Source organism: Theropithecus gelada, chromosome 4 (assembly GCF_003255815.1).
Source record: "Theropithecus gelada isolate Dixy chromosome 4, Tgel_1.0, whole genome shotgun sequence".
Lineage (NCBI taxonomy): Eukaryota > Metazoa > Chordata > Mammalia > Primates > Cercopithecidae > Theropithecus > Theropithecus gelada.
The window spans coordinates 118,834,471-118,978,649 of NC_037671.1; the positions used below are offsets into that span (position 1 = coordinate 118,834,471).

Below are 144,179 nucleotides of genomic sequence, written 5' to 3' on the forward strand. Positions count from 1 at the left end.
GCTCAGGCCAATAACAAGTCATTCTCTAGGATGAGGGATAGCTCTGTGTCAGCAAGAGAGAAGGAGGGATGGCTGTTGTATGGATTCCTGACAGTGGCTGCAGCTGTAAGCATCACCCAGTTACCAGGCTGAAGGCTCTGGCATCATCCCTGACTCTCCCTTTCTCCTTCCCCCATCTCCAATCTTGATTCATACACTGGATTTCCTCCAATCAGAAGTCAAGCGCCATTGACTATCTTTCCAAAACACCTCCAGCATCCGTCCAACCTCATGATCTCACTGTCACTGTTTTATTTCACGTTTCATTATTTCATACTTCTGAAATTTCAAAACCCTTCTCCAAGGTCTTCTCATCTCCAGCCTCACTCCCCCTATTAACCCGAGAAGTATGTAAAAGCGTACAAGAAGCTTGGCTCAGATTACATCAATCTGCTCTAACTTCAGAGTAAAATTCAAGCGATTAGCCTGACACGTGAGACCCTCTGTGATGATGCTCCAACCCACCTTTATGATTGCTTGTTTGCAATTTGCTGTGTTCTGTATTGCTCCATACATGCACATGCGCATGCGTGCGTGCACACACACACACACACAGAGGCACATACACAGTCATACACACACATACACTCACATACACAAACACACTGGAGTCTTGGTTCCTTCTTCTAACTTTGTCTCCCTTCTAACTCTTCCTCATACATAGTCCCAACATCTAAATTGACCCCATCTTTAAGAAGGTGTTCTGACCAGTTCCACTTGGGGACACACAGAGGACATGAAGCTCTTTGTACAGCCCCTGAGGTAAGCCTCCAAGTCAGCTAGGTCCTTCCAGCAGAGGTGATGGCTACTTAATTCGCCTGCATACAACTCCCAGCACATCAATGAGAAAGCTCTGCTTTGGGGAACACAGTCTCCTTCACGAAATCACTCTGGGTCCTTCTAGAAGTGTTTTCTCCCTCTGTAATGTATCTTATGGCTCTTATGGCATTTACTACTTCTACCTTGAAGTAGAATTAGGTATACTTGTGGCTTATCTCCTTCACTGCTATAAATTCTTTGAAGGTGGAATTTCTGCCCAGGCTTTGCACATAACTGGTGCACAGTAAATACAGGTTACAGGCATAGAAATGCGAATCAAATGCTGTAAACTGTGCGCTTCATTGTGAGAGCAGCGCTAAATAGACAAGTGATCAAAGCTGGCTGGGTAAGGGGTCATACAGGAGTAAGCCTGGGGCCAGAATCTGTGAGCAGAAGAGACAAGAATCATCCCATGGATGGGGAGAAGGACAAGAAGAAAATGAGCAAGGGAGCTGTGCAGGACAGTGCTCAGAGTTGCAGAAGTGGGGTGGAGAGCAGGTGATGGATGGAGGAAGAGAGGCTCGAGGAAAGGAAGGATGGAACCCATGGGGCTTCCCTAAGCAGGAGAAGGGCACTGTGATGCCACGAACATTGTCACTGCTCATTCCCACAAGGGCTATACGTGGCTTCGAGGACCAAACACCAACATTCAACTTATTTTTATTAAAAACATTATATTTCACATAGAAGCCTTAGCAATTCAAATGGTAGGCAGCTGAAGATTCCTGCTGTCTCCTAGGACCCCACCAGACCCTCTGCAGTGACTCAATCAGGGACAGCTAGCAGGGCCTTGGAGAACTCTCAGGACTGGGTATCAGCCTTTGAGGAGCTATCATCAGTAGGTGGCCTCCCGCTTGTCAGGCAGTAGGCTCCATTTTGTGATGGCCTCTCCAGACACAGTGTAACCATGATGATGGTCTAGCCTCTCTTGCAGCCAACAGTTATCTCTAGGCCCTGATACTGCCAACAGATTTCCCCTGACTGGTCTGTTTCCGAAGAATTTCTGAGGGGGCCGGCTCTTCTTCACTCTTAGAAATAACAGAAAAGCAGAAATAGCACAATTTTCCTTCTTCAATTCTATTTATTTAGAGACAGATGACAAGGATCTCTTCCTGGATTAATTTGTGACCTTAGGAATATCAAGGAATATCTTTACTTAAAAGTGTCCTCACGAGTATCCACATATCTGCCTCATGAGTATCTGTGTATCTACCTCATGAGTATCTGTGTATCTGCCGTTGGATCTTATACAAAACTCAGGAAGTTTCTCTCGAGATCAAGGTGTGTGCTTCTTTTCTGCTGGAATATGAAAACTAAATAACCCAATGCATTTCTCTGTTTTTATCTTGGCTACTAGAAGGTTCAGCTATAAATGCAGAATTCATGTCAATAATTCATTTCAAATACAAGGTGATTTCTATTTTTTCTCATTTTAGATGTCCTGCTTCATACTTAAAAAAAAATAAGGTTGTAGAAGATGCCGTTTTTAAATGATCTGGAAGGATAGCTCCCATTTTGCTATGTTTTTGCAAAGAATTCCAACTTCCTAGTAAGATACATCCTCTTTAAAAGATTAAATAACTTAGAAATGTTGACAAACCATTGATACAGGAATACAGTACTTTGAAGAGATGAATCTCCTAAGGAGAAGGGTGTTGTTCAGATGACTTAGTAAAAAGGGGAAAGCTCATGGGAAAAAGCTTGGGTGGTTTCTTTAAATATCCTCACTGAGCTCACGGGGCAGTCAGGTGCCCTGAGGGGCAGGCTTCATATTGGTCAGGGGAGGGACTGACACTCTCTAGACTGACTAGATATTGGGCTCCCACCAAGGACTGGGTATTAGTGGCTCTCCGTCTCCTCCCAACATGGTTACACAGAGGGGACAGTCACCCTGAGTTTCTGATCATACCTTGCTCTGTCTGTTCTATTTCTCATCACCTGCTTTATTTTGACCTCCAATATCTTCACCACTGGCTGCAAAGTACTCTTGTAGGCAGCCTGCTTCCCAGCGAAGCCCTAGGCTCCAATGAGTCCCACCTTCCTCCCAATCTCTGGGAATCTGCTCCCCCTCCTGGTACCCCCACTACTCATTCTCAAGTGCTACTAATTATCCCTAATTTACGAGATTCCCCTCCACACTGAGCTGCCTGTCCACCCTTTGGTTTAAACACAGGCTGGTCAATTTCTCTGTTCTTATCCTTCCTCCAAACCTACACACTAATGCCGGTGAGCATGGCACTGTATCTTATTGCTCTGTGTATTCCTAGCATCCATCCCAGTGCCGAGCACATTCAAAGCACTCAACCAACGTTTGAAGAACTCATTTCACCTCTTTGCCTTAGTTATATCAGTTTCCTCACCTATAAAATAGAGATTCTAAAGTTACTATGAGGATTCAATGAGTCAAAACATAGAAAGTAGCCTGTTTGAGTATATTCTAAGCTGAACTTCATTGAATATAAAGTTTGCATTATTATTAGGCACTCAATAAATGTTTGTTGAACAAAAGACTAAATGAATATTGATATAATGACAGAATCAATATTAAAAAATTAAATTACTCACTTGCCCAGTAAGTTTTATCTTTGAAACACTTTCACATTGAATCAATATCCACAAACCTGGGTGGTAGTTATGGGAAACAGGCATTATTATTGTATACAAGGCATCTGTCAATCACAGACAGAGCTGGATGCCATTGGAAGTACATGCCGTATGGAGGGCAATGGCCAAATTCCCTTTCTCCTAGCCCTAGCCCTGTGCGCATTCTCAGAATGCAGGACAGTGTGATGAGTTCTGCATGTGACACAGTGGAGAAAGTGACCCCCATAAGCTAATGTAACCCAGCATTTGTTTCCGGCATCTGCCAGAGCAATTTCAATTAGCTTCCAGAATAGATACTGCCATGTAGCTGATGCAGCAATTTCCATTTAAAGCACTATGGAGCAATTTCGTTTCATAAAGCTATCCCTGCAGCTTAGATTCAAGAGTATGCCACATTTATGAAGATGGAAATGGCATAATCATGTTCTAAGTAGAGTCTATAAGTCACAAACCAATTCCAAAGGCCAATGAATGAGAAAAGTTGCTTTTTCCAGATACTTTTCCATAATTTGAGGCCCAAGGGCATGGCGGCCAGGGCTGAACACATGACCACCATAAAAGGTCCTCATTTTCTTAAAGTTCCTGAGTGTCTCTCACCTGCTTGTCAAGCTATACTCTCCCTGAAGAATAATTTTGCCTAATAACCCTTTGAGTTAGCATAATTCTGCAAATCTCCCATTCAGAGGACAGCGTCTCTTCATATCAGGTATAAATAAGACTCACCTAAAGAAAGACTATCCACGATATGATACCCCTCACATAACAAAGGAAGAGAGATCCTCAAGAAGAGAAGAGCCTCAACTAGATCTCAATAATTAAATTACCAAGGAGAAACTTTTATCCCATAATTTCAACTTGCTCTATCCAACTCGGATAGGGTTTGGCTCTGTGTCCCCACCCAAATCTCGTCTGAAACTGTAATCCCCACATGTCAAGGGAGGGACCTGCATTCCTCAAGTATCAAGAAAGGGAGTGATTAAATCATGGGGGTGATTTTCCCCTTGCTCGTCTAGTGATAGTGAGTGGGTTCTCACAAAATCTGACGGTTTGAAAGTGTGACACTTCTTTAGCTCTCTCTCCTGCTGCCTTGTGAAGAAGGTACTTGCTTCACCTTCACCTTCTGCCATGATCGTAAGTTTCCTGAGGCTTCCCCAGCCATGCATAACTGAGTCAATTAAACCTCTTTCCTTTATAAATTACTCAGTCTCAGTTATTTCTTTATTGCAGTGTGAAAATGGACTAATACAAACTAGAATTTATTTATTAACACTCCAAACAAAGGAACAAATGTTATCTGAACCAAATAACACTCCCTCTCTGTTTACTAATTAATATTCTGAAAATATCATATGGCTAGTGAATAGAACCATTAAAGCCAAAGAGCAACAGTATGGGTGCAGCCACTGCTGCTGACTAATGGCGGGATCATAGTGACCAAGGAATCCCCAGGAAAAGAGAGAGGGAGGGGAACGTTTATTGAGCACCTATTATATGCCAGACTGTGTGTTTTCAGCTTGTCCTATCACTCAGTCCTCACAGGGACTGCACAAGCAGTTGCAGATGAGGACATTGAGCCTCAGAAAGGTTAAGGCCAAAGCCCAGTGTCACACCACCTATGAGGTTGTGGACCCTAAATGTAACCACACATGTGACCCACTCCTCATTCCCCAGAGCCTCTGCAACATTTTGTTTTCTCAACTTAGAAGCCAAGATGAAAGTCAGGACCTCTCATCTAGAACAGCAGAATCATAGTGAAGGTATGTTTTTGGTATATTTCAAACTGTGGTTAATATAATTTATTTATTTAAAAAATACTCAACTGCAAACATTTCAGTTAAATCATTCTAGCCAATATTTTAATACCACTCTGTTGAGGAAGATATGTTTATGCCGACACACATTTGAGGCGTATTTCAAAGAAGTAAGTATTTATTAATATTTGGATTTCACTAATATATGCATGGCAAATTCTTCAGCTATTTCTGGAGGGCTTTTATAAATGAGTTCACAACCATGGATGAAATAATTTTCATTCATTTATTTCATTCATCTGCTCCTTAAAATAAGTAATATCTTCTTTTTTCTCAATTTTATTAATTTTGATGTAAATAAAAATGAATGCTTTTCCCCAAATCATAGAAAATAGGTGCCCAAAAGGCATGAGACAAATATTATCAGTGATCTATTTTTAAGTTAATAACTATTTAAAGGTTCACACATTTATTGAATCTAATCTTAAAATCAGAAATATAATTTATTCACATGGCATTAATATAGCCTAATTTAAAATTTCAATGAGCTTTTAAAAACCAGAAATACAAATTATGAAATCAGGGCTAGTGTCTAATATGCTTTGTTTGACTGTGTTGGTATTTTAAATGTACTGTTCTACATGTATACTTTTATTCTGCTTAGCTTTTTTAAAAACTGCAGTATAATTTATATACAGTCATCCTTCAATATCTGTGGGGGATTGGTTCCAAGATGCTCAAGTCCCTTATATAAAGTGGTGTATATTTGCATATAACCTACACACATCCTCCCATATACTTCAAATCATCTCTAGATTACTTATAATACCTAATACAATGCAAATGGTATGCAAATAATTGTCATATGATATTATTTGGATTCTCTAAATAATCTAAACACAGATATAAATTTGTTTATAACATAATAATGACAAGAAAGATGTTTGTGGATGTTCAGTATAGATATATTTTTTTCCAAATATTTTCAGTCTGTGGTTGGTTGAATCCATAGACACAGAAACCTCGAATACAGCGGCCAACTCTATAGTAAAATGCAAAAATCTTAAGTGAAGTAAGTATGCAGCTTGATGAATTTTAATGTATGTATGTACTCGTGTACTCACTATTCATAGCAAACTGACAACATTCCAGAAAGTTCTCTTGGGTCCCTTCCCAGGCAGTATTATCCCCAACCCTCTCCCACCCCAAATCTCAGGTAAACATTTTCCAGCTTCCTACACCACAGATTAGTTTAGACTGAGTTTCATCTTCATAGACATGGGATCTTATGAGTGTCTCTTTTGTGTCTGGCTTCTTTTACTCAACACTGTAGTTCTGAGATTCTTCCACATTGTTGCATGTATCACTCTTTTGCTGGTTTTTATCAGCTTATCTTTTATTTTTTTTTTGGAGACAGAGTCTAGCTCTGTCACCCAGGCTGGAGTACAATGGCACAATTTTGGCTCACTATAACCTCCGCCTCCCAGGTTCAAGTGATTCTCCTGCCTCAGCCTCGCAGGTAGCTGAGATTACAGACACCCACCACCACGCTCAGCTCATTTTTTTTGTATTTTTAGTAGAGATGGTGTTTCACCATGTTGATTAGGCTGGTCTCGAACTCCTGAGCTCAGGTGGTCTGCCCGCCTCTGCCTCCCAAATGCTAGGATTACAGGCGTGAGCCGCCGCGCCCGGCCTATCGGCTTATCTTTCTACAGGCTGTTCACTCTGTGTCAGATGCCACCTTTGCTGCCTCACAAATCTTGCTGATCTTACTGAACTCACCCAACACCGTGTTCTCCATCAGGCTTTTCTTGATCTCCCCAGACAAAATTAGCAGCTCCTTTTCTGCTCATGTTGTCTTCTTTAAAAGGCATTTCATTTTGCCACATGTGGTGTGTTGGTACTCCCTGGGGGACAGGAAGTGCTGGTTCCCTCATTCTATAGAGCACTCACCAGAAGGATAGGAGAGGACACAGACCAATAGTCACTTGGTGGATGAATGTAGCTGGGAGGTGGAGCCATGGAGGACAGAGGGAGGAAAATGTTTAATTAAGGCCCAGATGCATTCTCACCATTTTCCTTCCCTTTTTCCTCTCCTGCCACCTCTTTTCTTCTTTCTCCATCCTTCCTCCTTTTGCTCTTCCTCTTCCTCCTCCTCTGCCCTTTCTTCTGCATCTCTCTGTTTCTCTCAATCTCATTCTTTGTTTTCTTTGCCTTATATGTTCATTTATTCCTCTTCTTGTGTTAGTGAATTCACTTGACAAACATTTAATGGAATATTAGCTACTAAGTTCCTGGAGTTTTCATTATACCTCTTCCCAAACAGCAGGCAGCAGGCCTGGTGGTCACTGTTCAGGGTATCAGGGGAAGAAAAAGAATGGTCTCAAGGTGGCAGTGGAAGAGAACTGTTAGGAGTAGAGAATAATCCCTGTCTCCAAGCCTGAGTGAGTGCCAAGTCTCGACTAGCCAGAAAAGGAGCCAGAAGTTTGACAATGGGTCAGACTATCTCTTAGTGGGTGGGGCTCTCGGAAGACATATAAGAGGATCAGGGGCTCAATAAGGAAGAAACCCACAGATTCACAGGACAAAAACCCATTGACTAGACACACTCCTCCTGTACTACACAGCTGCTCTAGGGGGTGCAGGAAGGTGGAGGAGCAGATGATAGGACAAATGCTTCTATGAGATATAATCATAATGAGTTTTTATTTATTTTTTATTTTTGAAATGGAGTCTTGCTCTGTCACCCTGGCTGGGGTGCAGTGGTGTGATCTCGGCTCACTGCAGCTGGAACTACAGGCGCAGGCCACTACACACGGCTAATTTTTTTGTATTTTTAACAGAGACAGGGTTTCACCATATTAGTCAGGCTGGTCTTGAACTCCTGACCTCAGGTGATCCACCCGCCTAGGCCTCCCAAAGTGCTGGGATTACAGGCATGAGCCACCGCGCCAGGCCAAATTTTTCCATAAAAGCTGAGACTTTAACTGTGACAACTTCAGGAAGGAGAAAACAGAGTCAGAGGGAAGACTGAGTTGTGTCACTGCTCAGACCTACAGCAAGTATAAAATGAAGAAAGGCGCTTACATAACGTGATAGAACTCAATAGATTTTATAAATGAAGACGATGATTCAGGGAGAACCAGTGATTCACCCAATTTTACACAACAGGTTCCTCTGTGCTTCCGTGGGTTTCTGAGGCCAAATCTAGCATTGTTCCTACCATATTTCTCAAAAATAAAAAAGTTCACGAGCAGGATTTGAATAGGTAAAGGAATTTAGAGAGAGCAATTTGAGATGGTAGAAAAAGAATAGAACACTAATGGAGGAGGAGGTTAGGAAAGTAGTTTGGGCCAGATGACTAAGGATTTCAATGCCAAGTAATGAAGTGTAGACTTGATCCTTCAGAAGCAGTACTGGAATTAAGTTTTGGTTTTTAAATCAGAGGTAATATAAAATACAAAGAATGATTTAAAAGGCTTATTGAAAAAATAGGAATACAAAAGTCTTATTTAAAAAAAAGAATGATTTAGGCCATTAGGTTAGTATAAAAGTTGCGCACATTGTGACTTTTTGGGCTGGTTATGCTTTAGGCTAAACAGGTCTCAGAATGGTACCAAACTCACAGTCTCTGCCAACCAACAGTGTTCCTCTGTGTCACCAAATGGAAACCACGTGACCTCCCCATCATGACAAGAGATGGGTTAGACTTAGGGTTAGAGTTAAGGGTTAGGAATTGACCCAAGATACATCCACCTATTCACTGGACAGCAACTAGGCCATAATACAATCAACTAAACCTATACTACCCTTGCTTTCGGAGAGTTTGAACTTGAGACACACGATGATAGATAAACAATTGGTAATAGCCATAGATGCCTAAAGGCATATATAGGAAAGCAGAATCAGAGGGAGATGAGCTTCATCGATGGCCCAGCATTCTAGCAGGTATCTACAGCTGTTGTGCTCAGGTGTTGGGAAGATAATTAGAAGTTCCAGTTGTCTTAGAGCCCAATGACAATTGTCCTTTTCCCAGATTACACTTTCATCTCCATGAAGCTAATGTATGACTGTAACCAGGGTTCTAGGCAACCTCCCTGAGTGAGATTCTGGCCACAGATCCTTGTAACCAGGCTGTAGTACTTCAGGTGACTTTGAGGAGTCTCTGTTCCTCCTAGCTAAATAATTTTACCAGCAGCAAAGCTCAAGATTGGCTCAACTCCAAATCTTCAGAGGAGTTCAATGTGCCCTTCACCTTTCACATTATGAAAACCCCCACGGCAGGTCACAGTAGTTGTCCCTCACTCTCCGCGGTGATTTCTTTCTTTCCTTCTTTCTTTCTTTTTTTTTTTTTTTTTATTATTTTTGTTTTGTTTTGTTTTAAGAGACAGAGTCTCATTCTGTCACCCAGGCTGGAGTGCAGTGGCGTGATCTCGGCTGACTGCAACCTCCGCATCCTGGGCTCGAGCGATTCTCCTGCCTCAGCCTCCTGAGTAGCTGGGATTACAGGCGCACACCACCATGCCTGGCTAATTTTTCTATTTTTAGTAGAGGTGAGGTTTTACCATGTTGGTCTCAAACTCCTGGTCTCAGGTGATCCTCTCGCCTCAGCCTCCCAAAGTCCTGGGATTACAGGCATGAGCCAGTGCACCCAGCTCTATGTGGCTTCCAAACAAGCTTCCACTTGCATATGATTCTCGGTCTCTTATTTCAAATTCCTCTCTTGCATTTTCCGTCTAAGCATTTGTATGTAGTTCTGGAGCCAGGTTTCTTAACTTCTTACGATGAACTCTGGCCTTGGCTGGGTGCGGCGGCTCACGCCTGTAATCCTAGCACTTTGGGAGGCCGAGGCGGGTGGATCACCCGAGGTCAGGAGTTCAAGACCAGCCTGGCCAACATGGTGAAAAACCCCACCTCTAATAAAAATACAAAAATTAGCTGGGCATGGCGGTAGGCGCCTGTAGTCCTAGCTACTCGGGAGGCTGAGGCAGGAGAATAGCTTCAACTCGGGAGGTGGAGGTTGCAACAAGCTGAGATTGCATCACTGTACTCCAGCCTGGGCAACAGAGTGAGACTCTGTTTCAAAAAAAAAAAAAAAAAAATTCTGGCTTTTATTCATCCTATTGATTCTCTCCACATCCATCTCTCTCTAATTGGTCGCCTATCCCAGGCCACCCTCCTGGGCCCAACCCCAAATCCTCATCAAACCTCCTGCAACCATAAGAGAAATGAGGGCCAGAAACTCACCAGAGCAACTGATTCAGGACTTGTCAATCTTGTGAGACTGAGGCCAATCAGGATGCTCCTGGGACAGTCAGTATGGGTGGGTCTGATTAAAAGGACTAGTGGGCAATTTGAATTTCAGAGACATTCTGGTGTTACTTTGCCATGTCCAGCAAGTGCCTTACTTTAGGAAACTACTGGTAATGATACACATTTCAATTCCATGCTTGCATACAATTTTAGAGGAAATATATTGCATAACAGATGGCAGTGGGGAGACACCGCTCTGGAATCACCTCCCTGGAGCACCGCTTACATACAGCGTCGCCTGGCATGGCGATTGCTCCCAGGAGGGTCACCGTTGCACCAACGCCGGTCATGTCTTGAATACAGACTCTTGTTTAGAGGAGACATTTTTTTTTTCTCCTATTTTTACATCAGTGGGGTAGATCAGTTAGGAATAATAGGAACTGCAACAGACTAAATGCTCCAGGTAAATGATCCATTTCCTTCCTTTCACTGTGTGTTTATCAGCCAGCCCAAATACTTTTCACATATAAATGTAAATGGAAACCTGAACACGCACAGTGTAAGATGTGTAACAAGAGATTTGTGCCCAGCATGGAAAGTATCTCATAAGTGAGAAAATTATGTTCATTGTTTACAGAGCGCAGCACACAGCATAATGTGCGATCTTCATACTTGGTTCGTGGCTATTTTCCCAACTGTTTGATGAAAACAACAAAGAGACAACAAGCTGTGGTCTTTTGAACTAGACTGTTAAAAAAATTAAATCCAGGTGTATCTAAAAAATAAAAAAATAGAAATGCTTACATGGGACAAGTATTTTTCTCTGATCCACTAAATATGTTCTCCCTGACCGGGTGCGGTGGCTCACGCCTGTAATCCCAGCACTTTGGGAGGCCGAGACTGGCGGATCACGAGGTCAGGAGTTCAAGACCAGTCTGGACAACATGGTGAAACTTCATCTCTACCAAAGATACAAAAAATTAGCCAGGCGTGGTGGCGAGTGCCTGTAATCCCAGCTACTCAGGAAGCTGAGGCAGGAGAATCGCTTGAACCAGGGAGGCGGAGGTTGCAGGTTGCAGTGAACCAACATCACACCAATGCACTCCAGCCTGGGCGACAGGGTGAGACTCCGTCTCAAAAAAAAAAAAAAAAAAAGAAGGTAAATATGTTCTCCCTTTAGCAATCCAGTAGTGATGGGAAGTAATGTCTTTCAGGGAGTGCAGTAGTTTGCTGGGGCTGCCATAACTAACAACCACCCAGTGGTGGCTTAAACAACAGACATTTATTGTCTTGCAGCTCTGGAGGTGGGAAGTCCTACACTGAGGTTGGCAGAGTTGGTTCCTTCTAAGGCCTGAGAGGCAAGGTTCTGTTCCAGGCCTCTTTCTTTGGCTTGTAGGTGGCCATCTTCATGTTCCCAAGGTGCTCCCCCTGTGTGTGTGTGTGTGTCTGGCCCCAGATTTCCTTCTATGAGGACACAAGTCATATTGGAAAAGGGCCCACTATAATGACCTTGTTTTAACTTGATTATTTCATAAAGGTCCTATCTTTAAATAAGATCATATTCAGAGGTACTGAGGGTTAGGACTTTGGCATATGAATTTGGGGTGGGGGAACGCAGTTAAGCTCAGAACAAGAAACTTGAAAAATAATAGCTTTTAAAAGGGAGCTCTTACCCATTTGATACAAGAAAACAAGTATCCTTTAAAAAGTGATCACTTTCTATTTTATTTAATTTTATTTTTTTAAATTTTTGTGAGTACATAGTAGGTATATATATATTTATGGGGTACATGAGCTGTTTTGATGCAGGCGTGCAATCACAGAGAATGGGGTCTCCATTCCCTCAAGAATTTGTCCTTTGAGTTGCAAACAATCCAATTTACACTGTTTACATTATTTTAAAATGTACAATTATGATTGACTATTATAACAATTTGATTGTGCTATCAAATGGTAGGTCTTATTTATCCTTTCTATTTTTTTTAACCCATTAACCATCCCATCTTCCCCTGCAACCCCCCACTACCCTTCTCAGCCTCCGGTAAGCATCCTTCTATTCTCTATAACCATGAATTCAACTGTTTTAATTTTTAGATCCCACAAATAAGCGAGAACATGTGGTGTTTACCTTTCTGTGCCTGGCTTATTTCACTTAACAAAATGACCTCCAGTTCCATCCATTTTGTTGCAAATGACAGAATCTTATTATTTTCAATGGCTGAATGATACTCCATTGTGTATATGTACCACATTTTCTAATCTATTCATCTGCTGATGAACACTTAGGTTGCTCCCAAATCTTAGCTGTTGTAAAAAGTGCTGTAACAAATGTAGGAATGCAGAGATCTCTCTGATATACCGATTTTCTTTCTTTTGTGTATATACACAGCAGGGGGATTGCTGGATCACATGGTAGCTCAATTTTTAATATTTTGAGGAACCTCCAAACTGCTCTCCATAGTGGTTGTGCTAATTTACATTCCCACCAACAGTGTACAAGGGTTCCCTTTCCTCCACATCCTCACCAGAATTTGTTATTGCCTGTCTTTTGGATAAAAGCCATTTTAACTGGGGTGAGATGATATCTCATTATAGTTTTGATTTGCATTTCTCAGATGATCAGTGATGTTAGGCACCTTTTTATATGCTTGCTTGCCATCTTGTCTTCTTTTGAGAAATATCTATTCAAATCTTTTGCTCAGGTTTGAATCAGATTATTAGATTTTTTTTCTTGCAGAGTTGTTTGAGCTCCTTATATATTCTGGTTATTAATCCCTTGTCAGACGGGTAGTTTGCCAAGATTTTCTCCCATTCTGTGGGTTGTCTTTTCACTTCGTTGACTGCATCATTTGCTGTGCAGAAGCTTTTTAACTTGATGTGATCCCATTTGTCTGTATTTGCTTTGGTTGCCTGTGCTTGTGGAGTATGGTTCAAGAAATCTTTGCCCCGACCAGTGTTCCGGAGAGTTTCCTCAATGTTTTCTTGCAGTGGTTTCACAGTTTGAAGTCTTATATTTAAGTCTTTAATCTATTTTGATTTGATTTTTGTATACGGTGAGAGACAGGGGTCTAGTTTCATTCTTCTGCATATGGATATCCTCCAGTCTCTTCCCCAGTGTATATTCTTGGCACCTTTATCAAAAATGAGTTCACTGTCGGTGAATGGACTTGTTTCTGGGTTCTCCATTCTGTTCCATTGATCTATGTGTCTGTTTTTAATGCCAGTACCATGCTGTTTTGGTTACTATAGCTCTATAGTATAAATTGAAGTCAGGTACTGTGATTCCTCCAGTTTTGTTCTCCTTGCTTAGGATAGCTTTGGTCCTAGGTCTTTTGTGGTTCCACACACATTTTAGGATTTTTTACTATTTCTATGAATGATGTTATTGGTATTTTGGTAGGGATGGCATAGAATCTGTAGATTGTGTTGGGTAGTATGGATATTTTAACAATATTGATTCTTCCAATCCATGAACATGGAATATTTTTCCATTTTTTTGGTGTCCTCCACTTTCTGTTTAAAAAAATTCAAAATTCTATGAGAGTTAATAAAAACAATTATAAAAATGAAAGAATTTTTTTAAAGCTCATCAGATGACATAATGTCCAGCCATGGTTGCAAGTCACTGCTTTAAAATGTGCTGTAAGCCTGGAGTTAGACTTGCTACTTGAAAAGCAGAATACAAGGACTTCATATACTTCTCTTTTTTTTTTTTTTTTTTTTTGAATAAAGCTTCTACAGATTTGAATGACTTTGGATAATACATTTCTCTCTGTTCCTCCTTTAACTATGTATAATAATCATTGAAAGTACATTCTCTGGAATATTCTGCCTGGATTTGTCTGACTTTACTACTGTGTGACCTTGTGAAAAAGCTGTGCTTAATCTCACTGTTTCTCAGTTTCCACATCTGTAAAGTGAACTATATATATGTTGTGAGGATTAATTGAGAGTATATATGTGTGTGTGTATATATATACACACACATTTATTTATATATATAAATATGTATATATATTTTATATATATACACATATATATATATATATATATTTCTTAGAATAGTGCCTGGCACGGTTAGTGGTTTGAAAGTATTTACTATTGCAGTTGTCACTGTGATTCCTCTGTCTGTTACCCACTACCTACACTCATTTTAAAAAGTCTTTTTCTTAAGTTAGCTGTCATTTTTTTAGATAATAAATAAATAAATAAAAATTTTAAAAATGCAGTGGTAACAGATGTTCCTTGTGCCATGCAGACATAAAGATTATTGCCATGAAAGACCTACGTTGGGTCATCGGGCCTGCCTAATCTCACCCATGGCTTATCTTTGTTCTGTTTAGTTTTATTTAATAAATCCAGGAGCACTATTAAAGCCTCAACATTTGCCAAGAAGGAAATCAAGTGAGAATCCAAGAAAAACAACCTAACAACAACAAAAGATCACTTTACAGTACATCAGACACAAAGGGGGCCACCAAAGCCACCGAAGGCCACCAAAGCCACCTGTGCCCACCTTCCGCACATTTCTTGGGTCCTCTCTACTGCACCCATGCCAAAGGGTCATCTAGTCTGTCCTGGGCAGGAATCCCCCTGAGAGAATGCCCAACCTCCTATAAACAGCCGGAAGGTAAAAGTTTTTCCTTTTATTGAGCAGAATAGAGCCTAATTCTGTCTGTGGGATCAAACAGAACCTATCTAATTCCTCCCTCACATGATAATCCCAGAGTTTTTGAATGCTGTTATTCATGCGTTCATCAAATATCCGCTATATCTTGTGTGCCAACCCTGCTCTAGGCCCACTAGTCTTCTCTGTGATAAGCACTATGTGCCTCAAACATACCCCTGAGAAACAGTTTTATTCCCTTTGCCATTTTGGCTTCCCAGCTTAAAAAAAGGAATTTTTCTCCGTTTAAGGTACACTGCCCATCATCAGATACAGTCCTGACGGTAATTGTTTTTATCTTTCAGCTCAATTCATCACTCCATCTTGGATTTCTGTGTGATAAATTTGCATACATGGCAATTCAATTAATGTGAATTCTGTTGAATTTAGGAAAGCATAAAGGGGTTAAGTCTCTGATTTTAATGGAATTTCAATAGGTTTTAAAAACGGGTTAATATTTTTTTTAAAATCCCTCCCATTCACTCCATTTTCTGTACATTGCTTTGTTTATAGAAAAACCTGGAAAAGTATTTCTTTTCCAAGCATATTACATGGTACTATGGTTTCCAGAATAGGTTTAAGACTACAAAGATTACTTACAGATTCTTTACCATCCATTCTTATCAATACATTTTATGAAATTAAAATGCTAAAAACAAAGCCAGGCATGGAGGTTCATACTTATAACCTCAGTGTTTTGGGAGGCCAAGGTGAGAGGATAACTTGAGGCCAGAAGTTTAAGATCAGCTTGGCCAACATAGTGAGACCCCCATCTCCGCAAAAAAATGTAAAAATTAATCAGGTGTGGTGGTGCATGCCTGTAGTCCCAGTTACCCAGGAGGATGAGGCAGGAAGTTTGCTTTGAGTCCAGGAGTTCAAGGCTGCAGTGAGAAATGATCATGCACTCCAGCCTGGAACAGTCCTTGTCTGTTAAAAAATAATAATGAAATAAAATGCTAAAACAACAACATGAGCATGACATTGAACTAGTACTGAAAGTGACAGAAGACAGTGTCAGAGAAATCTTAGATGTGGAAATGTAACCAAACCATAAATTCCTTATTTTAGTGGTCAAGGCTCCGATTATCCTTCATATATAAATCAATGGTCACACTTTAGAGCTTTAGAAATTCTTCCTCAAAACATTTTTAGTTCCCCACTATCTTTTTTATTAAATTTTTAAAAGTCATTATGTTATTCTCCATGCTCCAGTAATCCAATAAGGTATAACCTGGAGTTTTTGTAACATCAACACATGTGGACTGCAGGTATTCTAGAAGACATACATAGAAAACTATCATTAAGGCAATTACGTAGTAGGTAAATTTATTCAATAAATTTGCCAGCTTTGGTTCACATATTCCATGATGCTGAAGCTTAATTAAGTCAATGTGCCGGAGAATCAAAAGAATTCTTCCAACCAAGTTGAGCAAAAGCGCCTTGGCACTTCAATGAAAGATGCGCCAAAACTAGTTGCATTCTTGAAAACCAGAACTGAAATTGGATCCCCACCTACTGCTGCTGGCATGGGCTCACGTGTTTCAAAACTCCCCAATTCTGCCAACTATATTTTTCCCTCTCTTGAAAGTGATTTTGTAATTACATAGCACTTAACCTAACAGGGAAACTATCTCTTGGCTGGAACTTACGTGCTAGGGGGAAAGGGGCATAATTTCCTCACAATCTCATTCCAACTGCAGAACATGTTTGCTGTCCTCTTTTTTTCGTCAAGAACTGCCAGGTCTTTGTAGGAGAAATAATTGAGGGCAATGTTAAAAATGAGACTTTTCATTGATCTAAGCAGAACTCAAGTCATAAGTCCTGATATTTAAGCATCATTTAGTAAAAAAACAAAAAAAAAGTATATTTATGTAAAAAATAATCTTGTCAGTCTGGCGTAACTCACTTTGGCTGTTGTGTTAAATTTGCAATTTTTCTAGTCGTCAGTCTTCGTGTTAGAAACAAAACATTATTTTCTCATAATATTAAGCCTATATTCCAGATTAAACACCAGGGTTATTAAATTCAAAAATGTGCATTTTTAATCCAACCACTATGGGAAATTAAGGCCTAAAAACATACATGCAGCCTCATAGGGTAAGATAGAATGTCTTCTAGAAAGATTATTAGAGAGTAGTATCAACGAAAGCTAGAAGCATACCGAGACTAACTCCATCCTGCCCAGATTTCAATTTCTGCATAAACATGGAAAAATCAAACCCTCCAGCTCCCAGCAAGGAAGGTGGCTTGTTTTTTTGTTTGTTTGTTTTTGGGTTTTGTTCTGTTTTGTTTTTTAATGAAATGAATGTACTCTGTTCGTAAGTATGCCAAATGTCAATTTACATGAACTCTTTGTGAACAGCTTAGTGAAAAGGTATTGGTTAGGAAATTGGGAAACCTATGCTCCAGACCTGGCTTTACACATCACTAGTTCTGTGACACTGAGCTGCCCTCACTGGTCCTCAGAAGAACTGAAGAGCAGCCAGGCCCTGGTGCGGGGAGATGCAGCCACTGAGAGGCTGCCACATTCTTGTCGCTCCTCCAACTCAACTTACTATTGTCAGTTGCTAACTAGAGCAAATTTGAAGCACTGATCCCTGTAGTTTTGAAGTAAGGATTGCCTCTGGGGAATGTCTGACTCTAATAATAATAATTTTTAAAAGGTCCAACCTAGAAATCTAATGAAAAAGGATCTCTCTCTTCATCAGTATAAACCCATCAATATAACATCTACATACACCTCCATGCTGAGAAAAATTATTGTATAGGACACTGAAAATATTCTACTGCGTAATATATCTGTGGGCCTGAAATCGTGCTGCCAATAGACTGTTTTATTAATATCCTCCCTAAACCTCAATTTAATTTCTGTTGTAATTTACCCAGAAATAACCTCAGTTAATATATTTGATGCAATTCCCCAAGAAGAAACATAAGATCTGTTTCTTTTTAAAGAATGAGAATCTTGAACTTGGGCAGTCTTATCTTTTCAATTTCATCTTTACTTTTACATGGCCTTAAAATTATAGCACAGTAATTTGTGTATACTTATGAAATGTATTTCCATTCCATCCATTCCTTCCATTTCAGTTGATTCTTATCAACTTCAAATAACGTAGCCCCTCTTCCACTAGTTCCAGACACAGTTGGGCTTTCAGCATCCCTCATCCTCCACACCCACACATTTCATTTTAGCATTATTGGCCTGAATATTTCTTTCTTCTATGTTCAATTACCTATTAACTCTTCTTATTCTAGAACTACTCTATTTTATTGGGCGAGTTTTTTTGTTGTTTTTCTTTTCTTTTTTTTTTTGAGACAGAGTCTTACACTGTCTCCCAGGCTAGAGTGCAGGGGTGCAATCTCGGCTCACTGCAACCCCCGCCTCCCAGGTTCAATTGATTCTCCTGCCTCAGCCTCCCGAGTAGCTGGGATTACAGGCTACCACCACCACGCCTGGCTAATTTTTGTATTTTTAGTAGAGACAGAGTTTCACCATGTTGGCCAGGATGGTCTTGAACTCCTGACCTCAGATGATTCACCCACCTCAGCCTCCCAAAATGCTGGGATTACAGGCATGAGCCACTACGCCTGCCCTACTGGGTGAGAATTTTTGTGACAATGTTTGTTTCCACAAGGATCACTTCAAACATAGCAAAGGAACGCTTTTGAAATATGACCTGATATATTATCCCTATAGGTAATTTGGAAAAATACATTAGTATAATTTTTAATGCAGAATTAATGGCATTAACTCAGCACTGTTACCCTTTCCAGTCCAATTGTTTGGTTTAGAATTGAAAATGTTATGTTGAAAATGATGCACTTTCAGTCTTTAGCCTGTCCAACCCAAATGGGAATGAAAGATATCTAAGAAGTGAAAGGTCTGACCAGTTCTCAATCTGTGTGAGAATATTTTAAAAATGTGAAATGCATTTGTATCTCTTACAAAGTAAGACAGCAAAACCAGAATGAAACAAGTTGCTGCAATTTGATGTGAGCAAATTCAGGCAGCTGCTGTTATACTAATGAGATTGGAGGTCTCTTACAACTCTGCTGAGTCTTCAGCCCCTTCCTTTAGGACAATTGAGTGCTAATTCAAGTGAAGGAAGCAATGCACTAAGATAGCTTTCATGAAATATGAACACTCCCTAGTACCCATTCCTTCTGGCAGCTGCTTCTTCATAAAAACCCCAAAATGCATAATTGCATTCACGGTGAAGTAAACTGTGTCAAATCTATGGGTCGACGGGCAACATACCGTGATTAATCCTTTAATACCATATAAGACATGAAGAACGGTAACATGAGACAAAAATAATGCTTTAACTTAATTATTTAATTTTGTTTCTTATTTTCTATCTTTCTAACAAGTGTTTCAATTCATGACCAGGACTGAGCATTATAATCTACGGTATGTTTATTTTCAAACAACGTGTACATGGACATGTGTTCCGTTGGGAAGATCTGATCAAAGCGTGAGCTCAGGACGCACCGAAGTTCCTACTCTCTAAAACAATATTAAATTGACACATGTACGATGTTTTTTTTTTTTTAAACCACAAGGTACAGTCAGATACAAATCATACAGTAAAATAAGTCCTTACATGAGTTAGAGAGGTTGTTCTAGAAATAAAAATAAACTGATTATCCAAATATCTGAATGAAATAGTTGCCCGCAGTCCAGCAAAAAACAACAACAACAAAAAGTCTGATTTATGGTGTTTAGGGGACGGACAAATAATGTGCATTTACAATCTATAAACTCATATGGGAGAAACCTGATGGATTTTGTGATTTGCTTATTTTTAGATACCCATTTCCTAATGAACTGCTGCCAAGTTGCTGGACACACCACACTGATGGAGAATAGAAGATGGATCTCAAACACGCTCCACTGAAGAAGCGTGTAAACTCAGTCTCATCTGTCTGCGGTCAGCCTGTACATTCTAAATGGAACCCATGGAAAGCTAATAAATCTGTCAGCCTTTCATGTTATGTTTGTCACCCAAATAAAATAATCAGAGTTCGGTCCCAATCACAGCAAGAACAGCCCACCCGTGATTTTTAAGACTGTACGATTGTGACGATCTAGTTTTAAGTTTTAGCATTCATTCCATATTGCCTGGTGCACTGTTCACACACAGTCAAGGGTAGAACTGCTATAGCAGCATTCCATTTCCTTAAGGAATCAGATTTGAGGTAGCCTCATCTCACCTCTGCCCTCATCCACAAGAATCCATAATTTGTTCTCACACTTTCTGCTTTCTCAAAGTCTCTTGAAGATGTCCTATTACCATCTGACAGAACATAGAGACCCTGTGATCAAGTCTTGACAAGCCTCATCTCATTAGTGTCATTTTTAATCATCAAGGGTGACAATCCATGATAAATTATGTCAAAACATAGGATTCTAAATGAGGAGAGGGAGGGTGGAGAAAAGTGATGTATTCCAAGAATAGATATGTTTCTTTACCTAATTTTGAAAGTGAAGAGAAAGACAAATCGGAGATCAGGGAACCCTGTGAACTAGACAGGAGGGTGGGAGGAGGCTCCATATGAAACTCCCAAGAATGGGAGGCTGGTCATCGCTCAGTGCTATTTCTTTACCTCTTTTATCTATCAAGGAATAGAAAACCTATCTGAAGCCAAGAAGAAAAATCAAAGAAAAGTTTACCATCCCAAAGTATGGACTTTTCCTTAGTCTCTATGCAGGCACAGGCTGACTCCCGGGTGAACTCCCTAGAGCAGGGTTGGAGTGACAGCAGAGATACCTGGAAGAGGACAGGTCAGGGAAAACTGCTGCAGAAGTCATTAGAGCTCCTGACTAAATAGAATATCCATGAGGAACCATTCCTACGACCTTTCCATTGAGAAGGAGCTCCTCACGGACCCAGAGGCTCAATATCTAGCATCTGTTCTGACCACACTGCAAAGAGGATCCATGTTCCCTGGTCATTTTTCCTCCAAGTAGAGTGGCTCTCACTCCCCAAACCAGAATGCTCCAGGAGAAACAGACAGCAGGAGAGGGATGGGGTGACCACGACTGGTCCGACACACACCTCTTGGTCCCATATACACCTCCTGGTCCCATACACACCTCCTGGTCCCATACATACCTGCTGGGACCTCTTGGAGCCCCAGCAGTACACTAAGTTCAGCATTTGTTTCCTTACTGCCGCAGAAGTCAGGCTGTTACAATAAAATACATGTAAATAACACTTTTACATGAATAACTGAGAGAAACAGCCAATGACCAGTCTGGTAGTGAGGTCTTTGGCTTTACCAAGCAGTGAAGCAAAACTGTGTTCGTTTTCACAAATCTCTTGTGACAAGAAATGGAACGGAAGTATGAACTGACAATGGTTCTGGTTCTCTTCACTTCTAATTCTAACTCAGGAAAGAAACATTTCAAGTTTAATGCTGAGGCCTCAAAGGAGGTCACAGAAAAGTATGTGGACATGTCCTTTTCCCCCCAAAGGATTTCACTAGTCAAAATCTCAGATTTTATCTGGAAGAAAAGAATTTTTAAAAATTTCAAAAATACATTTTCCCTACAATTCTGACAACTTCTATGGCTAGATTAGATTAGAATTTATACTTTAATAATTAACATTGTGCTCACAGATTCATTAACATTTTACAATTTTAGAAACCTTATCTCACTGCAAATTTTAAATTGTTGTGGCAAGCAAAATTATCTGAAACTTATCACAACATTGTGCAGTCTGAAAATACAAACCTCTTAGCCCTGTTTGTCTCTTTTACTGCCTTCTCGTCTTTAGAGTCAAGCTTCTTTCAAGAAACCTATACATTCTCCTTATTCACTTCTAAACCCACAGCAATTTGGCATTCTTTGCCATCACTCCATCAAGGTCACAGAAGTCCTAGCCTTGTCCAATCAAAGGGACACTTGGAACCATTTGGTATGCTTCCACGTGCCCCTTGGAACTCTCCCTCATCTTCTGCAACCTCCCCCACTGTGGTTCTCAGTTCTCCTCCCACTCCACTGACCAGATGTCCTCAGTGTTCTATGACACAGTGTCAGCGTTCATTATTGAACAGTTCTCCTGCCCTCCCTTGAAATGTCTGTGTTCCCCAGAAGTACATCCTCAGCCTTTGTCCCTTTAATTTGTGCATATTCAGTTCCAATTAATCTGCAACCTCAACCTCTACCCAGGCTTTTTCTTCTCCCCTGTCTTCTTCCCCAACTTTATGTACTTGGGACACACCTTCAGGACATACATCAACACAGTGCTAAATATTAATGATAGATACACAGTAGGTGCAGATTGACGAATGAATGAATGCATGCACATGTCAGATGTACAGAAGAAGATGGTCTTAACTCTGCAGGGGATCCAAGGGCTGGATTCCAGAAAGAGCAGAATGAGATGCCTGGGTTCTATTCAGTCTTCCCAGTGCAATTTCTCACAGCTACCTGTGAAGTCAGCATCATCATGATTATCCTCTTTTTAATCTATGTAGACATTGGGTAGATGAATGCCTCAAACCCAGGGCTTTCTGATTCAAAATCTATATTGTTTTCTGCTGTACTATATTGCTGCCAAAAAAGCAGGGGAAAGAGAACCATGCTTTTTCATTTTAAAAAGAATATGCTAGCCGCGGTGGCTCATGCCCGTAATCCCAACATTTCGAGAGGTTGAAGCAGGTGGTTCACTTGAGCTCAGGAGTTGGAGACCAGCTGGGAACCATGGCGAAACTCCTTCTCTAGAAAAAATACAAAAATTAGTCAGGTGTAGTGGTACATGCATGTAGTCCCAGCTACTTGGGGGACTGTGGTGGGAAGATTGCTTGAACCCAGGAGGCGGAGGTTGCAGGCAGCCATGATCACACCATTGAAATCCAGTTCAGGCGATAGAGCCAGACCTTGTCTCAAAAATAAAACAAAATAAAATAATTGGTAAAAGAAAAGAAAAAAGAATACCTGGCAACTTTGTCACCTCCAGACTCCACTGCATCAATGGTGTGGTGACTCTGCCTGGAGGGCCTGGCATAATCCAGCCAAAGTAGCATGGCACCAGGAAGGAGGGAGCCATCCCAAGGAGCAGCTATGCAGGCCTGGGGTGCTCTGAGCGTCCTGGCCAGCAGGGTGGTTCTTATCTGGGCAGTATCTAGGTGACCAGAGGACAGGGTGGGTCAGTCATGCCCAGGGGAAGAAGTCACCCTGTAAGCTACCAGATCATGACTCCCTGGTGATTCCTAGCTACAGCCACAGAAGGACTGTTCAGGGAGCCTGGAGCTCATGTGAGTTTGAAGCAAGAGTCAGGAAAAAACTGGTTGCAGCATAAAGTTTTGCCTTGGAAAACAATGGCTCTTGAAGAGATCATGAAATTTATATGACTAGAATTACTGGTATAATTTTCTTGCTTTATTGAAATAAATAAATCATGTTTTAGAACGTGATGACTCTTCTCTGTTCAACTGCAATGTTTAATTTTGTAAGTACACTTTCTGGTAGGGTGAGAGGAAATACATCTAAAAAGCTATTAAGATTTTATCAAACGTTATCAATTCACGACACAGAAGTATGTCACATACGTGAGTGAGAAGGATAACCTGAAATAATTACGAATAGATTTTTGTTCACAGCAAACCCACAACTGGGCTCTCTTAATAAATAGTCTCCTTTTACTGTAGAGTTGAATAAGTGAAAGGGATTAACTCAGGGTCTGAAAACGCATCTCAGCAGTGCTCAAGGGACAGTATCTCAACAGACATCTGGAGAAGCCACTGATTAATTAATAGATTAATTAATCAGACAGCTGTACTCTTAGGAGAGAATTTAATTGTTTGGATTAATAACCTTACTAATTAATCCTAAAAATCATCAACCTTACAGTTGAGAAAATGGTGATTTTCTGAAGATCCATCTGTATGATAAATATCCTTCCAAAATACTCGCTGGCTAACTAGACAATGGCATCCCAGGATGCCCATGCTATCACGAATCCAGGTGATTCCTCAGCTGGGCGTCCACTCCCCACATTTCCACCATGACCCAGAACCATAAGCACTTAAGGCATGAAAGAAAAGTCCTCAAATGACATTTATCTGAAACTTAAAGCACATGGCCCTCAAAAGTAACCCATTTCCTCTGAAATGGAAGGTTCTGAATAAATGTAAAGAAACATTACCATCAGCTCATGCAACTGGTTCACGTGACTTTTTTCTAAATAAAATCAAACCAGACATAGACCCTTCTTCCATAACACCTATCTAACCAATGAAGCAGATGTGTACAAACGTTAGTGGATGGGCAGTTTTGTTAAGTAAATTTCAAAAATACTTGTAAAAGAAATATTGTTTATGAAGTGTGGCTAGAGTAAATCTAAGTGATGTTTATCATTCCTATAGTTTTATAGAGTTTTTGGTAATAGCTCATTAATAATTGGGGAAAGAGAAATACTGGAGTGCTTAATAGCTCATTATTCAAATTGAATTATTAACATGACAATCTCACAGCAAATGATAATCCCATTTTCTCTGAAAAATATATTTGTAGAGAATGAACATTAGTTTCCATTAGAATTCATATATACATACAAACCAAAATTTTGCCAGAGTGGCAATTATGGCCATAACCACAGACTAGTAGGTCTAATAAATATGCAACTGAAAATATACTTTTTAATCAATGTTTAAAAATCATGCTAAGTTTAACACTTGAGAATATTTTATAAGAAACTTTACAGTACTGAAGGCACCGAGGCAAAGACAGTCATTAGCCAATAACTCATCTACACTATGACATATTGCTTGACAAATCACAGGAGTCATAAAAAAATGGAGGAAGAATCCAGCCTATCATTGATGGGCATTTGGGTTGGTTCCAAGTCTTTGCTATTGTGAATAGTGCTGCAATAAACATACGTGTGCATGTGTCTTTATAGCAGCATGATATATAATCCTTTGGGTATATACCCAGTAATGGGATGGCTGGGTCAAATGGTATTTCTAGTTCTAGATCCTTGAGGAATCGCCACACTGTCTTCCACAATGGTTGAACTAGTTTATAGTCCCACTAACAGTGGAAAAGTGTTCCTATTTCTCCACATCCTCTCCAGCACCTGTTGTTTCCTGACTTTTTTTTTATTACATTGTCTTTATTAGAGTTATGCAAACTTCATCTTACTTTTCATTACTATCATGTTTTTAGATTTCTGAAATATGCTTTGGTAGTACATTTTGCAGTATTGCTACACACATTGAAGTTTCATGGTGAAGTTAAATTGCACTGACAAAACATGAATTAACTTTCAACTCTTCTACTGACATTGTAGAGAACTTTATATTCTTTTTTTATGTACTTTATGTTCTAGGGTACATGTGCACAACATGCAGGTTTGTTATATATGTATACATGTACCAGGTTGGTGTGCTGCACCCATTAACTCGTCATTTACATTAGGTATATCTGCTACTGCTATCCCTTCCCCCTTCCCCAACCCCACAACAGGTCCCAGTGTGTGATATTCCCCTTCCTGTGTCCAACTGATCTCATTGTTCAATTCCCACCTATGAATGAGAACATGCAGTGTTTGGTTTTCTGTTCTTGCAATAGTTTGCTGAAAATGATGGTTTCCAGCTGCATCCATGTCCCTACAAAGGACATGAACTCATCCATTTTTTATGGCTACATAGTATTCCATGGTGTATATGTACCAGATTTTCTTAATCCAGTGTGTCATTGATGGACATTTGGGTTGGTTCCAAGTCTTTGCTATTGTGAATAGTGCCACAATAAACATACGTGTGCATGTGTCTTTATAGCAGCATGACTTATAATCCTTTGGGTATATACCCAGTAATCGGATGGCTGGGTCAAATGGTATTTCTAGTTCTAGATCCTTGAGGAATCGCCACACTGTCTTCCACAATAGTTGAACTAGTTTACAGTCCCACCAACAGTGTAAAAGTATTCCTATTTCTCCACATCCTCTCCAGCACCTGTTGTTTCCTGACTTTTTAATGATCGCCATTCTAACTAGTGTGAGATGGTATCTCATTGTGGTTTTGATTTGCATTTCTCTGATGGCTAGTGATGACGAGCATTTTTTCATGTGTCTGTTGACTGCATAAATGTCTTCTTTTGAGAAGTGTCTGTTCATATCCTTTGCCCACTTTTTGATGGGGTTGTTTGTTTTTTTCCTTGTAAATTTGTTTGAGTTCTTTGTAGGTTCTAGATATTAGCCCTTTGTCAGATGAGTAGATTGCAAAAATTTTCTCCCATTCTGTAGGTTGCCTGTTCACTCTGATGGTAGTTTCTTTTGCTGTGCAGGAGCTCCTTACTTTAATTAGATCCCATTTGTCAATTTTGGCTTTTGTTGTCATTGCTTTTGGTGTTTTAGACATGAAGTCCTTGCCCATGCCTATGTCCTTAATGGTATTGCCTAGGTTTTCTTCTAGGGTTTTTATGGTTTTAGGTCTAACATTTAAGTCTCTAACCCATCTTGAATTAATTTTTGTATAAGGAGTAAGGAAAGGATCCAGTTTCAGCTTTCTACTTATGGCTAGCCAATTTTCCTAGCACCATTTATTAAATAGGGAATCCTTTCCCCATTTCTTGTTTTTCTCAGGTTTGTCAAAGATCAGATGGCTGTGGATGTGTGGTATTATTTCTGAGGGTTTTGTTCTGTTCCATTGGTCTATATCTCTGTTTTGGTACCAGTACCATGCTGTTTTGGTTACTGTAGCCTTGTAGTGTAGTTTGAAGTCAGGTAGCATGATGCCTCCAGCTTTGTTCTTTTTGCTTAGGATTGTCTTGGCAATGTGGGCTCTTTTTTGGTTCCATATGAACTTTAAAGCAGTTTTTTCCAATTCTGTGAAGAAAGTCATTGGTAACTTAATGGGGATGGCATTGAATATATAAATTACCTTGGGCAGTATGGCCATTTTCACGATATTGATTCTTCCTATCCATGAGCATTTGTGTCCTCTTTTATTTCATTGAACAGTGCTTTGTAGTTCTCCTTGAAGAGGTCCTTCATATCCCTTGTAAATTGGATTCCTAGGTATTTTATTCTCTTTGAAGAAATTGTGAATGGGAGTTCACTCATGATTTGGCTCTCTGTTTGTTATTTGTGTATAAGAATGCTTGTGATTTTTGCACATTGATTTTGTATCCTGAGACTTTGCTGAAGTTGCTTATCAGCTTAAGGAGATTTTGGGCTGAGGCGATGGGGTTTTCTAAATATACAATCATGTCATCTGCAAACAGGGACAATTTGACTTCCTCTTTTCCTAATTGAATACCCTTTCTTTCTTTCTCCTGCCTGATTGCCCTGGCCAGAACTTCCAACACTATGTTGAATAGCAGTGGTGAGAGAGGGCATCCCTGTCTTGTGCCGGTTTTTAAGGGGAATACTTCCAGTTTTTGCCCATTTGTATGATACTGGCTGTGGGTTTGTCATAAATAGCTCTTATTATTTTGAGGTATGTTCCATCAATACCAAATGTATTGAGAGTTTTTAACATGAAGGGCTGTTGAATTTTTTCAAAGGCCTTCTCTGCACCTATTGAGATAATCATGTGGTTTTTGTCTTTGGTTCTGTTTATACGCTGGATTACGTTTATTGATTTGCATATGTTGAACCTGCCTTGCATCCCAGGGATGAAGCCCACTTGATCATCGTGGATAAGCTTTTTGATGTGCTTTCCTGACTTTTTAATGATCGTCATTCTAACTGGTGTAAGATGATGGTATCTCACTGTGGTTTTGATTAGCATTTCTCTGATGGCCAGTGATGATGAAAATGTGGTACATATAGGTACATATACACCATGCAGCCATAAAAAAGGATGAGTTCATGTCCTTTGTAGGGACATGGATGCAGCTGGAAACCATCATTCTCAGCAAACTATCGCAAGGACAGAAAACCAAACACCGCATGTTCTTACTCATAGGTGGGAAGTGAACAATGAGAACACTTGGACACAGGAAGGCGATCATCACAACAGGGCCTGTCGTGGGGTGTGGGGAGCAGGGAGGGATAGTGTTAGGAGAATATACCTAATGTAAATGATGGCTTAATGGGTGTAGCACACCAACATGGCACATGTATACATATGTAACAAACCTGCATGTTGTGCACATGTACCCTGGAACTTAAAGTATAATAATAATTTTAAAAAATGGAGACAGAATCAACAAACATAATCCTGGCAAAGAGGAAAAAGCAAATGAGGAAAAAAGAAATAGTTAAGTAATCTGGTTTTCCAGCCAATTTTCAGTTACTTTTCCATGGCCTTGAGTTTCCTACTTAACTGGGAAACTGACAAACACAGAAGGGATTACAGCCAAACTCATCATGTAATCAGCATGTGTTCCAAACATATTTTACATTACATCCCTGGCTAGCACAATCTATGCTGCTAAAAGTCTATCCCACATGCATGTGCTTCCTAATAATAAGAGTAATATGGAGCTGTATAGAGGGCCCCTGCTATCACTATTTTCCAGGTAAGAAAATTGAAACATGAGGAATATGGATGGCTTGCCTACTAATTAAAAAAATAGTAGTTTAGACTGGGCACAGTGGCTCATGCCTGTAATCCCAGCACTTTGGGAGGCCAAGGCAGGTGGATCATGAGGTCAGGAGATCGAGACCATCCTGGCCAACATGGTGAAACCCTGTCTCTACTAAAAACACAAAAATTAGCTGGGTGTGGTGGCAGGCACCTGTAGTCCCAGCTACTCAGGAGGCTGAGGCAGGAGAATCTCTTGAGCCTAGGAGGCGGAGGTTGCAGTGAACCAAGATGGTACCACTGCACTCCAGCCTCGGTGACAGAGCAAGACTCTGTCTCAAAAAAAAAAAAAGTAGTTTAGTCGCTACTAAAAATACAGTAGGGGGTGGGGATAGTCTGGGGCACATTTATTCTAGAGGCCTAATAATAGCAGTTCGCCAAAGACTGGGTTGAAGAGCCAAGTTAAAATTAAAATCTGGGTTAACTATTGGGAAAGTTATTCTAAGTTTCAAACTAATGGGGGAAATAAGAGTACTCTCATAACTTGATGTCACTACTAAGTTATATGTTGCATATAAAGCTTTTTGCATGGTGTTAATAATATCAATGCTTATTATTGTCATTATTCTGAGAAATAGATCTCATAATTTGTGCAAACATTCCAAATATATTAGGCATTTTTTAAGGAGCTGCTCAAGGCTGCATGAATCTCTGAGCTAGAGCAACTCTCAAGACGTTATACTATGCAGTGGTCTTAACAGGTACAGCAAGTACTAAGATAGCATATGAAACTTATTCTAACACATAAAATTAATAGCTTCAGCAAGTTTTTCATCTGTAGTTTTAGTCAAGTAGGATAAGTTATATTTTCCACCTGGGGTTAGAGAAGGGATGTACGAGATGAATAAAAATTCTGGTAAGCAGAACTATCATCTTTCAAGATGCAGGCATCACCAACTTCTGAGGAAAGAATATACGAATAGTTAACAAAATGATACTGAAGTTACTTCGGTTTTCCTAAGAGACTTCAGAGGCTACTTCAACCTCTTGAATTACCTGAAGACCTTCAGGTTGGACTCCAATTTTCTTCATATGGCAAAATTTCTGAGAGATGCCTGGTTGGTGACCATTTCTGATTGACTGTTAGTGAAGCATGTTTACAGTTATCTTCCCCAAGTAAAGCTGGAGTTTGGATGGGCTCTGAACGTCCCCCCGCTCCATCCCCCTGTCTTTCCCCTTTGAATACTAAAAGGAATCTGCTGTCATAATAACTCTACTAGATCTGTTTAATAATAGACCTTAAAGTGGAGACAACAATTTGCCAATACCTACCTTTGTAATATAATGGATTAGATAAAAACTTGTAGAATAAACTGTGCCTCAGTCTGCTACTCAGAACTTGGCATAATTAAAATCAATGACATTATCCGTGAACTTAGTTATAGTCTCATTTTACCTTCAATCTTCTCTGCTCTCAAAACCTTTTTGTTAACAGCTGTTAACAAAAAGGAACAGAGACTATTGCATTCTCCACATTCTGCTATTACCTAACTCTGATCACATCTTAGCAAGCAAATGAGCGAGAGATGAGCAAAGGATAGGGAAAAAGGGATCCAAGTACTCAGCTATTGATAATTCACAAATGGTCTAATTCAGACTAGGAAATGGAAGTGCTCATTGTTGCATTTTATTCTTTTGCTTCCATTGCTTTTTTTTTTTTCCTGAGACTGAGTCTCACTCCGTCACCCAGGCTGGAGTGCAGTGACACCATCTCAGCTGACTGCAACCTCTGCCTCCCAGATTCCAGCGATTCTCCTGCCTCAGCCCCCTGAGTATCTGGGATTACAGGCACCCACACACCAAGCCAGGCTAAGTTTTGTATTTTTAGTACAGACGGGGTTTCACCACGTTGGCCAGGCTAGTCTCAAACTCCTGACCTCAGGTGATCTGCCCACCTTGGCCTCCCAAAGTGCTGTGATTACAGGTGTGAGCCACCGCACCCGGCTGCCTATTGCTTTTTTAATTTTACCTTCATGGGGATGAGTCTTCAAAAGAGTCTTAGAGCTCCTACAATGGATGTGTCCTCTAAGCCTTCAGACGTGGAGAAGGAAAGTAAGCCCAAGATATGACTGTGGAGAAGCGAGCAGAGCAGAGTCTAACTTTGATGCATGCTTTTGCAGTTTTAATCATTTTGAAATCTGTGTTCAAGTTATGTCACTCTCTGAAAAACCTTCAGATAAAGGCAGCTTGAAAAACGCTGCATTCAGGCAATTGCAAGTGACTAATACTAATGCTCCAATACACAGCTGGGGCATTGGTTACTATTTCCAACACATTCGCTACAAAGAATATACCAGATTTATTGATCAAACATTTTATGGCACTTCTATAAGCTCTGTTAAATCAGTGACTTTTTGCACAGATGGCCTTTCTTGGTTCCTTAATCTAAATAGGTTTCTCACCCCTTCCCCTTAGCCTCCCTTCCTTTTGCTTCAGTGTATTGATCATACATTTATCATACGTTTACTTGGATATTTATTTGTATGTTGTCTGTCTCCCTACTGGACTCTCAGCTCTGTTAGGATAGGGACACAGGTCTAATTTGCTTAGGACTATAAAGCCTTTTATTTTCCTAGTGCATGATACAGAGTAAGATCTCAATGTTCAGTAAAATGAATGAATGAGTGAATAAATGAGCAAATGCATGAGTGCTGGACTCCAGTCCCAGCCACTAACTTCTGGTGTAATCTAATAAAGCCACTTCCCTCTACCACACCATTTCCCTGACACATGAACCCAAACCCAATCCCTTACAACCTTAATTACCTCTGCAGTATCCCAGGACTCCACCACATAGCTGTTAAAAAAATCAAACACCTAGACTACATGATCCTGAAGTCTCTTGTAGCTCCAAAAGTCTAGGAGCTACCTCTGGCTTAAGGAGGTTCAAGATCTCAATGGTGGATAAATGTTACGGATCCTGAATACAGTGTAAGAAAAAAGAATGACGGTAACAGCTGTGCTAACCATCTATAAATTCTACTCCATGTCGGATCCCAGGCTGGACACTTAACATATGTTCTCTCACACATTCTTCATGCATCCTTTCAATATGGGTGTTATTATCTGTTTTGCAGAAGAGCAGACTGATGCACCGAAATGTTAAGCATCTTGCCCAATCCTTCAGAGCGAACATGTTCATAATCAAGACCATCATCTAGTTGCTGGGTATTATTAACACATGAACCCAGGCTTTTAGGAGAATAGAGTCTATCTGAATTGAGTAGAGCTTTACATATTTGGATGTCATTCTTTAAATTATGTTCACTCTTTAAATCCATAGGAGCCAATTTCTTGTGTTGGGATGTGCTGGCTGCTTAACTAAGATGCCCGCCTCTTCCTCTGGGAGCCATCCCTGAAGGTCTGCGACCATGTGAGGTGCCTCTCCCGCACTCCCGTGGCAGCCCGCACCCACCTCTTTTCTTGCACTGATCCTACTTCATTCTAGCTGCCTCTTCATTTCTATGGTGGGAGAGAAACCTTCTGCAGCCACTAGGGGAGTGGAACAATTCATATGAGAAAAGGTGGGTCTTTGTTTAGGAAAATACCTGTTTAGGCAGGAGGATCGCTGGAGCCTAGCAGTTCGAGACCAACCTGGGCAAAACAGTGAGATCCTGTCTCTACAAAAAACTAAAAAATAAAAACATTGGCTGGGTGTGGTGGTACGTGTCTGTAGTCCCATCTATTTAGGAAGCTGAGGCTGGAGGATCGCTTGAGCCCATCTCCTTGAACGTAAAGGGTGAGGCACATCAGGGCCTCAGGAGAGAGTAAAATTCTCTACTACTTTCCGGCACTAATTCTGATCTGTTTTTCCCAATGCTCCTGTGGCTATCTTACCCACCAGGCTAGAAAAACTGGAGAGACTTCTAGAGACAGAAGAGCTGCTTGCTGAGGGATACTGCCTCCTGAGCCCTTCTCAGAGGTGGCACAGGAACTCTGAAAAGGCTCCGAGGGAGCACCTGAAGGAGGTGCTGTCCTGGGGGTCAGGGTGACCTGTAAATGTAGATGCTATATGCTCGTCACAGCTTCATTCTCCAAAAATGCCACAGACATCTTTATATCCTTAGTTTTTTCAAATTAGTGAAAATCCCCTATTTCTAAATGAATACAATCCCCATTTCAATAGAAAACGGAACAGCCTGTTATCCAGATGTATGACTGATTTGGTTTTGTGCTAGAATGTCCATCCTTATAGTGCAAGCCATAAGATGTAAGCTGGTCATAAGGAAACATTCAAAACTATGCATAAAGTGTCACATACTCCAGCAGGTCAAGCAGATTTCACATTAGTGAACTCTGTTCTTAGTACATAAGTGAGAAGAAAGAAAGAAAACTGACACATCCAGCAGTGGCTAACCCCTCCCATGTGTGGCGACCCCCTTCAATTCAGCAAACACTCCCTGAGTGGCAGCAGGTGCAGGGCCCCGCGCTGGGCACATGAGGGATACAAGGACAATCAGGTAGTGCACACTCTGAAGCAGCTTTATATGCCACTGGAGTTACACCTTCTTTGAGTTATACACTTAAACCATCATGGTTGAAGAGTGAAGTGTTTTTCTTATCAGTATGAGCATTCTGTGAAATGGTTGATTTTGAGAGATGTAGTTGCTCTGTTGACCTTTTCCCCATCTTGTTTTTACTGTTGTTGTTGTTGTTGTTCATAAATTGATGCTGTTCTGGAAACAATACAGGTAAGAGTCTGTCTTAGATAAGCAATTTTTTTCCATCTATTGTCTCCATGGTTTTACATTGTTTAACAGCTTTTTAAAAGACCTCAAAGAATAGCACTAATACACCCAGGAGAAAAAGTCATATAAAGGTATAAAGTTCATTTCATTTTAACCTTGAATACATTTAAACAAAGATAAATAACACACAACGTCAAAATAATCTTAAGTCCTTGACCACATCTTAAAAACAAGACAATTTACTACCATTTAGTTACTTCTTGTAGGAAAACAGATACCAGTAGGCAACCATTAGATTTTTCTAGGTGAAAATCATTTCTGAGAAAGCATTCTCTTTACCAAAGCAGCATTATTTCCAATAAAGAAGCCAATCATTCATCTAGTATTGGTTTATTAAACAGTTACTGAGGCCAGGCGCAGTGGCTCACACTTGTAATCCCAGCACTGGGAGGCTGAGGTGGGTAGATAACTTGAGCTCAGGAGTTCGAGATCAGCCTAGGCAACATGATGAAACCCTATCTCTACAAAAAGTACAAAAATTAACCAGGCATGGCAGTGCATGCCTGTAATCCCAGCTACTCAGGAGGCCAAAGTGGGAGCATTACTTGAGCCCAGGAGACGGAGGTGAGATCATGCCACTGCACTCCAGTCTGGGCAGTAGAGCAAGACTCTGTTTCAAAAAACAAACAACCAACAGTTAATGAGGGCATACAATGAGCTAAACACTATGCTACATAGGTGGATTTTTAAATGAGAAAAACACAGACCCAGCTATCCTGGATTTCTTTGAGAAACATTAAATAAATAAAATTACTCCCAGTTCCTTTGTGGAAATAGGTGTGGGCCTTTAAGAGATAAATACAATCTCTCTCTCCTGGAAAAACCCAAGGAAATATTTAGGACTGTTAAACCATCATGATTCTGGCTCTCACTTCAAATAAACAGGATAAATAAACCTCCCTTCTCTGCATTTCTAATTTAGCAAAGCCTTTATATACCCTTTAAGAGTAAGTGAATTTCATATTTGCATCTTATTTGAAATGTGCTGGCATTTTGCTAGATTTTTAACTGCAATTTGGCAGCCCTGAGCAGTCTATTTGGAGAGATAAAGCAATATCTGCTCAGAGTTTCTAATTCTGGGCCTATGCACATACAAATGTATGCACATATTTAGAATATCTGTGAAGAATACATTAGTGCTGGGATTAGGCAGGGGGATAAGCCAGAGACATTCCAGGTAAGTATCCAATGACACTATTGGATTTCATTAAGTGCTGACTATGTGTTACACATCACTCTTATACTATATTTAATCTTCAGAGCACTAATAACAATTGCTAACATATACTAAGCATTTTTTATGTGCCAACCCTTATTTTAAGAATATATATATCAATGTGTTTAATGCTGTCACAGCCTTAAGTTATGGTGGATTCATACCCATGCAGTTGGATATGAAAGTCTAGGTTGGTAACTGCTATATTTTACTGCCTTTCTAAGAAGTGCTACTACCATTCCCCCATGCTCAGATGAGGACGCCGGGGCTTGGAGAGGCTGGCTAGCCTGCTCGAGATCACACAGACAGAAAATGGCAGAGCTGGAATTTGGACCCAGGTAGTCTGGCTCCAACTCCTAATCCTTTATGTTTCATAACGACCAAGCTAGATTTGTCTCTGTGGCACATATGAGAAAGACAGGCTTGGTCTGTGAGAATCAGTGGTGGAGAGAAGTGGGGAAAAATATGTGGAAGGTGTTTTAAAAGTCCCTACAGATGGACTAACATATAAATTACTGTCTAAACTTTTGAAAGTGAAAACAGACATTGTTAAAATAATAATGCCAGGTAGGACATGGTGGCTCACACCTGTAATCCCAGCACTTTGGGATGCCAAGGCAGGAGGATTGCTTGAGCCTAGGAGTTTGAGACCAGCCTGGGCAACATAGTGAGATCCTGTCTCTACAAAAAAAAAAAAAAATTGAATTGGCTGGGTATGGTGGTACGTGGTAGTCCCAGCTACTGGGGAGGCTCAGGCAGGAGGATCACTTGAGCCCAGAAGGTGAAGGCTACAGTGAGCTCCAATTGTGCCACTGCACACCAGCCTAGGCAACAGAGCGAGACCTCATCTCATAATAATAATAACAATGCCAGGACCACAGGCATAAATCAGAAGGTATAATCCCCCAGCAAGGCTGTCTGTAACATGGAATCATGCCCATATTTCATGAACTGAAGTACTGAGTACTTGAGTACTTAGTACATGAATTGAAAATTAGTAAAAAGATGGATGGGGTAAACAACCAAATGCCAGTTTCTGTAAGTTAAGTGATCCTTATAATAAGTAAGCCTGGTATAATGTCTTGATAAGCAAACTGTTATAGTAGTGATCTTCCAAAAGCTATTTCAAAATTGCATCACAGGGTAACAAAAAACACATTTTATTTGGAGAACTGAAATGATTCATTGAAACTGGGCAGGCTGTGCATGGTGGCTCACGCCTGTAATCTCAGCACTTTGGGAGGCCGAGGCAGGCAGATTACCTGAGGCCAAGAGTTTGAGACCAGCCTGGCCAACATGATGACACCCTGTCTCTACTAAAAATGCAAAAATTAGCTGGGCACGGTGGTGTGCATCTGTAGTCCCTACTTGGGACTACTACTCAGGAGGCTGAGGCAGGAGAATTGCTTGAACCTGGGAGGCGGAGGTTGCAGTGAGCTAAGATCATGCCACTGCACTCCGACCTGGGCGACAGAGTGAGACTCTGTCTCAAAAAAAAAAAAAAAAAAAAAAGTAAGGGGGAAAAAAAAACTGGTCAATATTATTTATATTGTGCATTTATCTAAACTATTTGAAAACAAATTAAGATCTGTACCTATGTTTCAAGTTCTCACTAAGATTTGTTAATTTGCTTATAATGATTCCTTTTCAGAATGAATGAGGGAGATTTAAGTGACCGTACCCTGGACTTTGTTCCTTAGCCTTCAATTGCCTCACATTATTGCTTGTTTCACCTTAATTTATTTGCTTTCATTTATAAACCATAGAAGCACACACATCTCCTTTGAAGAAATCTATGTATAGAGAGCTAAATTTAAAAAGTTGAAACAGTAGATCCATGACATATTTTGAAAAATGCAATGCTTCAAACACTGAAAGTTTCCCAGTTGTAAAACATACCTCAGAAAAATAAATCCTCACAGTTTAGCTTTATTTGTTATTATAAACTTAGACATGAAATAGAGAAAGGAGGTTAAGTTCTACGAACTTAACAAAATAAGTGATTGCTCTGGTAGATTGGGAAGAACAAACTATGTCAGATAGTCAAAGGGAAAGCCCAGAAAAGGGAAAGTCCTACCAAGTCTTGAAACTGCTGCAGGAGAAAAAGTAAGTCTATAGTAAATTCACCAGTCAGAAAAGCATATCCCTGTTGGCATATTAATATAGCCATTATAACATGGGAGTAGATGATCTCTCAACTGAAATTATTTTACAAAATGTTCAATTTTTTATACCAGATACTTTTCTAGAACAGCATCAATAGTCATTGAAAAGGGCCGGGAGTGGTGGTTCATGCCTGTAATCCCAGCACATTGGGAAGTCAAGGCAGGCGGATCACTTGAGGTCAGGAGTTTGAGACCAGCCTGGCCATGATGATGAAATCCCATCTCTACTAAAAATACAAAAATTAGCTGGCGTGGTGGCACATGCCTATAATCCCAGCTACTCGGGAGGCTGAGATAGGAGAATCATTTGCACCTGGGAGGCAGAGGTTGCAGTGAGCAGAGATCACGTCACTGTACTCCAGCCTGGGCAACAGCGTGAGACTCCATCTCAAAAAACAAGAAACAAAAAACAAACAAAAATAGTCATTGAAAAAGTATTTTTAGCAGGAATTACAATTGCCCTAGGCGCTGAGAATATGGTGATGAAAAAGACATAGTTCTTACCCTCTGGAAACTTACAATCAAGCCGAAAATATATGAATTAAACAAATAAACACACAAATAAATAAATAAATAAATACTCAAACCCCAAAACTAAATCTAACATGAAAATAACATTCATTTTGTTGATATTCACTGTACAATCAATTCTGCAAGCAAGCAGATATTTTTCAAAGCTTAAAATATCATATATAAAACTGTAGATGAGGAATGAAATTAGTGTTAACATAATTTATGTACAAATAATTATTAGTTCTCATAATTCTGAAATTTTATTTTATAACATATCAGAGAAAGAGAAAGGTGAGAAGCAAGAAAATTGGAAGAATGCTAATATATTTCCTCATTTGGGGTTTTACTTCATTAATTGTCTTTTACTTTATTTTACTTTGGCTACCATAGGCGCTTTTCCACATTCCATGTATCATTTATTTATCTTTATATCATTTATATCTTTTTGTTATTTATAATATAAATTATTATAATTAATACTTTAACTCCCACAATTATCACAGAGTATTGAAGAAATAGTGATTAAAAATATCTAGATAATATGGACTTATTTAAAGAAAAACCATGGTAATGTTGATTAGTTTAAATGTGGAGTTCAGGTGGAGAGATTTTAGCCTCTCCATTCCACAATTTCTCTGTAAACATCCATAGAGCTGTTTCACATGAACATCAATATAGATATTTCTACTTTTTTCCCTTATGGAGGGCACAAACATATTTTTCTAAGGGTAAAATTTTGTAAGACTTGGTATTTTTTGAATGTATGTGTACTAGGGTTTCTCCCCACTCTCTTAAAATAAGTAAAACATTTCTGTTTCCAGAGCTTTCCAAATACACACACCCTGACAAATTGGTTTGTGATGATTTGAGACTAGGCAGTTTGCCCATAATTGAAGACATTTTGCCAGCAAGTCACAGGCTGCCAAGAGCAGCAGCAGCACCACTGTGAATATGAGCGTATGATCCCTATGTAAATATTGGGGCTTTCTGTCCTTTCCAAAGCAATGATTGAAGCCCAGATGACTGGCAGATACCTTAATTAATCATGGCGCCCTACAGTGGCCATCCTTAAGGAAGACTGATATCTCAGCTTCTAAAACTCACCTCATTTTTTGATGTGACCCATTTTTTTCTGTCATGACCATGTTGTTCTGAACGGCGACATGAAGAAACTTTGATTTAAATTACAACCTTTATCTTTTTTGAGATGCTTTCAACAGGATTTATGTCAACACTGAATTTTTACTTTTTCACCAGCTGTTTTTAGCCTTCATAGTGTGAATGTATGTATATATTCTCTCTCTTAAAAGTGAAATGGCATGAGGTCTTAAGAAAATCAAAGTTCTTTAGGAATTCATCAAATATAATTTATATGCAAGTAATTCAAGACCAAAACTCAGAATCCTTTTTTAAATGATGAAGAAATGGATGGTTTTTAATATTGTATATGGGGCTTGTTCCTCCTGCCAAGAAGGGAGTGAATTGCTACTCCATGGAACACTTTTTTCTCAGGCCATGAAGGGTGATTTCCTATGCCAGAATAGCAATTTATTAAATAAATTCCTAGTGGCCTAAGATAGTTAATGCACCTTCTAAACAGGAGCCCTCTGGCGCCTTCCCGTTAGTAGTTCTTGCCCATTACATAGAGTTCGTAAGAGTCAGTACTGAGCCCATCACAGCTCTTAAGAGCAAACTCTTATTCTGTTTGGTGAGATCAGTTATTGACTTTGGGGAAATGTTTTCTGACTAAACCTGTTGGAAGGGGTTCATGCTGTTCATCCTTTCCTGTCTCCATTCCCTCTGATAACAGTTACAGTGGCATTTGGAGTTACCTCTATAACTTTTCACTTGAACTTGCAATGTTTAAAAATCCTCCACTCCTTTCCATCCCTCTCAAGAACAGATCCTCCATATAAGTGCCATGATATTCTCCACATTCTTATGTCACTATTAATGGGTCTCAATCTTTTGTCTGCCCCGACACACCTCTCATAAGGAAGAGTGGCTCATGGAAGTGGGTGAGACATTGAGTGGAGGGTGGGGACAAGGCACATAGAGTCAACATGAGTGGGTACGATTTATAGAGGAGCTCTCTCCCATCCTCCAAATGCTTCTAGTACACTCATACATTTAGACATCCTGAAGTATTAAGAACCACTGGTTTGTAACAGTTGTTTTTACCAGCAGCTACTTTTGCAAAATCAACAGATTTTTCTCTCATGTGCCTTCTTTCCTTTCTGTCACATTTTCTAATAAAGGTTTTATAGCTGGTAACATATCTGCCATGGATAACACACAAGTTATATTTGTTAATTACAGAGCTAATCTAATTAGTGGTCTGAAACTCTCTAAAGGAAAATACATACCCTCATTTATTTACTCTAAGAAGGCATATTATACTAAAAAAAGTATATAATTATAATGCACCTATTAATTCATCATTGATAAAATGCTGTGTGAATCAGATGAACAAATGCCACCTACAGCTGGCACTGTCTCAGATCCCCATTAGCTGATAATAAGGACTGTGGGCTAGGACTGGCCAAGGCAATGATGGTGAGGCCAGAGCAGCCCTGGCCAGTCCAGGTTTCTGGGAAGTGGGGGGAGGACATGGGCTGAGCCAGCTGCAGGCTAAGTGGCCACTGTTCAGTACTCCGATGCTGTGGTCTTTGGCATGAGGATAAGAAGCATACGTGGCAAAGAGTGACAGAAGCAGTGGGTCAAATCACAAAGATTAAAGAATTTCCTCATCAATATAATATAAGATAAAGGCAAAAGATAGTTCTTTGACAAACAAAAGCAAGTGCTTGGTTAACATCATCTGAATGATGTTTATGAACTTCCCATCACAGTGTACAAAATGCTTAGGGTGTTACTTGTTTAGTGGGTTATATTAATAATATATTAATGTATGGAAGTAATACATGCTCAATGCTGATATCCACTAATAAAGGAAAAATAATAAAAATGCCTATAGTCACAGCAATCAGAGATAGGAATTGTTAACATACGCCGTTTGACTTGCCAGTATTTTTCCTAGATGTGTAGACTATATATATATATATTTTTTTTCTAAAATCATATGCTCTGAAGTACTTCAGAGTATTTTAAAGTCTTTCTTAAACTTGGCAATATAAATGAACATTTTTATTTATACATGTTTTAGAAATGGAAAGATACTCAAGAAATTCATCATTTATTTGTCAAAGAGGATTGACTAGTTGTTTTTACTAATAAATTTCTTCAAAGTAAATAGCCCTTTTTTGTGTGTGTGTGTGTGTTTGAAAATTCCACTTTTTCACCTTTTATCAGGTCACTTATTCTAGACCAATAGACCTAGAGTATAAATTTCTCCCGCTGTTCATTTTACCACTCTATGGGGTAGAATGGCAATAAGTTATAAAGTAGTTGATGAGTATTTTCTCATTTCAGTACAGGGCTGATGGTTCCTGCATTAAAAATTACCTGTAACCTTCTAGATCTATCTTTCAGGTAGTTATCTATGTAATTTAATATGCTGGTCCAGGCATATTAGAGTCAGCTAAATATATGGATTGTGTGTGTCAGCTCTTTCTCATAAATAATAATGTTGTACTTTCTCTCTCAAAACAATTGGCTGCCACGATGACAACTTATTGTAGAAAAAACAAAGAGGATCCTTAATACTTTTTAAATAATAAAAATTAGAATGTGGTAAGCTCAAAGGCCTAGCAATTACATTCCACTTGTTTAGAATGTAATCCAAATTCTCACATTAATTCCATGCTGTGTGTTTAAATTTTAGTTCACTGAGGCTTACTGATTAGATCAGATACATCTAGTAGCATTTCTTTCCATATCTAGCTAACTATGGTATTGGATTTAGCAACAATTCCCTTCAGAGCCCTGATGTGGCATCTGGAGAAACAGCTGCTCAGTTTCATGTTAAAGAGATATTCATGGAATGAAATGTCTATGTGTAAAACTAGATATGGATTTTATATGTCTTGTTTTTATTTAATGAAAGGGTATATTGCTTTAAGAAATCATTAAGTCTTTTAATGTTTATTTATATTTTCATTTTGCATAACAAGGTTTTCTCAGACGCAGACGCTGATGCCACCCAGATCCCAACACACTCCACGTGCCTGAAATACATGTGTTTTCTAGGACCTGCAAAGGTCATGTCTGAGCTGTACACTGTGGCAGGCACATGTTACAGACCCCACTGTCCTCACAAACAAGTGCTGCTGACCATGAACACGGGGCCTCTGAACACAGTGCTGACCCAACCCCAAGTCTCACTCTCTGCTTAGGGCTCTGCACCTTAGGCATTCCAGGACACACTTCTATAGAGTTTTCAAAATTAGAATCATGCACTTCCAATAGAAACGGCAGAGAGAAAAAGCCAAAACAAGTATTGTGCTTGATTCTGGCTTTTACTTTAGTCAACGGGAAATACCTAAAGCTCCTCTTCACTTTACAGCCCCAAAACTGACTGCTGCTAAGAAGTCCTTCTGCAGATAAGACTGGACAGATTGGCTTTCCTAAAGCCCAATGCCAACTTCAAATGCACAACTCACTTGCACCGGGATGCTTTTTATGAGAATGTTCACATTAGCTCCATTCAAACATAAAAATCACTTGAGGACTATATAGAATCTTAGATATAAAACTAGTTTTGGCAAAGCCAGCACACAGACAGGACCTCTCTCAACCATCACCTCCTGAGCCTATTAACTTACCTGCAGCCACACCCATCCTTTCCTTTTATTGGGGGGGGGTGGCAGATCTCAGCTCGCTGCAACCTCCGCCTCCTGGGTTCAAGCGATTCTCCTTCCTCAGCCTCCCAAGTAGCCAAGTAGCTGGGATTACAGGTGCGCGCCACCATGCCCAGTTAATTTTTGTATTTTTAGTAGAGATGGGGATTTACCATGTTGGTCAGACTGGTCTCGAATTTCTGACCTCAGGTGATCCACCCACCTCGGCCTCCCAAAGTGCTGGGATTATAGGGGTGAGCCACCATGTCTAGCCCCTCCTTTCCATCTTAAACCGAAAGTCATCCCTCTCTCTGCCTAGGTCAGTGTGTCATTCACCACTTGTTCTCTAGACCCCAACCCTCCTCCTTTTTCAAGGGCTGGTTCCTTAATGATCTCATTTCCTTCTGTGTCTTTATCCGTTTTGCTACCAGTATTTAAACATACTCTAATCTACTTTCAAAACAAACTCTCCACCCACCTCTCACCCTCCTGCCCCACCAGGTATAGCTATTCCAGCTCCCTCTCTTCACAACCAAATATCTGAGCTCTCTATATTTTTTTATCTTTGTTTCCTCACCTCCCACCCATCCTTTGAACCCTTGTCACCTGTTCTGACACTGTTCTCACTGAGGTCTCTGACTTCTATGTCATAGGGCTCAACCTAATGGATACTTTGCAGTCCTTCCATTACCTTGACAGTCCCACAGCAGGTGGCATTGTTGAACATTCCTTATCTTGGACTTGTCTCCCCTTTCATCCTCGGTGACTGCCTTCTCTTGGTTTTTGCCCTCCTACCTGGTTCAAAGCTCCTTCCTATTCCTCCATCCATCATATCAATGTTGGTGCTCTGGCTATATTTCATCGCTCATCCTCTCCTCTTCTCACTCTTCCCGCTGTCTCTGGGCCATTTTATCCTTTCCTGTGGTTTAATTAGCATATACCAATGATCCACCCCCCCACACCAACATTCATCTCCAGGACAGATCTTTCTCCAGAGGCGCACACATATAGATAACTTCCAAGGACATATCTCAACATAAAGACCTCAAACTCAACATGTCCAAAAGGGAGCCCATTATCCCCCTTGCCCTACAAATGTATACTTTCTCTTGCACATGATTTATGAATGAATGGTGCCATGCATGCAGTCACCTGTCAAGTCATACGTGTCTGTTCTGTCTCCTTCACCCCATATCCATTAGCAACAGGAACCAGTGAGGAGGAATCACATCACTGTTTAAAGTACACTGTTACCTAAGCAGAGCTACCTCTTTCCTCTTGCAGTTCTTACCTTAGGCAGCCTCTCTGGAGAAAAGAGAAAAAAAAGACAAAAATAGAGAAAAATTGTTCTTTTCCTTGGCTAGAGAATGTCAAGAGGTAGATTAAAATAAAAAGCCACAGCAGAGCTTTACCCCCAACATAGCGTCTCTTTCCTGGCTGCTGCTATGACTCTAAGGTCAAGTGTAGACAAAGAGTGAAATTCTCTACCACTTTCCTGCTCCTAGAATTAGGTGAGCATTTTTTTTAAAAATCATAGTTTAGCTGCAAAAAAGAAATTTATGTCTTTAAAAGCTAGATAAACTGAATGTAAGAATTCACCAGATATATATTGTCAAGGAAATAGAATACAGAATTGGACATTTTCATGAACATCTAGACCTGTGCGAATATGCTACCACAGGCCGTACATGACTATTTAATTAAAATTAAACAAAATTTTAAAGTCTAGTCCTCAGTCACACTAGCTACATTGCACCTACTCAGCATCCACACATGGCTAGCTAGTGGCTACCCCAGTGACCAGTGTAGAATAAAACATTTCCATCATTACAGAAAGTCCTATTTGACAGTGCTAGTCTAGACAAATACAATTACAGAAATGAGGATGGAAAATAAAACAAAGAGGAGTAGGATATAATGAGAGAGGAAAATCCCAGTGGTGAATTTACAATGGAAAGAGCTATGTCTTTGGCCTTTAAAATGTAAGAGGAGGTCTGACAAATAAGTAGGAGGCCTGAGGGGATGTTTAGGGAAAGGTCGTCCCTGACCTGGTGGAATGGTAGCGTTCAGAAGAACTTGAGACTGGCCTTGATATTAACATTCTCTGGTTCTTTCTCAAGTTACACTACTGCCTTCCTGGAAGACCTGAGCAGCAGTTGTCAGTGCTGGGGTCCAGACACTCAGAAGAGTTGGCATTGATTTTCACTACACTAACAATCTACTAACAACTATATTTAAAGCAACATTTTGTGCGTGGTGGGCATCATTACGAGTTAGGCTCTTCCTATCATAACCAAATCACGAGGGACTTGCGTTTTGATATTCCCTCCTGAGTGAAGGAGAAAGTAGTAGCCAGCATTCAATTGCCCACACTCTATTTCTCTAGAAAGAGAATCTCCATGATGTTAGGAGTTAAATCTAGTTTGTTCTAACATTTACAACAGTGCCTGGCACAGAGTAAGGATTCCACACATATTTGTTGCATGAAAATATGTTGGGCATCATTCAGAAGCCTAAAGAAGGTTGGAAAATACCCAGCCTATAAAATAAAATATGCCTTCCAAGTATAACATTTAAGAATTCAGGGCCGAGCGCAGTGGCTCACGCCTGTAATCCTAGCACTTTTGGAGGCCGAAGCAGGTGGATCACCTGAGGCCAGGAATTCAAGACCAGCCTGACCAACATGGTGAAACCCTGTCTCTACTAAAAATATGAAAATTAACCAGGCACATGCCTGTAGTCCCAGCTACTCGGGAAACTGAGGCAGCAGAATTGCTTGAACCTGGGAGGGAGAGGTTGCAGTGAGCTGAGATCACGCCACTGCACTTTAGCCTGCACTACAGAGTGAGACTCCGTCTCAAAAAATAAATAAATAAATAAAGGCCTACTTCCAAACTATTGCAGGCATATCTTCGCTTTTATTCTTCCCCTCAGCCTAGACTCCAAAGCCACTGGCCAATTGCTTTTCTTCCATAAAACGCCTTGCACTCTTGTCCCTTTATGCCCATCAAATCCTACCAATCTTTTAAGACTGTTCATCTCAGTTATATACATCTTCTCTTTACTTTCCCAGTATGTAAGCCTGTATCAGGAATTTATTTGACACTGGTGCCACTCTGTTTTGATAGAGATTAAGTTCTCTGCCTGGCTATCTCCTCCTACTTATGGTAAATCCTTTATTCATTCCTCCTTGTGTTCCCTCAGAGACCAGTGCAGTACCTGCAGGGCACACTGCTCAGTCAATTGTTCTCAAACTGGATTGTTTAGGAATTTATCAGGGCTTGGTTCATCATACAGTCTTAATATTTGTCAAACATGTAAATGAATTATGATGATGATAACTAACACTTACTGAGCACTTACTATGCACAGAACTAGGCAAATTATTTATATTATCCTGAGACAGGCAAGGTAACTCGCCCAAGACCACATGGACTTAGGTGGCAGAAAGAAATTCAGACCCGTGTCTGACTCTTCTTTCCTTTGATACAGTGTGTTTCATCATCTGTAACAAATGTGGATAGGGCTTTTTTTTTCTACTTTAGAGATACTACTTTTGATGTTCTGTATAAAATATAAATGATTATTACCCACAAACAACTTTTAACACCTGCCATATATTTTCCTATGATTATGAACACCAAATTGTTTTGGTGGCATTTTAGTACCTAACAGGAGCTACAACCTACTGACGTTTATCATCCTCCATGTCTACTATAATCAACTTAACCATTAAAGGGAAAATTAATTTTTTTCTGCAATTAGATAATCCTTCAGAATTATTTATGCATAACAAAAAGAACAAATTCATCCTAATGTATTCTCATGGAATTTCACGTGAATTTTAAAGCTCCTTTGCTATCTACAAAGGTGAACAGAGAGAAGCATTAGTCAGAGCATGTTTTTATTGTAACTTAGGATCACTCTTCTTCAAGGAGGTGGGAATGGAAATGGGTATGACACTTTAGTTGTGCAACATAGTTTCCTGTTTATGAAGCCAGGTAAATTATATGAGAGAGAGAAACAAAACATTCTACTAACAACACAACTAAATGGCATGGTATCAAAATAAATTTTAAGCATCTAATAATTAGAGTCAAAAAATTCAAAGACAAGATTAAAAAAATTTATAAAGTAGAGAGAAACCTCTTCTGATGGACAGTAAATGAAATGCATGGCTTTTTCTTATCCTTCTTGATTCTCTCTACTATATATAACTTTGAGAAGTGGGCTTTGTAAATGCATTTCAGCTTCTCTCCATTGTATGGCAGAGTAAGAAGCTTTGCCTTGTTCCTAAAATTGCATTTAACAGATCTGTTATTTTGGTAGACTGAACTTTTGTAATACTGTACTTGATTCTAGAATATAGCTTTCATTGGTTTGTTCTTTTCCAATTATTGGTTTAGGTTATGCTGCGGTTTGTGATGTAGAAATACTATACACTAGGTTTACATATATATTCAGTTGCTATATGCTTTTTTAAAACACTGTATCATCAAAAGCTATTTTCCTTATGAAAATGGCTATTTTGGTTTATATCAATTATGTTTCTGGGAATTTTAAGTGTAAGTATAGACTTATTTTCATTCAAAAATCACTTTTTTGCCAACTCTCTCCTCACGCCTTCAAAACCAGGAAATGTGCCAAGGTTTTTAGAAAATATATTTACTTATTCTTCAAATGTACTTGGAAGGAGATTAAAGCATAGAAAAATAAAAGCAGATGAATAGGATTTGTGGGCTAAAAGAGATATATTCAATTCATTTAGTTGTCAGTTCCAAGAAGGAAAGAGAGAAAAAAAGAAAGAAAGAAAGAAAGAAAGAAAGAAAGAAAGAAAGAAAGAAAGAAAGAAAGAAAGAAAGAAAGAAAGAAAGAAAGACAGGAAGGAAGGGAGGGAAGGAAGGAGGGAAAGAAGAAAGGAAGACAGACAGGCTCGAAAATTTGAGGCAATTATTGCAATGTTTCTCCAAAACTACACCTTAATTAATTATACCTATCACATTATTGAATTAACTTCTGTTTTAAACATGTGTATAAATATTACCCTTCTTTGTACTTGGTAGGGGCAATGACAAATGTTTTCTAAAAGGAATATATCTAATGTGGACATTGAAGTTTTATAAAGATAAAAACTACTAGAAGTTATGTATCCAGCTGGATGGTTATTGATTCATAAAAGTATAGATGATGTTAGCTTGCCTCACCCAAAGATCCACTGAAAAAAAGAACTTCATCACTGCGAAGTACAAATTCCTTCAATTTAGGCATCAAGGAGAAGATGTGCAGGCAGTAGGAAATCCTGGGCTTAGGTATGGACCTGCCTACTGGTTTTCCTAATTTTAAGAAATGAGGATTATCAATCACATAAGACAAAACAGGTAGAATCAAATTGCATAATAGAAAGTTATTTTTATTCCAGTTTTAAAATTCTAAAAACTTTACTTTCCTTTTAGAATCTATAAGGCTATTTCAAAGGGCGATTTAATACTCCTTGGGAAATGGAGGAGAAAAGCAATTAAAAACCAGTGTAATAAAATTAGATTCCATTTCAGTCACCAAATATGTGCAGTGTGCTTTATGCATGTTATGGCTAATACAGCAAGTCTTTGTTTTATAAATCTAAGGACATCACAGATAACAGAAGTTAATTTTCTAAGGTACTTAAACTGTGCCTTCGCTTCTTCACCTGTAAAATGGATCAGTAACAACAATTATTTGTCGGGTTACTACAAGGATTGAATGAAACGTGTACACAACTTGCCCTGACTAGTGGAAGCACTTAATGAAGGCCACCTGGTAGTGAAGAGTGTGAAGTCACTTTCTCCCTGGTCCCAAGGCCCCACCCCTTTTCCACTATATCACACAGAGCATAAAGGAATGGAAGTCTAAAAGCTCCTGAAGACATCTTAAAACTTTAAAATATTTGGTCAGGTGCAAAGGCTCACGCCTGTAATTCTAGCACTCTGGGAGGCCAAGACGGGTAGATCACCTGAGGTCAGGAGTTCGAGACCAGTCTGGCCAACATGGCGAAACCCCATCTCTACTAAAAATACAAAAATTAGCCCAGCATGGTGGTGCACACCTGTAATCCCAGCTACTCAGGAGGCTGGGGAAGGAGAATTGCTTGAACCCGGAGGTGGAGGTTGCAGTGAGCCAAGATCATGCCATTGCATTCCAGCCTGTGCAATAGGAGCAAGACTCCATCTCAAAGAAAAAAAAAGTTTAAAGTATTTTCACAGAATTATAATATTTAAAGGCCAAATAGTAAATTTTGAGCTGCCACTTAGAATTCCAATGAAAACATATAGTATTTCTTGCCCTGAACCAGCAGTGAGAAAAAACTCCTGTTCTGCTTCCAGTAGTGGGCGTGGTATTGGTAGTACAAGGGGTAACCCTATAATCAGGCATTATTATTAAAAATTAAAATAATAAAATAAAACATTGATATTGTTCCATGGGGGAACGTGCTAAATTCTATAAAATAATATTTAAATAATGATTTAAAGACTTTCCATGAGCCAGGCAGTTCCATGAGATACAGAATAATGGCAGTAAGCCAAACACAACCAGTATGTAATGTGTATCCATGGGGTAAATCATGTCAGACACCCACTGGAGAATACTATTAGCAGAGAGTCAACTACAAAAAATATCAAAAGATATTCTTATTCTGAGTCTCAGGCAGTTACATGCAAAATGACTAATATATCATTATGAATGTCAAGGGACAGTTGGTAAAATGAAATCGATGGTCCAAATTTCCTTGTAATTTCATTGATTTGAATGCACATGTTTTCGCATTTAACATGTGTGAAACCAGAGTTGAAAAGAGGAGATAGAAAATTACAGTCAATTTTGACTGGCAGCTATTGATACAGTTGCCACAATGCGCAAACACACAGACATGGCTGCCATTCCTGGTGGCATAACTGCTGCAGAGCTGCAACCCGTGACATTTGAGCCAAGAAACCATTTAATGATTATTTGAGAAAAGAATGAGTTGCTGTCTGAAAACTTTCTGCAGACAACTTCCGGGAAGATCAAGAAAGTTCCAGCATATAAATGCATAGAAAGGTTTAGATGAAATCCAGATATGACAGAGGGGCTCTCAGAAGTGCTACTTTAGCAATGCCTCCGTGGGCCAGAGAACCTGTGAGGACAACAGGGCCATAGATGGACATGAATTGAAAAGATTCAGAAGCGACTGCCTACAAAAGTACTATAGAATTTCCTTACATTTACTTAGCTTTGCTTTTATTGTTATGTATGTTTAACTGCTAAATCATAAATATCTATGTAAAAATAAGCCTAAGATAGCTCTATCAATAAGTTGAAAATAAAAATCTAAATGGAAAAAATATTGTAAACTTTTAATATAGTTAAACTGGCAGCATTCTCCTTTCTTAATGGTACTTACTGGTGGTGCTTTTCATCTTAGATTTGATGAAATACAATGTATTTGATACAGAATGCTACAGTTTGAATATGTTCCCTTCAAAATTCAGGTGTTGTCAATGTGATAGTATTAAGTGGTGGGGCCTTTAAAATATGATTAGGCCATGAGGGGTGCTCCCTCAGTAATGGGATTAAGGTCCTTACAAAAGAGGCTTCGAAAAACATTCGGTCTCTTACCCTTCTGCCTTCTGCTATGTGATGACACAGCCAACATTCTCCGGAGAATGCAACCCTCACCAGACAACCCAACCTGCTGGCATCTTGATCTAGGACTTCCCAGCCTCCAGAAGTGTGAGAAAATAAATCTTTACCCAGTCTCAGGCATTCTGTTATAGCAGCACCAATCAGACTAAGACACCACTTTCATCTGGTCTCCTCATCCCTCAAGCACCCCCTCTTTTATCAGAACTTTGTCAATCTTCTTCTTCTACTGTCCTGCTTCTTGATATGTGGTCCTTACATTTTGATTCTGTATTAAGTTTAGTCCCCACAGAAGATAAATAAAGGTTAAGAGGACAGACCTAAAGTCACACTGCTGAGATTCCAATTCTAACTTTCTTGGTTACTGGCTGTGTGACGTTGGGTAAATTATGAAAAACCCATCTTTACCTCAGATTCCTCATCTGTAGAATGAGAATAATCTCATAGGATTGTTGTAAAGATTAAATGGGATAATACATGGGGAGTGCTTTGAATTATCCTGGGCACATATTAAATTTTTTTTTTACTGTTGGCAACCATATTTTTTGATGTTTTTGTTTTGTAATTGAGTAATGAATGTAACAATTTTTTTTTTTTTTTTTTGACAGAGTCTCACTCTATTGCCCAGGCTGGAGTGCAGTGGCGTGACTGCGGCTCACTGCAAACTCTGCCTCCCAGGTTCATGCCATTCTTCCATCTCAGCCTCCCGAGTAGCTAGATGCCCGCTACCAAGCCCTGCTAATTTTGTTTTTGTTTTTTTTTAGTAGAGATGGGGTTTCACCATGTTGGCCAGGACAGTCTTGATCTCCTGACCTCGTGATTCAGCCGCCTCGGCCTCCCAAAGTGCTAGGATTACAGGTGTGAGCCACCGTGCTTTCATTCATAGAATGAAAGCTTTTATTCTATCATATATTGAAAACAATTTTCATTAATGAGTCACAAACTTCTTTTCTGTTCCCACCCTCCACATTCTATTGCCCAGCTGCTATGTAGTAAGGACTTGTGTTCCTCCAATACAAAATCTTCTATCATTATCTTACATGTCATTTTGTTAAGTTTTCCCAGAAACCCTCTGATGGGGTATTAGTAACCTCACTTTTCAGATAACAGAACAGACTGGAAAGGTTTTAGTAACTTATGTAAGGTCGCATAGTGATATAGTCTGGCTCTGTGTCCCCACCTAAATCTCTTCTCGAATTGTAATCCCCATAATTCCCATGTGTCAAGGGAGAGACCTCATGGGAGGTGGCTGGATCATGGAGGTGGTTTCCCCCATACTGTTCTCATTATAGTGAGTTAGTTCTCATGAGATCTGATGATTTTATAAGCATCTGGCATTTGTTCTGCTTGCACTTCTCTCTCCTGCCACCATGTGAAGAAGTCCTTGCTTCCCCTTCACCTTCTGCCATGATTGTAAGTTTCCCGAGGACTCCCAGCCATGCAGAACTGTGAGTCAATTAAACCTCTTTCCTTTATAAATTACCCAGTCTCGGGTAGTATCTTTGTAGCTGTGTGAGAATGGACTAATTCTCACAGGTGTGAGCCAGGTGTGAAGAGCTGGGATTTGTATCCAGGCCTTTGTGACTTCAAAGCTCTCATGTCCATTTCTGGCTCCCAGGTAATCCACATATATCAGAGGAAGAAAAGGAAAACAAGACACATAATGACTGCAGAGTTGCAAGCTCATTCTTAAGGCAAGCAATTGTAATTCTCAGCAGCTTTGTGGGGTTCAAAGTCAGGTCTGAATGATCCTGGACTGTTCTTAACTACTTCACTCTCTTTTGCCTTTATTTTGGTAGAGGGTAGAAGTACCCTTTAGGGAAGAAATGATTCTCTCCAGGGACAAAATTATGGGTCACAAATTTATATCAAATATATCTAAAAGGGGATGTGTCAAAAATGTAATCTAAGAGGTAAATTAGGGTTTGTGCCGAACACATCAAAATGTCTTGGTATTTTGTCTAGCAGTATACCATATACTAACATGCATGTGATTAAGTATATTAACCATAGTTTGATTAGCTATAATTGCAGAAATCAATTGATTCTTACTAGTTTTAATTGCAGACATATATCCCTCTCATAATTCATAGTAGGACTATATGACCTAAAGAAAATCTTAATTCAAATAGTGCCTCATTGGGAGTCTGAGGTGGGAGGATCCCTTGAACTCAGAAGTTTGAGGTTTCAGTGAGCCACAATCACACCACGGCACTCTAGCCAGGGTGACAGGGTGAGACCCTGTTTTCCTGTGTCATTTTAGTATTTTTTGTGTGGTTTCACAAATTAAAATGTTTAGTACATTTCTGCAACAGCAAACCTAATTGAGTTTATAAAATATTATTTTATGAATTTTATTTGCATTTACGGTTTTATAGAAAAGTAAACAGGAAAGTCAGAAAATCTGAATAATAACAAAATCACACCATAAAGTGCACTTCCAAAAAAGGGAAACTTGGTTTCCCAGGTAAGGGGGAGAAAGCCACTATCCTTCCAACACAAAGCCAGTGTTCCTTCAGGTTCCCTGAAAATAGGAAATGCCCTGTCTAACCATCTCATATAACCTCAGCATTCAGTTTCTTTAGGCTTATGAGAAAGTTTACTTAGTCCTTCATTCATTCTACAATATTACTGAGCACTGCAGCATGCCAGATAATACACTAGGAACGAGGGAAGCACCAAGCGGGGAACAACCCCAGTGGGACAAACCAGATGTACTGATGGCCTGGTGGAGGTCATCAAAAAAAAAAAAACAAAAACTTGAGGTTATTCACAGATCCCATCTGTGTCTCAAACGTTTCACAGGGTGTGTTTACCAATGTTGTCCACTGAGCACTTTTGCAGATGGGAGACTGAAGGTGTAAAAGGAAGTGACTTAGACAGCTCCGCTCACCAGCAAAACCAAGAGACTGGATTTAAGAACTTCTGATTTACAGGCAAGGATTTTTTTTAATTAAATGTATATTCTTCACTCAAAATGGATATTTTTGTAAATGCTATTATGTAGATTAATTAACTTCCAAAATGAAGTTGAAGTTAAATTGATTGAGCTAAAGGGATCTAAAACAATGTACACTGAATACACAGTGTTCACAATTGGTGCTCATTATTCAGCCAAGAAACAAATGAGATTCCACAGACATCCTGTTATTGGTACATGAATGTACTTCAAAGTAGACGAGTTAGTCAAAAAAGTGTCCATAATTACATGAATGTACTCTGTCCTCAGGGTAACTCTGGGAGGTGGGCGGGGGAGGCGGGTGGAGTAAGTTTTTCATTTAAAATTATTCAAGATTCCTCTTTTAAATTAAAAAAAATCCTCAGTGGGACAGCAAATGGCCGGGAATGAAACTAGAAGATATTCATTATCTAGATTCAGATGAAAGATGTTTTAAAAGCTGCCTTATGTGATGTGATTTCATTAATGATATAAACCATCCTCTTCTTTGACAAACACTTATTTGTGAACTTTACTGCAGGCGTACATTTCCCTATTTTTAAAAAGTACTTTTTAGGGCTGCCCACCAGTGTCATGAACTTTTCTAAATATGCTTATCAGATCAAGGAGGACTTGAAGTACAAGGTTTTAAGGCTGAAAGATCAGGTTTTCAAGCCACAATTCTGGCCCCTGCAGAGCCCTGGGGCAGTTTGGAGCTTTAGTTTATGAACAAAAGGGTTATGTCTATGCCTTAAAAACCAGGGATCTAAGTTCAAACTAAGTCCATTCTAGAAAAATGAGTCTTTTTGGAAGGAGCCACAGAACGCTTTAGGTATACTTCCCAGGATTTGACATCAGACAAAAGCCAGGATTCGAGGAGATGGAAGAATGCCAATCGTCTGCCACCAACCTGGGGTGTTATCACGGACAGGCCACAAATTCCTGGCACGTTAGTCTCTTAACTACACAATTTATGAATCAGACTAGGTTATCCCCAAGGTCCTTTTCATTTCTAAAATTCAAATTCGTACATATTCCTCCTAATATTTACCATACATTTTTTTTCTTTATATTTACTTTCTTCTCATCTTGTATCCAGTGGGAAAAACAATAAGCACCATCATGAAATCATCGCACATGATGACATTTCTATAAAACCCAAAACACTGTGATAAAACGTCTTCAATTTAATGTCTGGGGACTGGGGACTGTGTTAAGCATGCACAGTAGTTAGTCCACTTGCCAAAGGTCCTGAAGCCAGAAAGTAGTAAGGCTGGGATGAAAATCCAGTACTCTGTGTCTAATGACCACTGAAATACTGCTTATCTGGAGTTGAATCACAACACATTCCAGGTGATGGAGATTCAGGGGCTGCGGGAACCACAGCAGAAACACAGATACAGAAACTCCACACATGGCCCCTCTTACCACCCGACAGCCCCCACCATCCCATCTCCCACCATGGTGAGCCGCCATGACTGGCACAGAATCACACAAGAGAAGCCTACAACATACTCCTATGTAACAACCATACCAAAGAATCCCAGCTCATAAAATGGATTTATTTCACTTTGGTGTGCAGTGTGGGAAGAGCCACTTTTTTCTTTCCAGTTAGAACTCTGATTTCCCATGCTGACCATAATGCTATAGCACCATAAACATTTACATATTGTCAATTTAAACAATGCAGAAACTCCACCACATTCATCAAAATGTGGAAGATGACAAAAGAGGCCAAGGCGGAACCGCTGTGAAAGCCGTAACATTTATTGAAGAGCGGACATATGTTTGCAAATCACAGTGTGCATGGGCATACATTACATGGTTCATAATGTTGTTCCAAGTAGGCTTTTCATAGTGCCTTCTCATAACATCCTTTTTAAAAATAATAATAACTGAAAGGAAAAAGAAAGTATCAGTTGCAATTACATTTACAAAACCAAACTGCTGCTTTCAATTAGAGTGAATCTGTGCTTGGCTACTCAGATATACACGTGTAGATTTTCCAAGGCCCATGCACACACTTCTGTAGGGGCAGAAATTTTCTATGAACAATGGCTTTAACAACCCAAATAGTATCTCTAAACACTGACAAGCTTGGGCAACAGGGCAACAACTGCAATGAACAATACAATTTCTAACATTTGTCCCAGTCAACATACCACTTTGCCCTGGAGATATTTAACACAGCATTTCATTTTTGGAATGATAAGGGATAATTCATCTAATTAAGGGTATTATACAGAATATACCTACAAAAGACATTTCCCATCTTAAATAATACTTAGAAAGTAGATTTATTGTAGATTTACTTCCTTTTGGTCTGGTGGAAGAAATTTTGGCAAAATTGTTAAAAAAAAATACTGCTTAGCTCTTAACATGGAATTTAGCCTCTCGTTTTCCTCTGTTAAAAGGTATCTCTCAACTGCAGTAATAAAAAATAACACTTAATTTCCAGGAATTTAAACAATTTTTAAAAATTATCTATTTGATAAGTAGAAAAGTTATGTTCTTCATTTTTTCTTTTCTTTCTTTTTTTTTTTTAGACAGAGTCTCACTCTGTTGCCCAGGTTGGAGTGCAGTGGCGCGTTCTGAGCTCACTGTAACCTCCACCTCCTGGGTTCAAGCCATTCTCCTGCCTTAGTAGCTGGGATTACAGCGCATGCCACCACACCCAGCTAATTTTGTTGTATTTTTAGTAGACACAGGGTTTCACCATGTTGGCCAGGCTGGTCTCAAACTCCTGACCTCAAATGATCTGCCCACCCCGGCCTCCCAAAGTGCTGGGATTACAGGCGTGAGCCACCGCGCCCCACCATTTTTTTCTGACGTACCTACCATTATTTTTTCCCTTTAAGCCTTTTATGGAAATATCTAAAATAGTAGTGATTAATGATCAAGGACTAGAAAGTTATTTATCTCCTCAGAGATTAATAATGTAAAGCTGAAGATGATTTTTTAATCAAAGAATCTGATAGTGTAAAATATCTGATGTAGGAATATGTAATTGATGACAACTGAGGGAGTTAATAAGAGTAAAATTAGAAAACTCTAAAAGAGAAAGCCTAATGGATTTGCTCTGCTCTGCTCAATTTGTTTGATTTAATAAAGTAACTACGTGTGCATCGATATGGCTTTACTCTAAGCACAAGATGTCAGTTGATATAAAAAATTCCTAACACTTTGTACTCGGTCTGAGAATTGGCAGTGTAGGGTCAGACTTTCACTTATTTCACTATTCATCCCTGGATGCAATGTTCCACCCTTTATGCCTCATTTGCCTTGAAAATTCAGAACTCTTCCACCTGCCTGAACCTATTTTGATACCTAATTGAATATTACATATAAGAATCTATATAAAGTAAATGTTTTGTCCAAGCATTTTAATTACGTTAACTTGTTTTTTTTGTTATTTTTCAACCCCCCATGCAAGTGAGCTGTTAACAATACTCAGGCTCTTATAAAAGAAAAATTCAGATATGCTCATATCAATTTTCAAGCAGGTGCTTTCCAGTCCTTGGTACATCTGGTTTTTCTTTTCATAGAAAAGAGTTTGCCGATCCACCATCATCTGCTTTGTATCTTGGCTGGATTCTTCCCAGAAGATGCTATCAGGGAATAGCCCATTTGCACTCCTAATTTGTAAATCAGTCATAAAATCAGAGGAAAGTGTACATATGCCACTCACTCATTTGTACATCAAATTTGTCAATCTGAAGCTGCCATAAAAAGAAGAAAGCTAATAAAATACCTTCATATCTGTCCATGTGCCTATTTCCCCAGACTTGAAACTGCCGTCCATTAAGAATTTGCTGTTTTGTTTTGTTTCGAGATGGGGTCTTGCTCTTTTGCCCAGGATGGAGTGTTATTGTTTCCTTAAATCAAATTATTTTCATTCAATCAGTAAACATTTACTGAACTGCTATGATGAGCCAGTACTGTAGCCATTTTTATCCTTCCTTAGAGAAATCAAAGGGGACTTATTCAGTGGGTTTCAGGCAATGATAAGGAAATGTCAATTTACGTCTGAGTTTTCTAGTCAGCTTTAAGGTAATCTCTTCTACATAAGAAGAAATAAGACAACTGAGAGTAAAGAAAGGAAGGGAGAGAGGCAGTCAGCACCTGCTACATGCCTAGCACTGAGCCAAGGACTGTATGTGGGTGTAAAACTCTTAAGCCTCTTAAGAACTATAGAGGTATTTATTTTTCCCATTTTACAGACAAGGGAAAAGAAGCTTTAATGAGTTTCATAACTGCTCAAGATGCTTCCCCAAGCTACAGTATAGCTTACATCCTTAACAGATTCACCACAGGAAAATACTACTGGAATAATTTTAGAATTTAAACTAAGACTTGAGTAACTCCAAAGTGCAGACTCAATGCTTACTGTTGTCATTGTTTATTGCATAACAACAAGATGCTATAAATACCTCTGAACTGAGAAACTGCTTGAACGCTCCAGGTTGAGAAACTACTATCCTTTGTTGCTATAAATTCAGTTTTTCCCACAATTACTGGTTCGGCTCCCACACGGGTAAGGAAAGAGCCCTTAACATTATGCCTTCGCTATGCCAAGAAATCTTTCATGTGAATAAAATCTTTTTTTACCTCCCTAAATTTTAAGATGAACTAAAGAAAATTTTGCTATGACCCTCCAAACTCCTCAATATTATCAAGTAAAAGTCTGTAATTAGTCTCTTTTAATGCTCTAGGAAATGCAAATCAAGACAATACTCTAGATTTTATAACATATTTATTCTTAGTCAATTGCTACTTCTTTTATATTCAAAAGTTAAATATATTATTGGTGTTTAGATAAAAACAAAAAAAAAACTGAAAAAAATACTCCTCCTAAGACTAATTGTCTCCAGGTACAATTCACTGTAAAAATAATTCCTTTCTCTTATATTCTACCTCTTACCTCATCTTGATTTTAATGCAAAGGAATTCATGGGCATCCTTCAATACTTCTTGCTTATTAGAAAGTTTTCTTCCTCTAGCTTTAACTAAGATGTCTTTTAAAAATCCACTGGCTTTTTTGCTGACCGTGACTCTTACTTTAAGTAGAGCATTGTTATTTTCAAATTCTAACAGCAGACACAGAAAGGTTTAAATTTGGCAAAATAATTGAAGTTAGATATTACTCAAATAGAAAATAAAACTTGAAATGACCAAGGAACCCTTTTTCCATTGCAGTAGATTGCCTCATAACGCCCACAGTGAAAGTAATAGATTTTTCAAAACTTGCGTTCTTTCTAGCAAAGTTCAACAAGTGCATGCAAATGTACATCTGTGAAATAAATCGGCCACAGACGCAACACCTGGAAATGAGGTCAAACAGGAAGCCATTTGTTACCACAATAAATTATATCTGTAATTTATACAGACTCCCCTACCACTTAAAAGAATCTATCTTAGGAATTTTAAAGATCCTAGTTCATTTGAAAGAAAAAAAAAAAAGATGAAAGGTTGACTGGAATATAATCCTTATGAAACTACAAGCTTTTGTATAGTTTAAGGACAACCTATACATGCTTTTAAAATTTAATTTCCTTACATTTGTATATAATAAGGAGACTGATTTTACTCATGCCTGAATTAACCTACAGAAATAGCTAAACTATTTAAACTTCAGATTTTTAAAGCAGTATTGTGTTAAAATTGCCCTTAGAAACCTAATATCCCTCTTAATTGCCTATCTATTCTTAGGAACCAAAATGGACCAGGAAAAAGTGAATGTAAGTTTCTTTTCCTTTGAGAGTTTCTTATTCTTCTTACCATGACAATGCTGATAGGAACTTACATCTTGTACGTACTTCTAAGTAGTAGATTCTGTAATGCAGTACTACTTGGGAGCTCTCAAAAATTGACAGCCTCAGGAGCCTGTTGCATGTCAACATCTTTTGCCATGGCTTCTTTCAACTAAGTTTTTGGTCCCATCAACATGGTTGCATTTTCTAAGCAGAAAATAAAACTACCAGCATCCAGGCCAGGTGTGGTGCCTCACGCCTGTAATCCCAGCATTACTGGAGGCCAAGGTGAGTGGATCACTTGAGGCCAGGAGTTTGAGACCAGCCTGGCCAACATGGTGAAACCCCGCCTCTACTAAAAATACAAAAAAATTAGCTGAGGTGTGCTGGTATGTGCCTATAATCCCAGCTACCAAGAGGCTGAGGCAGGAGGATTCCTTAAATCTGGGAGGCAAAGGTTGCAGTGAGCCAAGATCGTGCCACTGCACTCCAGCCTGGGTGACAGAGCAACTCTGTCTCAAAAAAAATAAAAAAATAAAACACAAAAAAACTACGAGCATCCAAACACAAGAACAATAAGAATTAGAAAAATTCTAGATTCATCTTAATTTCCTCCCCCCACCTCAATCTACTCTCTTTTTTGGCCGTAGTTCTACAGGGCTCCTCAGGCCACTGCCACTGCCCACCTCCTGGCCTCCACAGGCCTGAAGTCAGAAGCCTGAAGAGCAAGGTGGGATAAAGCACTGCAGCTCAGAACGGGCTGTGGTCTGTGGCCCTGGCAGTCTCCATAGAGTGCAAGAAACTTACTATGTAGTAAAATAGCTGGCTCTTACTTGATACATGTCAGAGCAAGACACTTTTATTAGTCCTAATACTAAACCTCAGCCAGATTAAATTTAAAAAAAGAAGTTAGAAGAAATTGTCTTCCCTTGGTAATGTTCCTTAATTCATCAGCTTTATCATTGTACCAATATACAAAATAACTATATAAAAGCACCTTAAAATAAGAATTCCTTCACCAAACTATTCTACATAGAATTATATATCTTATCTTATGAAAACATGGTCCTATATGAAATGAAGTAGAATGTATGCTAGAATATAAAAATTAAAGCTACTGTTCTCAAATTAAAAGCAAAATTGGAAATAATATAATTACTACTTAATATCAGAAATCTATCTTTTTGTTATATTGTACTTAAAGTAAGTTATGACTCAAATGCCTTAGCCAACCTCATCTGTTTTCATTAAGAATGGAAGGGAGAATGCCAAGAAATGCATAGGACTGTATCTCATAATGGTATCTTCTTAAAAAATGAACTCAGTACTTCTTTATGTGTGATAGTTCACTGCCTTATTTCTAGCTGCTATAAGCCAGTTACCCAGTTTACTAAGTTGATTATTCCAGAAATTGTCCAAGCAAAAAGTTAAGCTGATGAGTATTTCCAGGGTCATCATCCATTTCCCTTTTTGAAAGAAGGTTCTAAATATGCCCTTTTCCAGTCTTCAGGCACCTCATCAGTCCTCCACGAGGTCTCAAAAATGATATCTAGCGGTTCTGTGATGACTTCGGCCAATTCATTAAGTACTCTAGGATGCCAGCCATTGGGACCTGTGGATTTGAACATATCTGGGTTATTGAAGTTCTCCTTTACCCATTCTTCCCCTAGTCCATCATGGATTTCTGCTCCTATTTTTAAGTCATGCTTATCTCTTTCTGCTTACCACATGGACTTTTGAAGAACAGCCCTAAGAGTTTTTGCTTGTTATCTATCAATTTTCTCTTTCAAGCTAATTAACAAAGAATGTATTTTATCCTTGTCAAGCCTATATTTTGTTTAAAAAGGTCTACTTTATTTTCCTTTTATGTTCCTTCTAAGAGGTGGAAACTTAAAAAAAAAAGGTTAGATAAAAATATACCTTATAATAGTTCATCCTAAGTCACACTACTCAGTACTACACGTTAGCAACGTTAGTACCACAGCAACAGTCAATACATTGTGAGACATTCCCAAGGCAACCTATCTCATGCTGGAAGAGCACTTATCTATTCAGCTTGTAGCTGCAAGTGCTAATTCGAAATGCATCTTCCAAAGTAAAAATGATTCACAATCCTATTTAATCATTGTCATCTGTATGTATAAACAGTAACTTTTTCACATAGGCATATAAAAACCATAGTTGTATGTGAGCTGGAAAGAGGTTAATTAAGTATTTCTTACAAAGCAGCAACCTAGTCGAACTCATTTGCTGTGTGGTCTTTGCCATCAAAGTTCTTAGGTTTATATTACAGTAATTATCTCCAAGCTCTGATAGTTGTTGACAGTTTTAACCCCTTCATTGTCACAATTATCCCTCTGAAATTGAAAGGCAGCAGTAGATTACATTGCACTCCCCATCTGTCAGGGCTCTGCTGTGTACCCCCAATCCCTTGACAGATCTAGATGGACAAACAAGAGGAAGAAAAGGAAAGTTGGAAGGAAGAAGAAGGATGCCTGAGTCTTTCCTGGGAATTTTGTGCTGCTTAGATCCAACCACTTGCTTATTGAATTGGAAAACTATTGGAAAAGGTTAAATCAATTTTGTTCTCCTTTCTTTAGTTTTGTTTTTCTAGTCTCTATCTCTCCAACCTCTCCAAGCCTTGTAAGTGCCCAAAAAATAAAAATCATATTGCAGACATCATCAAGACTCTTTAAAAGAAGAATTCTGTACATTTCTCTAGGGTATAGCAATTTGTTGTAGCACCTGCCATTTTCACCCCTGCTCAAACAGCCACCTGCTGACGGCAATATGTTAGCTAATATGTCATTATTAATTAGTTTGGGTGGCACCATCAGGCAATCACATTTAAATAGATGGAAAGTATTACTATCCAGGCTCACGAAGTTTCTTTCTCCAGAGAATCAAGCTATTTTGCTGTAATACTAAGTAATGATATGTTACTACTAATTAATATATTCAAATAGTCGCCAAAATAAACCCATACCCAACCCAACACCTCTATTAAACATCAGCTCTTGTTATAAACTGCAAAAAAAGTAATCTTCAACCTATCTGAACAAACCAAGTTGTTGGGCTTTTGTGGGGAGGGAGGAGGAGTGAGGGAAAATTCTGCAGAGAAGGGAAGTTACCTGAATATAAAGAAGGTAACACTTTGGTTTGGTTTTTTTTTTTTTTTTTTTTTGAGATGGAGTCTCGCTTTGTCACCCAGGCTGGAGTACAGTGGTGTGATCTCGGCTCACTGCAAGCTCCGCCTCCTGGGTTCACGCTATTCTCCTGCCTCAGCCTCCCAAGTAGCTGGGACTACAGGCGCCCGCCACCACGCCTGGCTAATTTTTTGTATTTTTAGTAAAGACAGTGTTTCACCATATTAGCCAGGATGGTCTCGATCTCCTGACCTTGTGATCCGCCCACCTCGGCCTCCCAAAGTGCTGGGATTACAGGCGTGAGCCATTGTGCCTGGCCAACACTTTGGTTTTTAATGCTCTAACAAATGAATACATAAAAAGGTGTTAACACCAAAAATTGCATTTCCTATAGAGTACAAGAAAACTGGCTATTTGTGTCAGAAAAAAATCCAGGAAAAGCCTTAGGTTACAGTGTTAGGGCACTCAGATGGCAGCAAGACTACTTCCAGGAAAAGAAAAGGCCGCAGAGGGAGTCCACTGTATCTTCAGGACATTCTCATTATAATGCAAGATTCCATGTCTGCCCCATGTTCAATAGACTTCTGCCTGAAGTCAGAGACATGATCCTGCCTACCTTCAAAGGTCACTTTGCTCTAGAAACATAGAAAAATAAAGAAAATGCCTTTGGACAGATTATCATCTAGCAAGCAAAGACACCTTGCCTATTAAACTCATCGAACGGTGTGAACCATGAAGTCATTTCACAGATCTAGTGTCAAACTAACAGCCTCCAAAACCTCTCATGCCTTTGATTCCACAAAAACAAATCACATTCATTAGACAAGTCCAGCCTTGCAATCTGCTATTTTTCATTCTTTGGGGGAAAGGGTGGGGGGCAGATGAACAGGATTTCCGCAATGGGTCATGGAGAGTTTCAAGATGTGAGAGCAGTCACAGAGAACAATAATTAGTGGAGCACATGTTGCTTCACGACCATAGGACACGTCGGTGATTTCCCTGTGCCGAATGCTCCTTCATTCTTTTCTGGCTAATCACATTATGGCACTCCAGAGGCCGGTCTTGATAGATCTCACTCTTCGAGTGGAACAGAAATGAACAGTTTTAAAATTCTGACAAGCTTGAAGGAGGTAACTGCTGAAGATAACTCTTACAGACAAACATTCACAGAGCTGTTCCCATACGTATCACACATTTCTCATATTTCATTTTCCCCCTAAATTCTCAGGCACACCCCTATGAAGAAAATAAAAGCTCTTTCTTCACTCCACCAAGAAAAATAATCTATTCACATGTGTTCACAGTCTTCTTCCTCGGTTATCATACTAGGTTGACTTAAAAATCACGAAAGGCATTGATCCCTTCTTAAAATTCTTGAAAGCTGGCCAGGCACGGTGGCTCACACCTGTAATCCCAGCACTTTGGGAGGCCGAGGCGGGCAGATCACAAGGTAGGACAGGAGACTGAGACCATCCTGGCCAAAATGGCGAAACCCTGTGTCTACTAAAAATACAAAAATTAGCTGGGCGTGGTGGCGTGTGCCTGTAGTCCCAGCTACTCAGGAAGCTGAGGCAGGAGAATCGTTTGAACCTGGGAGCCGGAGGTTGCAGTGAGCCGAGATCGTGCCACTGTACTCCAGCCTGGCGACAAAGTAAAACTCCATCTCAAAAATAAATAAATAAATAAATAAATAAATAAATAAATTCATGAAAGCCAACTACTGCAGGAATAAATACCAAGTTATATTTTGGTGTCTTAACACCCCTAACGTTTTTCGTTTTTAAAGACAAGGTTTTGTTACTGTTGGTTTTTAAAGTGATTGCCAGAAGTTTCTTTGTAGTGTGCCAAATTATTATCTCCCTATTTCTAGGAGAACATTGCTAAAATGTTTACATCACAGTTGGTCTATTCTCCCCCTTTGACTTTGAGATCACTCTCAGTCAGGGAGTTTTTACATTCAAGCCACCCAAACCTAATTCTTGGGTTGTGACTTTCTCAGGTTCATTTTTTCTAGGCTTTTACAGGGTTTGAGGGGCCCTTCATTTCAGAGGCTAGGCAGTTCTCCTATGCCAAATCTCCTATCAGTGTTAGAATTCTAATCTGAGAAGCAGAGAGAGGCAGTAAAAGTTATTCAATGAATAAAGAAACTATTATCCTATGGTTAAAAATTAAGATTTATGAGATTGCATTTTTTTCTCAGTTGATTACTCTGATTTTTAACTGACTTCAAGTCTGTTACTCTTTTTAGCTTGTGATTTTCCCCCTAATTAAAGGCAATCAGAGTGATATGCAGGCTAAACACCATTCAGAAGTCATTTCTCTATTGTGACATTATTCTAAAGGATGTAGCTCAATTGCAGCTGTAGAACCAGTTGACACACATTTTCCATATTTGGTTGCTGAAGAAATATAACCGGTGACTGTATATTAATAGTATGTGAAATTTGCATACAATTTGGGAGACAACTGTGTAACAAAAAAATTGATGATGGTAGGATTGCTGCTTTCCATCCTTCTGGGTAACACAGGGGCACTAAGCAGAGTCTTTGGGTGGTTGGTGACAAGACACAAGATTTTTTGACCTCATGACAGAACTCAACTTCAGTTTTCCAACATTCAGCTACGTCACACTGGCTGTTACTATAGGACCAAGAAAGGTGGGAATTTGTGTGGAGAGAGGACAGTTAAATACAGACTCACCGTAACTGTAAATTTCTCCAAGGACAAAACCCCCACATTTCACATTTGTTCATATCTTCTATGGGAGCATTATATGTAATGTCAGCCACCACTACTGCTGATCAATTGAATCATCCCTACTATAATTTTCACAAAAATTTTTCACTAAACTAAATTCCTTTTAGAAAAGTTTAGTCTAGAAAGTCAGATAGTCTTTATTGCCTATACAATAAAGAAAACATGATCAACATATGTTCACTGAGCCCATATAAGTCTTAACGATCATCTTTCCTCTAAGCATCTCCTCTTCGGCTTCTACACTGGGGAAGGCTCAGGCGGGCTCCCGAACCCAGAGGACTGAAGGATGCAATGTTAGGTTATACAAATAGCTGGCCTACACATGTGTCCCAATATGCTCTTTTTCTGTTTAAAGAGTCTTCTAGGGTACATTTTCTAAGATTCTACAGAAGAGAAAAATGTTTGGCCTACTCCAAAATGATCCACATTATGATCTACATGTATTTTCTTTCTTTCTTTCTTTTTTTTAATTTTAGAAGCAAATATCCAAATGCCATCCTAATTATAAACTGTTCTCACTGTCCTGTCTTCATCAGAGGTGTTTCCTTGGTAAGTGAAATAATTTTCTCTACTTCCCAGAGAAAAATTCAGGGCTTCTCGCTGCCTCTTCAGGGCCACACAAGTTCTAACCTTCATTCAGGACTTTTCTGCAGCTTCGACACAGGTTCTAACCTTCATTCAGGGCTTTTCTGCAGCTTTCAGCAAATGGAAAGTATAGTAGAGAGGCTGGCTTGACATTTTCCTATGGCTTTTTCTTCAGGAAGAAAGTATCAGAAACAAATTCAGAGTTTAAAAAACAAAAGCCTCTTTGTTTATGCTATCCTGGGGCATTAACCGATTTTATAATTTTTCCAACTGCATAGCTATGCAAATTCCCTACTTTCTTAAAAGTACTTTGCTGTACCCATCACTGACACTTCTGAGAATGCCAACTTCCTACACAAAAGAACAACCCACAGGGCTGTGGTCTGCAGGTGGCAGCTCCCAGAGACAGCTGCTTCTGAGGCTAGCGCCGCCTTACCGCCTGGAGTCAGGGACATGCCTTATCTCAGTCAGGAAGAAAGGACTGGGACTCTAACTGTTGGGAATTTTGTACTGTACTTTCAACCATTGTTTAATAATTAACAGCTGATCACAACAAGAAGCGGGGGCAAGGTCACCACTCTTTCAAGAAGTTCAATAGAACGATTAAGGAGGTATTTGGTCGTTGGAAAGGACAGTGATTTTAAGAACAAAGAGGGAGCTTGGGCATATTTACACACGGAGCAGAAGGATTCCATGGAGACAGACTAAATGCAAAAAACAAAGGGATAATTATGAACCATAATTATCACTTGGGTCGGAGTGGACAAGGGGGGAGTTAGTCTTAAAGGGGAGAGGGGTAATTTCTCATCAAAATCAGAAGGAATGAAGACAGATGGGTCAGTGGGCCCACACATTTGGAGGTCAGTGGGAGAAGCGGGGGGGGCGAGAGTGTGCTGTGGACCACTTCTCAGTTCTGATGAGCCAAGGCTACCTGCAGAAGAGCCCATGAGAGGGGTAAGGGCAGAGTTTCTAGGAGGACGAGGGAGAGATTCGAAAATAGCCACCAAGAGAACTGTGACAGAGCTGAGGGCAGGTTTAGATTGGATTGACTGGAATCACAGTGATAGGTGCCTTTAGGTTTTTCCTCTGTCTTGTGATTCAGGTTCTCCAAATACCATCCAAAATGTGATCAAGACACAGGCCTTATTACTACGCAACACAAGCCCAGAACAGAAATAGCCATAAATACTGGAGTGTGCTGAACGCCAGTGTCTGGCCTCTACTGCAGTTCTTTAAAATATGGTGGGTCTTTGGATACAACACTTCTGTTGCCTGGCTCTCACCAGGCTCCTGGGCTGCTCACTTAAGGTTCTCATTCTCTCTCTCCTTCTGCCTCTCTCTCTCATCAACCTACTCCACAGGAAAATCATCTATTGTTGTATACTAGTTGTCTTTGAAATCACCATTAACATTAATCTGCTAACTCATACTTCAGTTATCACCAATATAATTGCCATGACAGTGTGCTTATAGAACATACTATGATTATTATTACCTGCCTGCCCCAGCAATAGCAGCAAACGGCTGGTAACATTTACTGTGTGAACTCCCTCTGTGCCTACCTCCCAGGGACTGTGATGAGAATGTACACTTTTACATAATCACCTTTACTTCTTACCACATGCCAATGCGATGGTAAACCATAGATTCAACTTTATAAATGAAGAATCTGAGGCTTTAAAGTGTAGACAACCTGCCAGGGTCAAACTGCTAATCAGTGGCAGGGTGGTTCTGTGCAACAGCAAAGCCCACTTTATTAAAACTACTTCTATGCTCTCCAATCATTTTTTATTGGGAAACTGTAATGGCTGAATAGCATCCCCTTGCCAAAATTCACATCCACCTGGAACCTCAGAATGTGATCTTATTTGGAAATAGAGTCTTTGCAGATGTTCTTAGTTAAGGATCTCGAGATGAAATCATCCTGGATTTAGGGTGGGCCCTGAATCCAATCCCTGGTGTTCTCATAAGGAAAGGAGAGGAGAGGACACAGGGACACACCAACAAGGGGCCAGGTGAAAGTGGAAGCAGAGTGGAGTGGTGCAGCCACGAGCCAAGGAATGCCAGAAGCCACCGGAAGCTGGAAAAGACAAGGAAAGTCTCCCCTAGAGGCTCTGGAGGCAGCATGGCCTTGCTGACACCTTGATTTCAGACTTCTGGCTGTGACCTGTGAGAAAACAAACTTCTGTTGTTTGTTGGTGTTATTTTGTTACAGAAGCCCTAGAAAACATGGGCTCCTTTGCAGGGAACACAGAATTTTAAATGCCATTAGAAATATTTTTTAATCCCTTAATTGCTTTTGGTGATAGATACAAAGGTGATTTTAGACAAAAGTTATTTTATTTTTATTCAGAATATAAAATATTACGCGTGATGCTTATTTAGTTATATTTAATGTCATAATGAAAAAGTTTGATTTCTTCCTATTCAATAAATGATGCAAACTGTTTAAATTATGTATGAAAAATATGATTTGTTAAAATATGTAAAAAAGCTATATGTTTATATGTTGACTCCATGTATATTAATATTCAGACTGAGATTTAACTATTGGTTACAGTATCAAAAATAGAAAATAGTCAACATACAGAACTACTATTTTTCTTTTGCTCAAAATATCCACGGGTTTATTTATTATTTACTTGAATATTTGTGACTTATTTTAAATTGCAAGACGAGAGAAGGTTTTAGTGGCCACTTCCAAGCATTGCTCTAAAAATAACATGCCATCGTTGTAGATATAATTTATTTCTGATAAATTAAAATTGAAAATAATTGCCAGTATTTTTGTTTTTATATCAGTTATTGAAGAATGAGAGTTTAGTGTGTGATATAAGCATACACATGCTCTACAAATGAAAGCTCTACAAAGTTTTCATTTTAAAGATAAAAATATTTAAGTAATTGTCTCTGTTTGTGACTTTAATAATGAAATAGTGACTTTAATAATGAAAAGTCACTATTCCCAACCTGGGAAACTTTTTGTAATTTCATGACAGCTCAGAAACTTCCATAACAATACTATGTTTCTCAGAAACTTGAGAAACACTGCAATGTTGTATCCCAGCCATTCTCTGGTTTTGGTTCTAAGAGTCATTTGAATTCTTAAAAATTACTGAAGATTCCAAAGAGCTTTTGTTTTACGGGTTATAACTATTGATACGTACTGTATTTTGAATTATAACTGTGAAATATTTAAAAAATATATTTAACTCATTTTAAAATAACACTAGTAAATGCATTACATGTGAACACAAATATTTTTATGAAAAATAAACATATATTCTCCCCAAAATTAAGAAGAATGGCATTGTTTTACTTTTGTGCATACCTGTGTATGTCTCTTTATATCTCTTTATGTTTGATCTGTGGCAATATGTTTTTAATTGAAGTATATGAAGCAAATCTGGCCTCACACAGACGTGGCACTGAAAAAGTAGGGAGTATCTGAACAGACTTTTCAGATAAATAATTGTAGATATTCATTTTAATACCATGGCAAAACTTGACAAGAGATGGTTTCTTAAAAGTCACTTGCCATTTGAAATTTGAAACCATATCAGTCAACTTTTCTTACTGTTTATTACATTAAAATCTTAGTCAATCTTCTACTTTTAATTGACTTTTTCCATCATACATGATTTTATGGTATCATGTTTGGTCATTTGGGAAATATTCAGTTTCTGAATTATGCAGATCTTCCAAATGTCAACACATATCATTATTCAATATATTTTTAAAATCCCATGCATTAATATCACCACCCGAGGTTGCCTAATCAAAAAAATCTTTAGGCAGTATGAAACTATCAAAGTCACTGGGACAAATATAAGTTTTCTGAAATTCTTGTTCTCACTTGAACATTCACATTTTATCATTAACAACAAATATTGTCAATCATGTTTTTTGAAATATTAGGTTCACTTTAGTTATTTTTAAGAAATCTGCCAAATACCCAAGTCGAAATAAGCATGGCTTGTTTCTCAGCTGCTCTTTCAAGTGAAAATGGTGTTACATGGAAGAAGCAGTCAGTTGAGCCAGCAGCTCAAACAAGAGTACAAGTGGTTTGCAAGGGGACAAGATTTACATACATGTCCATTTGCAACAGAAGCACTGTATGAGTAGTTCTCATTTTGTCACACAGAATATTCAAAATCATGTACACAAAGGTTGAGATTTAATAAACATTAATTTCTACTGCTTCATCAAGGCTATTTTAAGGAAAAATTGCTTCTTTTGGCAGGTGTATGTGGGTGTGCATATGGGTGAAGAATCCAGTAAGTACTAACACAGTTTGACACTAACATTTTTATCCGCTGTTGCCTTTGTGCTGCCAGTACAAATGCCCTCCCAGTGAAAAAGGCAAATAACATCACATTATAGTATTGTTATGAAATAATTATTACCTTGCAGATCCCCTGAAAGGGCCTTGGGGACAACACTTTGAGAACTATTGGTCTATACCACGTCTGGATTCAAGAAGTCAAGGTAGGTATCACAAAATCAGCATCAAGTGTCAAGGTAGGTATCACAAAATCAGCATCAAGTTGTCAGTCTGAAATAGAATTCTGCCCATTCAAATGATAGCTCCATCCTAGCAATCACTCCACATTCACCCTGCTGGCTCTCATCTGACTTAGCCCGTTTAGGAACTGGGAAGTCTGGAACCTTCCTGCCATTGAGGAAGTCTAGTGAGGGGGTTGCAAAGACGGCTGCTCTGCCTGGAAAAAAACATGGTTCTCTGAAGGACTGTGTTTGCCAGCCTTTCCAATAACAAGAGCTTTTGAAGCGACCCAGCAATTCTGAGGGCAGCCAGTCTGCCATATCAAAATAGCCTGTGGCCTCCTGGCAACGAAGCTCAATTCCCCAAACACTGAATGCTGGCCTCCACTGGCCATGACCTCACTTGATGAATCGGAAGGGGCAAGGAAGCAAGACAACAGCCGTCATCCTCTTTAGCAATTCTTTCCCAGGCACATTTGCATGTTGATATGGTTTGGCTGTGTCCCCACCCAAAACTTATCTTAAATTCTAGTTCCCAAAATTCCCCGTGTGTCACGGGAGGGACTCGGCGGAAGGTAATTGAATCATGGAGGCGGTTACCCCCATACTGCTGTTCTCACGATAGCGAGTTCCTGCAAAATCTGAAGGTTTTATAAGGGGCTTTCCCCCCTTTTGCTCAGCACTTCTCCTTACTGCCACCATGTGAAAAAGTACATGTTTGCTTTGCTTTCTGCCATAATTGTAAGTTTCCTGAGGCCTCCCCAGCCCTGAAGATCGGTGAGTCAATTAAAGCTCTTTCCCTTTTGAATCGCCCAGTCTTGAGCAGTTCTTTAAAGCAGTGTGAGAATAGACTAACACACATGTTTAGTGACAGCCAGAATGAAGGAAGTCCAGGGTACCCGTGCTGTTTTCCATCCCATTACCTCATCTCCAATTTTGGCAGGGCTGAAAAAGAACACTTTCAGACTTCTCAGAAAAAAAAAAAAAAAAATGTTGTGATGTGGCTTTCAAGTTAGACCATTGCTAACTGCTTTAAAAGAACGGGCTTATAAAGTCATCTGAATAACACTCAAGATGTTGACCTTGTCCAAATGAACTCGGAAGAAACGTAAATGGGTGACCTAAAGCAGGAAAATATGTAAATAGGACTGAGTTCTATCATGCATTGGAGACCTTACCCATTCATGCTGGGTGTTATACAGTGACAATTCCTAGGAGAAGGTTTAACAGCAAAGCCCAGATAAAAGGACCTCTCAGCCAAACTTATGGCATGGTGTCCAGAGTGGGTCCAGAGTGGTTGTAGGTATGTGAGTCTGTATATGAGAGAGAGAAAGAAACAGAAAGAGAGAAAACAATTTGGAAGTTGGGGGTAGGGAGTGCAGAATACATGAGGCATACTGCTTCAAACCAAACCAGCCAGCCTCTAGGTTTTCCCCAGCAGTCATCCCATCCCTTCCTGCAGGACAGACATGAAGTTCCCTGGAGGAAGCAGGACAGGGCAAAGGATCTGCTCAGACTCTGGATTCAAAGTCCAGCTCTGCTATTTCCTGGATGGATGGCCTTGGACATATTACCCAACTTAACCACCCTCTGCTTCAGTTCCACATCTACAAAATGGGAACCACAGCAGTACCTACATTCCAGAGGGTTATCCTGAAGATTAAATGGGCTAATATCTGCAAGACTGTTTAGAACAGGATCTGGCACAGTGGAAGCCTATATACCTGTCTGGATGATTTTTCCAGTACCCGTCCTATATAAAGACATGGAATTACACATTAGTTCAATCACTGAGTGATGTAAACCCACCCCTAAGGGGGCATAGATTCTTAGGCACATGTTTAGAACAAAAACATAATGGATGTTCAGCACCATTATTAAGTTAGTCATCCACAAATGTTATTAGAATAAATCATGAATAATGTGTATGCTTTAAGCACTGTTTAGCCATTAACTTTAAAATTTTTCATTTAGCTTTGTGACGCATGCTGTATAGAACATAACTACCATAGTAGATCTCAGCTTGTTAAAGCATAAAGGCCTTTTTAATTGTTTTTAGAAACACAGACGGCCCCTCCGCACCCCCGCCCCACACAGGCATACGTATGCATGTGCACAAACACATACACAGAGTCACCTTACTGTTAGGCTTTTCTTATATTCCTGCCACCCTTTGATTGAGAAAAAGTATTGCTTTAAAAAGTGACCAAAAATGTAAGAATACCTTCAACTGTATTTATATAAAACACTATTTATGTAGATGTTCACTGACAATTGTTGGTGTCCAAATAGGTTCCAAGAGTTTTGTATTAATTCCTCAAGGGTCTGTGTTCTTTGGATTGGGAGCCACTTTCCCAGGGGAATGGTATCTTCTGAAGTGGAAATTGGGTTCTTAAAGAAAATTCAATTACATTAAAATAAAAATTCATTAACTGAGAAAAAGTTGAACCCCAGAATCCCAACTTCAAATATAATATGCTTGCAGTGGTTAATGTACAACAGGCAAGGGGTCTTTACAGTATTATTTCAAGAAGCAAAAGGCCAACATTTTATATGTCTTCTCTCAGAATAGCTGTATTTCCTCTCCACATAATCTCCCACAGTTAGCCTTAAAACATTTCATTGTTTACTCCTTCAGGAATCTGACTCATTGCAGCAAAGACATTAAACAGCAAAGAACACAGATAATCCCTTGTAGTTTCTGCAGGAACCTCAATTCCAGCAACAAAATAGAAAGGACCCAAATTTCCTGGAACTAATACAGACCCACGGAGACATCCCTGAGCAAGAACATAGAAGCTCAATGGGTGGGATATTTTTCGGAAAATTTAAACTCGGATAACAAGGATTTTAGACCCTCTCTCCTGCTGATAGGAGCTTCCTCTGTGTGACATAGAACACAAACCCAAACACTGACTTTTGTTTTTCAGGTTTAAAAGTATTAAATATATATAAATTAAAATGTTAAAAAAAAATATATATATATATGTAATACATATATATAAGAATCACATTCAAGAATAAGGTATCCAATTCTTTTCTTCTGTGCTTTTCATTTGTTTGAGATCAAATAAAAAATAACCTTTCACATTACTGCATTTTACTATCACTTTAAGGGAGTTGTTTTTATTTTAGGACATAATGGGCAAAATCATGCTATTTAACATTGCATTATATTCACACATCATGGAAGTTAAATAAAGACACCTTGCTGATTTCTTAATATAGATTCAGCTAAGATTAGTTATGCATCTGCCACCTTAACATTCAGATTGGGGGTAGAAAAAAAAGGCTTAGTTAAAAATCACACTTGCATGGTAAGTGCTTAGAATTTCATGGTTCATTTAAGAGCATCACAATCAAGAACTTAATTATGTTAAAAGAGAATGGTATTTCCTTAACAGCCAAAATTACATTCCCCCTTAATTTCTCTCCTTCACCCCACAAAGTAGATCATTTTCCTTAACCTCTTGTTTTTTGACCTATGAAATAAGGGAGTTAGCTAGATGATTTTAAGATTTGGTTCTATCATGCTGTAATTTTATGATTTCTACGGAATAGACTGATGAGGAGAAAAAGGGAACAGAGCCCAGAAGCAAACGAGAATTTGGCCAATTCAGTTCCTAAACAAAACAATATTTCCCTTGGCACCTAACAACTGAACTGTGCCCCCAGGGCACTGTGAGTGATCTGAGAACTTGGAGTGGAAGGGCAACAGGTATTATAGAATGACAGCTCTCCTAACCCCTCTACTGTGTTTTCACATTGAAACTTGTGTCTAACAACATGCTACTCAACAAATCACTGAACGCCAAAAAACAGGGATGCCTCCCAACCAAAATCTGTGTGTTATGGCACCAGGATGGACTGAGGACTAATAATGGGAGTGTGTGTGTGTGTGTGTGTGTGTGTGTGTGTGTGTATATATATAAATCTAAGAGGCATAAGTGCAGTTTTGTTACATGGATATATTGAGTAGTAGTCAAGTCTGGGCTGTTTTAGTCTAACAGTGACCCCAATAATGTACATTTTTCCCATTAAGTAATTTCTCATCCCTCACCCCTTCCCACCTCACACCCTTCTGAGTCTCCAATGTCTGTTATTTCACATTCTATGTCTATTCGTACACATTCTTTAGCCCCCACCTTAAAAGTGAGAACATGCTGTTTTTGACTTTCTGTTTCTGAATAGTTTAACTTAACATAATGGCCTCCAGTTCCATCTGTATTGCTGCAAAGGCATAATTTCATTCTTTTATATGGCTGAATGGTATTCCATTGTGTACATATACCACATTTTTAAATCTAGTCATCCATTGATGGATATTTAGGTTGATTCCATATCTTTGCTATTGTGAATAGTGTTGTGATAAACATACGAGTTCAGGTATCTTTTAATATAATAATTTCTTTTCCTTTGAGTAAATATCTAGTAGCAGCATCGCTGGATCAAATGGTAGTTCTGTTTTTAATTATTTAAGAAATTTTTTCCATAGAGATTGTACTAATTTATATTCCCACCAAAATAGTATAAATGTTCCCTTTCCCTTCAGCATGTTATTTTTTGACTTTTTTATTTTAAGAGAGACAGAGTCTCATTTGTTGCCCTGGCTAGAGTGTAGTGATCACAGCTCACTATAACTTCAAACTCCCGGGCTCAAGTGATCCTCCTGCCTTAGCCTCCCCCAGTGTGGGGATTACAGGCAAGAGCCATTATGTATGGCCTATTTTTGACTTTTTAATAATACCAGTTGATAGAGGATTAATGGGGGAAGGGAGAACTTATTTTTAAATCAGCAAATCTAACAATAACTTCCAGTCTAAGTAGCAAACTGTTTGTGTTTTGCAAGTTACTATAAATGTACAGTATAATCCTCCATGCTATAGAAGTACATAATTCGCTATGGTGGGGGATAATGTTCAAGTTGGTTCAATTCAAAGAGAGTCTAACTGGTGATGAGTCATGTTCTCCCAGTAAACAAAACATGAGGCAAAGCCTCATATGTAGACAGTTTATTCAGGAATGTGATCCCAGAGAATAAAAGGAAGGAGAGAGTGAAACAAAGGAAGGAAAGCCCAAAACCATGCAATGCATGAAGGGGTTGGCCACTTGGAGATGTGTTGCTCTATTATGCAAAATCTTTCCAGGAGCCTTAGGAAATGCATCTCAGAGCTGTGCATGAAAAAAAGAACAAAGAGAGAAACATTTATCCGTCACCTTCCATTATCCATTTGTCAAGTTTTGTCTCATGGGCATTAACATCCTTGCACTTTCTGTTCATACATGTATGAGTGCCCAGTCAGCTCCCACGGGAGTACATGACAAAGTTACAGGAACCTCTGGACCGAAAGCAAGAAGCACAGGCCTAAATCAATGAGCTGCTAGGGTGAACCTATGTGATGCTGGTTGAAACTTGTGCAGAGCTGTTTGCTCAGCAGTGGCCGCAATACGAATTCAGGCCAAGATGATTTGAATTGGTGCACGCAAGTATCAGGCCACTTGTATCAGTCAGGATGGGCCAGTTCTGCTGCAGTAACAAATGACCTCACAATTTCAATGGCTTTCAACAACAAAGGTTTATTTTTCACTCATGCTACAAATCCAGTGTGGGTCAGCTATGGTTCTGTGCCATTTTCTTCACTCCAGGATCACTGCCAGTCATTGTGACTAAGGGAAAAGATTTAATTTGGGGACCATGCACAGTTTTGTAAAGCTTCTGCCTGGAAGACAGACACATCACTTCTACTCACCTTTCGTTAACCAAAGCACGTCAGAGATCAAAGGGTAAAGACACATAATACTCCTGCAGGGAGGGGCAATGCAAGAAAGGTGATTTCAAGAAGAGAAATACAATCTGTCATACTCTGCCTTCATTTTCATAGGGAGAAAGCCAAAGGTAAGAGAAACAATTGACTTCAGGGAATCCTGTGCAAATTCCTTCACAGCACCATCTTTTCTTTCAGCACATGATCACCCAATATTTTTAGAAATATTAAGTACTAATCAAGAAAGCAGATCATTTTAAGTAGATAATTTTCCAAAGGGGAAAAAAGGTATAGGAGATACCTTTGGGAGAAGCATTTGAAATCATCTAATTCTTCTACTATACATTTCTTCATTTTATAGATGTTGAGATGAGTTCAGTTCTCAGAATCACAAATTAATTGACTTCTAAGCAAGTTAATGACAGACCTGGGACTAGGACTTGGTTCTCTGTATTTCCCATTCTGGGATAAAGTTAACAGGGAACACATAATTCTGTATTCAAATTGGGAAGCAGAGAATAAACGATTAGACATGTAACACAGACAATTTCAAATTCTGCCACGTTCTAGAAAGACAGTAAGAGAGTGATATGATAATGAGTGTTGGGGTACTGAAATGATGGTCTCTCTGAGGAAGCAACATGTACAAAAACTATTAAACCACTCATGTAAAATCACAACCTGATTTTTAATAATAGTTAGCAACATTATCCTCCAAGGGATACTGTTCATCTATAAAGATCTCTGAATGGATTTTGCTCTCTGTGCTGTCTCTCTACTTCCCACTCCCTGCTAAATCTCTCTCTCTCTTAATTGGCTATTATTATATTTTTTCTTGCTGAACTTATTAAATGAGATTTTATGAGTGCTGTTCTTAATTTGAAAATCAAGCAAGTAAACTATTTTATATGCCCATTACCTAAATTAAGTTGCTTTTTAAGTATTTTCTGTATATCAAGAAGCCTTTAAAAGAAAATTCATCTTCTCTCCCCACCAGCTTCAGCCACCTCCTCTTCCCCTATCAGTATCTAATTCTTGTTGAAAAAAGATTTCTTGCCTTTCAATTCTGCATTTGGGCAAAACTACAGGTTCCATGAAAAAACTTTCTTCCTAAGCTATCTAGGGCAGAAATATATGCAGTCAACAGATTTCTAAGAATGACCCCAATGATTCCTCTTCTTGTGTAATCCCCTCCCTTTCGAGTGTGGGTGGAGCCTGTGAATATATGATAGATGGCACTTCCACAATGAGCTTACAGTACATGACAAAAGGGAGATTATTCTCTCGGGTTGGCCTAATCTAATACCCTTAAAAGGCATAGTGTTTCTCTGGCTGGAAAATAATAAGTCAGAGAAATTAAAAGCTTGCGAAGAACCAACCCACCATTGCTGGTTTGAAGATGGAAGGCGCCACATGAAAAGGAGTGAGAGCAGCCTCCAGCTCAGAGAGTGGACCATGGCTAACAGCCAGCAAAGCATACGGGAACCTCCTATCTGTAGCTGCAAGGAATTCTCCCAACAAACTAAATGAGCTTGGAAGTGTATCCCCCACTCCCAGAACCTCCAGATAGGAGCCCAGGCTGGCTGACACCTTAATTTTGGCTTTCTGTGACTCTGAGCAGAGAATCCAGTCAAGCTTGGGGCTTGCCCAGAATTCTCACCCACAGAACTATGAGATAATAAATGGATGTTATTTTTAGCAGCTAAGTTAGTGGCCATTTATTATGCAGCAATAGAAAACTAATGCAACATGTAACTAGATTTATCAACCGAGGTGTTCTGTTAAACAGCTAAATAATGACTCTTTCCCACCTTCAGAATGTGCACCATTAATTCTCACAAAAGGCAGAGAATTCAACAGGGGAAAGAGGGAGGAGGTCAGTGATGGAAAGGCAGGACCCAAAGTGGGACAGACTAATGGGAAACGCCAACCCTGCCCAGCTGTATAGTGTTATTCTCAGGTGAGGCCATCAACAACTCTAAAGAAAGAAAGAGGTAGAATAACTAGAATAAACTACAGTGTACCAAACCACTAGTGATAGGAATCTAGATACAACCAACTATTTTTCTTTCCAATTCTTAGCACATAGGGCAGAAGGGAATGGGGAGATCATGAAATTTTTTAAAAGATGCCATGCATTTTTGGCATTTTTCTGATTGTAAATTCACATGATTATATTCAGAGAGTTCAGAAGCATTTACATACTGCAGCGGACAAAACACTGTGTTCATCTAATGCCATTTTGTTTTCCTCTTTCTTAGCACACACACACAAAAGGCTTTAGTTCCCAGGCTCTCTTACAGATAGGTTGGGGCCACCTGATGGAGAGCTGGTCAATGGGGTGTAAGCAGAAATAACAGAAGTCACTTGCAGGCCTCACTCTTTTTTTTTTTTTTTTTGAGACAGAGTCTCACTCTTATTGCCCAGGCTGGAGTGCAATGGCGTGACCCTGGCTCACTGCAACCTCCGCCTCCAGTGTTCAAGCAATTCTCCTGCCTCAGCCTCCTGAGTAGCTGGGATTACAGGCATGTGCCACCACGCCCAGTAAATTTTTATATTTTTAGTAGAGATAGGGTTTCTCCACGTTGATCAGGCCGGTCTAGAACTCCTGACTTCAGGCGATCCACCCACCTTGGCCTCCCAAAGTGCTGGGATTACAGGCATGAGCCACCACGCCCAGCCCAGGCCTCACTCTTAAAAATCATCCTAAGCCAGTCTTCACTTGTCCCTGAAGAGGTCGGGTCATATTTTGAGATGATAGGCCACCAGATGGAGGGAGCTTGGATCACTGAGTCACTGAATGGAACAAAGCCTCCACAGACCCTAAGGACTTTGCAAGAGCCAGAAATAAGCATTTATTATGCTAAGGTTGCGAATTAGGGGGTTGGAGGAGGGGTAAATATTTTCTTATTAAACCATATCCTGAAACCAAACCTTATCCTGAATAATACCCACATATCTTCTCATTTGATTTAACAGCTTTATATGCATTGTCTTTCTCTTAGATATTTATCTTATTTTAGCGTGTAACATCCAAGCATCACACAAGAATTTGAATATCAAATTTAATTAATGTTACAAGAAATTCCTATCCTAATACACTTTGATGTTTATATATTAGATGATTTCCGTCTTACACAAACTATAAAGAAGGGTACATAAATTCTGATTTATGTATGTATATATGTGTGTATCTGTGTTTTTTTTATATATATACACACACACACGCACACATTTGTGCTTGTGTGCACCTGAGTATAAATATATACACATACATATGTAAATTTATACATAATTACTAGTAATAGGAATAATGACAAACTCCCTTCTGCAATGCCAAATTAAAGTCCGCTTATCCTTAACTACATTTCCATCCCCCACAACCCCCACCTGATTCGACAAATCAGGCAAAAAGCCTCCCTCTCGGATCTTTTCAGCTACTTTAAGGAATGTCAACATGGAACAAAGACAGGTTATTGAGAGAACTTGCATTTGTTTAGTGTGGAGAAGGAGCCACGATGAGAAGTTAAAATTCTCTTCAAGAACATTCAGAAAAGGTGTTAACTATTTACAAACCAGGAAGCGAAAGTAAATTCACTGAACTCTCTAACTCAATCAACCATTTTTCCATTTACTTGAATTTCAAAAGACCTAAAAAGAGACAAAGGACTAATCTGTATTCGTTAATGTACAAGATTATAATTAACCTAACGTCTGCTTCAAATTTACTATTATCTATTAAAGAATAAATAATTTTACAGCCCTCTAATGTAGGTCTTAAGCTTTAAATCACTGACCATAACTAATAAGCAGCTTAATAGCAAGAATGCCCTAAATAGAGCCACAGACCACAATTTCACCAAGCATAAATCATCATCATTTTTAATGCAAACGCAACAGCAAATCTCTGTAATTACTGGGTGCATTTTGAATCATTTTTATTATTACTGCACTGGCCCCATTAAAAACCCAAAACTCTGAACTGCATGGAATATAAAACTGGAATTATGACACACTACAAACTCTAATTGAAATCCATAAATTTTCTAGTAGTATCCAGAATTTATTTTGTTGCCAAAGAATTTCAGCTATGCAGAATTAACTTTGAAAGTGTTCATTTTTGTCTACAGCAATAAGTAACAGCATTTTAGGCTGCCAAATTTGGTGGTCTGTTCTGGAACAAAATTATGTGAATTGTTTCTTATTCACTCAGGATTTTACATTTCTACAGCAAAAATGATATGCAAAAAATAGAGTAAAAAATCAAATAGAATATACCAGCCACAAAAGGATATAAAGTAGTACATCACTTCCCATCCCACTGCAAAACCTCCACCCATCAGAGCTGACTACAACAGACCCTGCAATATCAGCATAAATGAGTCTCCTTTCTAAAGATGGCAAAGGTATGTCGCTAAATTTGCAAAAAGGTAACAAGGACACTATGACAACAGTTTTATTTGTATGAATATAAGAAATGAATACAGGATAATCCACCAAGCCATTCTGAGAGATGGCCATACTCTGAATATAACTTTCTATAGAAGTTTAAGTGCTTATAACTTAATAACCACTTCTTAAAAACCCTTAATACTCCTCTGATGAATACTTTAGATAACTATAAGTCAAGTTGTTTTGCTACACATATAAATTTATATAAAAGTTACTCTGGGAAGAATGATTGGTTATGTGGGAAAATCTAAGATAGTGCATCTTTCAGAATTTCAGATTAATATTCCATAAATACTAGAATTCACATGTATATATCTAAATATACTATTTACTATTAACATCATACAACTGATCATGCAATGCAAGTCAGCTCATTAAAATCAAATTTTCTATATTTTGACAATAACGTATCTGTTGTCCACAATGGGGGTTACAGCCCTGCAGACCCAACAATTTTCTTATAAAAATGTTGTACCACCTTAGGAAGTATTTTATAAATTATGTGCATTATAATTTTCTATTCAGAGTATACTGTTAAGGGCCTTAATCTCTTGTGAGTATCTTGATTTTAAACATACCTTTCTTATTATCTTTAAAAGAGAGGAGCTTGCTCTCCCTTAAACATTCCTTTCCCATGTATGCTTGCATTTTACACTCTCCTGCAATGCCTCCAAACCTTCTCCCAACTCATATCTAGACCTGACTGCATACCCAGATCACCTCATCCTGAAGAAATCATTTTCCCTATTCTGAACCCTTAGTTCATTTAATAACCACCCTGATTTCCCATATTTGCTGCCTCAAACTGTCACTTAACTTATGCATTTAATGTCTCACAGATTTGTCTTTGTCAACTGTAAGTTCATCATTAGAGACCATATCTTAGTGCTGCAGTAGTAAAGAAAATTGTCCATAATTCTCAACACCTAGCCTTTGCATAATTGCAGAACAAGGTGTCCTTTCTCAAGTACACATACCTAAATATTATAAATTATGGTAATTATAACTAATTCGGTATATCCTGCATAATGTGGGTAGGTGTCAAGCAAATAAATCAAACACACAAACACCAATATGAAGACTCTGATAGTAAATCTTTTTAATTAAAATTTTCTCACTTTTATGCAGGTTCAACTAAGTTCTATAATTCTGCCTTCACTCTCAGAACTTTCTCTAGCAATAGGAGAAATGAGAGATCTACCAAAATGCTCTATTTTTAAATTACAAAGTTGTTTCTAGGTATCAGAACATGTGTGTTTAGGCAAATTAATGTAAACAGGGATAAAACTAAACAGCTTTCAATCAATAAAAAGAATTTTGCAGTTAGAAGGAACATGACTTCAACTCTTAATTTTGTCATTCTGTGATCCTGGGACAGACGAAGGTTCAGTGGTTTAAAAAAACTAGGATGGGGGAGTATGGTTAGAATGATGCCAATCGATGGTTTTCAAATCACATTCCTCACAGTTGTCCGGCCTGCCCAGGGTTGCTGGTGACCAATCCTGAAACTAACTTTGCAAAATTATAACTGAGACAGTGAAAGAGATTTAACTTAAGTGATTTCATCTTGCTTTTAATCTTTAAGCTGTCCTTGTTTATTCCTGGGCGTAGGCTGAACTAACTTTTGGAGAAATTTAGTTTATAGTTTATAGTTTAAACAAAGACAGTAACAGCCCTTGCTCAAAGCAGACCTCCTTTATGCCTGGGGACTAGATTGCTTCTGTAGGACTAATATTAGCCACAAAATTAAAATTATGGTTTAGGAGTTATGCAGGTGGAGGCCACACAATTTTAACCCTCTCTAAACTGCCTCTAAGATCAGTGCTTGAGACATTTTGCAGCCCCCGCCCTTGATGGTCAGCTGGCACCAACCAGATCAATGAACTGGCTCATCTGATCTTGTGTTCCCCACCCAGGAACTGACTCAGCACAAAAAGGCAGCTTCGACTCCCTGTGATTTCATCCCTGACCAGTCAGGACTCCTGGCTCACTGGCTTCCCCCAACTCATCAAATTATCCTCAAAAACTGCTTCCCAAATGCTCAGGGAGACGGATTTGAGTAATAATAAAACTCCAGTCTCCCACACAGCTGGCTCTACATGTACTCTTTCTCCATTGCAATTCCCCTGTCTTGATGAATCGGCTCTGTCTAGGCAGTGGGCAAGGTGAACCCCTTGGGTGGTTACAAATTTGGGGGCTTATCTGGGATTGTCCTTGTGGCTACCTGCCCCTGGTTCAGTGGCACTCCTCCAGCAATGGATCCAGAAGCCAGCCCAAGCAGCCACCTAGTTCTCTTGGACTGGGGACTGACTCTGGTACTCTCTCTACTGGCAGGGTGCTGCCGACACAATATGCATGGATTTAATTGCAATGGAGAAATAGTCCTGGGAAGATGTCCCTTAACTGTAGCCCTATGACAGGGTGTCTGTCTATAGCCCCATGGTGGGGTGTCTGTCTGTAGCCCCATGGTGGGGTGTCTGTCTGTAGCCCCATTGTGGGGTGTCTGGATTGGTGAGTATCCTAGGCACTGCCAACACCTCCTTCCTTCTCCAGACTGGTTCTGCAGCCCCACTGCACGGTGTCTCTCTGTAGCTGCATTATGGGGTATCTGTGTCTATAGCCCCATTGTGGGGTGTCTGTTTAGCTCCTGGGGGATCTTGGTTGGCTCTTTCTAAGTAGTAGGAAGAGTCCTGGTATGGGAGACTTCTCAATCAGGAAGATTTTGAGGAGGTTTCTCAAATGGAGAATAGGACTATCGTTTGGAAGGGACACTCTTGGAGTTCTTGGTTAGGGATCTGATTTGGAAGGCCTTCTGTCTGTCTTGTCTTTGTGTGTGTTTGTGTATGTGGAAGGGATCTCAGAGGGGGTTGCTGATGGAAGTCCAGCATGCTTAACTCAGAGAACCCTCCTTATTTGTCTGGTCACATTCAATGAGTCCTAAAGAAGGCTCAACAGGCCTGTTTCTCAGAGTGACTAGCTGCTCTTTGCCTTGCCCAGAGACTCCATTGTGAATTACCCTTTGGAGGTCGTCCCTTCCCACCTGGAATGAATCAAAGACAACAGGGACCAACAGGAAAAAGTTTGAGCTTTGCCAGGTTAATACTTGGTGCCAAACAAGGTGACTAATGTTTGTTTTGTTATGTGTGTTTTGCTGGGGTGGAAAATGTTAATTTTATCCCCGCTGCAGCCTGCTGGGCAGCATCTTGCAAATTAAGAATCTTGCGTATGGTTCCATAAAACAGGAAGAGGTGATTTTCTCTTGTAAAGTGGCTTGAAGGGCCCGGTGCCGTGGCTCACACCTGTAATCCCAGCTCTTTAGGAGACTGAGGCTGGCAGATCACTTGAGGTCAGTAGTTGGAGACCAGCCTGGTCAACATGGTGAAACCCCGTCTCTACTAAAAATACAAATATTATCCAGGCGTGGTGGTGGACACCTGTAATCCCAGCTACTCGGGAGGCTGAGGCAACAGAATTGCTCTAACCCAGGAGGCAGAGGTTGCAGTGTGCTGAGATTACGCCAACATACTCCAGCCTGGGTGACAGAGCGAGACTCCGTCTCAAAAAAAAAAAAAAAAAAAGTGGCTTGACCCCCACAGCTATGGTGCCGTGAGCAGGGTCATCAGAAGCCACTCCATTCTTCAGGAAGCTGCAGTGAAAGGGATCCCAGAAACCTGGTATGCTGGCAAAAAAAAGGATAAGAAATTCTTACCAGCCAAGTTTCTGGTCCCCCTCTCTCTGTCTTTCTCTGTCTGGGTAAACGGTAAATGTCACTTCTTGTCTCTCTGCAAGGGTTTGATGAACAGAAAAAGGATTTGTGAGACTAGTCTTAGGTGGTAGCAAATCTGGTGTACTTTGTGCTAAGAATTTGCTTTTCTGTGTTCTGTAATGGAGAAAGGAGTATCACAGGATCGAATGTGGGTTTAAGACCCCTGCAAGCTTGCAGCAGGCTGGTCAGTTACAAACTTTGCTACAGGTCTCTGAAACCAAAAAATACTGTATGAAATTTCTCTGTCTTGTTTTGTGTCCTTAAGAGCTTAACCTTGTGACCATGTGGGGATACTTTCTCTTGGTTTCCACCATCCAGAGGACAGGAATTTTGAGGTTCATGTCATAGACCTAAAAATTATCTTAAGCAGTTAAAAGCCACTGCAAGCTTGAAACTGACTTCTCTAGGTTCCTTCTGGGAAGAGCAATAGAAACTGCTCACTGCTCTCTAACTCAGTAGCTAAAGCTTTGCTTTTTGACAATGACAGCCTGGGTTCTATTTTTGGCTTCCGGAATGATTCCTTTCTGGTTTTTTATTTCTGTAACTTTGCCATTTATTGAGGTTTTTTCCCCCCTATTAGCTTCTGATTTGCAGTCTTAAATTTACCTTTCTCTAAACTACCCTGAGGGAGATTCTAAATCTTGTTAAAAAAAAAAAAAAAAAGAAAAAACAGAAAAAAAAGAAACTGCTTACTATCTCTTTAAGACACCTACGTGTCCATGGTTAAGTTATAATCTTAGTTAAAACTGATTGATTTCATGTGGGACATCACCTGTGGTAAAATTCAAAAGCCAAAATCATTGGCTGCTTGGCGTGGCTAAAGTCAGATAATAAAAAAATTTTAAAGGATTTTTTTTAAAAACTTTGATTAAAAGCCAGCTCAATTAAAAGTAGATAAACAAGCTATAAATATCTTCAAAAGGCCTTTATGTTTTTCTCCTCTTGGAACTTCTTTTTCTAGAGAAAAGTTTTTTCTTCTCAGTCAACCAAATTATTTTTCTCCTTTTTTTTTTTTTTTTTTTTTTTGTCTTGCCACTGTTAATGCACCCATAAGTGGTCCTAAAATAACTTCTGGTAGCCTGGAACTCATTGGGAAAAACAGAGAAGGCACCACAGACCCCGTTTTGGGGGGGAGAAAAAAAAGAAACCACTGTTTTCCTCATGATACCCCAGGAATTAAAAGCAGATAAATCTCTCTCAAAATCAAAGGTTATGTTCTGTTTTGCATTGTGTTATCTGACGGTTTTGAGTTTTGGGGGCATCAGAAATTACTTCGCATTATGAAAGAACTTTGGTGTGTAGTAACTAGGTAGGAAATATGCTTTAAGGGATGGCTAATAATAGTTATGGAGGGATACTTGACTCTTTGAACACCTGGATCAGAGAAGCATGCTCTTGGCCACCTGGAGGACAAGAAAACATCCTCACCCCCGACTGGGAGATGAGACTCCCGTGAAGGATGGGCTGATTACAAAACGGGCTGATTGGCTTTGGGTTGCCTTGCAACGAAATGCAGAGTAGATGTACTGCACTGTCTTCTCCTGGAGATATTTCCCTCCTCTTGGGGATCCAGGATCCAGTATAAAAGGGCACCTTTAATTTTGGGGATCTGTCTTTGCTTTCAGCTGCTTTTTTGCTGCTTATTTGACCCGAGAAATGCATGCTTTCCTAGCCCTGTTCCTCCAAGCGATCCACCCTTAGGCCAGTAATCCAATCACAAAACTGGCAAATGAAAAATCTTATAAATGCTGAATCTTCTGTCCGTCTGTATGTATATGTGTTGTGTGTGTGTGTGATGTTTATATATAAAAAAGCTCTGATTAACTGATTTTTAAAAAGCGCTTAAATCAAATATTTTGTCAGAAAAATAAAAACTTTAATGCCTTTTTGTTCACGTGACCTCAGTAATCTTTTGGAAATAAAGACAGTTTTAAAAATTATTAGTAAAATAAAATGTCTTCAAAGTGTAAACATTTGGTCTAAATTAAGGTCAGATATCTGATTTGCTAAATGCTTCAAGGTCAAAGTGTTTCCTTAACTTTTAAAAACTGTTTGATTTACCTACTTTGGAGCATTAGATTATGAATAAGGCCTGGGGACATATGAAGAGCTATGCCCACTAACTATCCTAAAAACAGTCAAACCTTATCTTCATTTCTGTCTGACATCCTAGGATCCACCCCGGTACATAATAAACATTGCTTATTTATCAAGTTTTTCACTAAAAATAAAAGTAACATTGTAACATATAATTAAGACAATGGGAGAAACAGCTTTACATGCAAGGTGTGTAAAAAATGTGTTTTTGTTAAAAGATTATAAAAAGGCACGGGAATATGGCTTTTGTTAAAGGGAATATAATTTTGTCTAGTTCAGAGGGTCTTAAAGACGGTCTTAACATAAAAGAGTAATGGAACAAAACTAAAAGTTTAAGCAAAGTGAAAGGGTTTGTAAAGAGTTTATCGCATTAAAAAATTGGCCAGGCACGGTGGCTCAAGCCTGTAATCCCAGCACTGTGGGAGGCCGAGGCGGGCAGACCACGAGGTCAGGAGATCGAGACTATCCTGGCTAACACGGTGAAACCCCATCTCTACTAAAAACGCAAAAAGAAATTAGCCGGGCGTGGTGGGGGGCGCCTGTAGTCCCAGCTACTTGGGAGGCTGAGGCAGGAGAATGGCGTGAACCCGGGAGGCAGAGCTTGCGGTGAGCCGAGATATGCCACTGCACTATATAGCCTGGGCAACAGAGTAAGACTCCGTCTCAAATCTGTGGGTATAAACAAGTTGGCTAAGATTTTAAAAAAAAAATTACTTAGCTTTTTTTCCATAGGTTAAAACATTAAAACGATACTGTTGTGGGGCCAGAATCTGGGCCCATGTGTCCAAATAACAGGGTTTTCTTAAAAAAATTAATCTGCTATTTGATGGAAAATTGTGAAGGGTTCTAAAAAGTTTATAAAAATCTTACTTTATGGTCAAATTAAAACTGAACAGATATAAAATTTTATTTAAAAAACCCTGTCTCTACTAAAAATACAATAAAAACAGTCAGGCGTGGTGGCAGGCGCCTGTAGTCCCAGCTACTCGGGAGGCTGAGGCAGGAGAATAGCATAAACCCAGGAGGCAGAGCTTGCAGTGAGCCAAGATCGCGCCACTGCACTCCAGCCTGGATGACAGAGCGAGACTCCACCCCAAAAAACAAACAAATAAATAAATAAGTAAATAAACAAATAAAGTAAAAATAAAAAACTAGCTGTAACATTAAAAATTCACTAATGCAAACATGAAATTTACTTTTCTCTTTCAAAGATGATTTTTATGCAATGTTAAAAAATTACAAATGGGTTTTATTATCTCCTTTGGGTAAATGGCCAGGAAAAAAGGGAGAAAAGAAAACAGACTAATTTAGTTAGCTTCATGCTATCTTTATTGGGTCTTGTTTGGCAAGCTGAGTCTCCTCTATCAGAGTAAAGGTTTTCTCTTTTAAAAATTTTTTTGGAGTTACCATTTTGGCCAAATGAATAACTTATGGTGACCTGGAATTCTATTTCGTGATATCCAGTGTTTTAAACCTTTAATATTTAACAAACTTTCCAAAATCAAATTATAAATCATGTCTCTTTCTAACCTAATATTTTAGATATTAGGTTCTCTAAAGTCCAAAAATGGCATTTGGCTTATTTGGTACAAAAATCAAACAGAAAGCATTGTCAAATATAAAATGGTGTTTAGCATTCTTTGGTCTATACTTGTGTAAATGTGTTATTGATATATATTCCAAAATTATGTTAAACTGCTATATGTTATCAGTAATAATTACAATTATTATGTTAAATGACTATGTGCCACAGAAGTAAATTTCCTCATCAATTGTGACTTTAACTGTGGCTGCTCTAAAATGTTTGTCATCCACAGACAGTTATTATCTCACATTGGTCCTCTTTAAAAAATGATTTTATAATCAGCTATAAAACTTAACAGGTGCTCTTAAATGCAGGTTTCTGATTAATAACTTTGGAAAATTGTAACATTAGAATAAAAAACTATTCAAATATAAGAGTGAATGGTGTTTGGTTTTCTTTGGACTGTATTTGTATAAATATGTTATTAAGATGTATTCCAAAATTATGGAAAACTTCTACAATGTTACTATAATTTAGTGTACATTATCAATAATTATAATTATGTAAAATTGTTGTACACCACAGAAGTAACCAAAATTCCTAGTCAATTATAGATTTAATAATGGCTACAGACTTGTCATCCACAGATATTTTGTCTTACTTTGGTCCTTTTCAAAAGGCAGTTTATAATCAAATATAAGGCTCTAAGTGCAGGTCTCAAATAACTTTAAAAATTGTGCTACTGGAATTAAAAAAAAAAAACAAATTTCTTGGACTGAGATCACGCCACTGCACTCCAGCCTGGGCCACAGAGAGAAGAGTCCGTCTCAAAAAACCAACCAACCAACCAAACAAACAAACAAAATTTGGTTATTTTATTAAGGCTTTGACTGAAATGGCATGGTTCCTTTAAAGAATCCAAGTTGATTTACAGAGCCAATTAAAGCAGGTTGGGGCACCTGGCCTCATACCTTGTCCACACAGATTCCCTGTACAAGGTTCCTGACCTGTGGTAAATAAAAAATGTCACCTTCTAACAGGCCCAGGAACCCCACATTATCTTAGGACCTCCAGAGAAAAGGAATTTGCCCAACTCATATATATTTAAGGATATAAACCATGGCTAGGCTCGGCTTTTAAAAAGTCTTAGCTAAAATTATTCATAGAATAAAGTTTTATCAAAGCCAATTAAAAAAGTCTAAGTAAGAAATAATTATTCTTGCTACACTGTATGCAAATAATCAGGCCAAGTGCAGAAAGACTAAAGTTTATTTTGTAAACAAATCAGTTCTATCACGATTTGTTTTTAATAAAAATAGGGACTAAAGAAAAAAATTATGCTTCAAAAGAAAAACTATAGTACACTGTTGTTAGCTGTTCTTAAGGTTTTTTCTGCAGTTTAAGCTAAATTCTAAATTATGTGTTTGTTGAAAGTCCCCAAACTAATGTTTTCAAATCTTTGCTTTTAAAATTGAAAATTGTACTCCTCATCCTAGGACTCGTTGTTTACCTTATAGTAGGCTGTTCACTTAAACACTGTAGTAAAACTATAAATGAAAATACTAATGTTTTTGCCCTGAAAGCCTTGGAAGCTCAACCAGGTCTGCATGAGTACGCTCAGACAATTACAAAGCGGTTCCACACTTCTCACCTTGGGGTTCACTCCCATTCCCACTCTGTCTCCTGTCAGCGGGAAGAAGCCAAAGCAATCAACGGCCTTTTCCTGTCTTCATAGCCTATGCCTTGAAATTAAGGTGTTATAAAACCCAAAGGAAGGGACTGAAACTGCCTTTGCAAAATTGTAACTGAGACAGTGAAAGAGATCTAACTTAACTGACTTCATCTCGCTTCTAACCTCCAAGCTGTCCTTGTTCATTCCTGGGCGCAGGCTGAACTAACTTTGGGAGAAACTTAGTTTATAGTTTAAACAAAGACAGTAACAGCCCTTTCCCAAAGCAGATCTCTCCTTCTTGCCTGGAGACTAGATTGCTTTTATAGGACTAACGTTCACCACAAAATTAAAAATTATGGTTTAGGAGTCATACAGCTAGAGGTGACAAGATTTTAACCTTCCCTAAACTGCTCCTAAGATCAGTGCTTGAGATATTTTGCAGACCCTGTACTTGATGGATCAGCTGGCACCAACCAGATCAACCAACTGGCTCATCTGATCTTGCGGCCCCCACCCAGGAACTGATTCAGCGCAAAAAGACGGCTTCAACTTCCTATGATTTTATCTGTAACTCCTGGCTCACTGGCTTCCCCCCACCCCCCAAGTTATCTTTAAAAACTCTGCTCCCTGAATGCTCGGGGAGACTGACTTGAGTAATAATAAAACTCTGGTCTCCCGCACAGCCAGCTCTGCATGAATTACACTTTCTCCTTTGCAATTCCCCTGTCTTGATGAATTGGCTCTGTCTAGGCAGCAGGCAAGGTAAACCCCTTGGGTAGTTACAATCCTTGCCCTAACCATTCATTTAGACAAGATACTTTGAACTCTGTTTGGGGAGGTTTGGATTTCACACGAGATTTTGCTTTAAAAAGGGTGCCATGAGAAAAAAGAACTCAGTCCTTTCACCTGTGACTCGTCATGTCTCTACAAGTGCTCTTACTTCACACAGCAGAAAACTCAGGCTGGAAAGGTAAAAGGGTTCACTGCCCTTGGGCCCAAAACAAAACTAGCTAATGGCATCACAGGGCTCTGCATTCCACATTCCTCTTGCAGTCCTTCACCTCTATTCTAGGTACCTCGGGTCATGTCCACACTGTGGGAAAAGATGGCCTGCCCTCCTGGCCCTCCTTATCTCCTGGGCTAGGCTGAGAATCTACACTGGGGCTTCTGATGGTTAATTTTAAGTGTCGACTTGGCTTGACTGTGATGCCCAGTTTATTTTTGTAAGATATCAGTCTAGACATTGTTGTGAAGTAATTTTTAGATGTTGATTAACATTTAAATCAGTAGATTCTGAATAAAGCAGATTAGCCTGCATAATGTGGATAGGCATCATCTAATCAGTTGGTGGCCTTAAGAGAAAAAGACTAAAGTCCCCCAAGAAAAAAGGAATTCTGCTTCCAGACTGCCCTCAATCTCAAGACTGCAACATCAGCTTTCTTGGATCCCTGGATCTGCAGCTGCCAGTCTGCCCCACAGTGGTGTTACCAATTCCTTAAAATAAGAGAGGAGGCGGGGCGGGGAGGAGAAAGGGAGAGAGGGAAGAAACACATCCTCTTGGTTTCGTTTCTCTAATACAGATCTCTTCATTCTGCTGGACTCCTGGTGACTCTCTTCTTGCTGTCTTCTGTCAACACTGATGCTCTTGCAAATCCTGTCCTCTACCTTCCTGCTGTCAGTTTTTCTTCCTATTTTTTTTTTTTAAGACAGAGTTTCACTCTTGTTGCCCAGGCTAGAGTGCAATGGTGTGATCTCAGCTCACGGCAACCTCCGCCTCCCGGGTTCAAGCCATTCTCCTGCCTCAGCCTCTGGAGTAGCTGGGATTACAGGTGGGAGCCACCGCGCCCGGCCTTGGTTTCCTAAATGCTCTCTCTTCTTGATCAGTAGGTCTACTATGAAGTTGAGGCCTCAGGCCCTCTTGCCCTGGTTTTCCCAGGCCCTTTACCTAATTTTGTATTCTTTTCCTTTAAAGAAGACCTTTACATTTCATATACTTCATGCCCCGCAAGCCCTGTACCCGCCCCAGGGCTTGGTGGATTGGTCTGGACCCCTGTGCCGGGTCTGGGCTCCAGGCATGCTGGCCTCTGCTGGCACTGCCAGCCCCCTTCCCAACTAAGGCCTGACCCCTGGCTGCACTGCTTTCATTCTGCTGTACAGGGAGGATGACACAGGAAGTAAAACACCACCACTCCCCCAAATCTCACTTTAAAAGAACTTTAGTTGACATTTATTAGTCAAAATCTGAACTACAAGTAACCATAATAAAAATGCCTTCTCGGTGGTACAGGCTAAATGTTTAACAACTGGCTCTCCGGGAGGAAAAATGTATGCATGTGGACACATTCATAACCTCATTATAACTATGTTAAAAGGCTATGTACAAAGATGTTCGTGTGGATGTGGTGAAAAGGGAACACTTTGATACTGTGGGTGGAAATGTAAATTAGTACAACAACTATGAAAAACAGTCTGGAGATTCCTTAAAGAACTAAAAGTAGAACTACCATTTGATCCAGTAATCTCACTGCTGGGTATCTACCCAAAGGAAAAGAAGTCTTTATATGAAAAAGACACATGCACACACATGTTTATAGCAGCACAATTTGCAATTGTAAAGATATGGAACTAACCTAAGTGCTCATAACTAATGAGTAGATAAAGATAATGTGGTGTATATATATATATATATATACACACACACACACACACACACATATACACACACCATGGAATACTACTCAGTCATAAAAAGGAATGAAATAATGTGTTTTGCAGCAACCTGGATGGAGCTGGAGGTCATGATTCTAAGTGAAGTAACTCATGAATGGAAACCCAAATATCATATGTTCTCACTTATAAGTGGAGGCTAAGCTATGAGGATGCAAAGGCCTAAGAATGATATAATGGACTTTGGGGACTCAAGGAGGTGGGGGAAGGTGGGAGGGAGTGAGGGATAAAAGACTACCTGTTGGGTACAGTGTACACTGCTTAGGTGACAGGTGCACCAAATCTCAGAAATCACCACTTAAGAACTTACCTATGTAACCAAAAACCACCTGTACCTCCAAAACTGAAATAAAAATAATTATTAAAAAAAAATATATATATATATATATACATATATGAAACACTATGTGCCAGCCACTGTTCTAGGGGATAGTAATAGAGTAATGAAAAAAGAGATGAACATTTGTTTTCTGGTAGTATCTACATAATAGTTGGTTTTAGTATCTCTTTTGTGATCCTATTCTACAGAAATGATTACTTCACTGAATTTCTACAAAAGTTTTCAATATTTTTATCTTGTCCATGACAAACTATTATATTGAATATAATTCTCCTATTTCCTCCTTTCTAAAACTTTTTGATGATATAATCTCATACAAATTTCTATTATGGGTCATTTTATTGCTCATCTTTAAATAAAATATTTTTTTCTAGACCAAAAATAAAAGGCTATGTAGCACACAATTTACAAAATAAATAAACTCTATAATATCCCTCATTATGAACTTCATATATCCAATTGGCTCTCACAGAATGTCTTTTGTTGATTTTGGCCGAGCTCTTATATGGGAAGCCATCCTACAGTTGCAATAATGAGCAATAAGTTCTGACATGAATGTTGGTTGATACATTTGTTTGCACCGATGGGCAAAATGAAAATGGAGGAACGTGTCCTAGTGAGCATTCCATTCCCAGCAACACTCACTGGGTGCCCGCCAGGTACCAGGCATTATGCCGGGCCTGGGGCCGAGGAGCTGAGTAAGGCATGGGCCTGCCCTCCCATCATATGGAAATAAGAAGATTTAAAACAGCAATTATCCTGGTAATAATCTAAGATTACAATTAAATACTGCAATTTTGGGCAGGATTTTGAAATGCTTAGCCAAAATCAGTTCTACAATTTACATAATCATAACTGATTATTATGGCTTCAGTGTAATTTCACGTGTGGACTGGACTTTATTCACATAAACAGGATTAAAATATTTTTCTAAAAATCAGAACCAAAATTAAGAATCTCTATCATCTCTAAAATGAAAAAAAAAAAAGAAAAACTTTTAAGACTATCATTTTTAAATCCTCAAAAGTGTAAATGTCCTGGGATAACTGAAAAATACATTCTGGTTTTCTTATATAGACCTCTTCAGCCAGAAGGGATCTACAGGAAAGGGAAAAAGGTTTATGTTTTATAACAGAACACTATTTAGTGTGTTTCAGTCATGATTGTAGTTTACAACTTTAAATAAGACTAATTCTAAATGAAAGTAGGGCAAGTTCGGAGGTTAACTTGGATTAACTTGGATCTGTGTTCCACAATTTTATAGGTCCCAGAATAACAGATTAAGACATCAAATTGTAGAAACAGCAAAGAAGACTGATTATGCAAAATGCCTGGGGCTCAGAACCCTGAATGTGCTTTTTCTCTCTGTGTTTGGGAACCATGGCCTGGTCGGGCAATTCCTCAACTCCACCCCAAGCCATTTGCACCTTCGCTCTCTTCAGTCCGTGATTCTTAGCTTTTGCAGGAATTCCCCTGTCCACAAGGTTTGCCTCTCACTGGTGGTTCTGCTTATTAATTACACAAACCTCGACAAGGACCACAAAGACAAAAAGCAAACCCACAAGCCAGTTGTGGCTCAGGAGGCAGGGACTGGGACAGGATGGCATATCTCCAAGATGCAAGGGGAAGGAAGGAGCTGGTTGGCCCCAGAGGGCAACGCCGGCTGCTTCACTTTGTGCTCCTCAGCATATAGGAAATAAGAACTGACGTGCTCTATCACTGAGAAAAAAGCCATCCGCACCTGCCGCCTTTGTGCTGTGCACAGACCATGCTCTTGCGAGGTAAATCTTGGCAAGTAAAATGTCCCTGCACGTGGGCAGTGCCTGTGTGCACAAGGTAGTAAGTTACTGTATTGCGAAAAATAATTTCTCCTCCAGTATCAGTGTGTTTCCTGTCCACATCACCTCCAATGATAGTTCAAAATCTAAGGTTAATTATTACTGCACAGAAATCTCGAACACGAAAAATAAATATTGTCCTTTCTGCAGCAAAAACTCTAATATGTTTGTTTGATAGTTCTGTTTGGAGTTTACGCAAAGCCTAAGTATCAGAGGGAAAAAAAAAATCGTCCCCATATATGGTAAAAACATACTTTAAGAAAAAAAAAAAAAAACACCATAAGAAAAAGTGCTGAAGAATCCCTAATGCACATGACATTTTTAAATGTCTTCTCAACCGATTTCTAGAACTAATAAATCTTTTTCACTCACTTTATTCTAATAAACACATAATACAGATCATAAGTATCTCAGTTGCCATATGCATTGTATAAACTGAGAAATCCTGAAATAACTGTTTTAATGACAATATGCAAAAAAAATTCTTATAGTACAAAATATTTGTAAGTGTCCAATTCATTTTTATTGGATATTTAAAAAATGTTCTAAAATGAGTATAATACTAGCAAAGTAAGTGGTATGAAAAGCATTAATAAAACCAAATGCTTTGCTTAGAGGTGGAGATGAAGTAGGCAGAAAGTAAAAATGACCCAAGGAAATCATTACTGATGAGTTTATTCAGCATTTTCTATGTGTGTTACATCCTTTATGCAAACCTTCTGGAAGGCTTCCTATGAGGTTGTCTATAATGAAACAATAAGTGTCCAATCATCCTGTATATCTTAGCAACACAACAAGAGAGCTCATCTGCATGTATACCTTATAAGACAATTAAAGTTTATACTATTAGCAGAAGAGAATGTTCAATTCTAGAAGATAAATACACCTAAATTACATTAAATTGGTATTCATCAAATTGTTGGATTAAGACCAATTGAAGTTATTCTTGAATAATATTGGGGTATAGATAAGAATAAAATCTATATCTTATTTGATAAGGTTAGAAGAACAATATTTATAATATTTTAAAAACATAATTGCCAATGTATGAAAACTTATTTGATTTACATAAATATAACTGCAAATATTTCACTAGTAGTTTTATTTCACTAGTAGTTTTATTGCTAACATGCCTGTGAATAGATCTGCCATTTTCATTTTTAATAAAAGCTAACACTGAATATATAATGGTTTAGTAAGTGCTTACTATGTACCAACCACTAAGCTAAGTGCTTTACATACATTTTCTGACTTAATCCTCAGAACATTTCTAGGCAGGAGGAAACCCTGTTATGTTAGATTTATCTATAAGGAAACAGTGGCAGGGAAAGCTGAAGCAATTTGGCTGAGGTCACACAGATCAAAAGTGATGGAGTCAGGACCATGTGAATTGGGAGTCTGAGATTTATTTCATCAATGGTACTGTTTGGCCCTTGTTTAGGGGGTTATTCTCTCACAAATGCCATGCAAATATGCAGTGGATTTATGTTCATCTTTTCCAAGCCTACTTAAAGCTATTGTAATAGTGACTGCTCCTGCATGTGGTAGAAACTGAACTATTTAGGGGAGACCACTTTCACTAGGCAACAATCTAGTTTGATCAGCTGTTAGAGTCAAGCTCCAATTCCAACCACGTGACTGGGATTAACTTAACCACTGACAACATAACTTTCTAAGTCAGGTGGTACAGCACGGATGTAACTCCTTAGGTCAGTCTTATGGGGTGAACTGCATTCCCCTAAAATTAATATGTTGAAGTCCTAACCCCCAGTACCTCAGAATGTGACTGTATTTGGAGACAGGGCCTTTAAAGAGGTGATTAGAGTAAAATAAGGTCACAGGATGGGTCCCAATACAGTATAACTGGTGTGCTTATAAGAAGAGGAGATTAGGACACAGGCAAGATACAGAGGGGTGACCACATGAGGACACAGTAAGAAGGTGGCCATTTGCAAGTTGGGGCACGTGGCCTCAGAAGAAACCACACCTGTCTACACCTTGATCTTGGACTTCAAGCCTCCAGAACTGTAAGAAAATAAAATTCTGTTGCTGAAGCCACTCAGTCTGTGGTATTTTATTATGGCAGTCATAGCAAACGAATACAGTCAGCAGTTAAATCCATGCTTAACCCTTGCTGGTTTATCCGGTTCCTGAGTGATATGGTTTGGATCTGTGTCCCCAGAGAATCTCATGTGAAATTGTCATCCCCAGTGTTAGAGGTGGGGCCTGGTGGGAGATGATTGGGTCATGGGGTTGGAGTCATCATGAATGGTTTAGCAGCCTCCCGCCTTGTATGGTGAGTGAGTTCTCACAAGATCTGGTTGTTTAAAAGTGTATGGCACCTCCCTCTGCGCACTCTCTTGCTCCTGTTCCTGCCATGTAAGACGCCTGCCTTCCACCATGAGTACAAGCCCCCTGAGGCCTCCCTAGAAGCAGATGCTGTTATGCTTCATGCACAGCCCGCGGAACTGTGAGCCAATGAAACCTCTTTTCTTTATAAATTACCCAGTGTCTTGGAAGTAACTAAGCAGTTTTTGATTTTACAGGCTCACAGGTGAAAGGGACTAGCCTTGTCTGAGATGAGACTTTGGACTTTTCAGTTAATGCTGGAATGAGTTAAGACTTTGAGGAACTGTTGGAAAGGCATGATAGTATTTTGAAATGTGAGAAAGACACGAGATTTGGGAGGGGCCAGGGGCCACATGATATGGTTTGGATACATGTACCCACCCAAATCTCATGTTGAATTGTAATCCCCAGTGCTGGAGGTGGGGCCTGGTGGGAGGTGACTGAATCATGGCAGTGGACTGCTCATGAATGGTTTGGCTCCATACCCCCTTGGAAATGTATAGTGAGTTCTCAAAAAATCTGGTTGTTTAAAAGTCTATGGCACCTCTGCCCTTGCTCTCTCTTCCTCCTGCTCTGGCCATACTCAGTGCTGGATCACCACTTTGCCTTCCACCGAAAGTAAAAGCTCCCTGAGCCTCCCTGGAAGCAGATGTTGCCATGCTTCCTGTACAACCTGTAGAATCCAGAGCTGTTAAACCTATTTTCTTTATAAATTGCCCAGTCTCTGGTATTTCTTTATAACAATGTGAGAATGGACTAGTACACTGAGTTATGTGCCTTTGATCAATGAAAATAGGAAAATGAACTGATTATCACTGGAGCAATGTAGCAAAGCCTTTCAATGCAAAGCTTGAAAGCTGGAGGATAAGGTGGGATACAGTAAAAGGGGTGCCTAGGGATAAAGAGATTAGGAACTCCTGAAGAGAGAATGGGAAAGAAATCCAAAAATGGCAAAAATGTGAAGGAGCTTCATTAAATAAACAGGGTTAGGTAATTCTTCAGATCAAATATATCTGACAGGTCCCAGTTTCTGGAATAAATTCTAAACTCATTAGTACCACAGGGAAGTTCCTCAACAGTTCAGCCCAACCTTATGCTTCATTTATACCACATAACTACTGTCCCCCATCCTATCGCCGCCCAAAGTGGACCACTCACCAATCCATACCGTGCACTTTTGCCACTCTGAGATTTCGCTAATGCTGTTTCATGCATGCCTTCATTCAATAAATATTTATAGCAAGGTGCTGAATATACAAAAGCTTATAAATGGACAGTATCCCTGTGGAGTTCACAGTCCAGTTCCCTTAGCTTCCAGTATACAGTCTACACTGTGGGTCTGCCTGGTAAAATCCTACCTATCCTCCACATTCAGTTATTGCTGAAAGACACTCCAAAACCTCAGTCAAAATGAATAGTTCTCTCCCTGGTGCTCCCACAGGTTTGTATTTCATTTTGGCATTCATATCACACTGAAATGTTCTGTTTACTTACATATATTTCTATGAATGGATGGATCTGTGGATGTGTGAGTGTTTATCTTTCTCCAGACTATAATTTCCATTAGGGCACATTCATACTATTGTCACCTTTGAATTTCCCCCATCACACCTAACAGTGCTTTGCACATTCTTGATGCTCAATTAATATTTGCTGAATGTAAGTAATAGTATTAATTAATAATCACATAATAGGCTAAAATGCACTACTAAACACAAATATGAGACTCACCAAATCTAAGCCTATAAAACTCCAGTTTTAAAGTGTTTTCCCTGCAAAACACTGCTCCCATTCCCTCTGCACATATTCATGCTTTTTTACTTGAATTGCAACAAGCCCAGTTCATCATGTCTGAGCTCTGCCCTAGGAATTCATTTCTAGCAAGCTATTTGAAGAGTGTAGTTGTAGGTGACACTGATGAAGTCTCAAAAGGCAGCCAGGTGTGGTCTCTGTGGTATATGCAAAGATAATGGCCAGAAGGCTGGGCCTATACCTGCTGCTTGTTGAAACTGAAGATTAGTTTGGAGATTGATGTCACCACCATGAAACCATCTAGCTTTCCAGAAGGCATGCTGGCTTTCTTGGTTGTGCTTTTCTTCTTGTATGTGAACACATCAACAGACTGATCCTGCTAAAGAAGCAGAACTGGTCAAGAACATTCAGGGACATTGGCAGTAACCAGTGCCTCCCTAATGCTGACTGGCAAAGGCTTCTCTCTTCATCAGACTTTGTGACATAGGTGTTGATTTTGCTCACATAGTAAGCAACCCGCATAGCTCACACCTTGATTAAATTCTGAACTACTCTCTTTAGAAGGTTGATGACTGTGATTTAAATTCGGCCTTTCCATTGCCAGTAACAACAATGCCAAGTCACAAGTGGGAAAACTTAGAGTCATTACCCTTGTAACCTCTAGCTACTAATACTTTGGATATCAATTAATAGAGTTTACTAAAAGATTAAATACCATTTCCACAGATTCCAGTCTATTCTTATTTCCCCATGTATTAATTAGTGTTCTATGGACTTTTAAAAATGTATTCCCACTCCAGGCTGGCCAAATTGATGACACACTTGTCTCCAACACACATCTTCAGGGGTCAGCCACACCATCACCACCTCCATGAAAATCTTCCTTCCTGTCATACTAGATGCCCAGTCTATGAACCACGCAGACAGGTCCTCACAGCTACTCATCCTACTTACCACAGTCAATGTAAACCCTACTGATTGAGCGGTTATTGCCACAAGTTCCTGAGGGCACAGGCTGCTAAGTCTTACTTTTTTTTTTAATAAAAATCTCTAAGACATACCCACTCCCTATACCATACCTACTTTTCACCAACAGAGAAACAGGCAGTTGCCAAATCTTATAAAGCAATGTTTCTTGGAGAAATTGCACAGTGATGAGAACCATGGGCTCTGAGGTCAGTACATGTGGCCTTCAAATGAAATTTTCTAATTATGTGACTTTGTGTAAGTTACTTAAGCTCTTTAAGCCTCATTTTCCTTGTGTATAAAACAGGAATGGGAAAAACAATCTCTACCTTAAGAGCTTGCTGTGAGGATTGAATGAAAGACTGGTAAAGCGCTCTTCACAAATGATAATAAATATAAACTCACTACTGTTTCTGTGATTTGACATATTTCAAGGCTTTTTCCTTATGTTACTAATGCAGCAGACGAGACCACCAACAGCACGAAGCTTCTCCCAACTTCTGCAAGTCTGATTTAAAAAGTGAAACTAGGTGCGAATGGAAAACAATATTTTACTTTTCTAAACTCCACAGAGAGAAGGAGGGAGGTGGTTCAAGCAAGGAGAGAAGTCCGCTCCAGATGTGAAAAGGAATGGCAGACATATCTGTGACTAATTAACATATAGCCAAATGAATAAGAAGTCTAATTATTACAATCAATGAAATCAAAGCACGATGAAAAGGTTTTCAGAATAAAGCTTCAGTTCACTATTATAGGAGCTCTTGCTTTTACAATTTGCCTGCTTTCAAAACACAAACAAACAAACAAAAACAAAAAAAACTATTACTCTTCCCCTTTCCCCCCAAATCACTGTTCCTAAAATTTATCATGTTCATCCAAAACCAGCTATGTTGGGGATGATCAAGAATATCACATTGGCTGTCGGAGAGCAGGTCAAGTGGGTCATGCCACAGTGTTTGGAGAAGTGATCAGAAGAAGAGCAGAGGAATCAATTCGCCACCTTTTTCAAGGTAAGTATATCAACATGAAGGATCACATTAACACAGAGAGAAATACACTAGCCCAAACTGCTATGCCAAAAAGTGGCAGTAAAATCCCTGACTTAAAATGACACTGCAATAAAACTGAAAAGTTAATGTCACCAACCTAACTCCGACTCTCTACCACCTCTCTGTAATGAAGTAGGTCTCAAAGAGTAAATTCCTCGCATACTCTCTGGCTCAACTCTAATCTATAATGGGTTCAATATGAATATCCTGATTTTTGCTCCTACTGTACAAGCCTAAGCAAGCCAGAGATAGAGTGAGTTTGTGTCATCCCAGGCAGCAACTACCCATCCTTTCTTCAGATGCCTGTAAATGACAGTGACTATAAGACCAGTTGTTTGGGTAATTAACAAATTAGCAAATTATCAGTTTCTACTTTCACATTTCACATTTTGCCCCCTAACCTGATCCTGAAGGAAGCAAGTCCTAAGAATTGCTCCATGGATTTTTATGTGAAATATTTTCTCTTCATAAAGCTCATCTTTAGTTTTATTACTTTCTGGCCATGAAAATACTGCTGCTGCTTAACACAGTACTATTTTTGTCAATCAAGAACTTCCCAGAGGAGCGTGTCTTAATATAGCAGTGTTCCATTCTGTATTGATACATGATTGTTTAAAGTGGCTATATCTTTATTGCATGATTGATGGTTACCTTGGAAAGTGTTGGGTGCATCCATTTCTGCAAACTCGCTGAGTTTAGCACCCAGTTGAGGTATGTTCTCCAGAAAATACGATTCCTGTACCCTGTTCTTTTTTCTTTTTCTTTTTCTTTTTTTTTTTTTTTTTTTGAGACGGAGTCTCGCTCTGTCGCCCAGGCTGGAGTGCAGTGGCCGGATCTCAGCTCACTGCAAGCTCCGCCTCCCGGGTTTACGCCATTCTCCTGCCTCAGCCTTCCGAGTAGCTGGAACTACAGGCGCCCGCCACCACGCCCGGCTAGTTTTTTTTTGTATTTTTTAGTGGAGATGGGGTTTCACCATGTTAGCCAGGATAGTCTCGATCTCCTGACCTCGTGATCCGCCCGTCTCGGCCTCCCAAAGTGCAGGGATTACAGGCTTGAGCCACCGCGCCCGGCCTGTACCCTGTTCTTAATCCTTGCTTCAATGACCTTTTAAAAAAATCCACCTATTTGATGTTTCAATAAATGTTTAAATGTAAATCAAGGATTTGTTATAGTAATATTTCTTGTAGAATTTTCAATTTTCTTTGTTACACATTGGGTTGTTGTTTCTATGCAAAGCCCATGATTCAAATTAGAATGACTGTCATTTCAATTTCTTTTATAAGGATTTTCACTTTGACTTGGCATCTGGCAAGCAGCTCCTAAGTGTATATTTCACTAAAATGTCTGGGGTGGGGTGGGAGCAGGAAGGGAGTCGGCTATGGGGGATTGAGGGGGAGGCGAGTAGAAAGAGTGAAGGATGAAGAAGAAGAACAGAATTCCAGATCCTGGGAGGAATTTCCTGAACTACACTGAGAAAAAAAAAAAAACCCCCTCTTTACTGTGAAAACAGTAAAATCTGTAGAGATTCAAGTTAACTCCTTGCCCCCTCACAGTCTCTGTCCCCTGGTTCAAAAACAGAATGTCTGCAAAAGCTAGAAAAGGAAACCTTTACCCACAACTATGTGGCTGTTGCCTTTTGAGCAACGGGGCTGCTGGTCCCCACACCCCACTGCTATCACTGCCTCATGTACCTGTCTAGACAGAGCCCGAAACTTCCAAAAAGTTATTGGCAGGAAATCAACTGTAATGATATCATGACAACAATCATCGAAGTGGTTACACAACTGAAGGTAAATGTCAAACATTTATCATGATAGAAAAGATATATAATAGTGTAAAAGAATGCATAATGGTCTTGGAGTAAGATTATTATAAATTTCTCATCTCACACTCAGCTTTCTTTAAAAGCTATCGTTTCATTTTTTACTTCTTCTCAGTTATGTAAAAATAGTTTAGGACTAGGAAATCTGTTAATGTAATATTAATACATCACAATATTGGGCCCAGTTTAAAAAGCTCTTGATTATTTTTAAGTTGTCTAAAAGATGTTTCATAGGATTACATATTCAATCCCAATAAAAACTCCTACAAAATTAGGAAAAGAAGGATGTTTTCCTTAATGCTTTTCCTTAATATGGTCATGGAAACTATGTTAAACTGATAGCCAGCAGCAGGATAATTGCAACAATACTTTCAGTATTTCCATTAAAATTGGGAAAATACAAGAATACCTAGTTGTCATTATTATTTAACATGGCTATGTAAATTCTAGCCAATGCAATAACACTAGAAGAAAGAAATAAGAGCTATAATTCCTGCAAAGGAGGAGATGAGAGTATCATGTGTGTGCAATTTTATAACAATAGAGCTTTACCTTATATCACATACTAAAATAAATTTAGACAGATTAGAAAGTTACATGTAAAAGTGAAACCAAAATATTAATGGGAGATATGGGTGAAAATTAATGGATTTTGCACTAGAGAAAAGATTTGTAAAGATAAAAGCAAACACAAAAGAAGATCTGTTTTCTCTAATTAAATAAAGAAAACTAAAAGGCTAATGACAAATTGAGCAAATTTTGTTTAATGGCTGTGACAGTAAAAAAAAAAAGTTGTAGTTCTTGTTATTTAAAGAAGTTTTTAAAATTATGACAAGAACAACCACGTCTCTACAGAATGGCAAGGAAATGAACTAATAATTTAAGATAAGGTCTTCCCACTGAGAATCACTTCACAATCATAAAGTTATGTATAACATCATAAATATTAGTCAGATGTTCTGTGTGATTACTGTGTGGCAGGCATTATATGAGGCCCTTTACATACTGCTTCATTGATTCCTCACAATAGCCTTAATAAGTAATATTACACCCATTTCATAGATGAGGCAATTCAGGTTTACAAAAACTAAACTTATTCAAGTAAACAGTAAAGAAAGAATTGACAATTCTGTCTGAGACTGCACCCTCTCTATTTCTCCAGTTTGAAAGAAATAGCTAAAACATTACTGAAAAGGTGGAAAATACAAGAATTTTAAACTTCTGGACATCTAAAAAATACTCATAAAATTCTCTCATAAGTTACATTCTTATGCTTGGGAAAATATTTGCAACGTGTATGAGATAATAATTGTTTTCTTTAATCCATAGAGAGCTCTTGCAAAGCAACATGATGTGGTCTAAGACCAGTAGAAAAAAGAAGCAAGTACCATGAACAGGCAATACATAAAAAGCCACAAATATAAAACTATGTGAACTGATAATCTAAGAAATATAATTCAAAGAATGATGAAATGCCACTTCTCAAACATGACATTTTCAAATGATAAAAAAATAATTATTAGTAACATGGGTAAGATTTCAGGCCAATAAGGATATGCTTAAATTAATTATGGTATTAACTTGAGACTGAATATGTATTAGTATTAAAATCATTTTTCGGAAGGGAAGGAGAATGGGAAAATGTTGGTTAAAGGGTATAAAATTTCAATTAGACAGGATGAGTAAGTTCTGGGATCTATTATACAGCATGGGAACTACAGTTAATAATAATGTGTTGTATACTTGAAAATTGCCAAGAGATTGTATCTCAAATGTTCTCATCATTACAATGTAAGTATGTGAGGTAATAGATAAGCTAGCTTGATTTAATCATCTCGCAATGTATACAAATATCAAAACATCACACTGTACACCAAAAATATATAGTTTTTATTTGTCAATTATATCTTAATAAAGCTAGGAGAAAATCATTTTTCAAATGACATCTGCTGACAAAAAAATAGCCTGACCCTTAACCATTTAGACTGTGATACTAGTTTTGTGTATTCTGACACATGAATGATTTTTAAAGAAATATAGCATAATCTCATAAATTGTAATATAGGCCACTTAAAATTATCAATCTGTTTCACTGTTCTCCAAATTTTCTCAATACAATGTGTTTGCTTTTTAACAGAAACAATTTTCAAATTTTGTTATAAACATAATGGTTTACTCACTATCAGTAAAGACACTTAAAATCTACAAAGTTCTTGGCCAGGCACAGTGGCTCACACCTGTAATCCCAGCGCTTTGGGAGGCCCAGGCAGGTGGATCACCTGAGGTCAGAAGTTTGAGACCAGCCTGACAAACATGGTGAAACCGTCTCTACTAAAAATACAAAAATTAGCCAGGTGTGGTGGTGGCACCTGTAGTCCCAGCTACTTGGGACGCTGAGGCAGGAGAATCACTTGAACCTTGGAGGTAAAAGTTGCAGTGAGCCGAGATCACGCCAATGTACTCCAGCCTGGGCAACAGAGTGAGACTCTATCTCAAAAAAAAAAAAAAAAAAAAAAAAAAAAATCTATAAAGTTATCTAGAATTTTACAAAGTAACTTCATAAGTATTATCGCATTTAATTCATACCACAGCTCTGTGAGGTAGATATTGGCACCACTATACAGAAACTTTTCTTAAAGTGATCACATTTCTCTATATCTTGCAAAGACCAGGCAGAGGGAAGGGTCACTCTAGTTATAAGAATAAAGGAATCCTTAAAAACCAAACTTTTTATTATGAACATGTCCAAAATTGTCAGTGATAAAACACTTCACCTTGAAAAATCTTTTGTTGGCCTAAATGCTAATTGCTGCATGTTAAGTTTTCATGGTTTGTATAGGCTTCAAATTAGCATCTTACTTGTCCTTTAATAAGCATTGTATTCTACATGGAAGTTAATTCAGAGGCCCCCAACCCACATACTTGGAAAAAAAGTACTTTTCAAGAGTAAGTTTTGTAAAGCTGCCCTGTCTCCCCCATGAGACTACGTATTCTTGAGTTAAACAGTCAATTTGAAATAAACAATAACACCATGATCTGTAAAAATGAGCAAACAAAATTTGTGATACATTAATTCTTTTATTCTTATGTGACCACTTGAAGTTTTTATTTGTGCTGAAAAATTAAAACAGTGAAACAATACAAACTGCAAGGTGCAATACTTGAGTTTGGTAAATGCAAATTCTATTTTGCAGATGAAATATTTTTACTAAATTTTAATACTTTAAAATGTATTCCTTTAATTATTAATTGCTTTAAAACTAAAGAAGGAATGAGGACAATAATAATTACTGTGTATTATTACATGACTATTACTTAAAGTAAATTTTCATATAAAAGTGAAGGTATTAAAAAATGATGCATTTTGGGTATCAAATGCAGTAGGTGTATCTCTAGTCTTATTATAGAGTTACGTTATACCCTAGGGGAAAAACATCTTTAAATTTGTCCAATCTGTGCATTACAACTTTGCTAAATAAAGAATACGTGCCAATCGTTTTCCTTATCTTTCTGACACATTCCAAATCAAGGAGGTCTTATTTGTTTGCATTTTTAACTTTATGGAAATGTAACAGTAAGATTTTAGACAGCATCAGACCATTTATTTCAATTAGAAGCAGTAATGAAATCTCTTTAAACTATTAGATGTCACTTAGTCTTTATGTAAGACAGATTGTATGTTTAATTCTTTTTGGCGTGATCCACAGTTATTGGCCCTTAATAGTTTTTATATTGACTGAAAATGGGGACTCCCTCACTACTCCTCTCAGGCTTCCCCAAGTCCAAACCAGTGGCTGATCTGAAAGAACATTTTTTCATAAAACTTAGAAAATCACTGATAAAAACCTTTCAACTCAATACTAGTAGTATTAATAGTAATAACAAGCTTTTCCCATAGCCAGAAATGCAATGTTGTTTCTAGTTCTGCACACGCTATAAAATTGAGAAGCTGTGTGCCATCAATTATGGTTCCCAGTGTACTTTATTCCACCCTGGACAGTGTTCTTTCAGCTTCAGGGTGTCTTCACCTCAGGATAGGCCTTCTTTATTTCTGGGACCAACCCTGATCAAGTCCATGTCATCTGACTCACCTTACTTCAGGAAAATTAGTTTCAGAACATATTTCTGATGAATCTGAGCACTTGAACAGAATCTGAAGAGAATTGCATGTTTATCCATTTATAGAGTTCTGATTTCTATCTTATTTTTCATGGGTATGCCTTAGATAACTACTGAAGAGCAGACAAAGTTCATGAGGGCAGCCTTAATATTGCCACCCCGCCTTTAGTACTTTTTTTCACTCAAGAGTGGGGAGGAAATAATGAGCACAGCTATGATTACATTATGATTTGATAAGGTGGTAGACAGTAGAGGGCTTTCTAAGAACAGAAGGACCAGCAAATGAAGAGCCCTAAAAACACCATTACACTATCCAAATCCTGATTATTCCATCGAGTGCCGCACAGTTTACTGACATCCATGCACGACTTACCTAATTCTTCCCTTTTTGGGTCACAGACACCTTTACACTAAAATTCCATCTGGAGAGACCATGACAGGTACCTTGCTCTTTGCAAATACATGGGGAATTGACTTTTGTGTTTTGAAAAGCCTTTTGGAGGAATTTGCATATTTACAAACATGGATACCCACTAAGAGCATTTTTTAAGTGTTTTAAACTAGGGAAAAGGAGTATAAATATCATAAAATCTGAAAACCATTCCATAAGTCATACCAAAAAAAACTCATTATTTTGTTGCCAAGATTACATTTTCCATTTCATACTTTACTGAATGTCATCACTCTTAACTGCCTGATTTGACTCCAAATTACTTTAGGTGTTTACCCCAAACCAGATCTATCTGATAAGAATGAAGGCTTGCCACCACTGAAGATACTCCAGAGAATGTTCTGAGACACAGAGCTCTAGAAATGTTCTGAGAAACAGCAACACAGAAACAGCAACACTGTGATCTTCCAAGTGACTGTTTTCAAGATTACTACCTAATTTTGAATATCTAAATTTTGAAATATTTATATTTTTAAAAATCATTTTTGTTATTCCATCCTCTAGTACATAGGAATGACTGGGTATCATTTCCACCAAAAATCTACCACCGATTTATCATCAAACACCCCTATCATTAGGAATAAGACCTGGGTCAGCAGACCCTTCTGTACACAGCTGACACATGGCCACTATGACGGAGACTGAGATGTCCAAGCAAACCCACGTACAGAGGAGCTACCACAGGTGAGTGCTTACAGCCAGGCTGTTCATCTGGCAAATGTTTCTTTTTCGCTCAACACCTGTTAGTAAAGAACACCAGAAGCAGGTTACTTTCAATTGGAAGGCCAGCAACAGCTTCACTGTCCCACCTCGGGTACCTCACCTCTCCAGCGCTATGCCATGACTTAGCCAGCAGGGGCCTTCATTGCCCTTCTCTTCCACAAGACATCATTGCTGTCTATTACATTGATGACATTATGCTGTTTGGATCTAGTGACTGAAATGAAGCAGTTACTTTAGACTTACTTTGCATGTCAGAAGGTGGAAAATAAATCTGACAAAAAATCAGGGACTTTCTACCTCAGTGAAAACTGCAGGGGTCCAGTGACGTGGGGCAAATCAAGATATCCCTTCTAAGATGAAGAATAAGGTGTTACATATGGCTTTTCCTACAACCAAGAAGGATGCACAATATCCAGTGAGCCTCTTTGAATTTTGAAAGCAACATATTCCTCATTTGGGTGTGCTACAAAAACCTATTTACTGAGTGACCCCAAAGCTGCTAATTTTGACTGGAGCCAGAAAAAAAGAAGGTTCTGCAGCAGGTCCAGGCTGTCGTGCAAGCTGCTCTGCCACTTGGGCCATATGATCCAGCAGATCCAAAGGTACTTGAAGTAACAGTGGCAGACATGGATGCTGTTTAAGCCTTTGCTGGGCCTTAGAGCTGACTCACAGTGCAGGCCTCTAGGGTTTTTGTGCAAGACCCTGACAGCACCTTAATCTTGGACTTAAAGCCTCCAGAACTGTAAAGAATACATTTCTACTGTTTTAAACACCTAGTTTGTGGAACTTTTTATGGCAGTTCTAGGATACATAGAAATGTCGATCTAATAAGTTCATGAGTGTTAGCTCATCTCATCTCCATAACAACCCTATGTGGCAGTCACTAGTTTTGCCCATATTTCACAGAGGAGCCAACAGTGACCTAGTATGGAGCAGAGCTGGGACTTGAACTGTGATATCCGGTTCTGAGCCTGTTGCGCTGAACCACTACACTACAGTGTCAGCGGAAAGCAGTACCATTCTTACTTAAATGAATTCCATGGGCTCCCATAGCTCACAGAAGCCATGTTTTCTTAGTCTGGGAGATGGGCACTGATATGGTTCTCAGCACATTGCTCTTGAGGACAGGTATTAAGCATAGAAGAGTAGGTGACTTGGTGTATGATTTGAGGAATGCCTATAATACCTCTTAATAACTAATATTTCACAGCAACTTATTTATTTTGTTAATGGTGGTCAGCCATCTAGTCCAGCCTGGGCTTGCATGAGCCTGAGAATCAGCACCTCCTTCAATTTTGTGTCCTTGGTGTCATCTCACTTGCTTCACCCCAGTCCTGGCCATGCTGCAGAAAGAGGTCTTCTTTTAAAATGTCCTACAGGAGTAGCATTTTCATTCCTAGCTCTTCTTCACTAACCCTTGAGGAATAAACATTTTGATTTGAAATTTCATCATTCATTACCTTTACTTGAGTTTTAATCAGAGTTGATTTCTTTAACATTTGAAATAAACACAAGTGCAACATTCTCCAATCCTTCATGTTTGCAGAAATAACATTCAACTTTGATATGGTGCAACTACTACATGTCAGGCATTGGATTAGGCCTCCACATACAAGCAGAGACCATGTCTGTCTAGTTCCTTGCAGTCCTGATCTTAAAGCCTAGCACATGGCATGTGCTTAGTATTTGTTAAGTGGAAGGACGGATGGATAGATGGATAAAAGGAGGAATAGATGGATGGATAAAAGGAAGGATAGATGAATGGAGAGATGGATGGGTAAATGAAAGGATGGATGGATGAATGGATGGATGGATAAATGGAAGGAAGAATGGATGGATGAATAAATGGATGGATGGATGGATGGATGAATGGATGGATGGATGGGAGACAAATGGATAAATGGAAGAACGGATGGATAGATTAATAAATGGATGGATGGATGAGTGGACAGGCAGTTGGCTGATGGTCCACTTATATGGAAACTCCACAGGCAGTAAACAGTGAGGAGAACACAAAGGCAGATGTTCCCACACCGTCAAAGCTCTTGTCTCCTTCCGGCCCCCACTTTTTTCCACAGTGTTCCAATCAGCCACTGAAAACAAAACAAAAAAACCTAGAAGGATATAGGTTGAGGACATTTGAGGACACTGATTGAGTCGGAGACAGTTGAAGTTTTCCAGCTTCCAATCTGTCCCTAGTAATGTCATGAAGGCAGAAGGAATTCTTGGGAGGAAGAATATTTATTGTCATTTCAGCTTCTGCCAACACGCAAGGCAAAACTCCAAAGGACACAAGCACATCTTTGCCAATCTCTCTCTCTCCTTTCTAAATATTTTACCCTGGCCCCAGTGACAGAAACCTTCCTACTACCTCTGTCTCTCCAAATCCCTTCATTCCAGGCCATCTCTCCAGAATATCCATAAATAGCCTTAGTATGTGATTCTTGTTACTTCATAAAAGTCACACTAAGGGTATGAATGAAGATGAACACTCCTACAAAACTATTAAATAATGCTATACTAACTCAAACAATTTTAATTGGTAGATGTGGCAAGGAGCAACTTTTCAGTGAAAAAACGTAGACGCCTCCCCCACACGATTTACCCTAGAGCCTGCCTTTTGCTTTGACAGATATATTTACAGCCCCATACCCTTCACATCTGCCACAGTCCCATAAGCACTGCCAGACATGATGGAATTCAACAAAATGTCATGCACAAATATGTGAATGGTGAGCGTTCCTTCTGTGTGTGCGTACTTAGAATCCTATACATTCCATCATGTCATGTTTATGACCATATCTAAACATGACATGATGGAATGATAGGATTCCACTAGATCACAACATCGAACATTTCTATATTAATACAATGTTCTCCTTAAACCTCTAATCCTTCCATCTCCTCCCTCACTGGTACCACTCAGTCAGAAAGAGAAATGAGAGCTCTTTGGTGTAATGACTCCAAAGGTCCCAGTCTCCTGACCCCTTCTTCTTCCCTCCCCTTGACCTGGAAGAGAAGCTCCCCGCCCACTGGAAGCAGAAGTGAGTGCTCCCTTCACTTATGTGCCCTGGGCACTATTCCCTTGCACCTCCTCCAGGACCCTGGTCTCCTGGGATGTCCCCCAACATCTCCTTTTCTCTGGCTACTTACCATTAACACTCAGACATACTCCATTCCATTGTTCATTCTCTCATCCTAAACACAAACAAACCCACAAAACCCTTCCCTTGACACAAAGTCTCCCTTCTTCGTCTAGCTGTAACCTTAGTTCTGTCTTCTCATCAAACTTGGTTTCAAAGTTGTGGGTCATCCCTGTCTGTACCCACTGGCCCCATCATCCAAATCTGCTGTGGCAAAGGTAACCGATGGCATGGTTACCACTTCCCATGAAGTGATTCTGTTCTTGTCCTACCTGACCATTATCTGACTTCCTGACCTGTCCCTCCTCCTTGAAACATCACTGCTTCCAGTGGCTTCCAGAACACCACTTCCTCTTGCTTTCCACCTACTCTCTGCTTACCCTTGTCAGTCTCTCCACACTATTTACCCTAGAGCTTCCCTTTTGCTTTGACAAGTCTGCTAGAAAATAAAATATACTTACAGCCTCCCTTAGAGCTTCCTCTTCCTCTACACGTGTCTGAAATTCTGCTGTTCCCCAGGGCTCCTCCCTCTACTGCTCATCTGTAGTCACAGCTGCAGTGTGCCGTGTGTGATGTAGGGACATTCCACAGGTATCTCACACTCCATATGTTTCAACCTGAAGGCAATATCTTTCTCGCCCAAACTCGCTGTTCTCCTGGGTCTCCTACATCACAGCACAATCCTAAACCAGGAATCTGCATGTCATTCCAACCCCTCTCCCCTCCCACCCTGTCATCCAAACAATCATTTAAGTTGTGTCAAGTCTACTTCCATTGCTCCTGCCCTACTGTCATAAGTGGCCCATGCCACCAGCATCTCTCTCCTGACACTACAACGATCTCCTAAGTGTTCGGCTTGCCTCTGGTCAGGATGTGTCAATAGCTCCCTTCTGCTCACAAGATATACTCCAAATTCTTTAACATGACTTCTAGGCCACCCAAGACTGGCCGCGGCCTGCCTCTCCATCTCCTGCCACTTTCTCCAGGCACTCAGTGCTTTAACCAGACAGAATTCCTTGCCATTCTTGTTGATGCTAAACTTCCTCCCCTTCCTGGCCTTTGCACACACTGTTCTCTGCTGAGAACACTCTTCCCCTTAAGACCCTGCTCCTCTTCAGGCTAAATCTGCTCAACCGTCAGTACTCAGGCCATGGGTCAGTTCTGGAAAAACTGTGATGGTGCCCAATCTCTGCAAACTGGGTTGGATACACCTGTTCATGGTATCATCTACTTCTCATCAAATCAATCATCACACATTATCATCATTGTTCATTCCATTTTAAGTCTTCCCTACTGGATGCTAAGTTCCCAGAGGGCAGAGCTTTCACATCCTGCCAACCACAGCAACCTAGAGTCCAGCAGAAGGCCTGACATAGAGAAGCTTGGTAAAAAATTATTTTATCTCCATTTCACAAAGGTAGAAATCACAGCAGTCAGAGAAGCTACATACAGGGCAGAAGAGGAAATCTTCCAATGATGTTTAATTTCAAGCCTGGTGCTCTCTCTAAGCTCCTGTTTTTCCAAAGCTATAGACTTCCCTTTGGAAAACACAAGAAAATTTACTTTTTATTTACGTTTTAACTCACTGATCCCTAAATCGCATAACCTTGACCATTACTGGATCAAATCCTACAATCCTTTCAGGTGATTCTTGGGAAGACCCCTCAACTTACTTTCCTCTGTAAGAGACTCACTCTCCCTATCTCAATAATCTTTGGCATAAGTCACTTTCAAGCCATCTAAAAATCTCAGCAAAATACAAAATCACAGGCATCATCGATGCAAATGACTGCAAAGGAGATTGAAGCCCACTCCACCAAGCAGAATTCCAAATGCACATCAAAAATGCTACATATTCTGGCCAGTGTGGTGGCTCACTCTTGTAATCCCAGCACTCTGGGAGGCCAAGGCGGCTGGATCACCTGAGGCCAGGAGTTCAAGATGAGCCTGGTCAACATGGCGAAACCTAGTCTCTACTAAAAATACGAAAATTAGCTGGGTGTGGTGGCAGGTACCTGTAATCCCAGGTATTACTTGGGAGGCTGAGGCAGGAGAATCGCTTGAACCCAGGAGGCAGAAGTTGTAGTGAGCTGAGACCTAGCACTGCACTCCATCCTGGGCAACAGAGTGAGACTCCATCTCAAACAAACAAAATGCTACACATTTTGATCATGACAAAGCCAAGAAAAGTGGAGAAATTAGAATGTGGATCACATAAGAAAAGAAAAAGTCCTAGCACTGTTCATGAAGAAACTAGCTACATCAGAAAACAAATTCTTCAATAATTTAAAATCCAAAACTTAAGAGGCAATGCACACATAAGCAACAAATCCAGAATGATCAACATGATCTGGTACTAAACATGTGTAGGCTCAGCTTGCTATATATGTATATTAATTATATGGGTACATTAATTATATGTTAATGCCTATTTCAGTGTGTGTTACTCTTTCTTACAATAAAGTTTGTCAGCGCCAGTTTTTTTGTGGTCCCCAACTCAAGGATCAGTGAAGGAGATAATGAAAACACTTCTGTTTCTATTTTATTCTTCCATCGGTTTGAGGAGAATTAAATATGTATAGAAAGTGAATAGGAGCATATCTTTGTTATCAAGCATTATTGCTATGGGATTTATTTTAAAGCAAAGTTGACTGAAGTAATTATTTACATGGAAAGTAAATAGTATCGCAATGCAATTTGGCATTTTCTTACGTAAACTGCACTTATGCAAATGCACTACCATATTACCCACTGATCAAGGCAGGAGTCCACAGTTCAAAGCCTATGCGCTGACATTTCATCCCCTCAACATCCTTTCCAGCCTCTAAGTTTGATAAGTTTGATATGTCTTTGGCTCTTTAAGAATCAGAACTAAACTGTCAATTCAAGCTTACCCTTCTCACCTCCAGCCCACAGTGTCCCTGCTCTCCCCACCCCATTACACAGCACTTTTCCTGAAGAATAAGTAAGCTCTAGTGACACACTTTGCTTTCTGCATTCTTTTCTTGCCAGGACTTGAACTATGCCCTCACCAAGGGCCCAGGTACTCACATTCTCTCAGACTAAGCCCACCTTACTTCCTGGGAGGCTAATAACAAACATCTAACTGGGCTTTGATCTCCTTTGACCTGCTGTGTCCAGGACCAAGCCTTCATACTCATGACCAGATCTCTCTGTTCACACTAGACACACACAGAACTCCTACATACAGGCAACTGCCTGGGAAAAGTGTTCTCTCCTTTCCTGTTTTGCGCACACATCAGTGGCACAGTCAGAGTGGTTAACCAGAACACATGTTTAATTTGAAGCACTCTGTCCTCCCAACCTGCCTTCTTTGCATCCTTCTTTAAAAAAACCAATTGACATGGTCAAGCAGGTTATCTGAATTGCCTATGGTACCTGCAAGGTAGTAGATAATATTAAACCCCTTATTCCCATCTACCTTAGGTATTGTTATCTACTCTTTACAAAGCTTTCCCTTGAACTTCCTTAAGTCCAGGCATTACGGCCTTTACTTAAGATTCTACGGCAATACTACCAGGGCCCAAGATGCCCACACAACACTGAGATTAACCACATTTCCTGTTAGGGAGTTGGGTTTATGTGGCCCACCAGCTGAGTATCTTTGCCATCATTTTCTCTCTGGGCTCTTCTAAGTCTTGATTTTTAAGCTGAGGTGCTCATATTCCTGTGCACCTTCCGCAACCCTGAGGGTTACCGGTGCTATCTAGTTCTCTATCAAGTCGGGACCCTCTACTCTGACAGCAGCCCAAACTAGAAACCTAAACGGAACAGATTCGCAGCCAGAAGCAGAGCTCTGGTGTGAAGTACAATTTTCTGTTAATTACCCAGCTCCCACTCCACATTTCCGAACTTCCAGGTTCCTTTCCTGAGGCCCCCTGTGCAGAGGATTCCCCTTTAGTTCACTTGTGCTCGATTCTCCTCTCCCAAATGCAGGTTCACTCACACTTACTGGAAGTTACAGTTGTACCTGCTTCATCTTATCTGGCTTAATAAACCAAACTGGTGACAGCACAGACCTCTGAAGCACATCTTGTGACCCGATTATCTCCCATGTCCTTAGCACCTTATTGCCTCCAGTATACCTGAGTTTAGGAAATCATCCCAGGGGACTGACACGTGCTTCCTTCACTTTTCCCCTTAAAATGCTCCTGTGAATGGTAACGCTTCTCAAATTTGCAGCAGCGCTGGAATTTTTTGTGGAATTGAGAAAGGCAGAGCCTGACTTCCCACTCTCTGAAGAGTTCACCGATCTCCCTTGGGAGTTTCTCAAGACTCAAAACAGGAAAAGAAAGAGAGAAAGGAAGGTAGAAAGCAATGTAGGTATTAACCATTTTTCTGGTACTCTTCAAACCCAGAACTATTACAGAGGGCATTAGGAATTCCCCTTGGCTACCAGGAGAAGCAGCGCGAGTCCGATTCCTGACAGGCAAGCACCAGAGACGATGTGGAGTTTTGGTTGTTAGTTTAGAGATAACAATTGGATGCGTGGGCTTGTCTTACCAACCACTGGAGACACCAGGAAGGAAGAAATAATGGGCTAATACAGAAAGAACATAGAAGAGGGTCCCAGATACCCAAAGCCTCCTGGCCTCTCCGTCGTCACCTGGAATGGGCTGCAAAGCCTTGGCACAGGCAGCTGGGTCGTGTCCCCTCCCGCCGCGCGCCCCAGGCCGCCCGGACGGCACCTCCTTACCTTGCGGGAGTACGGGGGCTTGCTCAGGTGGATGCCGTCGCGGACGAGCTTATCCCTGATCATGATCTTCAGCTTCAGTTTGGGGTAGCTCACCAGCTCCCTGCTGCGGGGGGCGATCGTGTGGCCGCGAGAGTCCCCGCGGGTGCCCTGGGCCGGGCCGCCGTACGGCTCCCCCCGGCGGCCGGTGGGGACGGTGTCGGCGGGCTGCCCGGGGGGCGCCGGCTGCGGCTCGAGCGTGAAGTAGAGGCCGGCGGCGTTCGCGTCCTGCTCCCGCAGCCGGCGCACGGCCTCCAGGATACGGCGGCGGTGCGCGGGCGCCAGCACCCCGATGGCATCCAGGTCCGGGTCCCCAATCTGCTTGCACACCTCCAGGTCATCGTAGCCGTTATCCACGAAGGACTCCGCGTACTGCGGAAGCTTCAGCGCTTTCAGCCACTCGTAAACTATATTGGTGCACATGGTGGGACCGGGAACCCAGCCGCCGAGCACCTTCCCTGCGCCCAAATGGCACGGGCGTCACCAGTTCTTGGAACTTTTAATCCTCTCCTCCAAGGGGAAAAAGGTATCGCAGTAAAGTTTTCCTTTTAAAGGAAAGGCTCGGGCCGGAGGCGGAAAGACATCTGAAGAAGCCTGAGGAAGGGAGAAGCGAACAAGCAGCAAAGTGAATTCCCCAAGCAGCCGCGGAGCTCACAGGCACTGGCTGCTGGGCTGGGCTAGCCGCTCCGCACCGCCCCGCGCCGCCCCGCGCCGCCCCTGGATGCGCCGCCGCCGCTGCTGCCGTGGGGAGGGGCGCGCGACGGGCGCGGGAGGGGGTGGAGACGGGAGGGGCAGGGGCAAACCCCTCGGACCCGCGCCGGGTCAGCGCAGCGCAGGGTCGCCCGCGGGTTTTCCCAGCCGGGACGGTCCGGAGGCTGCGCGCCGCATCTCGCGCTCTGGCAGCTGCTGGCGCGCTCCGCGCCGCGAGGCGACTCCTCCGCCCAGACCAGCGGCAGCTGGAAGCGCCTCGTCTTCGCGAGTGTCAGTCACTGTAGTCCTCCCAGCGGGAACCCGGTGGCTTCTACGCTGCCGAGCTCCGCTGGCTGCCCTGGGTTGCTTTTCACATTTCTCTTTAATTTGACTCTTCTAGCCCGTGGAAGTCTCTGCGCTCACTTCTTCCCGACCCTGCCGGACTCCAGCTTGCGCGCCCGCTGGCAGCCCAAGGACAGTCCCGCCGCCCCACGGCGCTGGAGACGCTGCGGGGTTCAGTGTCCCTTCCTTCCGGATCCGCGTTTGAATCCCCCTTCCTCGGATCCCTTACGCAGCCCAGAGCCCGGCGATCTGGCTTCTTCCGTGGGCGGCCACTCTGTGACCCGAGCGGCTGCGCTTTGGCCCGAGGGTGGGCGCGACTTAGGGACGGCTAGCGTCCAGCCGGCGTGAGCGCAGCCCCTCCTCGCTGCAGCTGGGCACGTTGGGCGGCAGGAGAGGGTGCTGTGCTGCCTGGCTCTCCCTTTCTAAGCTCCCGGGTCTGCGAAAGTTTGGGGTGGGTTGTACTTTCTCTAGGTCGGTCTGTCCCACCCGGTACCCCACCCTACTTTCTGCCCGGCCCCTCCCCCTTGTCGGCGCTATGCTTTCTCTCCGGGCCCCCCACCTTGTATATTGCACGGGCTCCCTGGGTGGTTTTGCTCCCAGGGACACTGCCATGCGTTCAGTCCTGGAGCCCGTGAATCCGAGCCTGTGCTCTCGCTCCCGCCCCTGGATTGCGTGAAAATCAATAGAGCACCACCCAGCTCGTGTTGGAAGGGACGCTCAGACATCTCCGCCCACGGCATTTTCCCTCTAGGAGGTAACAAAATCAACCGAGTTTCCCCATCATGCCAGTGTCTGAGCAACCGCTTGGGAGTGAGGACTCGAGTGGCAGGTGGAATAGACCAAGTGCCTGGGCCCCATTTTCCGGTGTCTGACCTCTTCTTGAGACTAAGGGAAGTGAGGGACCGCGGGGGCAGGTACTGTCTCCTCTCTTTTCGCAGAAGGGCGATTCAACTTCGCACCTGAGCTGTTTAAGGACTGGATCTGACCCTTTTCCTGAAGATTGCCGGTGGGGCGTGCCAGTCTCTCGCCCGACCTTGGGAGGTGGACAGAGTCGTTTCCCGACCTGCTGTGTGTTTGGCCTTTGGGTGGGAGGTAGGGTGGGCCCTCTTACCCTAAACCAAGAGAGCTTAACCCCCTCTTGGGACACGAACCCTTTAAACAATCAGATGACAACTTCTATCCTTTTGCCCAGGAAAATACCCGACCTAGGCGCACCCAAAACGTTCCCTACAGTTGCAGGGGGGTTCTGGTTTCCCAAACCCCGGGACTCACGAATCTCAAGAACAGCTGGCAGAAAGGACTGTCTGCTTGGGGGAAGGGGAGAGACCAACGCGGAGAGCCGTGGAGCTGCTTGTGGCCCCAGCCTTGGGTCACCCAGGACGCCCTTTCCGGAGCCGAGTTAAGGTCGCGGACCCTGGTAGGTGGCGAAGCTCCTGGGCGCTGGGATGCTAGAAGCGCGCAGCCCTCCCCGCCCCGCGCAGGCCGCCGCCTCTTCCTCTCCAAAGCGGACTCACAGTGCCCCCTGGCGTCCGCGCGGCCCCGTTTTAAGGCGTTGTCCCTGTCCCCAAACTCATTCTATTCACCGGAAGGAAGTGGACTTTGTGACTTTATACCGATTCCCCTTTTAAGTACAGACGTTTTTGTCACGTTTATCTTTATATTCCAATACTAACTCACAAGGATCTTTGATTTTTTTTAAAGAAAATATTTCAGCTGTTTGAATGATGCTGCTAAGAAACAGAAATTATCAGCAAATATTTTTTGGAAAGTTACTCTATGCCAGGCATCTATTCACAGATCTATACACGTGTGGTAAATAGTAATATGCCATATCTTACAGAAGAAGAAATTGAGACCTCAAAACTAATTCGCCCACGATCTCACTGTTCCCGATGGAGCAAGGGGTTCGAATTGTGGGGGGATAAATTTAGTATCAGCCTTCAGCCGTCCAACTACTCACCTTCGAATCACAGTCCCCCCCCCTGTGCTGTGCTGTGCAACATGTGAGGGTAAAAAATGCGCAGGTTGTAAGAGGTGAGGTTTTTTGTTTGTTTGTGTTTGTTTGTTTGTGGGTTTTTGTTTGGTTTTGGACTGGAAAACTTAAAGCTCAAGAGTTTTTTTGTCTTTTTTTCTTTCTTTCTTTCTCTCTCTCTCTCTCTTTTTTTTTTTCTTTAACAGAGTCTCTCTTTGTCGCCCAGGCTGGAGTGCAGTGGCGTGATCTCGGCTCACTGCAACCTTCGCCTCCTGGGTTCAAGTGATTCTCCTGCCTCAGCCACCTGAGTAGCTGGGACTACAGGCGCCTGCCACCACGCCCGGCTAATTTTTGTAATTTTAGTAGAAACGGGGTTTCGTCATGTTATCCAGGCTGGTCTGGATCTCCTGACCTCAGGTGATCCGCCCACCTCGGCCTCCCAAAGTGCTGGGATAACAGGCAAGAACCACCGCGGCCGGCCTAAAGCTCAGGAGTTTTATTGTGTTTTCTTTCCCAAGCTGTATGAAAAGTCCAACAGCACTGTTCTGTCGTTCTTTGCCTTCTTATATGTGACCTTTTCCCCTCTGGGGGCTTAAAAATATTCATCTTGTCTTATAAATCCTCAGTGAAGGCAATGAGTATTTTTATTTCCGTTTTACGATTAGGGATACTGGTTGGGGGAAGATGAATGACTTGCCCAAGGTCATATAGTAAATCAGGACACAGACAAGATCAAGCTTGCCCTGTCAAAGTGCTTCCCTGACAGGCAGCAGTGATCCTCCTTTATTTATGTGCAAAGTACTCTCCAATTAGGAAATAAAGCATCCTGGTGCTCTCTTTGGAAGGGAAGCCTTTTATAAATTCATCACTTGTTAATCAGTCATAAATAAAACCTACTCACTTTTGACCTCTAGAGGAAACCTGCTATCTGGAGATTTCACTAATCTGAGCTTTGGAGACTTTTTTTCCCCTGGGTTTCCCTTCTATTTCTCTTGTACATTTCTATACTTACTCAAGTCCTCTTGGGGTGAACCATTGACGCACTGTATCTTTCCATTGCTTGCCTTAGCATATTGAACCTCTTAATAGATTTCATTCTAGAGGCTACTATGCTAAAATGTGTCTATCTCTGTGGAGACTAAAGGCTAAAGTTCAAAGTGACACTGGCAAGAATGATTGGCTAATTTTAAGATTTAGAACTGTAGCCTTTTAGAACTAGAGGCCACTGGAGATCATACCCAGCATCTAGATCTGCATGGAGGAAGCCAAGGCCCAGAGAAGTCAAGTTCCTTACCTAAAGTTACACAGCTAGTTTGTGACAGAACTGGGACAAGAACCCAGATCTGCTTCCTCACATTGCTCTTTGCAATGTACTGCATTACCTCATTTTTGCTGCAAGCACTTGGCCACTGTCAAAATCATTCATTTACTCATCAAATGTTTATTAAGTAGGCACTTCAGTGCCAGGCACTGAAGCAAAAAAGAAGAGTTTTCCTTCATTAATTGGAACAGGAGAGACTTCAGTATTTTAAATATGTAGAGAAGAAACTGACAGCTTTTTAAAATATGTTAGTTCATGAATTGTAAAGGTTACAAAGATACAAAGCAGTGTTTTCTTCTATCTGTAATATTATCCAAATTCTGTGATCATAATATTAGCCAAAATTTAAAATGAAACTGTATTTGAAATCCAGACAAAAATGTACTTTGAAAATGCAAGTGGCTACTCTGTTCCTAGTCACATCCTTAGAACACACAATTTATTCAGAAAACATTGTCAACTACCTCTAATTTTGTGTTACTTTTGATTATCATTGCTTTGTTAGAGCTTTTTTCTGTATATAAAAATTTTCAAAATATTTGTCATGCTGATTATTATTTAATATGTTTGGGGTCACACTTACTTTTGCAGAGGGGATGTCTTGCCTAATGAAAATCAATGGGAAAATAGGTTATGGAGAAAGTTTCTTTTTAGGCACCATTTTAGAACTGTTGTGCAATGGTAATCACTATGGCAAAATGCCTGTTGATCCTCTCCATGTAATTAATTAATGATAATTATATTCAGGTTTTCAACTCTAAATATCAGAAAACAGCTTTTCTACTTGCTCAGTAACTTGATTTAAGGATATAGAGTGAAAAATAATTTGTTATGGAATTTTCTTGGTGCCGTTTAAGGTTTCAGACTATTTTAGAAGATAAATGTTCACACCTAGTGCATGTAAAAATTAAATTCCATTAACATCTATTAAATGTCAGTCCCCAGGGTGTCTAGCCTTGTAAAAGTCAAAGATATATAATATTAATCTTAAAATGCAAAAATGTCTTGCCTCTGCTTAAACCATGAGCTAAAAAGCATCTAGAAGGAGTAGATGCCATAGGGAGAAAAGAGAATAATGGGCTTGAGTGATGTAACAGGCAATCTCTTCTTCGGTGGCTGGGAATGAGGTGCTGGGTTGGCAACTTAATTGGGGGCAGGCAGGGTGGGGGTGTCTGTTAATATGTCTGAGCTGTATACATTAGACTTGTGTGTGACAACACACATATGAAAGAAGGAAAGACAAGGAGCAGTGGGGAGTGCCAGCAGGATCCCATTAGATTATTCATTGCTGTTATAACAGGCCTTTCTTTCTTTCTTTAAAGAAGGAACAAAGGAGAGGAAATGCATGTTCAAGAAGTCATTCACTTAGAGGTCACTAATAAAAAGAGAACCAAGCTACAGACTATGTTTGTGATAGGAAATAAAATACGATACATTTTTCAAAAATTTTATTCTCTCATCTTTGGTAATCCCCAAAAGTTCTGTGTTTTAAAGCACACTCCGGAAGAGGAGGAAAGGGTTAATCTAGTGTCTCCCGAGGTAAAAATGATAGGTGCAGTATTTTGTTAGATAACAATGGGCAGCTCTTAGAAGTACCTTTATTTTCGCATTCTAAATCAGCAAAGCTATTATAATTTAGCACCTAAATATTAGGTTATATAACCCCATACAAGTGAAATTATATTGGTCAGTGCTATTTCAGACAAGTGCAAGTCATGTATATAATCACAAAGATGAAATCACTCAATTTATGACCAGTGCAAATTGACTAAACAACAGTTTTTCCCATCTGACAGTTTCTTCCCATTCTGGAGTTAGGACAAGCGATCCCATAGAGCCTACTTCCTGAGACCTGCATGGCTACTGATGACTGAGAGGTGGCTGGTTTTCTGTCTTTAGGCAATGTAATTTTGTGTATTTGTTTTAAAATCTTTAGTGCTTCTTGTCTGGTTTAAACTTGCTATTAGAATATATACTTTATAACTCTTCAATTCTTAAATTATAAGAACCCAGCATAATTAGAGCTCTTAGTAATGCCTGAGATCTTGCCTCTTTGCAGCTTTGGAGCAAGGCAGTGTGGAGTGCATCCCAGTTTTGAAACTATCTCTGACCTTGGAGGCTATACATACATATATATATATATATATATATATATAGTGTCTTAGATCCTATTTATAAACGTGCAAAGACAAGACCTAGGTGTACATCAGAAAAGCCTACATCAGAAAAGCCCCGTTCCTAGAAATAAGGCTGACAACCTGAAAGTAGGAGATGTTTTGAATATTCCTTCAAAACTTTTGTGCTTAACAGTTTCACAAAAGCCAAATTTCAAACCCTTTTTTGGAGCTGTTCAGCTGTCTTGTCTTAGTGAGCCCAGATGCCCACAGCTTGGACCAGGGCCGTGGCTTGGGGCAGTATGCTCTCAACCAGCATTCTGTGGCCTTAGAGGACTTGCTGGAGTCATAAGCAAGGAGAGAGGGTCTTCAGGAAACTGCCCAGAAAAGTAACATAGATGACATTTTCTTTATGCTTTACAACAGGAAAAATTCCCCATGTTTCAGAAGTGTAAAAATTAAGATGAAACAATATACTTAATTAAAAGGTAACATGGGTTTATTCCTCTATAATCCGAGTGGGGAAAACGTTCCTAATTTTGATTCGACTTCTTGAAGCAATGGGGAAAAACCTTAATACTTTTGATCATATAAATATGATAAACCTTTGCATGGGAACAAAAACCTCTATTAGCAAAGTAAATAGACAAATAACAGCTTGTCCTTGTGGGAAAATATTTAGAATGAATATGGTAACCATAGATTGGTATAGCTAATACAGAAAAAGCATTTAAAAATAGAGAAAATAAAAGGCCAACAGGGCTATGGAAAGATGGGTCAGAGAGTTCTCAGAAAAAAATAGACAAGCAAACAAATAGACCCTCATTTGAAATGATTCTCAAGTAGCCTCAAAGTAGGAAAAATGTAGTTTAGGAGGCCAAGGTGGGAGGATCACTTGAGGCCAGGAGTTCGAGACCAACCTGAGCAACATAGCAAGACCCCATTTATATTGAAAAAAAATGGCAAGCATGGTGATGCATGCCTGTAGTCCCAACTCCTGGGGAGTCTGAGGCAGGAGATCGCTTGAGCCCAGGAATTTGAGCTTGCAGTGAGCTATGATCACGCTATTGCACTCCAGCCTGGGTGACAGAGCAAGACCCTATTTCAAAAAAGAAAAAGAAAAAAAGAAAAGAAAAAAAAATGCACATTCAAACTACACTGAAAGACTATTCTTACCTATTAGATTAGCACAAATCATAAGGTTTAGCAGGCAAGGTTGAGAGAACAAGCATTCTCATAAACTGTGGGTAAAAATAAATATAAAACGGTACAATCCCTCTGAGAGTCAAATACCACTCCTATGATTTCATTTAATAGAAACAGAATTGTTAATCAGGTATTGAAGAGTCTGAAAGACAAAGTAAACTCTGAAGTATCCCAGATGTAGTAACTTTAGGAAGCACTATGTTGATGCAAAAGTCATTGCAGTTTTTGCCATCGAAAGCAATGGATTATTAATTATCCTTAAAGGTTGGGGAAACAAAGGAAGAAGATTGGGATTATTAGAATATAGAAACTTGGAAGAGGGGCCCTGCTGAGCTGGGACCCAGAATTCTGAAAAGGGAGTGCTTGGTTAGGAGAAAGAACCCCATGAGGCTGGGCCCAGACCTCCAAGGAAGGGACACCATCTGGACGTACAGGAGCCCCAGGGGCCCCCGCAGAGCAGAGTCTCAGACTTCTGAGCTGGGCTGCTGACTGGCTCGTGTGGATACTGAGAGGGTTCTAGGAATGTAGAAAATTGGAAACTGTGACCTACCCCTACTGGGTGAAAAACTGTGGCTTGGGTGACGCTGGCAGGAAGAGGAAACAAAGCAGAAAGCAGCCAGTCTCCTGGTCATTGTTTTTCCTGTTGTTCAGTCTATCTTTTGTGTGCTTTTGGAAGAACTCTATAGGGAGCCAACTAGTAAAGCAGAAATGTGTGCAGAGTCCTAGCCCCAGCTTCTCAAAGTGGAGGGTATGGAGACAAAAGTAACTCCATCTTTGATGCTGATCTGCCATGTTAACTTCTGATTAATCCCAGTCCCGTGAATTCCTCCTGATTTCCACTTTATGTACTGTCCCTAGTGAAAGAACAAGCCAACCTTGGTGTTATTGCACAAATTATAGCTCTGATGCACATAGCATTCTTGCCTGTTCTGGAAGGTGCCTTTAATTATCTTGCTGGTGTGCATATGCCCTTACCCTATGGTATAGAAGCCCTGGGTCAGGGGAGTAACATTGTAGAGATCTACCTCTCTTGCAGCTGCCCAAGACCATACTTCTATCTGTAAGCTCCCCCAGTAAAACACCCCAGACTGATAAACTGGATTTGTTGTATTTGTCTTGGTCTTTGCTTGCTTGACTTCTTTAGCATTTGGAGGTCATTTTGCACATACGGCCCTTTCACAGAATAGAGGATAAAATGGAAAGTATAGAAATGAGAAAAAAAATAACTAGAGACTCAGCACAATGCCTATGGAGTGGGATTTGTCAATATCCAGCAAATTTCATATGTATTTTCCCTTGGATTTAGCAATTCTGCTTTTGGGACTCTATCCCAAAGATACACTAGCAAAAATTTTTAAAATAAGGTAATAGTTTGCCTAAGACTATTCATCACAGCACTCTGTAATAACTAAATATTAGAACCAACCCGAGTATCCATCAATAAAGGACTGATGGAATACACCATGGTACATCAACATAATAAAGTACTTGGCAACTGTTGAAAGAATCGAAGACTATTTCTATACACTAGAATGCCATGATTTCCAGGATATATCACCACAATTGCCTCTTGAACAACACCAGTTTGTACTGCGCCAGTCTGCTTATACAAGGACTTTTTTCCAGCTCTGCCACCCCTGAAACAGCAAGACCAACCCTCTTTTTCAGACTAATCAACATGAAGATGACAAAGGTGAAAACCTTTATGACATTTCACTTCCATTTAAGAAACAGTAAATGCAGGCCGGGCGCGGTGGCTCAAGCCTGTAATCCCAGCACTTTGGGAGGCCGAGACGGGCGGATCACGAGGTCAGGAGATCGAGACCATCCTGGCTGACACGGTGAAACTCTGTCTCTACTAAAAAATACAAAAAACTAGCTGGGCGAGGTGGCGGGCGCCTGTAGTCCCAGCTACTCGGGAGGCTGAGGCAGGAGAATGGCGTGAACCCGGGAGGCGGAGCTTGCAGTGAGCTGAGATCCGGCCACTGCACTCCAGCCTGGGTGGCAGAGCGAGACTCCGTCTCAAAAAAAAAAAAAAAAAAAAAAAAAAGAAACAGTAAATGCATTTTCTCTTCCTTATGATTTTCTTAATAACAGTTTCTTTTCTCCAGCTTGCTATTGTAAGAATATAGTATATAATACATATAACCTATAAAATATGTATTAATCTACTATTTATGTTGTCAGTAAGGCTTCCAGGCAACAGTAGGCTATTAGTAATTACATTTCTGCAGACTAAAAAGTTTTATTTGGATTTTTGCATGAAGGTTGGCCTCATAGCCCCTGCATTCTTCAAGGTTTGGGGGGAAAAGCAAGATGGAGAAAAGTATATATAGCATGCTACTCTTTATTTAAGGAGGAGGTAGGACTATATAATTAAAATAAAACAATGGAAGAATAAACATTTAAGAAATAATTACCTAAAAAGGGATGGACAGAATAGAGTTGAGGGTTGAGTACAGGACCTAGACTTCTTTGAATACATATTTTGTGGATTTGACTGTGGAGCCATGGAAACACTTTACATAATCATAAAACAAAGTGAAATTTTAAAAAGCAACCTCTCAAAATTAGAACTAAAATAAAACAAATGAACCTCTGTCATAGAGTAGCATGACCAAACTGAGAGGAGCTATTCCAAGAGACTTTCAAAAATAATAATTTGATTGTACATGCCTGATTGAGTTACTGATATGGATTGGCTCTTTGTCCCCATCCAAATCTCAACTTGAATTATAATCCAAATTGTAATTCCCAGGTGTTGGGGGAGGGATGTGGTGGGAGGTGATTGGATTATAGGGGCAGTTTCCCCCATGCTGTTCTCCTGATCGTGAGTGAGTTCTCACAAGATTTGGTTGTTTGATAAGTGTCTAGCGCTTCCCCCCTCTCATTTGCTCTCCTGCGGCCTTGTGAAGAAGGTGCCTGCTTCCCCTTCTGCCATGATTGTAAGTTTCCTGACGCCTCCCCAGCCACGAAGAACTGTGAGCCAATTAAACCTCTTTCGTTCGTAAATTATCCAGTCTCAGGTAGTATCCTCATAGCAGTGTGAAAATGGACTAATACAGTTACCCTGTGGAAAAAAGAACAGCAATAAGTCATAAACTATTTTCAGTAATGTGACTGTTGGCAGGAGTATGAGAATTATACTGAGATTGTTATGTGTATAATACAGTATAAAAAAAGAATCATTGTTAGTGTTGTGGATATCCAAGATTTTTGGCATAATTGAAAGGAGATAGAGTTGTAAGATCAATGAGTTTAAATAAATACTCTATAATCCTAAATTTTAACTTGAAATATCAGTATGAGCTCATAATTTTTTTTCTCTTTTTAAAAACCGCTTATTTTTTAGCTCTATGAAAAGATTTAGAGCAATGATTGACCCAATTGTAATGAGATCTCTAGCATCCAAATTTGGTCTCTAATACCATTTCTCAGTAAAAGGAACTAGGGCTCCTTGAAGAAAAGCCTGATTCTAGGTTTAAAATCCTGTCTATCAACAACAGCAGTAAATGAACAAAATAGACCTGGAAATTTTTTTCATATCAGAAAGCAAGGAATTTATCAAAGATGATTAAGATCATGCCAAAAAAAATCAGTGGCCAACCTGAATAAGCTCTCATCAGGCAAAGATGGAATAATTTGAGCATCACCAATAAGGGTGATAACTGAATTGAGTTCAAACCCATCACATATGTTTAAACTCATAAGCTCATCTAATATTTTAATAAAACCTTAATTGGTAACCTTTACAAAATGTTAGAGAACCACTTCCTTATTCTGAAAACTGGCACATAAAGGGAGTGTATCAAACACTTTTTATGTTTTTCTGTATGATCTATACCTTAGGAAATAAAATCATTCGGAAGGAGGGGTTTTTTTATAGACATATTCCAGTTAAGTGAATTATAGTATCACTAATGCAACTTTTAATAAAATAAAGCATCTGAACCAGCAGATTTCTAGGTATGGGCTGCTGAACATCCCTAGGAGCCTTCTAGAGAGATCACAAGTTCAATGTTATTTTCATGGCAATGCTAAGACATTATTGACCTTTTTCCCTTTGTTCACATTTATACTGGTGATACAAAAGCAATGGTGAACAAAAAAGCTGGTGCCTCAGCACAAATCAAGGCAGTGGCACCAACTGTGCTACTGGCAGTTATATTTTCTACCACCACATGCTGCAGGAGGAAAGGCCAGTTTAATGTAAGAATTTCGTTCATGGAGTAGTAAAAATTATTACTTGTATTGAATCTTGAAATTCAAGTACTTAAAAAAAATCCATGTAATAAAATAGGAAAAACACATGAGGCACTTGTGCTACATTCTGACCCATGCTGGTCATCTCCTTGAAAACCACTCATGTGATTGTTAGAGTTGCCAGCTAAACTAGCCACATTTTTCATGGTACATGATTTTCACTTTAAGAAGTGACCAACAGAAAATTTATGGTTATACAGATTTGGACCTGGAAGATATATTTTTGAAAATGAGTAGAATAAATCAGACACTTCAAATAAACAACTGATAGTACTTACTGCTCAAGGTAAGGTTCAAGCTTTAAAATAAAAATTTGAATTTTGGAAAATTTCCACTTGCTACCATTATTTGGATAGCTTCCCAATATTGATAGGCTTTTCTATCTAATAACATTGATAGTTTCTAATACATGTGGTGTTTCTTTGACATCGAATAATGACATTTTTCCACATTTGTAAGATCACATGTATCAGTGACTCAATATTTTGCAAATAATGTCACAAAATAAGACAAGGATAAGATATCTATTAAAATAGTAAGATAAACCAAGGGACTTTAATGTAACAGAGTGAAAGTTTGTTGACATGATTTCAGATTATACACTGCAACTAACCTTTAATAAATTACCATTTCTCAAGTTTAGGTAAAGAAGAACATGTGCAATTAACCGAAAAATATGTGCACATTTTTCTTTGTAGAAAAAGGTGCTAAAATAATTTTGACACTTTCAATTGTACATCTTCGTGAGGTTGAAGTTCTTTAGATACTTCAACTAAAGCAACAGATTGAATGGAGAAGCAGAAGGGAGAATACAAATGTCTACTATTAAGTTGACAGAAAGTAAAAAGACTTGTAAAAAATCTAAAACTGTGTCCCTTTACTTAAACATTTTTTATTTTGGAAAATAATTATTTTCAATAAAAATATTTCTGTCATCTTATAAGGGCTTGTTGTTAGTTTAAATTAATAAATATTTTAAAGCCTCTTTCTCTTTGATTTCTAATATAATAAATATCAATAGATAAAACCCACATTAAAAAAAAAAAAGCTCTGCAGGACACTCAGTAATTTTTAAGAATGTAATACACTTATAAGAAAAAGTTTGATAACTGCTGATCTAAGTAATATCATCAATGGCAGACAACATCAAAAAAAGAGAGAAATTCAGACATTATTATTACCTTCTACTGAAAGCAGGCAATACCACCTATGAAGTAGTCTTGCCAGAAGTTATATTGAGCCTGAATCTGATCAAAGCCATGAATGTAACTACCAATTTATAGGAAATACAAAAGATGAACACATGGGAGATGAAATCAGCAAAATCCAGACTGAGGGAGACTGTGGAGAAAAGAATGACCTGGTTTCTTCAAAAAAAATGGGAGCAGAAAAGAAAGGGAGGAACTGAGAGAGGGAGAGAATTCCACAAGAGACATAAAAGGCAGATCAGCCCATGTTTAAAATGTGGAACTTTTCTGGAACCTGATTCAAACAAGCACTGTTAAAAATTATTATAAAAAACAAAATAATGTGTACACTGACCAGAAATGTGTTGATATTTAAAAAATAATTGTTAATGTTTAGCTGTGATCATGGTTTCATAGTTATGCACATTTTCCTTTTTTGGTAAATATAGAGATTCGTTATACATTAAAGATGAAACCTGTACAGATGAAGTCCATATAATGCTTAGGGTTTGCTGTAAAATAATCCCAGAAGGGAGTAAGTGATAACATAATACATAAAGATTAGCCATGGGTTCATTGTTGAAGCTGAGTAACATTGCATTGGGTTCATTATACTACTCTGTTTACTAGTTTATGTGTTTGCAAATTTCCATAATGTGTTAAAAAAGTCTACAGGTTATGAAAACTCTACATTGCCTTATGGGATGACCTGCAACCCTGTAGACAGGCACAATATAGCCTATTGTAGTGAAAACAGAAAACTTACCCTCTCTCAGGGCATGAAACTGATGATAACAAAGATCAGAGATGTCACGTACAGGTCAGCATTGAGGAAGCCTAGAAGTAAAACTACAAAAGGAGCTGTCATGAGCTGAATGTGTGTGTGCCTCCCTCCCAAAATTCATATGTTGAAGCCCTAACCCCTGTGTGATATGCTATGAGGTAGGGCCTTTGGGAGGTTATTAGGCTTAGGTGAGGGCATGGAGCCCCACCATGGGATTACTACTACTATAAGGAGACCAGAGAGTGCACTTGTTTGAGTTCTCTCTCTCTCTGCCTGTCTATGCCCCTGACCTCCACCATGTGAAGACACAGCAAGAAGTCAACCATCTGCAAGCCAGGAAGAAGCCTCTCCCCAGGCTCTTGTTGGCACCTTGATCTTTGATTTCCCAGCCTCCAGAATTGTGAAAATACATTTCTGTTGTTTAAGCCACCCAGTCACTGCCACAGAAAAACATAGCTTTGTGTAATATCAGCCTGATATGGTTTGGCTGTGTCTCCACCCAAATATCATCTTGAATTGTGGTTCCCATAATCCCCATGTGTCATGGGAGGGACCCAGGAGGAGGTAATTGAATCATGGGGGCAGTTTCCCCTATGCTCAAGATAGAGAGTGAGTTCTCACAAGATCTAATGGTTTTATAAGGGGCTTCCACCTTCACTCAGTTTTCATTCTTCTCTCTCCTGCCTCCATGTAAATAAGGACGTGTTTGCTTCCCCTTCTGCAATGATTGCAAGTTTTCTGAGGCTTCCGCAGCCATGCGAAACTGTGAGTCAATTAAACCTCTTTCCTTTATAAATTACCCAGTCTCAGGTATGTCTTTATTAGCAGTGTGAGAATGGTCTGATACACAGCCCAAGCAGATAAATACAAGAGCTCTATATAAAAGAATATGGCCCATATCCAGTGTACCAGAGGGGTGGAACCAGAATTGAAAATTTGGAAAATACCTTATACCACTGATTAATTGTCTTGTCACTTAATATCTACTGAGCATCTATTATTATTTCAAGCACTTCTCTCAGCACAGAGATGTAGCAGTGCTCAAGTGAGACAACGTTTCTCTCCTCGTGGAGCTTAAATAAATATATTATTTCAGGTGAAGATAAAAAAGATGAAAAAAAAAATAAAGTGGAGAAAGGAATAAAACATGTCATGAAGTACCCGGAGGAAGGAGTGTTCTGGATAGAAGGAACAGCAAACACAAGGATACTGAGGCAGCACCCAGCACTGTGTGTTTGGGGAGCAGCAAGAAGGCCTATGTGCTGGAGCAAAGTGACAGTGGCAGCAATCGGTATTGGGGAGACAGGGCCAAATCACTGTAAGGGCGTTGGAGCTTGTTCCAAATGTGTTGGGAGCCACTATAGAGTTTTAAGCAGGGGAGCAATAAGAGCTGATTCATGATTTAACAGGACTACTCTGGCTGCCCCATGGAATAGAGACCACAGGGACGGAGAACAGAATAAGCGAGGCCACTTAGGAAGCTGCTTCATAGGGCCAGGCAAGAGATGAGAGTGACGTGGACTCAGGCATGATGATAGTGGTACAGTTAGTAAGAAGCGAACATAATTTATGATACACTGTGATATGCACTGAAAGCAGACTGAGAAAAAGAGAAACCGAAGTTGACTTCTAAATTTTTGGCATCAGCAAGTGAGTGAATGGATTGCCACATCCTAAGATAGAGAAGTTAGAAGATGAGTGATTTTGGTGGTGGGGGTGGGGAGGAACAAGCGATTTCTTTCTAATGCAGACCCTCAAATGGAGTTGCCCAGATGAGTCTGTAGCTAAGGGAGACAGGTCGCAGAGATATAAACTTGGGCCATTTCACCACATAATTGGTATTTAAAGTCACAGGACAAAATGACTAGATTGAACAAGGCCAAGACTAAAACTTGGGGCACTCCAACATGCAGAACCTAAAAAGGACTCCGAGGAGCGGGAGAGAGGGGGAGGGAAGGAAAAAGAGCAGTCAGTGAGGTCGAGATCTAGAATCTGTGAATAAAGCTGTTTCAAAAACGGAATGGGCCACTGTGTCCAGTGCTGCTCACGGTTCCTGAGAGGCGAGAACTGAAATTGACTTTAAATCGGATACCACAGGAGTCAGTTTCTGGCTTTGTCAGGAGCAGTTTCAGCTGGAGCAGGCTCAAGAGAGACTCGGAGGAGGAAGTGGAGGTGGTAGTATGAGCAATTGTTCTAAGGAGTCATATTGCGAGGGATATGAGAAATGGGGCAAGGGCTGGAGAAGGGTGAGCAGCAAAGGAAGAGTCTCTTCGAATGGTAGGAGATGACCTATTCAAGCCATAGTTATCAAAGGCTAATTTTTCAGTGTTAGATAAATGGAGTATTCTTCATTATCCCAAAAGGATGAGTAAACTCAAATATGTATTGTGTGTGCTACATATCTTAAGACATGTTTCCAAGAGCATCTGAAATTTTGTTTGTACATGTATCTTGATCATTTATAAAGCCACTTTGATCTATAAATCAAGAAAATCTATCGTCATGACCATTTTTAAAAGCCAAAAATTAAGACATCATTAATTTGAAAGCTTCAAATCTAGACATTAAATGTGTGTGAATGTACAAAGAAAAGCATTTCTAATGCTGTTATATACTAGAGAAATTTTGTTTTGCTTGCTGTTTTAACTTGACAGGTGAAAGATTTAGTTGAACTTCATATTGTAAGAACTGTTAATAAAAGTTGTTAAGTAAAAAGCCCTGTATCTAAAAAGACCTTATAAACAGTTATTCTATCAACTTTTAAAGGTTTTTAAACCTCCCCAGAAATTACCTCGGTATCTGAAGTTTCTCTCTGTCTCCTCCTCTAATTATGCTTGTTATTTGTTATGCACCAGTATTGCAGATAATACAGTTTCTTGTTCTTTGTAAAAATCAAAAACAAACAAACAAAATTACCCCAGGTGGATCTACAGAAAGGAACAATGAAGGAGAGAGGAAGAAGCTGGTGGTGCAGGAACAAAGTCTTTAGGTGGCTGGGAGGGGATGGAATCCAAGGCATGAGGGGAGGACCTGGCCTTGGGTAGGAGCCCAGATGGTCCATGCATCCATAACGACTTGGAAGGTAGAGTCTGCAATTACAGACGCAAAGTGGGTTTGTAGATTTGTTGATGGGAGGATGTGGAAGTTCTATTTTGATTGGTGACCACAGGCAAGGTCATCTGCTGAGAGAGCAGGAGGGCAAGGGAGCTGGAGATGGTGCAGAAATAGTCATCCCAAGGAGAGTGAAGGGCTAGATAAATGGAGCAGGGGTGCCAGGAATTCCGGAGTCACACTTGAGGCTGATGGTCATTAGCTCCAGTGAGACCAGTCAGCAGGATTGTGTGTTCTCCTTCAGTTACATTAAGATGCTCAGGTGCAGGTGCAGGTGCAGAACTAGTGGAGGGTTTACTCTAACCAAACCTGGATTCAGAAGAAAACACAGAGTGAAATGCAAGAGGGGATTTTCACATAGGAAATGAAAAATTGGAGCCGTCACAACAACCAGCTTAGAAATAGAACCGTCTTTCTGTTATTCAGCAGAGAGCAAAGGAAGAGTTATCTAGTTCACCAAATAATATGATGAATAAAAACTTCATAATACAGGATCATAACTTCTATTTTTCCTTGAGACATAGTCTCACTCTGTTGCCCAGGCTGGAGTGCAGTGGCATGATCTCAGCTCACTGCAACCACTGATTCCCAGGTTGAAGTGATTCTCCTGCCTCAGCCTCCCAAGTAGCTGAGACTACAGGTGTGTGCCACCATGCCCAGATAATTTTTGTATTTTTAGTAGAGATGAGGTTTCACTATGTTGTCCAGGCTGGTCTTGAACTCCTGACCTCAAGTGATCCACCTGCCTCAGTTTCCTAAAGTACTGGGATTACAAGGGTGAACCACTGTGCCCAGCTGAGGATCATAAACTTCTTTAAGTTTGAAAGATTTAGTATGATAAAGCACCTACTTAAAGCATACTGGCAACCTTCTTGATGATTCTGAAGACCACAGGTACTTTGGGGTTATGAGCACCAATTAGTGCACTGGTGAAAGAAGTACCTGTCCTGATATTAGAGAGATGAAGAAGGGTTGACTATACTTAACGGAATTCCAGAGAACCCAACATACATTCTAATCAAAATCACCTTGATATAACCTACCACCCTGAAAATGCTTTAGGAAAGAAAATCACAGGCCTCAGGAAATCTTTTTCCAGGGCCTGAGATCAATGGTGTAGATGAGCAAAGACGATTTATAAGTCACTGACTGCAGGCACAGAGAGACATAAATTTCAGGTACAAAAGAAATAAAAGAAATGAGCACAAAACTACAGGAAAGGATGAATTTCTTCCTTAAGTTTTATTGCATTAATTTAATTCTATTCCTGGAAATAATGGGAAATGACTGAAGGTATTTTTTTTCTTTCCAGAAAATTCTGAAATGTTGTGCTTTTGATTGGTAAAAGGAAAGTGGGAATAACTTATAAAAATCACCATGAAAGATTTATAAAATATAAAAGCTGTAAAGTAGACTTTTTCTGAAGAGGTAGAAATTTCAGATCTTTGAAAAAAAGCTATGTTCTCCAAGAAGTTCTATGAGATTAATAGAGAAAAGGTTTAAATTTTTTTTGACAAAAAACTTAAGGTCCACATGAAAATGGAAATTTGCTAAGGAAGATACCAGATGATAAATAAGACTACAGCAATAAATTATGTAACCTTGAAAGAACCTAACGTGCACATATCTTGCAGTTCCTTATGGAATTGCTAGGTAAGGGCAGGTTTCTTTGAAGCAAATGGTGTTAATGTTAGTGTGTGGTAGAAAGATACAGGATTGTGCCTTTCTTTAAAATACATACAGCTCCTTTAAAAAAATACACATACCTCCCACACTTTCAAAGAAACTCTTAAGTGATATGATGAACTAAGGGAATTAGCTAATTTTTTAAAAAGCCTTGCACAGTACAGAGTAATCTATAAGCAAAATATTTTAACCTGACTGTATTTCAGTAAGATTCCATTTTTTCCTGAATATATTACATCCAGAATTTCTTCTTCATATAGGCATGTCACATTTCCTACAATCAAGCTAAGACAAGAAGGATGAATGAAATATTTTCTACAGACAAAAGAAAAACCGAGGTTGTGCATTTCCTACTACCAATATAAACTAAAAGCCTCTGTTGAAGACACTGATAAAATATAAATTTTCAGACCCAGCAGCCTCTGCTTGGTTTTGTCTGACCCTAACACCCTGCAGTCTACGACACTGATCTTTTCTGTCATCCACCCTTCCCTTGGCCTTGGTGACCCTCCACTGATTTCCCTCTTGCAGCTACACTTTCTGAGCCTCCTCTTCCAGCCCCTCTTGAGAAGAGGACACTTCTTCACTTACTGATAAATCAACTTATTTTCTGTAGTGCTCTCAATATACTTCCTCCCCATGCAATTCACTGATTTACTAGTAACATCTCAAAAGCTACAACTGAACCTTAGTCCCTAAGCTATCTCTTCCGCTTTTAAATCCAAGGTTTTTGGTTTCCAGAAGAAAAAATATGCATGACTCTCTCAGTATCAATTAAATTGATAATGTAATTCCATTTGCCCAAAATATAATCATCTTACTTCTCAAACTGATTCTTCAACCCTCTGTTCACTTTCTTTTTTTTTCTTTTCTTTTCTTTTTTTTGTTTTTGTTTTGTTTTGTTTTTGTTTTTGAGTCAGGGTCTTACTCTGTTGCCCAGGCTGGAGAGCAGTGGCATGATCTCAGCTCACTGTAGCCTCAACCTCCCTAGGCTCAGGTGATCCTCCCACCTCAGCCTCCCAAGCAGCTGGGACCATAGGCATGTGCCACTACACCTGGCTAATTTTTGTATTTTTTGTAGAGATAGGGTTTTAGCACATTGTCCAGGCTGGTCTCCAACTCCTGGCCTCAAGTGATCCTTCTGCCTTGGCCTTCCAAAGTGCTAAGATTACAGGTATAAGCCACCACATCAGGCCTGTTCTCTCTTTAGTAGAGTCAACAACCATGTAATGAGTGCACTGTGAGAGGCCCTCTTGCTTTAAAGGTGAGTAATACCCCTCACAGTGCAGCTCTTGAGGACTTGCTGCACAATGGGAAGCACAGATACTAAACCCTGATGATTAACACAATGAATACATGCTTGGTTGGTTATGAGAATGAAGGGCTGTGGTTTCCTAGCCAGTTGCATGCCAACCAGCTTGGCCTTCATCCTGTATGTAGAGAGGAACTATCTGACATGTGGTTTTAGATGCTGCCATGACTATGTGAAGAATATTCTGGAAAATGCCAGCTATTACCTTGCCAGGTATAATAAAATGCCAAGCATACTATATAGATAGATGATAGGTAGGTAGGTAGATTAGATAGAAGATAGATAGATAGATAGATAGATAGATAGATAGACTTCATGTATTGCTGGGAGGTGGAGTAAAGACCCATTTAAAGATTCAGCAATTCCACTCCAGCATGTGTATATGTGTGTGTGTGTGTGTGTGTGTGTGTGTGTGTGTGTGTATCCCAAATACATTCTTGCAAATATTCACTGCAATGTTACTTACGATGATGCCTCGGAGGCAACCTGCTGTTCATCATGGGAGGATGGATAGGTAAAAACGTGGGGGTTTGTGCAGCATGTGGTAGCATCCAGTAGTTAGACTGTATGATGGGAAGAACATACTCTTTCGTCACTCAGAATAGAAGGCACCGATAAGGAGATGGGGGTGGAGAAAGAAAAACTTAAGCATAGCATCTCTAATATGGACATAAGACAGAAGAAACGGAGAGATGGAGGCTGCGATGCTCTTAATTTATCCTCCACCTTGAAGAGGATTTGTTAAGAGATTAGATCAAGCTAAGCCTGTGTCTTAGGCTGTGGCTGAGAACTTGGAAGGGTAGAATGTATCCTCCCACCATGACCCTCAAGTCCTATTTACCATTCCAGAGCTGGGAAGGTCTCTCTGGTAACCCCACCCTCCCTAGAGAGTTTTACAATGGATCCCCCTGTTGGAGCACCTGCAACACAGGGCTGGAATCTTTGGGGAGATGGCAGAGACAATGGTGAAGTATCTGAACTTTTACTGACACTGCCTGGTTTAGTGTCCTGACTAAATCCGTATAGTCATGTGGCCCTGGGCAAGTTATTGAACCTCTCTGAGCTTCAGGATTTCTTCTTTCAAATGGTGCTTATGGTACCCGCTTCACAGGCTGCCCACAGAACTAATTAGATAATCCAGGGAAAGTACTCAGAATGGAGTCTGGCCCATAGTAAAAGCTCCATAAATGTTGATGAATATTATACTTATTATTAAGCTTCTTAAGACACAAACTAGACTTTTATAGCTTTGTATACACAGCAGCAACCCAAGTTAACATCTGTTGATGAAGATGAAACTTATTTGTGTATTGACCCAGTGGTATATGAGTTTTCTACCTACATTTTTCACAATATAGTTAAGTTGTAGGAACAAATGAGGTCTTAAGAAAACGTTATACAACAGGCCACAGGACTTCTTTATTTCTTTTCTTTTCGAGAAGGAGTTTTGTTCTTGTTGCCCAGGCTGGAGTGCAGTGGCGCGATCTTGGCTCACTGCAACCTCTGCCTCCTGGGTTCAAGTGATTCTCCTGCCTCAGCCTCCCAGCAGCTAAGATTACAGGCGCCTGCCAGGACACCTGGCTAATTTTTTGTACTTTTAGTAGAGACAGGGTTTCACCATGTTGGCCAGGCTGTTCTCGAACTCCTGATCTCAGGTGATTGACCCTCCTCAGCCTCCCAAAGTCCTGGGATTACGGGCGTGAGCCACCGCGCCCAGCCTACATGCCTTCTTTCAAAGTCATTTGCTCTGTTTGTGTGTGTGTGTGTGTGTGTGTGTGCATGATTCCAATGTCTGTCCCTGCATGATATCCCCAATTGCCAGATACTTTTTTGATAATGGATATAACCTCATTATTTTACATCAGTAACTAGCAACAATTTACTTTTTAATTAATTCAAGTGCTTACAGTGCCATATCCACTATCAACTTTTAATAAACTGTGACATAAATAAACAATTCTCTATGTGAACATGGGCAACTGGGTCAGGGATTGTGAAGCTTTTTCTATAAAAGACCAGATAGTAAATATTTCAGGCTTTGTGTTCTGCACAAAGATCTGAACGTACTCAAGCTGATGATTCCACAAAGTAAGGGATCCAAAATGCATTTCCCCCTTTAAAAAGAAATGTCCATCTGCATTCATTTATATTGATTATTTCACCTGATGCAAATGCACTGGAAATATGTTCACATGATTCCATGATCCAAAGTCGGCCTTCCTTTGATGAGTCAGGAGGGGATTTACTGGGGACCACCTTGAAAACCAAGGTCTTTCAAGGTCCTTGGACATTGGAGACTTTCTTTGCAACACCCACAACAGTGACTACCTTTCCCTTACGATAGACCTAACTTCATTCATTTTATAGTGGAACTATGTGAGTTGATATTTACCATATAGAGTACAATGAAACAGATATGAGCAAGGAAGACTAGGAAACAGGCAAGACAGGACAGATAATTCCTTTTCTTCTTTTCTCCTGAATGGTGGTAATAAAAAGTCATTTGAGACATACCAGTAAGGAGTTTTGAAAAGGCGAGAATTATAGGGATAAATAAATCCCACTCTATCAGTCTTTAAAGCATCATTGTCAAACCTCCTTGGAAATTTTTAAACAGGAAAGTTTGTGATTCTTTCTGAATTTAACAAGTTCTTCAAGCACCTGAAACATAGAAGGGGGAAAAGAATGTGGATTTCCAAATGTACATTGTATTCTTTGCAGAGTGAGGTAGAACTGTTGCTCCCTTGGTGATTCTTGGTTCTACAGACACACTGAACCAGGTCAAGTTGGAATTCCAGCAGTTTCTTGACAGCAAAGTGAAAATAGATGTGGTAAAAATAACATTTCTCTAACAAAGAAATATAGAGTTGCAAGATTTTACAAAGCGTAGTAGTTTCAGTTCTGTTAAAAAAAAAAAAAAAAAACAGAATAGGCTTAAAGCATCACCAGTGATGGAAGGGAAAATTGAATAGGAATGTTGACTTTTCTATATAAAAACTTTAAAAAGAATGATTGTAGCAAGATTTCATGGACAAAAAGGTACATGTAAAGTAACTGAAGTTACTAAAATGCACACCAGAAAAAAAATAAAAAATTAAATACTTTTTTCCTTTCTTTTTTTTCTCTCTCTCTCTCTTTTTTTTTCTTTTTTAATTTGAGACAGAGCCTCACTCTGTTGCCCAGGCTGGAGTTCAGTGGCGTGATCTCAGCTCACTGCAACCTCCGTCTCCCAGGTTCAAGTGATTCTCCTGCCTCAGCCTCCTGAGTAACTGAGATTACAGGCACCCGCCACCACACCCAGCTAATTTTTGTATTTTTATTAGAAACGGGGTTTTGCCATGTTGGCCAGGGTGGTCTCAAACTCCTGACCTTAGGTGATCCACCTGCCTCGACCTCCCAAAGTGCTGGGATTATATGCGTGAGCCACCATGCCTGGCCATATTTTTTTTTTCTAATTATCCAGACAGGAAGGAACAAAAATATTAACAATGATTGCCTTAGAATGGTGAGGCCATGAGTGAATTTCAATTTCTGTGTTATACTTAGCTGTATTTTTAATTTTTTGCTATTACCATGGGTCTGTAAGCAAATATAAACAACAATAAAGCAAGAAATATTCTTTTCTTACGATTCATATTACTCTGGCATAATTTTCTCCAGGAAAGCTTCCTAATCACACCCTACTCCTCTGAAAGGGATTAGAGACTATAATAGAGAGTCTGGCTCCAGTTTTGATGATTGACTACTGACAGTTTGATGCCTCACCCATTCCTTTCCCCTTGTGTGTCACAACTAGCCAAGCTGACATGAAAGCCCGAGTTCCCCCTCCTTAGGATCTAGTGGGAGATTCAAACTCAGCCCCTAACCACAATAAAAACCCAGAGCCAGGCTTCTTTCCTTGCCTCGTCAAGCCATTTTGGCCCTGCTTGAGGGGGCTGCCTTGCTCTCACCAGAGACCTGTGTCATACAAGTAATAAAGCTTCCCATTCCCTCTTGGGGTGTGTGCTTTTAAATTTTTATATATATATATAAATTTAAATATATATAAAACATTCCCATCACCCCAAAAACTTCATCTTTTCCCTTTGTTATCAATTCCCACTCATACCCTAGCCCCAGGCAACCACTGCTGTGCTTTCCTAACATGGTTCTGCCATTTCTAGAATTTCATATAAATGCAATCACAAAATATGTGGTCTTTAGTGTCTGGCTTTTTTGTGTAACAAAATGTATTTAAGATTTGCTACATTTTGTGTAGCAAAATGAATGTAAGATTCATCCTTTTTGTTGTGTGAATCTGTAATTAATACCCTTAGATTGAGTAGTATTCCAGTGTAAGAATAGGCCACAATTCATACTGCAGAAAGTAATTTATAGATTCAATGCTATCTCCATCAAACTACTATTGACTTTCTTCACACAACTGAAAAAAACTACTTTAAATTTCATGTGGAACCAAAAAAGAGTCCGCATAGCCAAGACCATCCTAAGCAAAAAGAACAAAGCTGGAGGCATCATGCTACTTGATTTCAAACCATACTACAAGGCTACAGTAACCAAAACAGCATGGTACTGGTACAAAAACAGATATATAGACCAAGGGAACAGAACAGAGCCCTCAGAAATGATGCCACATCTACAACAATCTGATCTTTAACAAATCTGACAAAAACAAGAAATGTGGAAAGGATTCCCTATTTAATAAATGGTATATGACTGGATAGTCATATGCTGAAAGCTGAAACTGGATCCTTTCCATACATCTTATACAAAAATTAACTCAAGATGGGTTAAAGCCTTAAACATAAGACCTAAAACCATAAAAACCCTAGAAGAAAACCTAGGCGATACTATTCAGGACATAGGCATGGGCAAGGACTTCATGACCAAAACACCAAAAGCAATGGCAACAAAAGCCAAAATTGACACATGGGATCTAATTAAACTAAAGAGCTTCTGCACAGCAAAAGAAACTTATCATAAGAGTGAACAGGCAACCTACAGAATGGGAGAAAATTTTTGCAATCTATCCATCTGACAAAGGGCTAATACCCAGAACCTACAAAGAACTTAAATTTACAAGAGAAAAGCAACCCCATCAAAAAGTGGGTGAAGGATATGAACAGACACTTCTCAAAAGAAGACATTTATTTAGCCAACACACAATGAAAAAAAGTTCATCACTGGTCATTAGAGAAATGCAAATCAAAACCACAATGAGATACCACCTCAGGCCAGTGAGAATGGCAGTCTTTAAAAAGTCAGGAAACAACAGATGCTGGTGAGGCTGTGGAGAAATAGGAACACTTTTACACTGTTGGTGGGAGTGTAAATTAGTTCAACCATTGTGGAAGACAGTGTGGTGATTCCTCAAGGATCTAGAACTAGAAATACCATTTGACCCAGCAATTCCATTACTGGGTATATACCCAAAGGATTATAAATCATTCGACTATAAAGACACGTGCACACATATGTTTATTGTGGGACTATTCACAATAGCAAAGTCTTGGAACCAACTCAAATGCCCATCAATGATAGACTGGATAAAGGAAATGTGGCACATATACACCATGGAATACTATGGAACCATAAAAAAGGATGAGTTCATGTCCTTTGCAGGGATATGGATGAAGCTGGAAACCATTATTCTCAGCAAACTAACACAAGAACAGAAAATCAAACACCACATGTTCTCACTCATAAATGGGAGTTGAACAATAAGAACACATGGACACAGGGAGAGGAACATCATACCTCGGGGCCTGTCGGGGGTTGGGGGGTGGGGGGAAGGATAGCATTAGGAGAAATACCTAATGTAGATGACGGGTTGATGGGTGCAGCAAATCACCATGGCACATGTATAACTATATAACAAACCTGCACGTTCTGCACATGTACCCCAGAACTTAAAGTATAAATTAAAAAAAAAATAGGCCACTGTTTATCCATGTAACAGCTGATGGACATTTGTGTCAACCCCAAAGGAAAAAATTGATGTTCGGTCTAGTTCTTGGCTTTTATGAATACAGGTGCTAGGAACATTTGAGCACTAATCTTTCTGTGAATTGATGCTACTATGCTTTCATTTATCTTGAGTAAACACCTAGGTGTGAAATTGCTGAGTCATATGATAAGAATAAGAAACTGTCAAAATGTTTTCCAAAGTGACTGAATGACTTTGCATTCCGACCAGTGATGTGGGAGAGTTTGATTTGCTACACATCGTCCACAGCGCTCGTCATTGTCAGCCCTTTTAACTTTGACTGAATGTATTTAATTTCAACTAGATGTGTAGTTGCATTTCTGTCATGATTAATGATATTGACCATACTTTCCTGTGCTTATATATTTTTTGGTGAAGTGTCCAATTTTTGTCCATTTTATCGTATCAAGTTGTTTTAATATGAAGTAACAAGAGTTCTTATAAAATCTGGATACATGATTTTTATCAGATATTTATACTTCACAAATAATTTTTCTCAGTATGTGGCTTGTCTTTTCGCTTTCTTTACATAGTATTTTTAGGACAAAATTCTTAAATTTTGTCTAATTTATCAATGTTTTTCCTTTGGGGTTCACACTTTGTGTGTGTGGTGATTACTTTTTTTTTTTTTTTTTTTTGAGGTGGAGTCCTGCTCTGTCACCCAGGCTGGAGTACAATGACGCAATCTCAGCTCACTGCAACTTCTGCCTCCAGCGTTCAAGGGACTCCCATGCTTCGGCCTCCTGAGCAGCTGGGATTACAGGCGTGCACCACCATGACTGGCTAATTTTTGTATTTTTAGTAGAGACAGGATTTCACCATGTTGCCCAGGCTGTTCTTGAACTCTTGACCTCAGGTGATCCACCCACCTTGGCATCCCAAAGTGCTGGGATTACAGGCATGAGCTACCGTGCCCAGCTGTGATGGTTAATTTTATGCATCAACTGGACTGGGCTAAGGGATGCCCAGATAGCTGGGAAAACATTATTTCTGGTATGTCTGTGAGGGTGTTTCTGGGAGAGATTAGCATTTACATCAATAAACTGAGTAAAGAATATACACCTCACTAATGTGGGCAGGTGGGCATGATCCAATCTGTTGAGGGCCTAAATAGAACACACTCTGTGTTTAAACATTATAGCTCCTGGTTCTCATAGACTAAAAATCTCAATTGTTAAAACTCAATTTCCCCCAACTTGATCTATAGATTCAGGCTTTATTACTATTGTTATTATTATATGTAGAGACTGACAAGCTCATTCTAACATGTACATAAAATTGCAAAAAATTTAGAATAGCCATAACAACTTAGAGAAAGAATAAACCAGAAGTATATCTGATTTCAAGACTTTCCATATAGCAACAGTAACAAAAAAAAAAAGTTTAGTATTGGCCTAGATATAGACATATAGCTCAATGGGATAGAATAGATAGTTCAGAAATGAACCCACTTGTATATGACCAATTGCTTTTCAACAAAAATATCACGGCATTTTAATGAAGAAAGAACAATCTTTTCAATAAATGTAGTCTTCAATGTACAGTTTCTGTAAACTTTAGTAAAAGTTTATTCTTAAGTATTTCATATTTAGCTATTGTAAACATTGCTTTAAAAAATTCCAACTTTTGATAATTTATTGGCCTTATAAAGAAATACAATTGATTTTTTTCACATTGACCTGGTATCCTGTGACCTTGCTAAATTCACTTCTTAGTTTGAGTAGGGATTTTTGTTTGTTTGTTTGCAGGTTTCCTAGAATTTTTACGTAAATAATCATGTTATCTGAGAATAAATGAAGCTTTACTTCCTCTACAAATTATGTCATTTATTCTGGTTTTATTGCTATGGGTAGGACATCTAGTACAAGGTTGAACACAAGGAGTGAAGGCAAACATCCTTGCCTTGTTGCCTGAAGATAAGAGAACAGTTTCTTGGTTCCTCTTCCTAAGTCCAGCAAAGGCCTAGTTCTCCTACAACTTTGAAGCTAGGTTTGGTTTGCTCTGAGGATTCCTGTTCCTCCTCCTACCTTATTAAATAAAGGCTTTCTGATTTGCATGCTCAACTACCACTCCTTTGGATGATTGTCATTTAACACTTCTAGGTGACCTCAGAATCACTGTTCTGGCCCAACCTTTCATCATCTCCTGCCAAGATGACAACAGTAGCTCTTCATTGGTCTCCTTGCTTCTGCCGTTGCTACCCTAACATATGTTCCCATCTAGCAGCCATGGTGATCCTCGTAAGATGGAAGTCAGGCCGTATCTATCCTCTGCTCAATGCCCACCATTTTTGCTTTTCTTTCAGAGTAGAAGCCAATGGTCTCACAAAGTCCTACAAAGCCATAAAAATGCTACCACATCTAGCTCCACCAACTTTCTCACGTCCTTATTCCACACAGGGACACTTGTCTCACTGCCGATCCTCAAATGCACACATGCTGCCGCCTCAGAACCTTTACTCTTGCTGCTTCCACTGCCTGGAATGTTCTTCCCCCAGGTATCTGCACGTCCTTCTTCAAGTCTTTTCTTAAATGGGCTTTCCCTAGCCACTGTAATTAAATTACCAAACAAACAAATAAATAAACAAAAACCCTAGCCCCACCACCTCATACACTTTGCCCCTTCTTGGCTTTTATTTTTCTTACTGGAACTTGCTATCATCTAACATAATATGTACTGTAGGTTCAATGACAGCAGAGATTTTTTTGGGGTGAGAGGAAAGTGAGTGTTTTGTGTACTGCTATATACTCACGGCTTAGAACACTAGCACGTGGTAAGTGTTCAATGACAATTTTTGGAGTGAATGAACGGTGATAAGCCATGTAGATGTTCTTCAATAGATCAGAAGAGACGTGTTTGGTGGAGAAATCCACAAGGCACATCTAGACCTAACAGGCTAGTGTGAAAGAGTTTGTACAATTTCTGCAAATTCTTGTTAAAGAAAATACGTTCATTGAGTGCATAATAAGCAACATTACTCCAATTATTTGGAAACCCAAACATAAGCAGAAGTCAAAGACACTTATTTATTATGATTTTAAAAGGCCTCTGTTTAAGTTATCTGGCTCTCTTATTCTATTCCTCTAAATTAATTTATTTTGATACATGTGGTGCCTAATGTGTTTATGCATTTACAGCAGTGTGATTATAGCAGCTTCAAAGAACTTTGTAATACAATGAAAATGGGTTTCTTTCTTTCTAACTCTTTGTAACACTTTTCCAATTTATCTCCGTTGCTTCACTGTTCAGAGTTCAGTGTGCCACGTTGCATGCTCCTCTGCCTAGAACCGTACCTGTACCCCACAGATAAACTGGAATAGAATGAGGTACTAATGTGTGGGCTCCAGAGCATGGTTGAATCTGGGTTTTAGCATAAACTCAGAATATTAACAAAGACAAAATAGCAGATTCAATTATAGATGTGCAAAGCCTCAGAGACACTAGGAGGAAGGGAAGACAAAGAAACATTCAGTTTTAAAATAACAATAGTGTTAGTATTT

The 144,179-nt window shown here is 39.7% G+C and overlaps 1 protein-coding gene across 1 annotated transcript; it reads right to left on the reverse strand.

Moving 5' to 3' along the window:
• Positions 1 to 54,401: 54,401 nt before the first annotated feature.
• On the reverse strand, positions 54,402 to 115,365 carry SAMD5 (sterile alpha motif domain containing 5). Its single transcript, XM_025383092.1, has 2 exons — positions 114,670 to 115,365; positions 54,402 to 60,017 (listed from the first exon to the last, which is right to left on the reverse strand). Exons 1-2 carry the CDS (start codon positions 115,126 to 115,128, stop codon positions 59,955 to 59,957), a joined length of 522 nt encoding a protein of 173 aa, XP_025238877.1. The 5' UTR covers positions 115,129 to 115,365; the 3' UTR covers positions 54,402 to 59,954.
• Positions 115,366 to 144,179: the final 28,814 nt, after the last annotated feature.

Bases quoted from the DNA above. Each gene is read 5' to 3' on its own strand.
- SAMD5 (XM_025383092.1), bottom strand. From the start codon at position 115,128: ATGTGCACCAATATAGTTTACGAGTGGCTGAAAGCGCTGAAGCTTCCG. The intron at 60,018-114,669 runs GTAAGGAGGTGC...TCAAATCCACAG, and splicing joins AGCCCCCGTACTCCCGCAAG to GTCCCAATGGCTGGCATCCT.